The sequence below is a fragment of the Caloenas nicobarica genome, chromosome 4 (genome assembly GCF_036013445.1).
Source record: "Caloenas nicobarica isolate bCalNic1 chromosome 4, bCalNic1.hap1, whole genome shotgun sequence".
NCBI lineage: Eukaryota > Metazoa > Chordata > Aves > Columbiformes > Columbidae > Caloenas > Caloenas nicobarica.
Genome location: NC_088248.1, coordinates 77,156,434 through 77,300,612, shown reverse-complemented (window position 1 = coordinate 77,300,612; position 144,179 = coordinate 77,156,434). Strand labels below are relative to the sequence as shown.

The window sequence follows — 144,179 nt, the reverse complement described above, 5'->3', positions numbered from 1 at the left end:
ATCAGGCAATTGTTCTGTAGGAAAGCCTGTGCCAAAGCTGTCAGCGTCTGAGTTGTTTTTATCCTAACTCATAATATCTTCACATCATGATCCAGGAACCAGTAGCCAGGCAGGAACCATTACTTCAGATAGCATGAAGGTAGCTGCTGTTAATTTTACATACAGATGTTTTATAACAGGTATGCGTTGACCTGTATCTTGAAAAACAAAAAAGAGAATCAGATTAACAGCTCTATTTTAAACACAAGTTCTGTTTGGAACAGACCCCGGGGGGTAGTATACAATTATGCAGAGAAATGCTGCTTACAACCAGCAGAAAATGACTACAGATGCGTGAAGACTAAGATTAATACAGCTCCTAAACAATTTACCACTAAAGCATTTAGTCCTGTCTTCTGAAATGATCCTTTAGAAACAGTCTGTGATCTAAAATTGCAACCCAGGGCTAGCAGGTCAAGGGAGTTGTGTTTTCCTTGTCCAGGGCTCCTGTGTGATGGGACGGTGCCTTCCTCCCATTGCATGGAGCACCCAGAACTTGGGGAGCCCTGGATGCCATTGCTGAGATGCACCAGTGATGAACGACTTTCTCAATATGGGGCCACCCAGCCCGGGCCATTTCCTTGGGTGTTTTGAATATGTCTTCATATGACTAACGTCAAGGTGAGAAGTTTACATTTACAGATCAGCAGCTTCCTAGGCTGGGTTAAGAGTTTCTGGAAAAAATGCTATGTGTTTTCAATTCACAGTGTTATGACTGTGCCTGGCATTTCATTTTCACCACCCTCCTACCCCCTCCTACTTCTCGCAATTCTCTAAGTCTTAAATTCTGCTGCTACTATGACCCAGATGAAGAAACAGAATGTTTTTATTCCAGAAGAAGAAGAAGGAAAGTCATAGTTCATCTGTCCCTCTCCTTCTTGGCTCTCACCCAGTTCTATTCTTTCCAGGTGCCTTTCTACTCCACAGAGTGGAGGCCTTGAACATGCTGAAGGTTGGAGATCTGTGGTCTCTGCCAATTGTCTTGAATTTGAAGGGAGGTGGAGAAGAGAGGGCAAGGGGACTCCACAGATGCAACTCTCACAGCCAAGAAATGGAAAAGTCCCAGAGTCAGTCTCAAAATCGTGTCTGACTGTTGTGAATACTGTCAGCAATGATGAATATGTAGGCATCTTCTTCCTTGCATGAGCATCATGACAAACACTCAGGGACCCAACTCCATCTGCTTGCATGCATGTCAAAGGAGCCCCACAACACTTTCTGTTCTGATGGCAGGGTAAAGATGTCAGCTGTGCTCACTCCTCAGCAGTTCCAGAGAAAAGCAGGCCTGGCACCTTCCCTGTGGTGGCATAATGGGGAAAAAGTGGACAGAATGTGTCAGATGTGGGCTTGCAATAGATTGCAACCATCCCAGAATCATAGAATCATTTGGGTTGGAAAAGACCCTCTAGATTGAGTCCAACCATTATCCCACCCCTGGCACTACCCCATGTCCCTGAGAACCTCATCTCCGCGTCTGTTCAACCCCTCCAGGGATGGTGACTCCACCACTGCCCTGGGCAGCCTGTTCCAATGCCCCACAGCCCTTTCTGGAAATAAATTTTTCTTAATATCCAATCTAAACCTCCCCTGGCACAACCTGAGGCCATTTCTGCAAAAAGACCAGCAACTTTGAAGGCACATCACTGCAGGGTAGCATTATAACCTGCTATAACCTTCCTGAGGTCTCTTCGGGTGGCAACTGTTGGCTGTCACTGGGCTATGTGACTCTGCAGTTGCAGCTGGGGTTGAGGAGCCTTTGGTCTGAGCTGGTGTGGCTGTTCTTGCACAAATTCATCCTGTCAGCTTCAGCCCCAACTTGTGCCTTCCCAAGCTGTCCTGAAAAAAGAAAGCACTCAGGAGGGCACTGAAAAAAAAATAATAAAAAAAATTTAACTGTCCTATGAGGCTATATACAACCCACAGGCCATAAGCAAACTGCCTTAGAGTATTCAGGAGATATATGCACCAAATGCAACTTGACTGGTCATATGTTACAGATAGACCATGCTTTCACCCCTCAAACACGGCCCTAATTTCTCATTGCTGAGCCCCCTTTTTGGAGCAGCTGTAATTTATGAAACATTAAAGAAACGAAAAAGAATCCTGTCAGGGTTCTCTCTGTGTGTTGTAAATTGTCCATACATCAAAGATATTGCCTACATCCAGCATTTAATACTATCAGTAAAAATATAATGTGAGAGGAAAAAAAGAAGTTGCTCACAAGGAAGAATGAATAATCTGTGTGAAATATTGAGCCTGTAAACCTGGCATTTCTCCTTTTGGTTGGAGTGCTGGTATTTCTGACTATATAATTTACATAAATCAATGATGGAAAAATTGTAATAACAGAAATCAGATTCTGTAGCTGCAGGAAACCTGGGAAATCTGAAGAGGAGTTTGGGGATCATAAACATGCTCCAAAGAAAGCAGCACTGGTGAGACTGATTTTTCTAAACTTTTCTTGTTTTCCTTACTCAGAGAAGTTAGACTCTGTTTCTACATCACAGGGGTGATGTCATGCCAGGAAAAAAAACCCCAAAATCGATGCTTTTAACTTTGTACAGTTGGATGGTTGGTTTGATTTCCCACATAGTTTTGACTTTTAAAATGATGACATCAACCACTTCTGGTTAGTAAAAAAAAAAAAAAAAAGGTGGAAAAATTCAGCATGATATTCTGATACCTATTGAAAAATCTTGCTGGAAAGCATCCAAAAGGGACTGATATCGTCTTACTATGGCCTCAAAACAAGAGAGGAGAGAGCTGAATGTGCAGAGCAAGGAGCCTGGACTGAAGGTCAAGCTTCTCCACCCTAAACATGTCCTAAAACATCCTACTCTAAACCTTCCTGATTGACTGAACCTGCATAGGATTCAGTCTTGGCTTTCCTTGTGGTTAGTCTCGACATCAAGGAAGATGAGACAGGACAGGGAAGGAGGAACTAGATACTTCTGAGTGCTACAGAAAAAGCCTCCCTGTATTTTTTCTTTCTTCTGCCTTCCTTTGTTTTCTTTTCCTTTGCCCTGAAGAAGCTGTTGATTATAATTTCAGTGCAGTTTGAGATGCAAACTTAATGGGGCAGGCCTTTCTATTTTTATACTCTGTGCATTGTCATATGAAATAACATGGATTATATTTTGTTGTTGTTGATGCATTGAATATATTTGATATTTAAATCCAGCAGTGTTTATAGCAGGCTGAGCTTCTGTGCTGGAATCAGAGGGGCTTGAAGTTTGCTTGTTTATTTTGTTTTGTGGAGAGATTGAGATTCTGTCTTGTGGGTTTGTGGGTTCTATTTTACTTTTTTAAGCAGGCAAAGTTAAAGAATAAATTGGAACAAGAGGCAAATTCTATCCTCTTACTCACAGAAAGCACTATCTTGATCCTTACTTGATCCTACTGAAAAGAATCACTACTGAGTGTTTCGTGTTGAAGATCTAAAGGTCCAGAGCTGATTTTTTGTAGTCATGTTTGTTATTGCTCCTTCTGGTGTGATATTTCTAGTCTTAGATTTCTCCTTACCCCACCATGTTCTCCTAATAATTCAGTTCCCAATGTGTGCTGTTCTCCATTCTGTTAGACAGCTTTCACTGGGTAACCACGAGTGTCACTGACGCCAAGGACCAGATGTGTTGGTCTCTGAATTTCCATTGTAAAGACCCTGTCCAGCCTGGCCTGGGATGTCTCCAGGGATGGTTCATCCGCCACCTCTCTGGCCAACCTGGGACAGGCTCTCACCACCCTCAGGGGTGACAATTTCTTCCTCATGTCCAGCCTGAATCTCTCTCCTTTAGTTTAAAACTATCACCCCTTGTCCTGTCACAACAGACCCTGCTCCAAAGTCTGTCCCCATCTTTCTTATTGACCCTTTTAAGCACTGAAAGGTGCAATAAGGTCTCCCCGGAGCTTCTCTTCTCCAGCTGAACCCCCCAGCTCTCTCAGCCTGTCCTCCCAGCAGAGCTGTTCCAGCCTCGCATCATTGCTGGGGCTCCTCTGGCCCCTCTCCAGCAGCTCCATGTGTGTCCTGTGCTGAGGACCCAGCGCTGGCCCAGCGCTGCAGGGGGGTCTCACCAGAGCGGAGCAGAGGGGCAGAATCCCCTCCCTGCACCTGCTGCCCACGCTGCTGGGGATGCAGCCCAAGATACGATTTGGCTTCTGGGCTGCAAGTGCACATTGTGGCTCATGTCCCATCTTTCACCCCCAGCACCCCCAAGTCCTTCTCCTGGGGGCTGCTCTTCATCCCTCCATCCCCAGCCTGTGTTGATACCTGTGTTGCCCTGACCCAGGTGCAGGACCTTGCACTTGGCCTTGTTGGACCTCATGAAGTTCATATGGACCCACTTCCAAAGCTTGTCCAGGTCCCTCTGGATGGATCCCATCCCTCAGGTGTGTCACCTGCACCTCTCAGCTTGGTGTCATCAGCAAACTTGCTAAGGGTGCACTTGATCCCAAGATCAGGTACAGTATTATAGCAACAACATGCATGGATACAGAGATCTGATGGCATCTGATGAGAGTATGGCAGAGGCAGGGAGAAGCTGGAAAATAAAATCTTCTTGCCTATTAATGAAAAGCAGAGAAGAGCCAAGAAGATCTCAAGCATCCAAGAAGTCCTTGAAGACTGCTTCAAGAAATCTCCCAATTTGAGACTCTGCAATGAAGAGGGTTGAGTGCATCTAGACCAGCCTTGTCAGCTGTGTCTTATCTGTTTGTCAAACCTTGCTGTGAGGGGGATGCTGTGGCCTCTCCCACAAGCCAGGTGCAATGTTTCACTATTAGGTTAGAAGGTTTTCCCCACCATCTCAAACTATTATTGTTTTTAAAATTCAAATTAAGCTGCCTTCCTTCTTGTCCTTCTCTCAGTGGACATGGCAACAGTTGATCTTTGTCCCCTTTATAACAACCTTTTACGTGTTGGAAGAGGGTTGCTATGCCAACCTTTTCTTCTGTTGCCAAGCAAAGGATGGAGTGATAGCTCCACTTCCATTTCAGCATCAGGCACAAGATCTCAAGGGGAGTCATCTCCTCTGAACAGAAATATAGCAGGAAACTCAGAGAGCCCAGTCTGTACAAAGAATCTGACCAAACCCTCTCCCAGGTGAGTCTACTTGAAATTAACCGAGGTCAGATGCACCTGGTTCCTGTAGCCGAGCTCTCTGCTCTTGTATTTCCTGGCACAGGCATGAATGGGACCAAATTGTTGTGGCTTTTTCCATATAGGAGGTTTAAGCAGGATAGAAAGGCTGGTACTGAGGAGCCAGAAGAACACCGTCCTTGAAACCATGTACCAAACTTGTGGGAGGCTTATGCATACTTGAGAGGAACCATGCTTGGATCAGATGAATCAGGGGAAGACATCAATGGCAACAGGGACTGGTCCAGAGTATCAATCCTTGCACCCATGTATGACTAAGCCTCTGTTTGTTGCTGATCACAGAAGCAATGAATTTTCCTTTTAAATAGAGTAAAGCACAAGATGGATTATGCTCAGAGGTGAGGAAGAACCTGTTTATCTCATATAGCTCCCCCGAGAGCAGTTCATCTAGCGGAAAAACACGACATTTGCAAGCTTGTCTAGGTTGGTAAGACTGGTGTTGATACATGTCAGTTGTGCAAGCTTAAAGCTACTTGCAGTGGTGATGCACAAAATTGCCCAGAGGGTTCAGCTGATGTCAACAACAGGAACATGTGGGTGGTGGATGTGCTTGTGTCAATGTTGTACAGCGCGGATGGGAAATCCTGTGTGCCACCCGCCACAACTGCAACCTGTCTCACTCTGTATCCCTTTTTCTCAACCTGCTACCTCTCTGGCCAACCTCAGCCACCTTCTGCAGTGGATCAGACCCCTCTCTCACCATCATCTCTGAGAAATGATCGTCATCAAAGCCACAAGCTGACCAAAGGGAAGGAGAGCCTGAGATGAAGAACTAACACCTGTGTGTTCACAGGGCTGATGTGTAAGAAAACTGCATCTTGTGATGAGTGGCTGAGGGACCTGGGGGGGTTCAGCTGGAGAACAGGAGCTGAGGGGAGACCTTCTGATCTCTGACCTGCCTGAAAGGAGCTTGGAGCCAGGGGGGGTCGGGCTCTGCTCCCCAGGAACAAGCGCCAGGACCAGAGGAAACGGCCTCAAGTTGCGCCAGGGGAGGTTGAGGTTGGATGTGGGGACCAATTTCTTCCCCAAAGGGCTGTGGGGCATTGGAACAGGCTGCCCAGGGCAGTGCTGGAGTCACCATGCCTGGAGGGGTTGGACAGACGGAGATGAGGTTCTCAGGGACATGGGTTAGTGCCAGTGCCAGGACTAACGGTTGGACTCGATGATCTTGAGGGTCTTTTCCAAGCAAAATGATTCTACGATTTGAAATGGAGCTGTGGAGGGCGACAGGGACACGGTGCCACTCTAAAACCATTTCTTTGCCTTCCCCTTACTACCAACATCAGTAGCAGCAAAAGGCAATCAGGGTTCATGTCTGGGTACAGATGAGCCGAGACTGTTACATGATGTTTGGTCATTAGCTTTCAGTGAGACCATGTGTCAAGGGACAGGGTTCTGCAGTTCGAAGAGGGAATGATTTACAGGCCTGAGAAATAACGAAGCTTGTAAGGAACAAAGCTTGGAAATAAAACTGCATGCTCCACCTGAATTGCTACCTAGCCGTGTGTGTACTCAGAGCTCATATTTAGTGCTTCTGGTGGCACATTGACAGACGGCTTAGTGAAAACAAATGTTAATGTTAATTAAGCTGGAAAACTTCCCAGATTTTGAGAATGAGAGTGTTTGCTTGGATAATAATTCAGATAGCCTGTGCCCTGCTTAGCACTTTCATTGGGAAATGCAATCACTCAGAAGCAGTGGATCAAACAACCCAAGGTGCTCATCTAGATGTCAGATCTTTTTCCTAGGATAGAGGGATGCTGCTCCTTATAGCATCTTTTCCCAACACCTTGAGCACCCCAAGTTTCAGTGGCACAAGTCATCAGACACCTCTCACCTTCCTTGTGAGAATATACTGTTCCAAAATCTCACAGCAAGGAACCACTTCCTGACATTCCTCCTAAATCCTCCTTTACTTAATTTCACTCCAGTGCTTCCAGATGATGATAATTAACCTCTCTTAATGCAGAGGATAGCAAATAGCAAGAGTTTGGAGGGATGAGTAAGGACAGGTTGGGCAGGGTTTCCTATGCATATAGTTAGATCTCCCTGCTTAATCTAAATAATTTTAGTTTTGTTGGCTTCCGCTGGTCTACACTGACTTGCACCAGCTAATGATCTGGCCCATTGATTTTAAATTCCCTGCTACATCCTTTTAATTCAAATCATGGTCACCAGTGCCAGCCTGAGACTTACAAATACCAGTGAAGGGCTGTGGGCTAAATAGACGCTCCAACTATTATCATGGGGATGGGAATGCTTATGTGTATATATATATATTTATTTATTGCTGAAAGGGCTGGGGGGAAAAGAAGTAATAATTAGGAAATGGGGAGATGCACACAAATAGCCTAGAAAACCCTGGTGCACTTCTATCTTTATAGAAGGCCACGTGATGGCTCAACACATTCCTATTTTCTGCTTCAGTGAGATGACTTTCATATTGCGGATGCAACAAGCGCTGAGTCCCAGCTGGCGGCTCAGCTAACCATTGGTATTGCAATTAAACCTCCTTGGCGTTCGTTTGGGGTGACGCTCCCCAGAGGCCTCCTTAGCATTTTCTCAAGGGACAGAAGATCAGCACTCGGAGATGCTGCTGGAGCCTGGTACCAGGCGGACAGCCAAGAGTGGATCAAGAAGCAACAAAGGATGCGCTTGCCCCGGCTGCCCTGTCGTGCAAGGCAGGATGCTCTACAGACCCCTCCCTGGAATGCAGGGAGGCACACAACATATTTTCTTTTAACTGCCACTTGCTTAGAGATATCCTCCAAACTCTGTTATCTGGGCAGGAAGAGTTTTCCGCTTCCGCGTTTTGCCCTTATGACCTTCATAGATCCATTCTGGTCTGGGTTGTGGCAGGGCTTTGAAGCTACAGCTAGGCTGTGGTAGATGTTGTGCTCACGCTAAGAGTGTATGTTCTGGGAAATGTGCCATTTCAGTGCACTTCCAGCAAAGCCATTTAATTTAGTAAAAATACTCACAGGCTCCATTCTAAATCATAGGGCTGATGAAGGCCATGTTGGATGAAGTGCACCAGCTTTTGTTGTGCTTCATCTGAGGTTGTTTTTTATGGTGGTCTCTCTGAACAACTGAGAAAGTAAATGGAAAGAAAGAAAATGGTATTAAAATAAAGACTAGAGCATGAAAGAATTATTTTTTTACACTGAGGGTGGTAAAACACTGGCCCAAGTTGCCCCTGAGGGTGGTGGTGGATGCCCCATCCCTGGAGACATCCCAGGCCAGGCTGGTCGGGGCTCTGAGCAACCTGAGCTGGTGCAGATGTCCCTGCTCATGGCACGGGGGGCACCGGGGGAGCTGGGAACATCCCTTCAACCCAAACTATTCTTGATTCTATAATTCTATGAGAGTGATTTGAGATGTGGTAGGTCACCTCTCAGTGAGCTGTCACTGAGTCCACAGGTGGCAGCTGAGATGCCCACTGCCCTGCTCAAACTATTCATTGTGACACCAAGAGGTCAGAGGGGGTGGTTGGGAGACGTGGTGACCTGATAATTAAAAAAGCCTGTGAAACAGCAAAACATTGGAACATTGTGCTGGTGATGTAGCAACTTCAAGGCCAGAAGACATAACTGATCATTTAAATTGACCTCTAACTTGTTATTCAATTTAGTTGGTTAGCAGCATCTTGAGAGCTTCAAGTCAAAAGTGTCTTGGTCTTTGAGGAACAAATTCAGTCTCGATTTGAAAGCCTTCAGTGGCAGAGAGATGCAGTGCTTTCCATGGCACTTTGTTCAAATGCTCCATCACTCCGTTAAAAATTATTTCTATTTGAATATGTCAAGATTCCACTTCCAGTCATAAATATACCTTTCTCCACAAGATTAAAGATTGCTTTGCTAACCACAATTTTCTCCCTATGAAAGTACTTACACACCTTAATCAAATCAGTCACCTCTCCATCTTCTTTTTTTTGATAAACTAAGCAGATTGGATTGAGGAAAGTCTCAGTGCAAGGCACTTTCTCCAGCTCTCAGGTAATTTTTCTTGTACTTTTTTTTTTTTTTGGACACTCTTCAGACCTTTCCCCAAACTCCTTTTTAAAATTGACAGCAGACAACCAGCTGGTCTACACATTTCTGTCTCGCTGATATCTTACATAGAAGCAGAAAACATTTATCCTTTCCTAATTATCTCCTTTCTTTTCTCCAGAGTCTCTGTTCATCTCTTTGCTACAGCACCATGGTGGGAGTTTCTGGTGAGCTCTTCACTTTCCAAGACCTTTAACCCAACGTGGTCTACATTCCTTAAATCTCCATGGGTATCCTCACAATTCTGTTTAAAATCCTTCCTATCCCTGTCATGACAGATAATATATTTATTTTGAGTAAAAGCTCATGTTAAGCAGTGCGGGGCTTACTACACGTTTGTGCAGATTTCTCCTCAGCCAATATTTAAAGCACATTATAATGACTTAACAATTTTTAAAATAATGTATTCCTAGTAGTTTCTTAATATCTTACTTGATAGTTATTGCTAATCATATTAATGAGATATAAATAATTCTTTCCTATTATTAAAAAAAATGATAGAGGAAGATGAGAACATCTTCAGGGATGGAGAACATGTTATTAACTTTCTTATCCCCAACTAGCAATGAGCTAATTATCATTGCTGAGATCCCTCGTGTTTTTAACATGCCCTACAGTTCTTTAAGCCTGTGACTTCCCCTGATGTCTTTAGCTTTCCTAACCAACTATCTGAATTTCACAGCTTTTCGTTTTTGCTAATTACTATCTTCCTAGTACATTTTTCCACTATCGTCTTTTTATTTTTAATTGTTTCACCACTGGACCAAAATGGGATTTTAGGCCACACTGTCCTTTTTCTTGATCTTCAAACATTGGTTTTATATGAAAGTGTGACTTGTATCAATGCTCCATTGTGCTGGAAATTGTATAAAGACAAAATGACAAATCAGTCCTTGCGACAGTGCTAGTGCTAATTATAAAGCAAGAGACAACAGTGGATACAGGCAGATGGGACTGCACAAGAAAACGCTCAGGCAAATTTTCCAGATTGTACCTAGCTGCAAAATCTCTCATCCAGCCTAATTTGACCATCTTCATGTCTCTGTGATCATTTAGTTATGGAGGGACAGCAAGCTCCAGTGCCTGTGATGCCACCATTTCCCTCCCCCCATCACACTTCACTTACAAAGAGATCACAGTCAAAGGAAGACAGTTCATTTAACTCCTAAAGATGACTTTTTGGGGGTCTGAATAGGAATTAACACATTCTAAGAGGTTTCCGCTTTTACTTCAGCAATAAAAAACCTTTGAAGGAGGGGAAAAAACCAAGAGAAAAATGACTTGGGACAATTTTGCTGTCACAGAAAGGGCAGAAAAATGGAGTAATTTGATGTTTCCAGCCGGTGGCACTATGGCCAATATAAATGGTCCAGAACCAGTCGAGGAAATGGTATTGAAAATAGCATCTGATTAAAAGCTTATGGCTAAAAGTTGCATCATGGTCTTTGAATAAGAAGTTGGAAGAATAAGGTTACAACCTGGGACCAGAGGTCTGTCCAGTCAATTATCTTGCCTTCAAGAAAAGGCAAGAGGCAAAAGTGCTAGAAAGGAACCAAAACCATGTGAGATATGTACCTGGAACTGTAATTTGCACAATTTTTGCTATATAGCTGCTATTTCAGGGCCTCTCTCCATGCCTTTAGGAACGTCTGTGCATAAACCAGTTTTGGGGCCCCCAGTAGCTTTTCATAGACTTCTGGGTCCAAGCTGAGGTCACTGCTGGCACCTGGAACACCCTGAAAGAATGCTTTTTATTTTGATATAACGTCCCACTTCTGTGCACAGTTAAGCTTCTTGAACTCAGAAAAACATTTATTTAGAACAGGCGTGTCAGGAAAGAAGTTTAAGTCACAATCCTCATCTTTTTTTTTGCACCTTTTCCCCTCAAATGGGAGTTTTGAACTTTGTGTGGGTAGTAAAAAAAAAAAGATATTTGTGTTTGCTACTTGCTTTGCTTTTTTGGGAAGCCCTGCTGAGGAGAAGTTCTCCACTCATAGAGCTCAGCAGCTTCCCTCTGGTCATACTTTCTGTTTGGTTGGCGTTGCTAGAATTTAATTCTCATTTTCAGGCTTCAAGTGAACCTCAGATTTCTCTATTAGTCTGATCAGAGGGCTTGAGGTTTCGTGTGGCTTCATAAGGAAGCTAAAGAAAAATGAGAGATACTCCTGATATCAGCACAGGACTGTCCCAGAGCTGCTTTCGGACCAAGGCAGATGACATTTTGTTCAGGTTCACAGAATTTCTACCCCCCTCAGTCATTGCAGACAATTCCAGGGATTTCTGCAAGATAGAAAAAATATATTGATTGATCAATTAATTGATCAATGAGTGACTGACAGCTGTGTGTTACCTGGGCTGCATGACAGAGACAAAAACCTTGAGTCACTAAACAGCAATTGTAGTGAAATTAGGGTTCATCTGTGAACATTTTCCTTTTACCACTTCTGTCTCAGAACATATATGGAAAAAGAGGCATCGTGCAAATAAACATGAACATTGTATATCCAGAGAGACTGTCGAACAGCCAGATTAAGAACAAGGAAAATGGGCGCAGAGTATTCAGTCGTAAAACCACTGGAAAAGATGCTCAACAATGAAGTGGAATTAAATGAAATTCTAGCCACTCAGAATACATTATCCCTGCAGCATGTCCATGAAATCACTCTCTGAATTGCAGAGTAATTTGCTCTTAGCCTATGAAGCCTTTCTGGGTTTTTCCCCCCCTTTTTTGTCCCCCCCTCCCCTTTTTTTTTTTTTTTTTTTATAGCAATCATTTGGAAACTCGTTTCTCGCTCATTTTACTCCCAAAGGAAATATTCTACAAGGGAACAATAGTGACGTGTCATCATGACGTTATGGGTCACTCATTCAGCAGCAGTAATGTGCCCGCTTCCCAATTGCCTCGCCTGTGTGCACTAAGCTGCTGCTGGAAGGGCTTTCACGTGCTTTAACTCTTTGCTGGATTATCGGCTCATCGTTCCAGCAAGCACAAATCTGCCTTTGTAAATGAGCAGGCTCAGTGATCTTGAGGGTCTCTTCCAACCAAAATGATTCTATAAGCTGCAGAGACTGACCTGGCAAGGGTCCACATAAAGTGCTTTTCTTAACATAAACAGCAGCTTTGATGGGGATAGAAGGAGAATAACACTGTGTAGCTTGACCCCAAGCAGTGATGGACAAATTCATTGCCCAAAAGCGCTCCTCTGCTGTAGATCACAGGTACGATGAGCTACATCACCAGCTGGAAAGTGTATATTGTTGCTTATATTCACTGAGAGCCTTTAGTGGGAGAGCTGGAAATTATTGCATCATGAGATGCGAATGGTGATGTAGCTCATGGAGGTGTGACGGTGAAGTTGTGCTCCCTGTTCTACAGTTTGGGAACTGACTATGGGATTCAGATCCATGTGTGCAACTGATGCTGGGGCAACATCCATCTGTTTTGGACCTGTTTTCCTAAAGACATTTAGCTTAGGCTAATGCTGTCTTCGCTTATCTGTGTGTCTGTCTTCATATCTACCCTTTTTCTTTGGCAGTAACTTTTGAATGACTTGGATTATTTCCACCAAAGGGAGTGTCTTCAATAAATTAAACCATGAATACATTAAACTCCCTGGGACTTAATAAAAACAGACAGCTGGGCAGCTGAAAGACTTTATTTCCAAAGCTCATAGCATGATCTAAAAAACCTTATTAGACACCAGAGAATCTGCTCAAACTTCATAAGTTCCTCCATTCCCAGAATAACTTATTAGCATAATTAAAAGCCCTGAGACACCAACTCATCCTGGGCTCACATTTCCTGCTGCCATTTCTACCACTGGAGAAGAGGTTTGAAGAACTATTAGATTTGAATAGCAGAGACGTGACATTCACTTTGCTGCGATGTGGATGATGACACAGAGGAGCCTCGAGCCCTACGACTTTTTTATTTTAAAAAAAGGAGACAATCTGTTCATTTCACAGATGCTCAACAGCTCTTCAGAAATAATACAGGTGTGTGCAGGAATAAATCTGCTTTGTTTACTATGTAATAAAGTCAGACAGAAAAAAAAATACATTGGAAAGTTTTTCTTTCTTTTGGAAATAGTTTTCAGTTACATCAAAGGAAATTCAAGGCATTCAGCAATGATAACAACAAAACCAGAGTTTGGTCAAAAAAGAGAAACAAAACAGTAAAGCCTCTTACTTGGGAAAAAAAAAAAAGAGTTGAAAGTTATTTTTTAAAATGTATTTGTATTCTTGAGTTCCTTTTGCTAATTGAGTCTTCAGTACTGCAAAGACTCACAAATGCATTTAACTTGCAGCATCATGCATACCTTCATGGACTTCAATCTGTTTTCTCATGCTGAGATGTCAGTATCTGGATCTGGACACAAAATACTAAGTGAAAAGAAAATTGTCTGGATGGTATTCATCTTCCATATCACAAGGTTTTTATCTTCCTTGGTGTCCTTGCATCTCATTTCAATGACATTTATGCTACTGTATCTCTCGACATGTATAGGTTCTCAATCCCAACTACATTGCTGGTATCTGCTTATATAAAACATACAGAGACATAAAAAAATGATCCAGTAAAAGTCAATAAAATTGTGTGCATCAGCAAAGCATAACAAGATAATCCAGCAATTTGGTTTTTTTACTTATTCTGACTTAACTGCCATGGCCGGGTTCAGATGGCCACTCAAGTCAACGATGTGATACCTGCATGAGTCTAGTGTAACTCAGTGGTGAAATAAGAAGATGGGGTTCAGCATGTGAAAGTTGAAGTATGAGTACCACAGAAGCTATGGAGAGGATTAATTCCTTCGTGCCTTTTCCAATACAACAGCTAAGGATCATTGAAGGAAGACAATGCCAGATGGGTTCAGAAAAAAATGAACTCTAAAGGATTTTTTTTCTTCGCACAATGAGAAGAGGAGCAGAAGAACTCCTGGCTGAAAGGTGTTGTGGATAATAAATATTAACACGTGTTCGAGAGGAGAGTGGACAAGAAATAGCCATCTGCTGAAGACTCATAGAAACTAAACCTAGTCCTGAAAGTCCTTTAGCCTTGAATGATCGAGAGCTGGAAGATGCAGGTGCTTGTACTTAGGCTTTACACTTGGTATCTGCTTTTAGCCACACTTACAGATGGTACTGGGCATATGGTTTGACCCAGTGGGGTCTTTCTTATATTATCATTTCTCTGATCTCACATCAGCCCTCAGAAAGTTTGGAGTGGAAGCTGAACTAGTTAAAAAGGCCCTTTCTCTAGTCTGTGCAAGGTGATCAGCAGTGCGAAGGAGGAATTAATTGCAGCCTAAAATAGATGCCAGTTTGTGTTGGCTCGAAACATGATGCTGATCCAGTGAGCGTAACATCCTTCAACTAATTCATGGACAGGAAAGACTTTCTACCTGCAGATGGGTAAAAATGTGCATTAGAAATTATCCACTAGGACATGTCTACACAATTAGGGACATGGCTTAGTGCAAGAGTTAGGTTATGGTTGGATTTGATGATCTTGAGGGTCTCTTCCAACTGAAATGATTCTATGATTCTATGAATTAGTAAAACAGGGCAAAGGAACAATCTTTGATCCAAATGATGCAGTGACTGATCTCTGCCATGTCTCTAGAGCAGAGTGCACTTCTAAAGCACTGGAGCATATAAAGAATTGGTGGTGCCCACCTGACCCAATGCTTTTCCTGGATCTCTGTTGATGCACTCACGGACTACAACCTAGAATATGTGCAGGCCACTCTGCAACCCACTGGAAAGTAGTTTTGTAGCACTAAATGTCTCATGAGGGCAGGGGTGAAGGTGCAAAGCATGTTGAGACAGTATTGGAGGATTGCACAGGGTAGAGGGAGCCAGTGCATTTTTGTCCATTTGTTTTCCAAGCGCATGACCATGTAATTAATATTAGTGTAGAGCAAAAAGCTCAACTCGGTTCAGAGTCTTCTTGAGCTCAGCACTGACATGAGGAAGAAATTTTTTACACTGAGGGTGGTGAGAGCCTGTCCCAGGTTGGCCAGAGAGGTGGTGGATGAACCATCCCTGGAGACATCCCAGGCCAGGCTGGACGGGGCTCTGAGCAACCTGAGCTGGTGCAGATGTCCCTGCTCATTGCAGGGGTTGGACTAGAATAGCTTTGAAGTTCCCTTCCAACCCAAAATATTCTATGACTCTATGATTCTATGACTGACACATAAAAGAAGTCAGTGTCTTCTTTTAGGATCTGTCATGCATTCATTCCATAGGGGCTAGCAAAGCATTGGCTTCCCGTCTCTAGATAGAAGTAGTTGCATGAAGATACAAGGCAAGGAAAGACCAGTCCAATGGAAAGTTCATTTGCATGTGTATTTTTATTTTAATTTGAAATTGTCTTCCTGCACATTTTCTACTTCATGAGCTTGGCTCGACAGTTTAGTCTAAAAGCATTCCTCCTACTTCTAGACCAGGATGTGGTCCAAAACAGGCTAAAATTTCTCATTGCCAATTGGTTGTCTTTCACAAGTGGAGTATGAGAAGAAGGGACTTGCATAGTGGTTTTACATGGAAACAAGAGCTGGATTACAGCCTCCTGCTTTCTGATCCTCCTTGAGATGAACTCTTCATTACCCCTGCCACCAGAAATAGCCTACGGCCTTTCCTCAGGCTGTCTTTACCATTGATATCATGGTCTAGCACTGTGTTTGGGGCCTTAGACAGGTTCGCACACCATCAGAAACTTAAAGTCATTCTGTGTCATGGTCCTCCGGGCTTTCCAGTGAACGCTGAGCTTTCTTACTTTTAGAGAAAATCAATGACAATTTGGTGGTTATCCCATTTCCATGGAGTTCTGAGTGGAAAGAAAGTTAAGATTTCTCGTTCAAAGTTCATTTGCACTTCAGGATTCATTTGGCAGCAAAACCCTAGAACTGGCAGAAATGGTGATGATAAAATGTTTCACGAAGAGGAAAGGTCTTTTCAAGCAAAACATTGTTTTCTGGGAAAATATTTCTGATTATTTCATTTCCAGAAGCAAATAAACAAACCACCCAACTAGAACCCCCTTTTTCTTCAGGCTTACATGATTTCTTCCATTTTATGACATGATTATCCATTTAAAAAAAGAGGAAACAGCAGTGTGGGAGGCTGAGAAGTAGAGAAAGGTCTTAGTAAAACGTAAAGAAAGAAATATTATTCATCTCTGCACATAGTTGTGAAGACGGGTGTGGAAAAACCTATTAGTGGGTTGTGTGTCTGTGTGGAAAGGCACATTTATTTCATTCATACCTTCTACCTGACCTAATTATGGCTTGAATGGCTAATGCTGCTGACATCCAACCTGTTCTGTTCCTAGGAATGCAAAAAAGCGATCTTGAGATTTATGACCACACAAACACATGTCCTGTCTTCTCCTTGACCACCTAACCACAACGCTGCTGGCAATGGAGAGCCTTACCTCCTCAGGTTGTGCTGCAGGCAGCTGGGTCCCTCCTGCCCTTGCTCTGCAAACTCCCTTTTCTCTCACAGTCAAGATTTAAGGAAGAAATAATAGCGGTAGGTCATTATGACGTTTTAGTGGGTGTTTTATAGGGCATCATGACTCACTGATTCAGGGAAGAACTTTGCAGCTCACTACGAAATTGCCTGTTTCAATCAATCCTGCTGGTGGCTTCTCTAGGAATTTTATGAAGTGTAACTTATGCATGTGTGCGCGTGCATATATATATACACGTATATATATATGCATATATATAGGGGGTACTGTATTTATTCTTGTTTCTGGAAGAACCAGTTAAAAGCAAAAATGTAAATACTGTAATGAAAAACACGAATCCTCAAAATGCTGAAAGCAGCACAAGACTCTATCAGGTCAGGAGAAGAGAATAGCTGTCATGAATAACCCTGGCAGGAACGTCTCTAAGCTCAGTTCCTCTGAGAGTTAGCAGGGTCGTTGTTTTTGTTTTCCTTCTTTGTGAGCTGGATGCAGTCATCACCTCTTACGGCTCTAAAATTCTTGGGCCAGCAGATTCCTAAACTTTGTGAGTCTTCAGGTCGTGGATGAATGGGTCATAAATCAACCTTATGCTGCTGGTGCACGGGAGCAAATTTTCTCTGCAGAATCTTAAGGGGTCTGAGGTCTCTGAGGACCCAAATATCTTGGCTACTGCTGGTGTAGGGACCCGAAATACCCCAGGGCAGATACACGTGGACAGTCCATGTGCCTCAATACAGACAAAACAACACCACTGCAATTCCATCTCCATCTCTTCCTGAAGGGAAAATAGAGACCCTAGAGACGGTATTACTAAACTCATCTCCAGGCTGGACTTGGAGCAGATCCTGAGTACTAATTAAAAACATTTGGAGGGAACTGAAGCACTGAAGAAGGAGAGAGAAAAGGGCAAGGAAAATTATTTACTTTCATAGTGATTTTTGTAAAGGTTTAATTTTGGGTGGGGGCAGGGACCCTGAACACTTCAAACAAGCTTGTTGGAAGTGTGAAAGAAGCATCTGCTCCCCTCTGGAGAGTTGTGTTGGGCTTTCACAAGTTGTGTTGGGATTGCACAAGGAACCCAGCACATGTGCTCCTCATTTTGGTGATGGCAGAGACAGCAGGTTGAGGCAGGTGATCCTTCCCCCTGCTCAGCGCTGGTGGGGCCACATCTGGAGCACTGAGTCCAGTGCTGGGCTCCCCAGTACAAGAGACACATGGACAGACTGGAGAGAGTCCAGCCAAGGGCCATGAAGATGATTCAGGGCCTGGAGCTTCTCTGCTGTGAGGAGAGGCTGAGAGAGCTGGGACTGGTCAGCCTGGAGAAGGCTCAGGGGGTCTTATTAATGTCTATAAATACCTGAAGGGAGGTTGTAAAGAAGATGGAGCCAGGCTCATTTCAGTGGTGCCCAGTGACAGGACCAGAGTGCATTTAAGCCAGATGCATCTGTTCCTGAAATTTGTAGAAGTTCAAGGTCTATGAGTCAGAAAAATGGTCTGAAATTTGTTGCTGGGTTCAAAAGTTACAAAGGAGGACTAAGACAGACAAGCAGATATTTCTGTTACATAAAGGGCTCATTTCCTTAGGAAGCCAGCCTAAAAAAATAATCGCATCCTTCACAGAAAATTTATGTAGACATATCCATCAGATATGAGTCTGAACTATGCACACATCCAGGATTCTTGCAGGAGAGCAATCCTCCCACCCATATTGTCTCACCTCAAGATCCTGGCATGAAGCTTTTATTCCATCCGAGATGTGTGTTGTCCCAGAGCCAAGATGAGACCTCACATGGCTTCAGTCCACAGCTCTTCTTCTTCCCCTGGGGTTTCAAACATACCTGCCAAAAATAACAAGCCCCATCAGTGACTTTTCTAGGTTATATCAATAAATCTGGTAGCACAAGGCTCAGGACTCTTGGCAACCTCAAGAGCAGTAGCAAAGTGTATTTGACATTGGACTCCCATGTCCTCTGTCTTGACTGGATCCACACAAGACCTCAAATACAGCTGGTGCATGTTCCTCAGGAAATAAGGGGCCCTGCACCCAAGCAAACTCTTGACTCCCCCAAGGAATCTTGTACAGACCATTCTGCCTGATTCTTGGCTGGCTGGAAAGTGGTGGGACAGAGAAACCTCACAGGACATGCTGCTACTCAAGGATTCACTCTTTTAACACAGCATAACTGTGATGTCAATCAGAAACAGCATCTTTACTTACCTCATGAGCTTTATTGCCTAAAAAGGAGACATCCTTCTCCCGCCTGCTGTGTGGGTAGAGAGGCTGCACAGCACTGCAGTCTTTGGTGTCTCTGTTACATTGCAAATGAAGAAAGACAAGATGCTAGCTAAAAAACAGGGCTCATGGGTGCTGCTTGCTTTATTTTGAGGTCAGAAGGGCATTTAAAATCACCTGAGACTTGCTGAGGAGGTCTACTATAGAGATCCATTGGCATTAGAGATGATCTACCTCCTCCAGACTCTAGCTGAACCCATGGGGTTGCTGGATCTCTTGTAGATCTCACGACCCAACTACCAGCCCTTTGTGGTTGACATGGCTGTCACAAATGGCACTAGACAGCAAGTTCAGGTGCCTGAATTGAGCTCTAGTCTTCCTGTGTCGCACTTTAAACACCGCACAATGTATCCATGGACATTATGGCTCACCTGAAGATCAGTACAATCTTGTCAGCACGGTCAGTGGACAATGTAGATCCTCCAGTTGACATCTATGTTAAATCAAAACAGTCACAGAATCATAGAATCATTTTGCTTGGAAGAGATCCTCAAGATCATTGAGTCCAATCATTAACCCACCCCCGGCACTGCCCCATGTCCCTGAGAACCTCATCTCCGTCTGTCCAACCCCTCCAGGGATGGTGACTCCACCCCTGCCCTGGGCAGCCTGTTCCAATGCCCGACAACTCTTTGCATGAAGAAATTTTTCCTAATATCCAATCTAAACCTCCCCTGATGCAACTTGAGGCTGTTTCCCCTCATCCTGTCACTTGTTACTTGGGAGAAGAGACCAACAGCCTCCATGCTACAACCTCCTGCCAGGTAGTTGTAAAGAGTGATCATGATCTTCACTCTTTTCATTGACTAGCTATTTATTGGCTGTTGTAACATTAGCTAAATTGGGGGAAGTCCTCCATGCTGTAGTCACTTCATCAAAAAGAATGGCCAGTATGGTGAGGTTGGCAGCTAAAAGCATTCTGACCTCTTTGGGACTCTGTAAGGGTGGGTCATAGGGTAGACACAACTGGGAAAATAGCACAAAGAACAGATTGCTGGCTGGGTTTAAAACACAACATACATTATACAGTCTTCTCTGCTACTTCCTGTTTAGTAGCATCCCTTGGTGGCATAGATGTTGGTGGTTTTATAGATCCAGAGGTCTGCGGGGCAAGAGGGACCATTTAGATCAGGTAATCTCAGGAGATGAGGTTTGCAAGGGAGCCTTCAGCCCGACTTGGTCTATGCTGAGCCAGATCAGGCATCTTCCCATTCTCTAGGTCATGCTGCAGGGACACTGTGGGGTTGGGGATAGAGGTCTTGTAACAAGTGGGGAGGGCAAGAGCAAGCTGACCTTGCTGAAATAAAGTGCAGAAGTAATCTTTTTATAGGTGAGATCCAGATATTGGAACCCTGGTACTGGTTTTCTCATCTGTCACATATAGCTCACACTGCATTTCCCCTTATATTTTCTGTTTTGAAGTAGCAGAAGAAGCAGGGATTTCATTACTTCCCTCCCACAAAGACCAACTACTCAGCCCAGGTAGAAATGGCATCTTAATTTCCCTTTTACTGAGCAGGTTGATACCTGTTATGTCAAAAGGATGGCCTTTCTCTAAGAGCAGGCTGCAAAATTCAAATTAAATGATAAGCACAATGAGTGGACAATCATAATTCTTTCTCTCATGATATTTGGAAATGAGAAATTATAACACCCTATTTTAGTGAAACAGGGGGTTGGGACTTACTTAAAAATGGAAAGAAAAAAAAAGTTCCCCTTTCCAGGAAGAGCACTTAACAATATGCAAGCAAAGTGGATAAAAGCAGCTCAGTAACAACCCCAATTGCACAGAGATTGTCTCCTGCATTCCTGCACATCTTTGCCTTTTTGACATTTAACTTTAATTTATAGCAATTTAGCTTGCTCTCAGAGGCTGCACTGTACGTTTGGGAAAGCAAAGTGATCTGTTAAATGTTTGTCTGAAATTCAAATCAGGTACAAAGTACCTTTGTCTTTTCCTTAAAAAGGAAAAAAGAGAGTGCCCCCCACCCCTCATCTGAATATACTTATTTTGGCACAGACAAATTATTCTCTTCTTATAAATTCATTAATAGATTAAAGGACAACTACAAATTAGTTTAGCCCACTGGTCAAGAGTTACCAAATTAGATGCTCATAGTTAGATTCCTAAATACCCAGCTAGGTGGTCATTTAAGGTCCCAAATCACAGAAAAAACCACTTTGGCATATGGTGCAACTCATGTCCTGACCCCATGGCATGTGCCAGTCCCTGTGTTCATTCAGAACTGGTGCCTCACCACAACTCACATGGCAAATTGAGTCCAGAGATGAGTGATTCTGAGCTCAACCAAATTCCTGAGATTTTAGGGAGCAATAGTGATGGAACACAATGTTTGCTCCACAGCATATTATCTTTAGCAATGGAAATGTAACATCTGAAAGCCAATTAAGTGCATGAATCCTGCCTGAGACCAAAACAGGGATAATTTTCTACTATGTTGAGGAGCCAAATCAGATCACAGAAAAGTCCATGAGCACCACAGTCAGGGCAGAAGGACCATGTGGGCATGAAAAAGTGCTGGGAGAAGAAATATGACAATACTTGGGCAGCAGCGAACTATTTCGCCTCTATGATTGCTCGTGGAGTCACAGCTTTCTACAGGCACCTAGTATTCAAAATTATTGGCTACTGAGATTTTTCTGTGCTGCCTGTGAACATTAATTCACTGTCTGAAAATACCATTTCCTCGTGTTCATTTTAACAAAACTAAAGCAGTGATAGACATCTGGGAGTCTGGGAAAGAATTAATGCTGACTTTTTTTTTTTTTCCTTGCCTCTTCCTGCTCAATAATTCTCTGCAAGTGACCTGTGATTTTCCCAGGGTTGACAATTATTCAGAATTATTCACTGATGACCTTGTGAATATTCTTGGCCTTTCTGTTACTTGTAAGGAGTCTGTGAGCAGGGTAACGTCTGAAAGCAGGGACAGGTCTAAGGTTCGGGAATTGGTCAGACCTCCAGGAGAGTTACATGGGATGGTGCATCTCCAGCTGACCTTAGTCACATCACTTAACGCCTCTGGGCTGCCAGCTCCACAACTGAGCTGAACTTTCCCTTCTATGGCAAGGACTGTTTTGATGATAATGGTGAAATTATTCACGTCTTCAAGGTGCTTCTGTGCTAACGTCAGTGTGGGGCCAAGGTGGAAATATCCTGAGCCATTAATTCAGAGAGGGGACATAACAGAAGTTGTGTTTCCAGTTGGATGAGAAATTTAAACTCAGGTTTCTGGGGCAATTTCAAAATTTGAGTGCAAGTTCCTAGAAAGTGTGCACTAACTAAATATGAGCTATTGCTCTCAGTGTGGGAGCAAGAGACTGAAATCCAATAGCCATTTACATACAGGGCCTCTTTTAGCCTCATAAATCAATCCAAAACTCTGTCCCCATGACCATTTTTAGATGCCGGCTGGGGGCAGCCAATTTCTGTAGCTGTTGCCTCAACAATCTCAGTGCCAGGACTATTTGCAGAAAATGCACACTCGAAAAAAAAGTCACTGACACATTTGAAGAGGTTTGTTTAAAATTTCCAGCAAACGCTGGTGGAAATGCCCTTCTCAGCTCTTACTGCAGCACTTGTCAGAAGCAGTACAAAAATCCATCCTCAGGAGATCAGCCCCCCTGTGACTTCTTTCTTTTGTGGTAATCCGACAAGGGGACGAAAATCTTTCTTGCAGTCCCCTGCTTTTACATCGCTGACCTCCTGCTCTGCGTTTTCCAATGGACGCCTCCCACAAACTTTCTATAAAAAGCCTCCACCGCTGATGGATGGAGGGGAGAACTTGGTGACAACTTCAGCGCTGACATTTAAGGGAGGTAAAAAGCCCACGGTGGATTTGAACGTGGATATCTGTGCTCGCTTGCTTGCATTGGATCGCTGGACACACCGGGAGTAGCCAGCCGTGCATTGAGACCATCGTGATGTGCAAGTCCCAGCTTCCCAGAGGCCTAAGGTAACTGGAAGAAGACGATCTTGGCCAGGACGTTCATCATTAACACATGGCTTCACATCATCTGTGTTACCACTATGTTTGCTTATTGCCATGGTATCTGCTTTGTTGCCTCAAAGGAGATAATGTGGATATTAAGGACATCGGAGAGTCTCCTGTTCTGCATAATATTCCTCTTCCCTGGTAATTTCTGCTGGGAGAGGTATTCTTCCATAGCACAGACAGAACAGCGTTGCGCCCATAAAGTCGGAGCTGAACTGCAGCATATCTTTTAGAAACAACGTCCTATCTCACTTTAAAACCTGGTGTGATAAGGTATTTACCACTGGTTTTGCAAAGCTCTTGCAGTCACTACTTCTCTATGTAGTTAAAAAAAAATAAATCACCTTTCATTTCCAATGTGAAGTTTTCTAAATTCTATGTCCAAACATGCTATATCAGCATGTGGGGAAAAAAAATCTAATGTGAGCTACAGGTCCCTTAACACCAGAGGTAAATGTAATCTTGCCCACTCAGGCAGTTATTCCACATTCATCATCACTGTCTGAGCACGTGTGAACTACGCAGGAATCTGGAGCTGTTATCATGATTTTGATAGACCCAGCTTGTTTCCAAATGGCCTTGATTTTCCTCTACCCCATCCCTTTTGCCACATGGGATATACTGGCAAGCTTCCTTTTTTTTCTTTAATGGATTTTTTTTTTTCCATAAAAATGCCTGGGTTTTTGATATCTTCTGGTTTGAAATCACTTCAGAGCATAACCCCTTACTGTTCAGCCAGGATTCCTCTCCTCTTTACTCCATAAATATTGATGTTATAAATGGTCGGAAAAATGATGGAGAGAGCTGCTGAGGAGAAGCATGACAGTACCCAGTGCCCCCAAGTCCTTCTCCACAAGGCTGCTCTCCATCCCTTCATCCACAGCCTGGATTAATAGCGGTGGTTGCCCCAACCCAGGTGCAGGATCTTGCACTTGGCCTTCTTGAACCTCGTGATGTTTGCATGGACTGACTTCTTGAGCTTGTCCTTCTCAAGAAGCCCTCTGGATGGATCCCATCCCTCAGGTGTGTCACCTGCACCTCTCAGCTTGGTGTCATCTGCCAACTTGCTGAAAGTGCACTCAATCCCACTGTCCATGTCATTGATGAAGGTATTAAACAGTACTTGTCCCAGCATGGACCCCTTAGGGACACCTTTGTCCATATAGTGAGAAGGAGAGAGAAACGAGATGTGTGGCTCTTCCAGCTGACTCCTTACTCCCTATCGTGACTCCTTGCAGACTCCTCTTTGCCTTGGACAGCTGTGGACACATGGATTTCCCCAGTCAAGCCTTACAACAAAGAGGCAGAAATATTTTAACTCTACAAGGTCCAAGAATCTGGCCACCCACACACACCAAAGAGGTAAGAAATAGTAAAATCCATTTAATTTTAAAGCCTTCCCTAGATTGTTAGATTGTCCCAGTGTGGATATGAGTTACTGGTGCCTGAGGAAAAATACATGACACCTCATCTAACAAATTAAATGTTTCCATGCAATTAAAATGAAGCACTCAGCCTTAGTGTAATAAACTTGAGGCTATTAGTATTCCTAGCGCTGTTGCCTTCATTGTGCTTTACAGTGCCATAAATATAGGCTCAGCATGATGGCTCAGCAGGCACTGGGCATGGAGAAAAATATCTTGTAATATTTGTTATTAGAACATTAAAAACTCCTTTACTTGAGCACACACATTTTTAAAACGTCTCTGACTTGGAGCCTCTGCTTTTAATCTCTTCGGGTTCTCCATGGTGCTCCATCATGGCTTCTTGCTGGAGTGACAGGGAGAGCTGCTGTGAAGTGCTGCATCCCCTCAGCTGCTCTGGGGCAGGGAAAAGAGCCTAAAGAAACCCAGCACTGGCTTGAGGAGAAGACTAGAGCCATGATCCAAAGGCGGTAGAAACCCTTGTGAATTTTTCCAGATACTTGGATGATGGATATTGAGATGATCATTCAGAGGATGTGCTCCTGTCTGGAGAGTGATGGCACCTGAGTATAGTCTCGTACCTCCAGATCAAAAATCCTGCAAGGGAAGGATCAATCTTCACCAGTCTTAGCTGTGGGATTCACCTTGCAGGTGGTGACAATGAAGTTCAAGGTCCCACACATGAGGTGTCCCTATTATAACCTGGAGAACACCTAGGCATCTAGAGAGAAATTAGCAGACTTTGAGTTCAGTTGCCCATGCAAATGTGTCTGGTTCTGTTTGAGAAGCCCTGGGATGCCTGTGCAGGTCTGGCAGACAGGACGCAGGACTCATGGGAGACCTAAGGCCCTTTTGATGAACAGGTGGCATTACCTGGAGGACCCAATCCAGCTCATAGGGTAAGACATCACAAAATAAAACAGCAGAAAGTGTAGTTGTCTCCATGTGCTCTAGGTGTGCAAACTCTCCATGCAAACATAGTTGGTGAAGTCAGTGGAGATTGTGGTGTGGTCCATCTAGCTGAATGGAGGTATCTTCTTTAGCATGGGATGAGTCATATCCTAGAGACCACCAGCTACACCAGCAAGCTCTCCCCAGGCTGATGTGCTCAGACAGAAATGTCTTCCCTGATGACCTCCATGTATAAATGGATAAAGCTCATCTAAAGGCACCGGAGCCTGTTTTGGAGGAGTCACCTAAACCTTCATAACATCCCTCTCTGTAGCCTTGTGGTGTGACCAAGAAGTCCAGAAAGCAGAGCTGGAGCATTCTTGCTCTGAAGCAATGCAGAGCTTAGCTCATGGGATTTGCTTGAGTTAAATCATGAAAATGTAACTCTACGCTGAGAAAAGTAAAGCTAAAAACATGACTAGGAACCGAGAGCTGTGCTGAAGGAAAAAAAAAAAAAAAGGAAAAAAAGAGCTGACTTGAAAGTTGGAGAAGAAACAACAGTGTTTCAGGTACTCTGTCAGGAGTTATCCTAAAGAACTAGATTCCCATTACCCTTTTTTCCCCTGCAGCCTGGAAGATCTTCCTGTGAGGACCTACTCTTTTGCTGAAATATCTTTGCCATATTTCCACCCATGTTGTCCTATTTACACCCTCTTTGGTCTCCCAGAGCAGTATTCTGCCTCTGCAAGTCTCCATAGATGGTTAATACATTTCACACCCCAGTTTCCCTCCATTGCAGCCTGGCTAAGCAACGTGTATTTGAATTAATTCAGAGAGCAGGGTTGCAAGGTTTTTAATAAAATCCAAACAGAAACTCTTTATCCACTAATAGTTTAAGCTAAAAATAGGCAACAAATTTCTCTGCTGAGATTTACACTTTATATACGTGGGCATATGCTTGTGTTTGAGCTTTTTTCCCTTTCTTTCCCCACTCTGAAGGTACAGATTTCACTCAGTACTTTTTCTATTTGTTACAGTTACAATTACCAGAATCACTCTTCTTTGTCAGTGACTGCATTCTTTTTTTTGACATTTGCTTTGGCGTTCTTATTTTCGTGTCAGAATTTCTTTTCCTCCCTTCATTTTCACCAGCCTGTAAGGGGGTGTCACTCATGCAATCACACTAAATTCATAAGCTCAGCTGGGCTGTTCCCATACACCCCTGGATCCATGATACCGTATCTCTTCCCACAGCTGTTGAAAAAGCATGAAGCATCTTTCGAAATCACCTGAGCTGACCAAAGCAAAAGCAGTGAGAAGTGGAACTCTTTCCTTAGCGTTAGATCCATCCTAGCACTGTCCCTTCTTCTTTAGAAATGGACACATCATTGACCCCACGTTATTTCATAACTTCTGCAATTTACAGTTTAAAAATTTGTTAGTGAATTTTTTCAGAGTTCTCTGAAGCACAAAATTGGGTGGTTGATTTGTGCTGTGTCTGTTCACAGTTTCTGAGAATCTCTTTATTGCCTTTTTATCAATAGCCATCCTGCTTTTCCAGGCAGCTTCACAATTTGTCTTTGCTATTACAGACGGATTTAAAACAAAGAATTTTATCTCTTTGCTATTTCTGGCTCACTATGCCTATCACCTCTGCCATCATTCCCCCTCCGACTGAGATTTAACCTCCAGAGGATTAAATGTATTTTCGAAACGTCTTGTTTATGCCACATAAACAGGGTAGCTCAGGAGCTGCCCCTTTAGCATCCTCATGCAGACATCCTCAGAGAATCTTGAGCTTATTTCTTAAACAAAATATTAGGAAGTTTGAAATCCAGCATATGAAGACATCACCCATATGAAGCTTGGACATTGGAGGTGCATGAAGGTTACCTACTGGGAGAGTTTTAAATGCAACAGCACGAAAGTTCTTATTAGGTCCCCAAATGCCCTTAAACTTTACAGGCCATCACAACATGACCATCTGGATCCTGGGCACATGATCTAAAGAACAAGGCACTTACCATTTACAGTACATAAATCTGGGGAGATTTCAGTGTAGGTGATCATAAAAGTGTAGAAGCACTAGAGGTCGGAACACTTGTTCGATGGTAATAAAAATAATAACAGTGCACAAAGCAAGTCCTTTTCACACAAATTTCTAATATCATTCACTGTTAGACGTGAAAGGACACCCACATAGAAGACATCAGGGGAAGAAAAAACAGGGCTGTCGTAAATACTGGAGGAGAGAAATTTAGTCGTATGAGACGGTGGGACCAATAAAAAAATGTGTTGTGTAATCTAAAAGATTCTCACTTATTTTTGACACACCAAAGCTTTTTTTGTTGCTGTATGGGAAATGGAAGTGCAAGGCCTCAATCTATAGACCTCTGTCTCCTCTGACCATGAGTACTTCACTCCGTGTCTCATTGGAGGAATTTGGTATTTGCCGTTTGAATAAAAGCTCCGTCCTGAGAAAACATCCTGCTGGAACCCACATGGAAATGCATTCATCACATAGCTTTCTGTATTTTCAAGCAAAAGAAGAAAGAAACCTACTAAGCCTTACAGTGCCTGTCCTTCCTCCCCCACAATGTGCACTCACCCTAGTACCTTCCAATTAGTGCTAATTGACACTTTCAGCAGTGGGAGCTGAGGATGTCCAATTCCGACTGTGTTTCTGGAGAAGGTCATTCCTGGTCCCAGGCTGAGAGGGGGGTGTGGAGGGATGTGCTTGCACGGGCACGGGGGAGTGTGCCGGAGAGAGGGACCGGGAGAGTACCAGGTCTTTTAGCAGAGATGCAGCTCCATCCTTCTCATTACCTGTCACCAGGCCTTTTAATTACCCTTTCTCTCCCTCTCTGACAATCAGAATTGCAGCTCCTCCAGGGCTCATTTGCTGGAGGTGGGCAATGGCATTATTAAAGTCTGCCGTGTACCAAATGTCAGGGACCGGAGCTGTTGCATCCCAGCATTTCTGTGCCCAGCATCAAATCCTTACCACCCACTGCTCCGGGTGCGGATCCTCCTAGGGAAAACTTTCCATCTGGGCCAGTGCGTGACATGTATCACTCAGCACTGTCTGGGAGAAGATGGGAAAAGAAAACAAGAGGCCAAGGACCTCATCAGAAATGTGCAGACCCAGCAAATTACCCATGTCGGCACATCGTCCAGCTGCCAGCGTTCACTGGCGCTTCCTGAGCATCATGCGGCAGCAAGAACTTGCAGGAACTATAATTCTGCATTAGTGTGTGATCGCCTCAGCACACTCTTTTCCCTTCACGGCTTTTTACGCCTGGGTCAATAAGATTACAGTAGTAAAGGCAGAGAGGGGAAAACTGTGTATCTGAGTCTGTATAACATGGGCGGACCTCCCATTCTGTGCAGGATCAGGCCTCAAATCCCTCCAGAGTCCCTCTCTCCTGATGAGCAAAACCCGGGCTTCTGAGTCTACCGGCTTTTTAATTTTTTTTTTTTTTTTTTTTTTTTTTTGGCTCAAGGTTAAACTAAAATATTCAGAAGTTTCTTAGCTCTCCCTGGCACAGAGTTTAGGTGTTTTTCAAGAGCTTTATTTCATAGTTATCTGAGTATTTTTGGATAAAAGCGTTATGAGGCAAAACGAGATGTGAAATGGGAAGATCAGGCGGAAATTGAAGGAGAGAAGAGAGAAAACACCACCAGGGTGAGAAAGGAAAAGAAGGAAGACAGGAAGGAGCAGAGGGAGATGAAGAGAAGAGGCGTGAAGCAGAGATCAAACATGGGATCGCGTGGCATTTGAAGACTGTAAGGATCATCCTGGAGGGGTGAGGTGGTCAGGAGGCAACAATGGATACTCCATTGAAAGGAATAATGAGGATTTGGGGTTTTTTCTTGGTTTTCAAGCCCTGTGCTGTGCTCCTGGGCAGGAGACCCACTGTACCAAGGGGGCCATGTGGTGCTGATGTGCACCATGGCTCGCGTTGGTTTGCATGGTCCATGCTTCAGATGGGCATTTACTGGGTCATCCTAACTGTGAAACGCTTCTGTTCAGGCCAAAGTTGTCAAGGATGGGCACAGTAAAGTTGTCTGAAAGGCACTGAACAGCAACGTGGGGAAGATGACTCCTCTACCAGGCTGGCCATATCACACCATGCAGTATGATGGAGAGGCCCTTACCTGGAGGAGGATGGAACATTCCTTGAGGAGCAACCAAATTGGAGGGCACACTCCTGGGCTTTAGAAGGAGCTTCTGCACTTGCATGGTCAGAGTCAGTACCAGAGTCAGTGGGTACCATTTGATGGCATCTCCAGTGTAGGTGCACGGCAAGGATGAGGGGTACGAGTCCTCCTGGGATGAATCAACAAAGAGAGAAACGGCTGGTGAGGATTTAGTCCCTAAACATGGAATAAAAACTGGTCAGAAAATCAAGCTGTGAAGTGACTAATCTGAATAAGAGCTATGTTAAAATAGCCTGTGAGCATGCTTTTAACTCTCTAGTATATGTAACTTACCCAAATACTGGTCTACATACCCCAAAACTGCTTATTTTTGCAGCCCTGAAGCAATACTGATGTGTCTGGAGGAAAACTGTGACAGTGCCTACTCTAATCATGATATGAGGGAGTCTGGGGAAGCTTTTAATAAAACTCAGTCATGGGCACAAATTGCACCTTTCATATTGGCTTTGGCGACAGAATCATTTTTGTCTGGGGACAGGTGCTTTCGGAGCTGTCTTTAGTTAAACAAATCTGTCTGTTTTCCTGAGATGGCAGACTGCAATTATGGCACAGCATGTTGGTCAGGACCGGGTGTCCAAATTTCCATCCTCCAGCCCAGCCGGGAAGGGAGGCGTCTCCCTCAACAGAAGCAGCTGTTGGAAAGTGCAAACCCGCGGCAGGAATAAGAGGCAACACACAGCAGTGAGACTAACGAGTCTGCTGCTCGACTCTTGTCTTATTTAAATTCATTTTGGACTTTAGGGAACTTTTCCTGCATTTTTTTTAATGTTCCTGTGTGGTTGAAGGACATTTGTGCTGAAGGTAATTGGGTGGATTTAAAGCCCAATGCTCGCCTGTTTGAAATGCTCAGGAAGGAATTTCTCCCCAAACAAAGCAAATTGTCTTTGGGTCAGATCCTCAGCTGCTGCAAAGTGACAGACATCCTGTGACCTCTGCTAAGGATTGGACATAGTGTGCTTTAAAATGCCATGTTTGTCTCCCCGTTGTTATTAATTTGTTAAAGGCTGAAATCTTCAAAGGGAGCCAAAGGAACATAGGAGCCCAGAGCTTATTGAAATGCAGCCAGGCTTATACGAATTTCTCCAGGGTATTTAATTCCCACAGCACTCTTGGAACAATCCTGGCCTTCGGGCTGGTGATGTGATCAGCACTGTAACGCACAAACAAACAAGACGATTCGATCTGTGCCTTCTGCACCACGTTACTTACCAAGGTGATGGCTGAGTCCAAGGAGATCAACAGGTTAAAACAAAGACACCCAAACAGGCCTTATTTGGAGATTTAGAAATGCCTTATCTTCACTCCAGCCTGGTGGGACTCATGACTAGGGTGGGTTTTCCATGGGACCTATCATGGCCCAGCAGAGGTTTCATTCTTGCCTCAGTGTAGGGTTGTCCCAGACTTCTCCTCTAAGGCAAAAGACGGAGTAAATCAGGCCCAGGCCAGACTGCCTGTGGGCTGCTTTGACTGAGAGGGACATATCTCAAAAAGACTGTCCATGTAGAAGTCACTGATGGTTTTCTGGTTTGGGATGTCTGGAGGCTAGGCTGGCCATCCATGAGAGATCCCTCCTTGCTTACGTATCTGTGAGCCTAACCTAGACATCTAGAGGCCTCCAAAGCATGGGAGCAAGGGTTCCTACTAGCATCATTAAACAAACATTTAAGAAGTGTAATTGCAGGCTGGAGGGAGGGCTCAGGAGATTCCCACCCCAAGTAGGAAGGTGTTTTTAGGTTTGGTGAGTGAGACACGTTGTGTAGTTCTGATGAGTACGCCCATGCCCTATCACAGAAGGTGAAAGATTTTCCTCTTTGTTAGGGCAGCCTCTCCCAGATAAACCATTCATAGCAAGACATTGGTAGAGCCATCTTTAAGCCCCATTGGACCCAGACCAACTAATAAAGGCTTTTCAGATGGATGGAGACACCCATCTCCTCAGGGCAAGGCATTTCTGAAGACAGAGACCAGCTGCCTTGTTGCACAGTGCCCCACACTCTTGCCCCACAGAGCCCGCCCAAGGATCCCTGTTCCTAGGTATGTTGACCTTCCCCTCCAGGCACAGTTCAGGGCCTTGTGCAGACCAGGGATGGTTTCCATCAGGCAGCGGAGACAAGGCTGGCCTAATCTGAGGGGAGGGAGCAATCTTAGCCATATGGATGGAAGCTGGGCTGAGGGAGACATGCCCTGAGGGACATCTGAGGTTTGCAAGGCCAAGATGCTGTATATCTCTGAGCTGGTATCTCTGTCCTCTTCAAATAACAAATGTGAAGAAGTCCTTGTTCACCTGAATCTGATTGTGTGCTTCAGGATCCCTCTAGTTGGGAGTACAGTTGTAGGATCAGCTGCTAGCAGATTGTGGTCGGTTTGCCTGAGGTACGACCAAGGTCATCAGCCATCAAATTCACAGTCCTGGGGTGGGAATGTAACCCCGGGATTTCCTGGCACAGAACTGAAGGCATGAGCTGCTGGGACTCAAGCAGGGCTCCCTCAGAACGTGGTGGCATCCCTGTGATGAGAGATGGCTGGACTGAGGCCTTTCCAACAGTGAACAAAGAGCTGGGGATGAGGTCCAAAGTGACGTGCATGGGGTCACACAGAGTCTGAGCAGCAGAGGCCAGCCCTGAACCCCGCTGCTTTCCAAACCAGGCTGGTGTTCAATGTGCATCCTGCTGTCTTCCTCGTTAAGTTATTGCCCTGTTTTAAAAAATCAAAGAGGATTGCTTTGCTGAAGTGTCCGTTTGCGTGTGCAGCTTTCAGCTTGCAGCTGCTGCTCTAACTGCTGTACAGAAATTTCTCCTGAGACAGGAAAGAATGTCAGCTTAGGTTAAAAAAAAAAAAAATAAAAAAGGAAACGATCCTGCAAACTTAAGCAAAGAAATTAGCATGATTCTGGATCTTAGCAACAAGAATCACTCCTGAAACATTCCAGTAATAATTGTTTTAGTCTAGTTTCAAGGAACAAGCTGTGTCCTGATGTTGGATTCATGATGCCCTGGGATTAAAGAACCAAAGTGGATTTGCAATATGTCATTTCTTTCTTATACAAGAGGTGTAAGGTGGGAATTTATGTTCAGATTGGGCTGTGACCTCATCAGCTCTTCCCAGCAAAGTGAGGGGGTGACTAGATAAGCTTTGGGGAGGAAGCCAGAAGGGAAAGTTAATTAACAAAGATTTAAAAAATGGGAAGTTTCACCTTGTGAGAAATTTTCCTTGGTTTTGAAAATTGTTCTTCTCTTGAACTGAGCCAACATTTGGATCAAACAAGAGAATAAATTGTCTCCAAGGTGATAAGACTCAGCTTAGGAAAAGGAAGGGAATGACAGATACCCTGTGAGCTGCTGTCCAGGCAAAAAGTGGACATCATAAAGCAAACCTGGTGCTAACAGCTCTGAGAACTAATACTTCCGTGAGGAACTAGCAGACCCAGAGACGAGTACCAGTACAAAAATGAGAAGGCCTGTTTGGATTGTTCTCCATTGAAATTCTGTTAAAATCTATTTTCTTGTCAATTTTTCTTAGTTCTGAATCATTGTGATTCCCAATGAGATGTAAAAGCTGCTTTTGGCCATTTGGGGTCACTGAACATATAAGATCTGTGCAGTTCTAAAGCATTACAGTTTGAAAATGCACACAGTCAATTTTTTATTTTTTTGCATTGTAATTTCACTAAAGTGGTCCAATATCATGAACAACCCACACAGAATAAATATTAAAATGTTCCCAATAGCACACAAGAGACATAGAAAAACTGACCAGGTTTGCAGTGCTCCAAGCCCATTTCCACTTCGATAACTCAGAGGAGAGAAGCCTTTGCTCCTTTAACTTTGCACTTGTTTTTTTGTGAAAATTTCCTTCACAAGGGAGAAAAGCTGCAAAATTCTCTCTCCAAAAAAATCTGCAATTATATTCACCCGCAAAGTAAATCTACAGATTTGGGGTCCCCATTCCCACTTCTTTGCATGCTTCCAGCTACACTGATTTTGCTAGTGAAAATGGAAAGCAACACAAATCATCTTCTCCCATGAAACTAGTGTTCTGCAAAATTAATCCTCAGCTCCCTCAGTCCAGAAGCCAATAGACCTGCAAAGGCTCCATGTTTTGGCTCAACGTATCTCCAACAGAGCAAGTAAAGCAGGCAAAGGCTCCTCCAGCTTCTAGTTATAGTTGTGGCTTGGGTCAGTGTAGAAAAAGGAGCCACATGGGAAAGCAGTGAGACCTTGGAGACTGTTTTAACCTATTTTTGGTCCTGGTAATACTGCTTCAGACAGTCATGCTACCTTTCAGAGATCCAGTCCACTGAGAAGGTCGGGCTGTTGGATCAGCCACGTCCATGAGGCTGCGAGATGCAATGGAGATGGTTTTGTTTATGCCACATTTTTGTAGTCATAGCCCAAAGGGTCACAGGTTCGTTTGGATTAGAAGGCACCTCAGGACTTTTCCAGTCCAGCTTCCTGCCCAAACCAGGGTCAGCTACAAGATCAGACCAAGTTAGTCAGGGCTTTGTCCAGTCTGGTCTTGAAAACCTCCAAGGATGGAGACTGTTGGTGTCTCAGCCCTTTCCAGAGCTGGAAGGTGATTTCTTTGCTGCTAGTTTCATATGTATATGGGGTGTGAAGGTGTTATTTCAAGGAATCTGTCCTAGGTGATAGTCGACTGTCATCTGTCACCTATGAAAAAAATGCAGAAATCCTCAAATGATCTGGGGCTGTGATTACAGGTCCATAGAATAACATAATGCTGCATTTCTGCCCTCATGTGTCTGGCTGTAAAAGTCTTTGCTGTTACAAAAATACGTTGGCTTCACCTAAGTCCACAGTGAAAAAAAAAGTCCTCCAAACCCTTGGCTCACAAGCATGGAAGAACTGTCCTACAGCTTAGTCTGTTATCCTGCTTCTAAGAGCAGCCAGAGCAGAAGCTGTGAGAAGAGTGTCAACAGGAGCACATATGTGACACCACCACATAACACTCCTCCAACCTGCAGTAATCCATGGCTCTGTGTAATTAATAGACCTCACTGGATATATGGAAATAGCTGGATTTCCCACCACAAGTTAGTCCAATTGACTTTCCAACTGCTGTGAGTTTTCAGTGCACACTCCATACTGCAGCAAGGACCGCCACCACTAACGACGTGTGTGAAGAAGCATCTCCTTCCCTTCGATCCTGCCTCCTGCTGCTTTCTTTTGATGTCCTGGCACCCCTGGGTGGAGAAAAGCAATGTCGTGCTGGGTGGGAACCCAAGGCTGTAGTAGCACCTGGAGGCAAAGAGGTGATGCTATTCCCTGCTCCAAAGCAAATGTGGACAGTGGAGGGTCTACCACTAATGACCTGCATTGTTGACCAACTGCCAACTGCATTTGCACTCCAGAGCCAGAGAAAGGTATATTTGGGTTGCCATTTTTATAATCTACAGGATTACCCCAGGGATGAGAGTAAGGGCTTGGGTTGCAAGAAAGCCTTTCACCCATCTGCCTTGTTTCTTCGGCTATAAACTCAGCTTCAAAGAAACCAAGGGACACAGTTTGGCTTCTATAACAACTTTATCCTCAGGTGTATAACCCCTGTTTTATAGAAATCATGTAGTTGGGTGAAACTCACTACCGGGAAAAAACATTTCCGCTAGAAAATGAAACAATTCTCTGCATCCACTCTAGGTGCAAAGCAACATCAGAGCTGTGGTTTAAAGCTCAGAGTAAGAAGCTCCTTCTGCCACCTGATGGTGAATGGAAGGAAGGAGTCACAGCACTACACCTGCTCAGTGTTACTGAGGATCAGACCTTCCAGACAGGGTATGGTTTTTGCCCTTCAACTATTGGCGAGGACTGAAAAATATGGCCACGGGAAGAGCTTCAGTTTCAGATGTTGATCCTGAACGTCCTCCAATGACTCTTCCAGTGGTCAGTAGGACAGAAGCCAAACTGAGAGTACTTCACTGGGTGCAAGCTGAAACACCCAGGAGGAAAAGATGTGAGGCTGTTTGGAGATGTGGGAGGGAGGTGTGGGAGTGACCTTTGAAGGTCCTCTACGTGTCTGGAAGTTCCTCAAGGAGAAACTCTTTCACTGAGAGGACTATGACAAGCTACTTTTTGTGGGGATGCTCCCATCTAACCAGCCCATAAACTAACATGACCTATAACAAAGGGAAACAGCATTTCAGGGAAATAAATGTTTTGGGATTGACTCAGGAATAGCATTACTGGTGCAACTTTCCTTCTGGCCCTTGAAGACTCTGTTCCTTTCCTCAACAACTCCTCCACAACATGACCAAGCTCATTGTCATTGCTGTGCCACCGCTGCTCTTTCACCTGTCCCAACCATGGGACTAATGGTTTCTCTCCTCTGCTCTTCAGACTTCCTACTTGCATCCAGTGTCTCCAGTCCCTGCAAAAGCCAGTCCTCGCAAGCATGGTGGTGCACACTTTCCCTGGCGTGTTTTGACCCTGGTTTTTGAAAATCCAAATTCCTGCAGCCCTGCAAGGTCCAGCGGGCCTGACAAGCCAGTCAGGTCTCTATCACTGTACTTAGAGGGTGACTAGTGGCCGTGCAAGTCCCAAGTCTGCAGAGTGAAAGGTAAATCATGCCTCATGTCAGTGATGTTGACTTGATGGAGGTCTGAGAGGGAAACAAGCCCCAGCCTGAGCCAGAATAGTAGTCTTTCAAATTGATAACAAGGGCTTGATTTTACAGAGGGTGACATTCCTTACATTTTTTCTTGTGATTAATGCTTTCCTTGTTTGTCCTTGCCACACCACAAACTCCTTGGCTTCACAGTAACCCTTTGTGTGCTGCAGGACACATCCAACAAATGACAATACGGTCTCAAAGCTAGACCCATCATGGTGAAGGAATAGGGGACAGTCTGGGCTCCCATGACCAAGACTGTGGGCTGTATTGGGCTGAGTAACAGTCCTTAAACCCTAGCAAACAAGGTGCTGATAGGATCTGGTAAAACTGCTCTGATAGTTGAAAGATGCCTTACATACAATACTACTCACTTTGAGGCTCTTTGCATGAGCGTTGTGGTGTAAATCATGTTTTTTGAAATGGCTGAGCTGATAACAGTGATGCATATCAGAGCTTTGGACCTTCTCCAGGCTGTGGACACAGCTTCTTCAGGGCTGTGCTTGGAGACAGGGTTCTGCAGGGTTTTCCTGGGGAAGCCTTGGTTGCACCACTTCTGGGACTGCATCTGGGCAAGGGACACCAAGGTGCAGCCCAACTTGATGGCAGAGAAGATCTGGACAGAGCTCAGAAATCCTGGGAAGATATTCAGCATGGAAACAGAGAAAAATAGCCAAGGACCGTCCTCCTTTGCAATCTGCTGTGGTCTGGGGTCATCATGCAAAGTTCATGCCCTCATGGAGGCCTTGGGAAGAGCACAACTGCATTATCACTGCCTGAGTGCCCCACGCAAACTCAGGTCGATTTCCAAAGCTGAGTCATGAAGTGGGTTGGTATGAAAAGGGCATCATCCCTTACTCATGCATGAGATATGAGTGTGTGGGAGGAACAGGAGAGCTTTTGGGTTCCCAAGGCCTTTTGCAGGTCTGAAACAAAAGTGATAAACTTCAAATCAAGATCAAGATGGAGAGGATTATTCCACGTTTTACTTGCTAATCAGTGAAACAACTGGAGCTGGTATCACTGGAGCAGTGATGGTAGCAAGGTGAGAGCTGATATGGTTGCTAGTTCTCTTGTGAAGTAGTGGAACAGGCTGCCCAGGGAAATGGTGGAGTCGCCATCCCTGGAGGGGTTTAAAAGGTGTATAGACAAGGTTCTTAGGGACACGTTTTAGTGCTAGAGTTAGGTTATGGATGGACTCGATGTTCTTGAGGGTCTCTTCCAATCAGAATGATTCTATGATTCTATGGTTCAAAAGACCATACACCTTTCAAATCACTTTTGGTCCCCCTCTCTGGATGCTGAACAGGACACAGCATTTCTTACAGGTTCTCTTTCATATGTTCTCAGCTCATTTCTTCCCCTCACCATTCAATCATTTTGGGCTTCAAGGGCACATCCCCTCCTCCCCAGTGAGCTTACAGCAGTGGCTTCAGTGCTTCTGTTCCCTGCAAAGCTACATGAAAAGGAGGACAAGAAACCAATGCTAATTGTAACAGTAATTAAAAGCCAAGCGTGAATACTCAGTCAAGGGTCAGCTTGAGTGAAGTCCCAGGCACAGGAGCAAACTGACTGTTTCAGGAGGGGGAACGTGCCTCATGGATGAGCTCTCAGCACGGCCGAGCAAATTGCCTCTGGAGCAGCGCTGAGATGAGAGGGCTGCCCAGCTTCCAAGACCTGAGCCAGGCTCTTCACCTGGAGCCAACAACAGCTTGTCCACATCTTGAACCCCGAGGCTGCATGGCACCATGACAGGAGCTCAGGGACCACGAGGCAGCCAAACCTTCCTTCTTGAGATGTTTCTGTCCTTGGGAAGGCTTGTTGGGAACTGTGATAAGATGGGTGGATGATCCAGAATCAGGTTGGTCTGGGAGGATGTACCTTCCTTCTGTTGGGACAGGTGTGATGGGTACAGCTACATGGCTTTGTAGGATCTGGGCCTGATCCTTCTGCTCCAGGGTGCAAATCAGGAGTAGCTTCACAGATGCCATGGAGGTATCACACAGGCTTTTTTGAAGCTTCTGAGGAGTGAGGGTTCCTTGATTATTTCTATTTTATTAGACACCTTGAATATTTGGCTCAGCTCCCCCTTTCTTTCCTTCACTCCCTTTCACTTTACTACCAAACCTTTTCAAAACATCTGAATCCACCTGTATGAAACTGGTGTGAGATCAGAACATGGTGCAGTGATGTTTAGCTGCATTTTTAGCTATCCTCCATCCTGATGTTATATACCAGATGCATCTTCTCTTTGAATCCTCCCAGAGATCCTGTCCCACTGACTTCCTCTGGAGCAGCATTTACTCAGCCCTCCCTAAACAGCAGATCCAAGCTGTACAGTCACCAGTTCATCAAATGCCATTCTGAGTAGCTTGACTGTTTGGCAATAAAACATTTGAATGGATGGTTTGAAAAATACTCCTGCAGGAAACCTTCCTCTCCTCCATCCCACTGTGGTGGCATTGTCTGTACCCCATTGTACGACAACAAAAATGTCTCTCCTTTCTCTTATTTAGATGAACAAGGATTTACCAAAAAACGTTCATTTTCTAAGAGGCAACAGGAGAAGTGTTTCAATAAGATGGAATTACAATAACTTGTAAGAAAACTCTACATTGCTCAGGGCTACAGATGAGATCAATCTCAACCAAAGCAGACATTGAGAGGAATATTTTCTTCAATTGATAGTACTGGGTCATGGGGAAGAGCTGTGGTCCCAATTTCTTGAGGTAATTGTAGCTCTTGGAGCTCTCTTGGAAGAGGTACAGGATTTGTCTGCATTTCTTGGCTAGTTTTGAATAAGGTGATCACATTTTGCCTCCTGGGAAGGACAGCCTTTCCTATTACTTCAGAGCACCTGTCCCCAAGTCAACATCTGTGCATTTATGTTATATGATTAAAAAAATGCACATTGCCAAGTTTTCATATAACTTCCACAGAAGAGAACAAGATGTAGTTTCTCTCTATTAAAGAAAGTGCGAGAGTATGTGGTTTAATAATGAAGTCTCTGGGTCCAGGTTTGGTAGATAAATATGTGCAAATGACGTGGGAAAGTGGCAACTCAGAAATGCAACCAGTGAATGTCAAAGAGTTCACTGTCCTGTAAGGGAAAAAAGATGATTTTGTGAACTGAGATGAGATGGATCCAACCAGCAAAGTAGCCACCACTAGAAAGTCAGGTTTTCCCTTTGTGTAAACAAATTATTTCCTGCTGGTCAAGCAAGAAAGAGCAGTATCTCAGATACCACCTTGATGGTTAATACAATGTTATCCAAGTCATTTTGGGGTATTGAATGTTGGAGATAGACAATGCCACAGGCTATTTTAAATCTGCATAACTGGTACTTAGCAAGTAATAGTGGAAACAGCTACAGCCATAATTAAGAGAGTGAAATTTCAGTGTTTATTATGTCGGTGTAATGAGGGCTGATCCTCTCTCAGTTTAAAGTGGAGTAACACTGCCATCAGCCACCACCAGAAGGTCTCCAACCTGCGCAAAGTGACGTAGCCCCTTGGATGGTGACAGCGTCTCTGTGGTGGTGAGACACTGACTTGCCACCAGCTGAGGTTCTGCATAGTACTACTCAGGCACAGAAAAACCATGTAGGAGCAAAAAACCCCATATTTTTTCTGTTCTCATACTCCTGAACCTCTTCCAGGAAAAGACCAGGCAGTAGGCGATAACAGCTCTGTGGGCTGACCTGGAGAGGGCAGGCCTGTGATTGAGATATAGGCCTCTGGGGACAGCAACAGTTGAAGTCTTTCCAATTAGCACATTGGACTGGAGTCAAGAGCTGTCAGGGCTTTAATTTACTAACCTGTGTCCCTCTCCCTATATATCCACGTGACAGCTCATTCATTTAGGGTTGATGGAGTGCATGGCTGGCCTCTAACTGTTCTCCTATCTGTCTCCCTCCCCAATTTGCTTCCTCAAGAACATTTTCAAAAGAGGAATTTCCATAGCTTGTGGACCCCCAGGTCAATTTATGTTGAATAGTTATTCCTGCTGAAAAACAAAAACTGAAGCCTCTCTGAGTCGTTTTTATGCCCTGAGGTGAAGATGTTGGTTGGTGTCCATCACCATAAAAAGGAGACAATGTTTTCCTGAACTGTGTGTTGAGCAAGCTTTTATTGATCTTGTTGAACACCAGCAGAACATAGGAGCTCTGTTTATCCTATTTGTCCAAGGTCAAAATAAGAGTTAACAAAATTGCATCCTGGTCAATGTTTTCCCTGACACTTTGGCCTAGAGGACAGACTTCCTTGGAAGACAGGTGTATTGCATGTTCACCATCCATGTGCTTTGTTTAGGGTAGGCTCTTACCTGTCTCCCATTAGCCAGCATCTCCCACCACCATCAATACTGTTGGGATGAACATGGACACTTTTCCTTGTTATTTTTTGAGCGTATATTAAATGTCACCAACTCCTGAGCCTGACATGAGCAGTAAATATGGACTAAAGTTCAAGAACACACTCGAGTCTGATTTGTCTCAGTAACTTCCTGAGATCCTTTGGCAACTTCAGATTAACAACCAAAGCCAGTGAACCATTGGCAGATTATTCCATAGAAACTCTTCCGTTTGTCCTGACATTTCCTTCCATGTACAATCTACCCTACATCATCATTAAACACCTCACGGTTTCCTACCCAGTGCTGCCACCACACGTTTCTCCTTAGAGCGCAGAAAATCTCCTGATGACATTAGACAAGAATATAGCTGACAGGGTCTTATATCCAGAAAAGATCTTTGTCATTGTTTGTTCTTAAAGCATGTGAATCCAGACTAGCAGGCCTCATCTGACCCAGCATCCATCCCAGAAACTCTGGTTCTGCTTGAATCTCCCCAAATATTAAGCACCCTCAATCTACTGGTGGTAAAGTACCGGCCCAGGTTGCCCAGGGAGGTGGTGGATTCCCCATCCCTGGAGACACCCCAGGCCAGGCTGGACGGGGCTCTGAGCAACCTGAGCTGGTGAAGATGTCCCTGCTCATGGCAGGAGTGGGACTGGATGAGCTTTGGAGGTCCCTTCCAACCCAAACTGTTCTATGATTCCTTCCTCTATGATTCTGTGATTCTACATGTCCACTCTTGAGCCACTTGTCTATAGTGAGGTTCCTCTGGCCAAGTAGACAGTTCTGCAATGTAGACATTTCCACTGGAGCTTGTGCCCTGGGCTCCCTTTGTAGCTGATGGGGTGAAAGAGGATAAAAGCCATCTGGTCTATTTTGGAAATTCACTTAGGAGGCAACGAGTCATTCCTAGAAGTACTCATTTTGCTCCCTTGATTAGAAATGGAGGGTGGGCAGCTAATTCGAATAGAGATATTTACACTGGTTTAAAGTATCAGGGATTTAAAGTTTAAAGACTTCAAATGATGTGAATCCAAATGACCACAATTACAGCACAAATAGGAAGGGAAGACACTCCAGCACATTATGATACTTGTGAAATAAAGAACAAGAATAAAAATACAGAGGCAAGACCACATGTTCTGCTGTTAAACAAGCATCATAGTTCAGATTCCCAGCTGGTGGGAACCTGATACCTCTTTTTGCTTCTGTACTCCTTGACCAATGAATCTGAGTAGCAAAAAGAAGCTGGGAGGAGGTAGAACAAGAGCAATGCAAGGATTAGTTTGGAGATCAGTGTAAGAACCCCCGGTTTCTCAGTGTTGGTGAAATTTCAAGGGCACAAAGACACCTGTGCTTCAACGGAGACTGATGGGAAGCAAATCGCTCATGGTCCTTTGTGTCTCTGAATCTTTCCTATTCAGCTGTATTACAATAAAAACTACTGTAAACTGAAAGCTGGGAGGGGGAGCAGAGATCAGAAAGTAGTGAGCAAGATCAGTCTTGTTAGTTGTTAGACTGACAAGAATAATGGAAAGGAGGAGGAGAGGGCATGAGAGAATGTAAAAGCATTAGGCAGAAATTCTGTGAAGCTTATGCAACCTAAAATAAAATGTGATTTGCACACAGTGCTGTTTAACCTCACGCCCCTGTGACTAATGAATTTTCAATGCTGGGGATAGTGAAAAAAACCCAAAACACAACAACAGCAACAATAAAAAAGCTGCAGTAACACACAATTATCTGGCATGCAGAGAAAGGATGGTGTTTTCCCCAGTCTACTTTGCAAAGCTTTTTCAGCAGTGTATCTTAGGGGGCATCAGTGGGAGATGGACCCGCTCAGCACAAGACTTCAATTCTCAGGCTTTGTCTGACTGATAAAGATTTTAATTGGAGTGTTTATGTTTCCAGTCTTCCAGCAACACAGATCTGCTCTGGTAATGTGTTTTAAGGGACCAGAGGTAACATTTAGAAGATAGATGTGGTGTCAGCTGCCCACTGAGTTACACGGACATTATGGCCCACTGAGGATTCATTATCCATTGTATTTTGAGGGGTTTTAATGAGTTTTCCAGGCATCCACCTCTAGTTTTATGGAACTTTGCCTCTTCCCTCTGCTTTTAGACACCAGGCTGGGTTATCCCCTGATGTAAATCGAGCCACTTTGCTTGACTGGTTTAGGTGGGCTATCAGGTAGGATACTGAACAGCAGAGTTACACTGGAGATGGGACAACCTGAGTCCAGCATCTTTCAGAGACAGCATGCCAACAAGGTCTAGGAAGAGAAGCAGCCTTTCATTCTTAGCTATGGAAGACAGACCATACCTACAACGGGAAAGGAGTCACTCCTTGCCTGATCTAATGGTGAATGTGGCCACCAATATCTCTGAAACCATGGATCGGAGGAGGGCAGAGGGAAGAGATTTGTCGTTGCACTTCCAACACCCAATGGTGAGATGAAGTTTAGGTCCCTAGCCAGCACCAGTTCTTCTTTGAGGATAAGATTTCCTGGGCAGTGACCTGTGGTTGTGCTAAACACAGTCCTGGATCACCCAGAAGTGTTAATTCAAGGAAGACTGAAGGCACTCAGCTAGGAACCTGGCCTTAGCAAGGGTCAGGAGTGTCATTCCCTCGCTGGTAAGCACAGGCAGTGTCCCACACTATTTGTCTTCACTGCCTCCAGTGACTTGATTAGCATGAGAAAGTTGGTCCGACACAGTTTTGTTTGTTTTCAGTGAATGTGGGACACGTTCCAAAGTGCCACATTGACAGCCTGGGAAAACGTGGTCCTGTATTTACCCTCAAAAGAGGGACAGGAGAGAAAACAGCTATAGAGGATTGATATTCTCTGCCTGCTGTCTTTAATCAGGAGCTACCAGTTAGGAAGATGCACCTCTAAGTAGAATATTATCCTCCACCTCTTAAAGCAAATTTGCAGCTGCTTCACAGCAGCTTGTTGGGATATTTCTCCACGCTGAAATAGTTTCAGATGAGTGAGAAACTCCTTTGGGTCTTTACAGCTGGATTTCAACAGCAACCTGATAAAAGACAGCTCTGGAACCCTCCAGTTTGTCCCCCTGCAAGTCCACATTTGTCTAAAAAAGGAAGAAAACCAAAAGGAGTATTTTCCCTTCAGAGGTCATACGAGGTGATTTTTTTTTCCAAGATTTCTGGTCTGTTCTGGTTGTTTCCTTACAGATTACCAGAGCCGTCAGACTCATTTTAGCTTGGAAACATGGAGACATGAAATATTCAGAATTGGCACTGGCTTTGTTTTCAGTCTTCCAAAGGCAGCCCAAAAGGCAAAATCAGACCCTGAAGATTTATATGCTCTTTGAATAAGCAGTGAGCAGAGCTTTTAATTGATCACAGTTCATTTAAAGTGAGAGCTGAGCAAAGCCGGGGCTGTTGCAGGGTCAGGACTAACAAAGATACGCTTCCACGTGCCCTTGGAAATATCAGTGTTATTGACAAGATCCTCTGCTCCTGCAAAATTCTTTCTCATAGCAGTATAACTCAATCTAAAATCCCCTAGAGAGGACTGTGCTGGGGCATGGCACACACGTGCGTGCTCATGGGGTGGATGCCGTGTATCACAAAACAATGTCATTTTCGTCTACTTGTGGCTGTACCTAATGAATGCGCTGCCCTCTCCCTTTGATGCAATTATAGAGAGACGTGTGTAAAGAGCAGAAAAACCAGTAGAGTAATGTCTGGTTTGCAACACGAGGAAGATTTACTTTAACCCGGATGATTATCCAATTTAAAGTGCAGTCTGTGAAAGTGCTGGCTGAAGAGGGATGCTAAAAAGAGGATTTTCACAAAGAAAAAAAGTGTTTCTCCTTTACAACCTACCCCTGAGGTAGCCCTTGGGAAAATTCACTGTCCTCTTCTTCCTCACGGTTGGTCTAGTAGCCAGAGTGGCCAGCAATGGTGTGCCTGGTCCTGATGGGTCAAATGTCCCTCTGATGATGGGTTGAGCTCTGCAGTCCTTCTGAGGTCACCGCCTTGAGGTTTTGCTCAGGAAATGTTTTTATGTCATTTCTCCACTCTTTCCCCCTGCTTGCCCACACAGAAAAGGAGTGATCTTTTCTCCCTCTCATTTTGGGCTGTAATAACCAAATCATGACTGTCCTCAGCACTGCTGGATGATCAGCAAACCCCAAAGGACGAAAGCAGAAAGTAAAAGTTGTTCACTGGCTTGGACCGCATGTTGTATAGAGTCCAGTGACTCATTTCTCACAAAGAATTAATTCAATTAGAAGTGGAGTGTTGGGGGCAGTGTGTTATTTGTGAATATGGATTGAGTGTAGCTGATGGTTTCAGCTGAAAATAAAAGCATGGGGATGATGGAAGGGAAATGTCAAAATGTTTCTTCTCAACCTGTCTTATATTTCACATCAGAAACACCAGAGTAATTTCAAAGCAAAACCTTTCAGCTTCTATTTGTCATTTCAAAGTGGAATTTCTCTCAGAGTGGACCTGTTTATTTTTAATAACTTAAAAATGAAGCAAAAAACGTAATTAGGTGGTCAAGGGAAATATTTTGGGTTGACTCTAAATGATTGTTTTTTCAGCCTTTTTTCATTTCTCTGAAAATGAGAGGGGAAATAGTTGGGCTTGCCTTACATTGGTTGCTTTTTATTGATTTTACAGTAAAACCAGGGACCTGAAAATGAATATTTCCCAAGCTCTGAACCTTGCTCCGAACCATGCTGCATCTCTTGGTAGCGTAGGTGGCGTACCTTCTCCTGATTATAAATAGTCTGTGCTTATAGACAGTAATTGAAAATATAAAAATTTGAGAAAAACACAGAGAAGAAGAAAAGCTTTCTGAACTTGTCATCAGCTTCCTGCGTGTTGGCAGCCCTCGACTCTGCTGGGGTTTCAGCTGGAAGTACATCAGTCCTTCCAAGATGGTAAGGGCTGGAGACAGTGCTGGGGCAAGGTGCTGGATATGGAAAGGCGAAGACAACAAGCAGGGACCTTTGAGGTCACCTTAATGAGTGTGACACCATGCCACTGCCAGCTTGTTCTCTTCCCGCAGCAGAAGCAGCATCAGGGGAGGACAGAGTTCAGCTCCGGTCAGCTCCCTGAGTAGAGAACCTCTGCCCATAGCGCTTCTCCTGTTTTTCTCTCCTGGGAATCATAGAATCATTTTGGTTGGAAAAGACCCACAAGATCATCGAGTCCAACTGTTCCCCCACCCCTGGCACTGCCCCATGTCCTGAGAACCTCATGTCCGTCTGTCCAACCCCTCCAGGGATGGTGACTCCAGCACTGCCCTGGGCAGCCTGTTCCAATGCCCCACAGCCCTGTGGGGAAGAAATTGTTCCCCTGATCCAACCTCAACCTCTCCTGGCGCAACTTGAGGCCGTTTCCTCTGGTCCTGGCGCTTGTTCCTGGGGAGCAGAGCCCGACCCCCCCTGGCTCCAAGCTCCTTTCAGGCAGGTCAGAGATCAGAAGGTCTCCCCTCAGCTCCTGTTCTCCAGCTGAACCCCCAGCTCCCTCAGCCGCTCCCATCACACTTGTGCTCCAGCCCCTTCCCCAGTAGAGGGTGAGTTCTCAGAGATAACAAATTTTGGGGAAAGCAGCAAGGTGGGGGAGAGACACTGATAAGCTCAGAATGGATGGGCAAAATGTGGGCTTCTGTATTAGACACCAGAGAATCCATAGCAGCCAGGAGACCTTAAATCTGTTCCAAAGATATGAAAAAAACCAGTCAGCCATGAGAAAGAGATTGGGCAATGCCCGTGGACAAAGGTTCTTGTCTTCATAGTTGTAAAGAAAGAGAAAAAAGTGGCTTTTGTTCTCTAACACAATGATTTATTAATATTTGTGAGGGATGTCGTTGACTGAGGAAAGGTGTTCACACTTTACGACCTTGAGCCTCTGTGCTTTCCTGCTCACACAGTTCAACAACACAGCTCAGCCTAGTTTTCGGACACTTAGGAAATGATTTAGGATCCACTCCAAAGTACAAGGCTGTATTGGCTTTTCTGGCTCTGGACTTTGCCTCATCCCTGCTCAGTATATTCTAGCACAGGACATACTTCAGCGCTTAGCTCCACAGGACCTCCCTTAGTCTGTTGTCAGGACCTAAGGAGCTTGAGGATGTCCAAGATGTCCTCCTGACACCAGATCTGATTTTTTGTGATAGTTTCCTAGAGATGGACCAGATCCAAAGCAGCATCTGGCATGCTGCCATGGAGAGGCGATGCTGCAAATGTTTTTCCCCATCACACAAATGGGGAGCTGGTGGCTCTCAGCAGTGGTAGTGGGAAGGTGGAAAGATAAGATTTCCAGCCACCCCAATGGAAATCTCCCCTCTAAATCTCCCTTGAAGACTCAGGCATATGTTGGGGCTGTTAGCACTGAAATTCAATCTGGGATTTCCTTTCCTGACACATTTGTATTCTCCTGAGAGATGACTCTGCCCTGTGTCTTGTCAACTCAGCGTTGAATCTATGCTCAAAACCTCTCCCTCTCTACATATACCATTTTTATATGTATAAAAAGAAAGACAGAAAGGGGGGAAAAAACAAAACACACACACATAGAGAAAAAAAACCCAACAAACCAACAAAACTAAAACCAAAACAAACCAACCAAACAAAACCCCAAACCAAAACCAAACAACAAAATGCCCCCAAACAACCAAAAAACCCAAGAAATACCATTAAGAAAACAGTTGCTTCTGCAGCCCCAGGGGGAAAGCACAGGAAAAGAGGATCTTTGGAGGCAAAAGACCAGCTAAGCAGGCAGAAATTCTTTGCACTGAAGTTGTGAGCTGCCCAGTTTCCCACCCCTTGCTCTCAGCCTGATTTCTGGGCAGCTGCACCACAAAAAAAAAATCTTGCAAACTAATCAAGCCATACTTTATGCTGCTTCTAGAGAACACTTTGTGGAAATTGCTCTTCCGTCATGTCTGTCAGGAAAAAAGAGAAAAAGAAAGACATCTTTTTTATGTGTGCATTTTATTTTACAGCATTACGGAGAGGACCAAAGTGGACTAGGGGAAAGGGGGTTGGTGGTTTTAGTGGAGCTCGTGGGTATACATTCATTTACACCAGCTAAGAAACAAAGCCTGGGGTTCTAAATTTAAAATGTCGCAAGAGAAGATGTGAGAGAATACAGGTCTTTAAAATAATGTTTTCCCTCAGTATTGGAGTGGTTATTGGAATTAATAATTAGGGAGTACAGCGTAAGAACTAGGATGCGATGAAAAAACATGCTTAAAAAAAACCAAACACAAAAAACTTGCTGGTTAATGAAACAGGAGATTCCCATCTAATAAACTGGAAAGCACTCTCTAAAGTAGTAACACAACAAGTCATCCTTCAGGAAGGGTCTTCCTCTCTGGCAGAAGTATTTGGCCCAACAGTTGGATGGGAAATGAGTAAAGGAACAATTATCTGCACACTGGCTTTGCAGAAAGTATGAAGTGCCAAAGGGAATAATCATGGTGTGCAATGCTGTCAGATACCTAAGGCTGAATGGAAGTAGATGCAACATCCATCAAGCACTTGATTCAGGATGAAGAAGTCTGGACAGTAAGGATTTAAGAAAATCAGAGTTTGGCAGGTTTTCTCCTAGAAGGTGATTCAATACAGTAAAAAGTGGCATTGCATCCAGAGGGTAGCTGTTAAAATGTTTACAATTACACCATTTTTAAGAATGATTTGAGGGGAATGAAACAATTTTATTTTATTTATTTTTGTATGTATGTGGAAAGTGTCTGCTTCCTTTGAAAATGCTCACATTTCTCATAGAAGACTGAACTCAGGGAAGTTTTTTGCCAAAACCTCACAAAACACTGAGTTCAGTGAAAGGCTTTTGTTTGTTTGTTTGCAGTTGGTTTTTTTTGTTTGGTTTGTTTTGGTTTGTTTGGTTGTTTGGTTGTTTGGTTTTTAATTCTTGAAAGAACAGAAGCTTTTCTGTTTTGGATTTATCTCTGTGTTCAGGAAAGAACAAAACTTTTGCCAGCCACAATCACCTTAAAGTCTGGTAAGGTCAAAGTCTTGGAATATCTTAGAAAACTTGGAAGGGGTCTCGTAAGTTTCAGTTCAAACACATCATCTGAGCTAGTGAATGGATGGATGATAGTAACACCAAGGCCCTGAAGAGTAATGAAAAAGAGCTTTGAAATCAGTGCCAATTTATGGCTTTGAATTCTCCAAATTGTGGAGACATCCAAATTCCTCCTAATCCAAGACAAGATCTGAGCACTTTGAAATGTAACTCAGTTCGAAGCCTGGATCTGAATTCTGCTGGAAATACCTCCCTCCTATCCAGCAATACCTTCAAAAAGCATCAGAGGCACAAAAAGACCCAATCAGGAGAAATACAACTTGTGCAGCAGAGTAGGTGTTGGTGGTTTTTTGTTTGTTTTGTTGTTTTTTTTGTTTGGGGTTGTTATTATTAATATTTTAATTAATTTTTACTTTTATTTTTCATCCTGATTAGCAAAAGGAAGGACAATATGCCTGACAAGAGTAGCATACACAAGAAGGTTGTTTGTTCTGTGATGGTCTTGTTGGTTTGCATCTCCATGCCACAGTTCCTAGGACATCAAACTCTTCAATGACTGGAGGTCAGACTGAGGCTAGACAAGGACTCGACCCTAGACAGCTCTCAGGTGCAGAATATGACCCTTCCAAAATCCAAATGAGAATGGAGGTTGGTTCCCTGCTGTTTTGTACACTACAAAGACTTTGTCAGAGCGTAGATTAATCGCTCCCAAGCACTGAGTTGAGATGCGGTTGCAATGCTCCTCACCGTGATGCTGGAGAAATGTGGCCATGGGCAATGTGCAAACAGGAAGACAACCAAGCTTCAGTGCTCCATTGCATGGAGCCCTCTGTGACAAGTTCATGTGCCAGCATGACATGTTTCAGGCCTCATAAGTTACAATTGTCCCCTGTGAAGGACCCATATGGGGCTCCAAGGTTTTAGGGATCCTGGATTCCAGCTTGAGAACCTGCTCATCCTTCTGCTCATCTCCAGGAGTGGAGGTGGAAGGGTCAATTTGTTCTTGTGCAATATATGTAAGCGATCAGCAGCAGGGAAAAAACCAAGAGCTCCTTGGGCAGGGGCATTAGTGAAGAAGCCCAGGAAAAATACCATCTTGTTGGAGTCATCACTTTTTTGATAGATGAGTAAGCCTCCCAAATGTTTTTCCCCCACCCCAGACAAGCATATAGTCACCTTTTCAGCTTTGAATAAGAGTATCCAAGCACGTGATCACTACAGCTCATTCATTCCAGCTCTTTCCTAACCCAAGGAAAATGGTCAGCTCGGATCTCGTGGCATGTTCCTCCATGGTCAGGCTCAAGAGATGAAGGGTGTCACTGAATGACGGCCAGTGCCTCATCACAGTCTACAGCTACCTCACAAGAGGAGGAGGAGGGACAGACACTGATCTCTTTGGCGACCAATGATAGGAACCAATGATAGGACCTCCTTCTCTGGAGGCATTCAAGACCTGCCTGGACACATTCCTGTGCAATCTACTCTAGGTGTACCTGCTTTAGCCGGTGGGTTGGACTAGGTGATCTCCAGAGGTCCCTTCCAATCCCAACCATTCTGTGATTCTATGATTCTGTGAATGGCAGGAAGATGTGCTGGGGAGGTTCAGGTTGGACGTTTGGAAAAGGTTCTTCACCCAGAGGGTGCTGGACACTGGAACAGGCTCCCCAGGGAGGTGTTACGGCCCCAACCTGACGGTGTTCAAGAAGAGACTGGACAATGTCCCCAGACACACGGTGTGACCTGTGGGGTGTCCTGTGCAGGGACAGGAGTTGGACTCCATGATCCTGGTGGGTCCCTTCCAGCTCAGGACATTCTATGAGTCCCTTTGCACAAAAAAAACCCCCACTTGCCTGGAGATTTTCTTGCTCAGTGAGGATGCTCCTGAACACTGGGAAGGGATGGGATCGTAACTGGATCAAGCTTATACTGAGCTCCAGAACAGCCCCAGACATTTATATCTAAATGCAGCACCTTAGCACAACCCGCCTGCTGCTTTCCAGGCAGCAAATACTCACCTCCCCTGCCAGGAGAAAGGCCAGCTCTTTGCTGGCCACTGGATGCATTTCTAGCAATTCCCTGGCCCCAGGATTAGATGAAAGGAGTGCGGTTGCAGGAGAGCTCTGGAGATTTGCACGTCCTTTGCCAGCATCCTGACAGACTGGCGCGTTCGCAGACACAACACTCCATTATTCATGCCCGAAGGACGGAAAATAGGGCACATCATGATATCAAAATGCAGCACCTAAAACCGCTCGCGTTGTATGCTGCAGTGGAAAGCATATATCTAGCTATATTAGGATGGAGAATTTTATTTTCCCAGGGAAATCTCTCCTTCCCCGCTGGCGCGTGGGGCACAGTTTGCTGACTGCGGCTGCTAACTCTGCAGGCAGAACATCTGCCTGTGTGCTTGAGGCAGCAAACTCCACCACAGTTCAAGCCAATCTTGGTTTACATTATGGCAACTGAGACAGCAATCTGCTTTTTGCTGTTTTTTGGGAGAGGGGTATCTACGTATATGTAGTGCACTGTGTGCACCGTCTCTATATATGCAGTGCAGTGGAGCCGTGGCTTTGCAGATTCCTGTTCCAGTTGAAGCCACTGTTTTCACAGAATCATAGAACAGTTTGGGTTGGAAGGGACCTTCCAAGCTCATCCAGTCCCACCCAGATGTGTCTTGAGAGCCCTTCAGGCACTCAGCGGTGACACATCTTTCCCTGCCACTGGGAATGGTGTCCATGGAAGGTGCAGGGCATGGCCAGACCATTGGTGTGTCCTCAGAACCTGGTCATCTCATGCACTCTCTGGCCCTTCCCTGACTGGGATTTAGCTGCCTGCAGCAGGTGGCTTGAAGGAAGGAATGATCCCCAAGAGCTGGAGGCTGAATAAACCTCCCTGGGGCCCTGGCCCACTGCTTGACCATCATAGAATAGAATCATAGAATAGTTTGGGTTGGAAGGACCTTCCCGGCTCCCCCAGTGCCCCCCCTGCCATGAGCAGGGACATCTGCACCAGCTCAGGTTGCTCAGAGCCCCGTCCAGCCTGGCCTGGGATGTCTCCAGGGATGGTTCAGCCACCACCTGTCTGGCCAACCTGGGACAGTGTTTTACCACCTTAGTGTAAAACATTTCTTACCCATGTCTGTGCTGAATCTCCTCTCTTTTAGTTTAAAACCTTTACCCCTCATCCTATTTTTTTTCCTGGTCCTATGTGAACAGGACACACAACATAATCGATCGCTTTTGCAGTAACCTGGTGTTTTGAGGCTGAAAACAAGTGTCACACCTCAGGAACAACTTTTGCAGTGGGACTTGACAGGGTCAAACAGCCCTGAACGTCAAAGATATGTGGTGCTTCTGTCTTGTTATGTGGACTCTTAGCCCTCTGGAAGTGGAATCTATTTGTTATAGAGATTATCTGACATTATAGACCCAGAAAATGAGGTTCATCTCATCAGCCTTTAGATGTTTGCAGTGCAGTTACCCATTCATAGCTATGGCTCTTCAGAGTTAGTGGAGCTAAGAAGATATGGTTCATGTGAGCAGATGTAGAAATGTACCTTGGGACAAAAAGAATTGCACCCTAAAAACACCTGTTTCTCCCCTCTGACTCTAAGGAAAATCTCAGTGACTGTCTCCAGCAATCAGCCTGCCACATACTTAGACTTTCAGCCTTGTTTTCCTTGTTTACCAGGGAAGACACACTACTAGGCATTCCCCTGAGACAAGTCAAGGCAAAACTGAGGTATGTGAGGAAGGAAAAGTCCTGGCAATGAGGGACCTTGCTGCCAGTTGGCTCAGCATCTGCAGAGACTGCCAACATCTGCCTCTTTCACAAACATCTGTATGTGCTAACAGCAGTGGCTTTTGAAGGGAAGATCTCCAATGAATCCTGGGAAGCAAAAGGGTCCAAAACCAACAGGACAGTTGTACAGCACATTTCATGTTATGGCTTCTTACTCTCAAATAATTCTTAAAGTCCCTGGCACTTCTCCTAAGCACTACTGATTTTTTATAATTGGGGCTGTGGTAGCACAAGTGAATGTTCAAAGTATGTTAATGGCTGTGTGCGAAAAGAAATGGATGAACCTGTATATCTGAATGCGTAGGTCAGTGCTTTAAGCATTAGAAAATATTTTCTTCCTAGATGTGATATCACTCCCCCTCCAATTTGGGAGGGAGAATATTGGCTGCAGGTGACTTCTGGCAGCAGTTTTAAGGGGAAAGAGAAAAGGAGGAAGATTAAAGGACAGAACCGAAAGCTCCTCCCTTGTGGCATCTTTTACACAGCCATTTCCCTTTACAAGGTCCCAAACATCCATTAAAGAAGCTTTTAGGACCAGCCCTTTTTTGTCTTACAAATGAAACCAGATGCCAAAACCCCAGAAGTGGCAGCAGCAGTAAAACAAACTAAACCAGCAGATTCACCTCCTGAACCTGCCAGCAGCATGAGGCCGACTTATCAGAGTCATCATGGGACCGTCCATCATCTCACAAAATTACTGCTGCTCTAATTAAACACAGACTGTAAAGATTTAGATTTTTGTATCAAATATTGTAAAGCCAAGGCACTCACTGCCAAAGTGATTAAGATCTTTGTTGCTATTCATAATTAGGAGTTTCACTCAATAGGCATCTGTGATGAGTGATGGAGGGTTGTTTCTGCTCAGGAGCAAAGGGAACTGATTCTGCATGGGTCGGAGTGTTGAAGAGGTTTCATTTTAGAAGAATTTCTTCTAGTTCAACAATGGCTTGTGGGAGGGGATGCCCACTTCTCATCTAGCTGTGATATGAAACAGACCCTAAATATGTCCTTTCACATGAAAAAAGGGTTCAGGGGTGTATTTAGACAAGGTTCTTAGGGACATGGTTTAGTGCCAGCATTGGGTTAATGGTTGGACTCAATGATCTTAAGTGTTTCTTCCAACCAAAATGGTTCTATGATTCTGTGATCTACGTGTTAACTTTTCCTCTGAACATCTTCATCTTCTCAATCCCCATTCCCGCTGTAGCAGCTCTGTGAACCAGAAATCTGAGCGAAGTCTGCGGCAATTTCGTTGCAAAGCCGTGCACGTCAGGGTTTGGGGTGAGGAATTGTCTCCTTTCCAATGCCTCCCCTCTCCTGACAAAGCAGCTGTTTAGGTTCTGGTTTATGGAGGTTTTGGGTCATGTAGGAAATCACAGAATTAGGAAAGAGAAATGTGGGTTATTTTTTTCTTTTTATTGAGCAGGTTTTCACCAGGAAAAAAAATGACTGTAGGAAAAGCGTTCACATTTCATCACCAAAACTGAAAACATCCTTCACTCTTCACCGGCAACCTCTGTCAGATTTCCACAAATCTTTTGAGGTGTGTGTGGGGGGTCTGGTACTTCCAACGATGTCAAGAAAAGATAGTCCTTTCCCCTTTTATTCCACCTTCTAATCACATCCTCCCCTCCTGACCCACATCTCCCCAGAGCTGCCTGCACCCTGCTGCTTTCTCCATCCCAGCCCCTGTTTTCCTGCCTTGCTGGTAATTTTGCAGTTTGCCCCTTTATTTATTTATTTATTTATTTATTGCCTTTTGGGAGTTTTGGTAACTCATTTCCAGTGAATTTTTCATTTTGGCAAATGTGCATAGCCAGGTCCTTGGGGAAAACTCTGCAGAGCATTTCCATTTCACTGCTAGGGACTACAAGTGTCGATGCCCTTGAAGCCATTTGCCTTCCTCTGATTTAATATAGAGTCTTTATGCGAAGTTAAGGACAAATACCTTCCCTTACAGAACCACTCCCTGTGACAGCCTCACTAATTAGTTGTTATTAACAGTGATAACAGAGCTATCAGATTTAATAAGCAGCAGATTACGGCAATTACAGTGAATTCACTGGGTATGGGAAGCTGGAGGTTTGGCTCTGGGGACAAACGGGCAGATTTTTGTCAGGCAGGGCAGAGCTTCTGCGTGGAAAAGTGCTCCTTAAGGCACGAAATCACTGCTGGGAAGATGTACCAACCAGTGGGACTGGGGGCGAGGGAGGGTAGATGTCATAAATGTATAGAAAAAGGGCCAACTTGAGGCTGAATCTTTCTATAAAAAGTAGTGAAAAGGGTTCTGAGGTCCAGCAGCCACCTGGTTGGAGGAACCTCAAAGGCCCTCACGACTCAGCTCGTTAATGATTTTTGGCAAATCCAGCTGCCCGGACCTGTGCAATTAACCTGAAATGTGGAAACACTTCTGAGGACCACCCCATCCTCCGTCCCCGCTGCACTCACAGCCCCTCCAGCCACAAAGGCGTTTCCCTTGGTGTGTGCATTCCCTTTCATCCTGCTGAGTTTTTCTTCATTAAATCAGCCTTTGGGAGCAAAACCAAACACAACATCCTGACACGGCAGCCCATCATTCCTCCAGAACGCATTTACCAGATGCAGTCCTGGCCACTCTGTTTTCTCCATTAGCACCGAAGCTAATGAAGATATCCTCCTGCGATTTCTGTAACACCCCCATCATCTACCACCCCCTCTGCTTCATTCACCCCTCAAGCAAACAGCTTGGCTGGAAAGATGATCCATCAGACGGAGATCCTGGAGCCACCATTGAAGTGACAGCCCCTGAGGGACTTCTCCTCTGCTCCTGGAGCTGGACCTTCTTGCCCCATGCAGCACCCTGGGGAAAACACCCACACAAGAGACAGAGGAAAGGCAAGGGGCTGAGGGGATGTAGATGTGAATCTCCCCATGCTTCCACTTTGCACTTGCTTTATTAAAAATTCCAGGACTGTCTAGAGACTATCACTGAGATCAAAGCCTTAGTAGGCACATCAATGGAAAAGTAAGTAGAGCCTGACCCAAAGAACTGCTGATCTGAGTGGGGAAAAGGGTGAGCTGAAGAGAAAAAATGTCTTGCCCTGGGTCCCAAAGGCTGGAATAGAGTGAGGAGTACATCTCCCATCCCTTCTTCTGAATAATTTCCTGTGGTTTCTCCTAATACATTAATTCATTTTTTCCTGCAAACATAGGAGGTGTCAGAAAGAGCTTTACAAGATATAGAATCACAGAACCATAGAATAGTTTGGGTGGGAAGGGCCCTCCCCAGCTCCCCCAGTGCCCCCCCTGCCATGAGCAGGGACATCTGCACCAGCTCAGGTTGCTCAGAGCCCCGTCCAGCCTGGCCTGGGATGTCTCCAGGGATGGTTCAGCCACCACCTCTCTGGCCAACCTGGGCCAGGCTCTCACCACCCTCAGGGACAACAATTCCTTCCTCGTGTCCAGCCTGAATCTCCCTCCTTTAGTTTAAAACCATCACCCCTTGTCCTGTTGTAACAGGCCCTGCTATGGTATGGAGAAACCGTATCAATTGCTCTATATCTGCTGCACACCTCTGATGAGATGTTGATGGATGGTTTGCAGGACCTGGGCTTGAATTGGTTGCTGTGTTGTGATGTGTGGACTATTGAGGCTGGAGCTGCAAGAGTCAACGTGTCAGACGGTGCTACAAAGAGCTGATGTTGCTAGGGCAGTCACCATGAAGGGTCATGGAGCTACGCTGAGCAGGTGACATCCCCAGACCTGAAGTGGGCTGGAAAACAGGGCTTAGGGAAGCACAGACCTCCCAAAGACTATTTTGCACAGCATCCTGTATCGCAACAGAATTCTGCTAAGGTTTTGTGTCTTCCCCATGCATTTAAAGAGTCCATTTTCTGCACCTCTCTCTCCCACCAGAAAGTCACCTTCTCAACACAACCCAGCTGAGATCCTGGAGGTAAACAGCTCAACTAACACTCGCCCACTTGCCATGGGTTGTCGAACTCTGAGGAAAAAAAAAAAGTATTTTTGGTATATCCAGAATGGCCCAGAGCTGATATCCATGAGGGATTTTGGTTCGAAGTGGTTAGAATAAAAGAGATGCAAATACTGATAAATTATCCTCTTCATTTTTTTTTTATTTATTTCTCACAAAATAGGAAAAAAAATGGCACAGGTTCAATTTCTATAATGTTCTGTTTTCATCTGCAAGAAGAAAATTTTCAAGCTTAGGTGCCAAAAGCAGGAAAATCAAATCTGTATTTAGACAGTTAAATAAGAGGCTCAGTTTTCAAAGGCACCCTGTATTCCTAGTTGCTACCAGAAGAGACTATAACCTTACTTTACTTTTAAAAAAGTATTTTCCAAATCCAAAAATAAAATTTTTTATTTGCTAAGCATTTCCACAGAAAATGTCCATCAGGGGATGAGGGACAGAAGTCCACTGAAAAACAACACACAGGTTTTTTCCTTTTAGAGTTCAACTCCTGGCAACAGGCAACTTCGATTCAGCAGCAACAGGGCCACAGTGATCAAAGGTCCAGTGCTCAGCTGCTCTTCCATTCCTTTGCAGTGAAGGGTTCAAGCCAAGCTACTGTCAGTGGAAATCAGGAAATTATGGGACTCTCAATGCTTATGTCCCTCAAGCTTATTTCTCCACTTTGATTTACGGTATGAGATTCTGGCTCTGGGCAACCATCTTTACTCCTGGTCTTAACCCACCCTCTGACAATAGTCCAACCCTACACATACTGGCCCAGCTCCATTCATCTATCCAGAACAGGAGGTACTATACACAAAACTGGACACCATGGGGTGTCAGCAAGAGAATTAGGTTATGTCTCATATTGGGCCAGCCAGGACATTGTGTCCCAAGGAGAAGCTTTCATGGCAGATGCTCCCAAATCCCTGCAAAAGGATAAGAAAATCTTAGCCTAAACTTGCTTCCAAATGCATTCTTCTCTGCAAACAAACTGTCTTCTGCTGGCATCTCTTCCTGAACTTAGTAAAACCCTACGTGCCCCATGTGTTGAAAGTATAAATACATTATTATATAGACTTTGTTATAATGGTGATCTCTTTAGTTCTCAGCCAAGACAAGTAGCTCTCTAAGCAGATGGGAATGTCACCAGAGTGTGAGCTCCAGGATTTGACCTTGCCTGGACCAAATCATGAGAAATTTTGAGTTAGGTCTAGTGTTAAGGACTTCTCATCATTTTTCCCCAAATGTCAAGACCCAGGATTGACACTGATGGAAGATCATATGCTCTTAGATAACTTAATGCATGGTGGAATGGCTATCAGTGTCAGAAAGCAAAAGAAAATACAACTCAAGATTCTGAGGGAAAATGGAGATTTGGCATAAACCACTGAAAAACAGTCTGGTGCTGGAATGAAGAATAACACTGTCTGGAGAAGAGCTGTCATCTAGAAATGGGTGAATTGTGTCCTCTTGTCCTTCTGAGAAAGCTCTTAGACATGCTAGCAAAGCTGTGTGGGAAATATTTCCAGCATCAAACCTCCATGACAGTGGATAAACAGAGACTTTAGTCTCCAAGGGCTGTCCATCAGCTTTGAGACCATTCCACCAACCCTATGACACACTAAAAGAAAAACAAGTTTGGGAAGCAAATGCACAAACTTTCCAAGAAGGCCCCCAACCACAAGGAAGAAGATTCTTTGCCCCAGGATGTATTTTATTCTGCATTTATGATCATAATGACTCCGATAGAATGGCCTCAATGTGCACAATATTGTGCAAACACTCAACAAGACAAATTCCTTTCTCAAAAAACCTGAGCAGCTGGGTCAAGGGCACCAAACCCACTTTGCAGGATGAAAGTTATTCAGGCAGCTGCTGCTTGTGGAAATGCAAACAAATTGGCGCTGGTATATAACTGTTTTCATAGCATCATGATTATTCTCTAGTATCTGGTATCTCTAATAACCTCATGGGATGAACCATGACTATTTAACATTAAAGGGACTAAGGTGGCATTCAGGACATCTGAATGAGGTTGTTTGGCTTTGGAGATCTTCTTGCATCACACAAGTCAAAGCGTACCTCAGTTATAAAACATGGTCACCTTAATTATGCAGCAGGACACAGGCTGTTCTCCTTGTTCTTAGAAAAAGTTTAGAAACGAACACAATATGACCATATTATTAAGAAAAGGAGGAAGGAAGGAAAGCATTTCAGCAATGAAAATGCCAATCTGCAGTTTATTTAAAAAATACTAAAACAATGAGCTGAAAACATGAAATCTGGAAATCTCCTTTGATAAATGTCAGTACTTTTAAATTAGGACAAAGGAATTAGAAAAATGGAGGCTTATGTTTAATTCACTTGAAAGCAAATTAAAGGGTTCGGCTTATGGATGAAAGAGAAAATTAGGTTATTTTTTTTCCCTGAGAGTTACCAAGGCTACTGCAGCCCAGGGAAAGCCACAGTTCAGCACACAGCTTGGTGAGCTGCTGTCAACAGGACTGTTGCACATCTTAAGTGGATTTAGGTGAAGTGGTTCCATCTCAGGAGTCAGAAGCTGGACCAGATACTGTGTCACACCCTGGCAGGGACAGTGCCTGGTTGGGTCTGTCTAATTCAGGGATTTTTCCCAAAATAGTCCTTCATTCCCCACACTTTGTGAAGGAGGTGATGGTACAATGAATACAAAGCCCCCAGCAGCAGGATATTTGGTTTTTTGAGATATTTATGAGCTAATTAAAGTCACCTTCTGCACCTTGGCATGATACCTCCAGCTTTTTCACCTGCACTAAATGTCTGGTTTTAGTCCAGGCATCCAGAACTCTTGCCTCTCAGTCTATGCATGCATGTCCATTAACAGTTTATATCACCATGGATCAAGCTGGGAATGATTTCCAACAGAGAAATGGCTAAACAAGTGCCCTGTTTAAGGAAATTCTTACTTTCACTTTTATGACTTTACATTTTGTACTGTTTCATCCTGTTTCTGCTCATTCTCAAGGTCTACTCTGTGATATTCAGCTCCTCCTACATTTCATGGAGGTTTATCAGCTTTGTTCCACCAACAGACTTCATTAGCACTTCATTTCCACCTTGGGGGTCAAAATTGTTATTGCAAACCTTAAACAAATCAATTGCAAGACAGACCCAGGAGAAACTCCACTAATAGATGGGCCCCCTGGTCCAGCACCGTTCAATAGAATTTCCCCATTAGCCACTTCCTTACTTTTGACATGGTTCCCTCATCAAACTTCATCTTTTCCTGATGGAGTAACAAGGTTACCCCATGGCACTGCATCAATTTCTCATTTAAAATCCAAAGGAAGGAGATTTTTCACATGCCCATTTTTTTCCTGCAAAAAATTGTTTTATCCAAGAAAATACCAGGTGTGCGTGCTATGATATCTTAACCATTCCCTGCATTTTTGGTGCCCCTTTCCCTCCATATTATAAAGCCCAGTAAAGTTTGGAGCAGCAACAAGCATCTCTGATATCTCTTGCATTATGTCTCTTTTTCAGATGTAAGCCATGTTTCAGCAGGTCCCCAGCACAGAGGGACTTAATAGCTTTTTTTCTCATCCTTACCACCGGATCCAGTTGTGCATGCTGGTCCTTGGAGATCTGGTGATGGAGAGTAGCCAGTCCTGATAAGGTGCTTTTAGAACATACCTTCCCTTTACTTCTCATTTCTTGGCACATTTTCTTTCTCAGTGGACTTTGCTTTTGCCACCCTATTCAGTGGTTCATCTTAACTGAAAGCAAAAGTGATTCTTTTTTTTTCTTCCTTCCAAGGGATCTTACCTACATTACGACAAAACATATAGCTGGATATCAGCCATAACCCCTTCCCTCACTTTGCTGTATAATATCTGCCCATCCTCTGTGTTTTCTTTTCAATGTATTCCATCAACGGACGTATGAAGAGTACAGTGGATATTTGGGTCATTACATCACTCAGATTCCCTTTTCCCCTTGTTTACCTCAAAATAATTGCAAACCATTGCAGATTAATCCTGCCGTATCCCACCCGAGTATTAGCTGCACTCCAGCAAGGTGAGTGGTGAGTGTGATTTGCTGTGTTTATTGATGGTGTAACTCTACAAGGTAACGTGGTCCCCCAACTGACCTGAGCGGGAGCTCAGGCTTCCCAGGATCTCACCAAAGGAGCAGAGTTTGAAAAACATACGAGCATTCCCAACATCCTTGCATTTTCCTGGAAATTAAAGCTGCTAGGTTTAAACATCCTACAGGTGCTGAGATGCTCTGGAATCCTTGGAAGAATGAAGATCTTCCTAAAAAGATCTGACAGCAACCAGAGTTATTGTGGTTTTTTTGTTTTGTATTTGTTTTTCATTTACTCCTAAATGGTATCCTACTTTTCCACCAGCCCGGTTTAATAGGTTTGTGTGACATTATATCAGAAGTTCAGCAATGAGAGAGTCCCATAACAACACATCTGCAAGCAATAAAGAGAAGTGAGGGAAATGCTTCCTAAACTGACAAATCCCAGCCAAATTTCCAATTCATGGCTCTTACACTCTCACAAACAGCTGATAAGACACAGCCAAGCTCTTTCTCCTGCCCTCTCCTTCTTAAAACCAGCAGAGACCACCCCTGATTGCAGAGGTCATGCAGATGGTGGAAGCTGGTGCCCAAGCACAGCAGCTGAGGATGAACATCACAGCAGCTGTTCTAGATTGGGAAAGGGTCAATCTGTTTCTGACAGTGGCTGGTAATGAATAGCTAAGGAAAAGGATAAGAAGGGGGACATCATGGGGCAAAACCTTCCCAAAATACTCCCCTAACCTCTGACCTTGCGGCCCTGGGAGTTCCTGAGCCACAGGTGAGGTCTCTGTACTTAACTTACCCTTGCTGGACCACTCTTCTGTGCAATTGTCCAGATTATTTTTTTGGAACTGTGTTAGCTTTTAACGGTCATAAAATCCTGTGTCAAGGCAACAACACACTAAAGAGCCACTTTCTCCAATCTGTTTTGGAAAAGCGTCCTTCTCATTTAATTTCTTGGCCCTCACTCTGATATGGGATGAGGCAGAAGACAGGTGATCTCCATCCACTTTTCCCAGATAGATCTCTGTCCTCTCTGCCCACATCTGTGTCTTCTTCGGGCTGAAGAGACAACATAGGCTAAAGTCACCCATCTACAGAAGCTCGTCCACATCTTGGATCATATGGTGTAGATGAAGGGAGTGAGAACATTTCTCCTGACTCTGCAGATGGAAACAGTTTTTGAAGGAGGTTGTTCGGAAAAGGTCTAGCAGCATCAAAATGCTAGTGGTAAGCTGCTGGTTTGGAAACTCCGATTATTGCTAAAGCGAAGGAGGACGGGCTTTCTGAATTTCTACAGGCATTTGCTTTATACACAGCTGACATGAGGCTGGATGGGTTTCCAGAAGTTTTGAGCCATTATGACAAAATCCCATCAATCATTTAATCAGCAGCAGGCTTTTTTGAAGCCACATCAAGGAAACTTGAAGAGCTGACCTGAAAGTATGTTGCCTTTTTTTTTTTTTTGGCCTGTCTTAGTTCGAATTTTGAGATTTTCCAAATGGTTCCAAGCAGTGAGGTCTGGAAATGTTTGAGGCAGAGAGTCTTTCCCAGTTTTGGAGATCGAGATAGTTCTGGAACGGTCTGTTTCCAACTTTCCTGAGTTGCATTAATCCCTTATTCTCCACCAGTCATAAAAAGAGATGACTATAGTTCTCTTAGCTTGTTTCTCTGGGTATTTTTTTTATTGGGGACCATCTATTGTCATGGGAGTGTGCATGGTAGGGTCCTCCACAGTGATCTCACTTGTGGACGACAGGCAAAAGTTCTGTTCCAGTTTCCATTGTAACTGGTTTCACTCTCACAAGCGCATTTCTTTTAATCAGTATATTTTATCTGCCTTCCCTGCCCAGTGATTTCCCCGTGGACCTACCCAAACAATTCTTTCTTTCATTGGCTTTGCTAAATCTGTTGTGTGGAGCTCTGGGGAGCAGCTTTTCGGGATAGGTCTAACACAAGTAACAATGGGATTTTTTTTATACCTGGCTGATCAATACCTTGATTCATTTGTAAGGAAAGGTAGCAGGTACTTTTAGGAGGGGTGTGTGCATGTGCATAGAAGGAATGTTTTTTACTGGACTCTGTTCATCTCAGCATCCACCCAGCGATTAGGAGAAGCTCAGATCTCATAAATAAAGCAGCAAAGAACAATGATCCCTCTTTCTTCACAGTATTTGCAGTATGTCTCTTCTGGGTGTCTTTTCCCAGTGCATGGGTGTCCCCTCATCCCTGGCATGCAAGTAATTACAGAAAAGGCAGGAAATGCCTCCCTTTCGGGACAAATAGTGGGGGTTGTCTATGCCTGGATTTTCCCTGTCCCTGAAACCCCCTGCTATGTTTTTTTTTCTTCGAACTTAGGAAGAAATGCTGCTTTCATAGCACTGATTCCTTGAGAACTTCCCTTTGTCTGGAGGGGGAGGTTGTAGCCTGTTTTTCGCCCAAGAGGGGACAGCAAGGCTGCCTGCACGCTGTCTCCTGCAGCTCCAGCTGTGCAGATAGAGAAGGTTGATGCAGCTTCCCTGATTCAACCAAAAGGACGATTTTCTTGCAGCTCAAACCTCAACGAAGGGACAAGACACTGTGCCAGGGAAAGCAAGTCATAGAATTGTAGAACCATTTTGGTTGGAAAAGACCCTCAAGATCATCGAGTCCAACTGTTCCCCCACCCCTGGCACTGCCCCACATCCCTGAGAACCTCATGTCCGTCTGTCCAACCCCTCCAGGGATGGTGACTCCAGCACTGCCCTGGGCAGCCTGTTCCAATGCCCCACAGCCCTTTGGCAAAGAAATTGTTCCCCAGATCCAACCTCAACCTCCCCTGGCGCCACTTGAGGCCGTTTCCTCTGGTCCTGGCGCTTGTTCCTGGGGAGCAGAGCCCGACCCCCCTGGCTCCAAGCTCCTTTCAGGCAGGTCAGAGATCAGAAGGTCTCCCCTCAGCTCCTGTTCTCCAGCTGAACCCCCAGCTCCCTCAGCCGCTCCCATCACACTTGTGCTCCAGCCCCTCACCAGATCCGTTCCCTTCTCTCAACTCGCTCCAGCACCTCAAGGCCTTTCTTGTTGTAAGTCCCCATGTCCTTACTCTCGCATCCTTGTATGAAGTGGGACACCAAACCCATCCCTTCTTTAATACATGGGGTGATGGGTCTCAAGTCACCTCCTTCAGTCCAAGGGCATCAGAATATCTCATTACTAAAGGGAGAGCAGAAGTTTTCCAAGCAAAAAAAAATTTAATTTGTTAAAAAACCCACAAAAGCTCACATGTGTTCCAGTGATACTTTTTTTCCTGGGCAAATAGCTACTTCAAAAATAGAACACTAAAAAAGAATCTGCAAAATAATTAAAAATAATAATAAGCAGAAAAATCCAATCATTTCCCCAGTTTCCCAGCTAGATGTTTCAATTGCATCTCACTGCAATTTCATTATGAAATTTGCTTAAACATAATCATACTCTTCTTAAAGAAGTTAAAAAACCCCAACTCAAGAGTAATGCTTTTTTACGCCAAATGAGCTTGTATTAACACTTTCTTTTTCCCCACTGAGTAGCCCAGGAAATGCTCATTTCAGATGTGAAATATAGTTATTAAAGACTTTAATTTATTTACCACTTTCCAATTCTGACAGAGGACTAGAAAACTTGCTAAATGAACAGCTCCAGACTGAAATATGGTCAAAACTTTCAAAAGGAGAGGAAGGCCAGGGATCACGCTTTCCTTTTGATTTGCCAAGAGGAGGGAAAAAAGAAAAAGGGGGGGGGTATTTTCCCAACTTTGTTATGCTTTATATATAAGACCTAGAAATGGCTGTATGAATTATTTCCCTTCTCTGTTTTATTCACGAAAAATAAAAATGTGCAGTTCCTCTGGTTTTCTAGAAGAACTTGCTGGAGGATTAATGAGGTGATGCCACGATGAAGTGCAAGTTAAGAACCCTGAACAGCTCCAGCAAAAAAAACCCAAAACAAACAACTTCCCATAGTGTTTAAATACCTGTTTAGCTAAAATACCTGACCCAGCAGTGGAGAAAATCTCTTGCTGCAAATGTTCAAAAGCAATGCCTGAGCTTTCGGTGTGGGAAAAGTGCCCCCATGCTTCCCTGAATCGTCAGAGGAACCTCTGTGTTAACAAGAGAGACAGAGGAGAGATGGAAGGACGAGGAGAGGAGAGGAGAGGAGAGGAGAAGACAAAGGGAAGAAAAAGAGAAGAAAGAAAAAGAAGGGCTAGAAATGGGAAAGGAAAGGAAGGAAAGGAAAAGAAAGGAAAAGAAAGGAAAAGAAAGGAACCTTGGAAAGGACAAGCCTGCATTATGAGGAGGGACAGAAGTGGCTGTGTTTATGGGGTCCTGACTTGGGAATGAGGCTTCTTAGTCCACTGGTCATTTACTTGCTGGGTCAGCCTGAAGACATCCCTTCATATTTTGTGTCTTAGCTACTCCATGCATGAAATGGAGCTAGTGGAAAACGATGCTCAACCATCATAAAGATTAAGAAGCCAGGCTCTGCTGTTTGGCTTCCTAAAAGAGGGTCAGCTGCTGGAACATGGGGGTTAAAGATGGGGGAGGCTGGGAGGTGTGAGAAGCACAAGGGGACAATGCTGAGGCACCTCTTGCAGGGGCTGGATGGATTCAGTGTGCCATGTGGAAGGAGGTGTGGGGACTTGGCTGGAGGGTTATAGAATTATAGAATAGTTCGGGTTGGAAGGGACATTCAAAGCTCCCCCAGTGCCCCCCCTGCCATGAGCAGGGACATCTGCACCAGCTCAGGTTGCTCAGAGCCCCGTCCAGCCTGGCCTGGGATGTCTCCAGGGATGGTTCATCCACCACCTCTCTGGGCGACGGGCCAGTGTCTCACCACCTTCAATGTCAAAAATGGCTTTCTCATGTCCAGCCTGAAGATTTAGAATGTGATCATGTTGCAGGGGATTAATGGGAGGCATCATGGCTGGGAAGGGTGGTAGGATGTGGCCCAAGACTTCAGGGCTGTGTCTATGTTATCGAATGGTCAAGACCAGGATACAGGTCCCAGGTGGATGGGGCTGGTACTGTCATCCTGAGCGAGCGCCCTGTCTGAGGCCGCCAAGAGATGAGGGTGTGTGGGATGCTGGGTCCCTCCAGGAGGACAACTCGGGGAGAAAGAAGACATCCTGCGGCTGGAAGGGATGAACGGGGCCATGCCCTGGGGTGCCCAAGACGAGTTGCTCCGGGCTGGGGGAGATCTCCCACCCTCGGGGCCGGGGAGGCGGGGAGGAGCGGGGCCGGGCCGCCAAGCCCCTCCCCGCGGGGCCGCGGCCGCGGAGAGGCGGGGGCGGCAGCGGAGCCAGCCCGGGGAAGGCAGCGAGGGCTGCCCGGCCGCTCGGGCTCGGCGGAACCTGCGCCCCGGCGGACAGAAGTTTGCTGCTGGAAAAAAAAAAAAAAAAAAAAAAAAAGAGAAGAAAAAAAATTAATAATAAGATTAAAAAATAAAATAATATTTTTTTTAAAAAAGCAGCAAAGAAGCGGCCCCCTCCGCAGCTGCTTCCAGGAGGGATGAGGCGAAGAGCGGCCGGCGGGAGCCCGGCTGCGGGCACGACCCGGGGCCGGAGCGGGGCTGAGCCGGCTGCGGTGTGAGCGTTCGGCCCGGGGAGGGCCGGGCCGGGCCGGCGGGGACGCCTCCCACCCTGCCCAGCCTCCGCGCATCCTCCGGCACCGCCGTGCCGAGCCGTGCCGGGCCGGTGGGTCCGAGCCGTGCCGAGTCGGTGTGATCCGAACCGTTGTCGAGCGGTAGGATGAGGGGCATCCTCTACTTCTGCACCCTGATCCTCCTGGGTGAGTAGCGCGGAGGGACGGGGGACGGTGAGGGGGGACACAACTTTATGCTGGGGTTTGCTTGCGAGGACATTTCGGCCACCCCCGGGCACGGGAGGTCTCCCCCTCCCCAGCACCCCAGGAGCACGGGCAAGCCCTGGGGTGGCATCACCCCTGGGGTGGCATCACCCAGCTTTCCGTTGTCTCCTTTTCTCTGGACCCAAGCGCTGGGATCTTTTCCTACTGTCACTCCAGATAGCCCTGTTTGCCGCGGAAAGGTCTAAATTAACCCAGGGAATTAAGGCACTTCTTGCTGCTGAAGAGGAGCTTGGAGGGATGTACTGGGGAGGGGGGGAGGCAGATTTTGCACGGCGTCGGGAGACTCAGGGTGATGGTGAAGCTGGAAAATGTCGGGGTTTTGGGGGCTGGTGGGACTGGGCTGGCAGCCCCAGCTCTCCCTCTGTTCTGTGTAGCACCGTGCACCGTGTCCTGAGCGGTGTGTGTGTGTCTGTCTGTGCACTCAGGGCTTCCAGCTGCAGATTTCCTCTCACCCAACCAAAACTCGGCTGTCCTCAGGGCTTTTTTCTTTTCCACGGGGAGTTGGGGGCTAAGCAGCCCAGGTGTCTCCCCCCATCCCTCTGCGAGCGCTCAAGGCAGCCCTCGCCCAGTGCCGCGGGTGGGAGATGCCATCCCCCGTGGGATGCCGCCCTATCCGCGGGGATGTGGTTTGCAGCATCCCGCTCGCATCCCGCTTCTCCCGAGCTCCAGAGCAGACGGTTCTCCTGCCCGCAATTCCCGGGGGTCCCCACGTCCCCGGGAAGGACCGCGAATGAAGGGGCTGCAGCCCGGCTGGGAGCCGCCTCTCTGCCTGCCCTTGCCTGCATGCAACCCCGACAGCTCCCTTTAGGGTATTTTTGTGCCACTTCTTGTGTTTCTTTGAGAGAGCAAACCAGTCTGTGTTTAAATAGCAAAGGCGGTGGGGAGGCAGGGGGGAGGATGCACCGGTCCTCTTCGGGTAGGCACTGGCGGAGGAAAAGGTCTTGGGGTGTATGGAAGTGGCTGGGACACCCCGGTCCACCCGGTATGGCCGGGCACTGCCTCCTCTGCATCCCGAGCATCCCTGCTGTGCACCCACCCGCTGGGGAAGACCCCCAGCAGGTTCTTCCCTCGGCGGGGAAGGCTTTGTAGGAGCTCCAGGTAACTCCTTTTGCCGGCTCTCCTTGTCACTAGATGTCAGCAGCAGCAACTCTTGCAAGTCCCAAAGGTGGGGGAAGTGGGGGGGTAATTCGACCCCCCCAAGAGGGACCATCTCCCGCCAGGAAGTGCTTTGCTTTTGTTTGGAGGAGCACCGGGACCTGGACATGTCCCAGGCTGGGATGGCTCCTGCTTTGAGAGGCTGGAGTTGTGCCCGGGGCTGGGGAAGGTCTCAGCCTCTCTCAGAGCCAGAGATTTTTCCTGCAAGGCTCACAGGGCTTTTGGGTGGGAGTCCAGGTCTCTGCAGGATCCATTTTCCAAATGGTTCAGATTGACTGACTCGCTGATTGACTGTCTGATTGACTGACTGGTGGACTGATTGATTTTTCTCTAGAGAAAGTGGACTTAGAGAAAAGAGCAAATGGCCAGCTCTCCCCTATCAGCAATGCAATTGGGAATAGCAGGCAGGTGCTAAGGGTACTCTCATTGCCTCTGGTCCAACCAGAGCAAAGCCATCAGCTAGTATTCACCTTTTGGCTTTCTGATCTTGGGGTCTCCAGCAGGACCATTTCATCTCCAAACTGGCATTTGACCCCACGCAGGCTCAGCACCATCCTGGCAGATGTCATCCAGTGCCCTCAGCCAGCTATGTAGATATTTTCTCGATGTTTGTGTCATGGATTGGATGAGGGCTGCTCATTTAGATGTGTCTAGGGAGATCCCCTGCAGGGATCAAGGATGCTGGGATGGAGACAGCAGCATCTGCAGCTGCAAGCACATTGGAATAGGCTGCCCAGGGCAGCGGTGGAGTCACCATCCCTGGAGGGGTTGAACGGACACAGAGATGAGGTTCTCAGGACATGGTTTAGTGCCAGGAGTGGGGGAGTGGTTGGACTCAATGATCTTGAGGGTCTTTTCCAACCAAAATAATTCTATGATTCCCAGCTTCATCCATGCTGGTTGCACAGCACATGGGCTGCAGTGTGAGCGCTTTGCTTTTTGTGTGTGTGTCCCCCGTGACATTTTTGGGGATGATCCTGGGGGGGAGAGGCAGGTTTGGAGAAATTAGAGCTCTCCGAGGTGGGACAGGGCAGCATCACCATCATCCAGCCTGGACAGAGAGCTCCTGCTGCTACTTCATACCCAGCTCCCTGGTGGCACAGGCACACAGGCTGAGCCAGAACAGACAACTGATACAGTCAAATAGGTTTTTTCTTTCCCCTCAACCACTTTTCAGCCAGATCAACACCCTGATCTGTCTCACCATCAGCCACATAAATACCAGTGTCAGAGGAAAGGATAGAAAAGAAGCACACAGCTGGGGACAGGGACATGGCCTTGGGGAAGTTCATTGCTGCCTCAGTGTCCCCTGGTATTTGCTTGCACCTGTGGTATTGGCTAGAAATCCCATCCACAGGACCGTGGTGATGCATTCAGGAAGACTTTATGGAAAATCGATGCTCTAGAAAGCACTGATATAATTAAATATAAAGAATATAATTAATTTTACAAGAACACTAGGTTACACCTGTAAGGAGCCCCCAAAGCATTGCCTATCCCTATGCAGCTTTCAGAGGACACATCCGTCCCTCCGCTAACAAAATAATAATTAAAAGGTGAAAATTTAAATCTAGGCTGAAGTTGAAAGCAGTAAGTTTTCTGTGAATTCCCCATGGGACCAAGAGTCATTTCTGGACCATTGCAATGGAGGGCAGGACCCTGCAATGACATCTGGGCCGTCTTCTGCCAACAACTGCCACATTTACCTGGCAAGTTTTACTGCGCTTAGTCGTTAGCATATTTTCTGGCATATGTTTCCCACAGGCTCTTCACAGGTGCAATCAAACACAAGAGATCGTCTGGCAGATTTTTCACCTGGTTTGGGAACTCAGATCCCAGGGGGAGAGCAAAAAAAATCTCTTGAAAAATGCATCTGTGTGTATGAGAGGGGAAAACGCTCCTTAAATTAGTGCCTTTGTCAGTTCTGACAGGAACAATCCGTTATTTGCATCAATAAGAATGTGATATTTATGTCTCTCCATACTGGTGCGGAGAAGAAATAAAACTTCTCCCTCAACAGGCTGTCCCGAAACACTGTAAAATTCCTCTGCAAGGATCTCGTCCCACCCAAAAAACATTTTTTCCAGAGCTCTGGAGACTTAAATAGTAATTACTGCTGGGTAAAAATTAGTACTAGTTAAGTCTAATAATTAGTATGAATTACTGTGAATAGTGTTTTATTTTGCTTTTGGAGACAGAAATGTCTTCTCTGCTCTCCTGGCAATTTTCACAGATGACTTCTATTGTGCCTGAAATTCCCTCCATCATTTTCACACAAGACTTGTTCATTTTCCTAACTTTCCACTTGGTCATTTTTAAACATGACTCTTAATGTCGCTGAAGTTTTCCACCTTTCAATCAAAATACTCTGTCACAAAGGTACCTATGATTTCTGTTTCCGTCCAGTGGACTTCATATTCTGTTTGCTTCCTTAAAAAAAAAAAATCACCTCTTTCTTCTTAACCTAAAAGTGGAAGAGAACAAATTCAAATGAAGTTCTCCTGCTAAAACATTTTTCTTTTTTAAAAGGACACATTTAATTGAAAAAATAAAAAGGAACAAAGCTATGAAAAGCTTGTTCCTGTCAATCTTCAGTTTGGTACAGCTCCCTTGTTTCAAATGCATCTGTCAAAATCCCCTTTGGTTACACCTCCTGGCAGTGAACTTCAAGCCTGGATGAACCGATTGTGGGAACTGTGTGATAGTGAGTGGGGGAGTAGGGCTGAGAAGATATTTCCACCATCTCATGGGGACTTCCTTCATCAATTTTGGCCATCACAGCTTTAAAGGTTCAAATATGGGGATGTTGCGGCTGGACTCCTGGTGAAAGCAGAGTGGAAATTCATGGTTGAGAGGATGAGTTTGAAGACATGGATGGCAAGTGGAGCCACGGATGGGCATTACGTCCCGGAGATGGAAAAGGAGGAAAACCCAGTTTGGTGTGACTTGGTGGGGAGTGCATCCAGGAGTGGGTTGTGGTGGTCAAGCTGATGGAGGACAAGAACCAAGGACTGTTTTATGGAGAGCAGAAACGGTTTCCAGAAAGTGAAGTCACCATTTTTCCTGGGGTAATGAGAACCTGAGGCTGCCACAGGGAAGAAAAATGAGTGTAGAGGAAGGATAGGCATCTTCTAAAGTCACATCACATTTAAAACACCTGTGACTTCTCCAGGATTTAGATCTAATAATAAGTGATGCCACACCTGGCTGTTGCTGAGCTGTAGTGAGCTTGGTAGGTGTTAAGAAAGGTTGCTATCTTCATGAATATTTCCAAGTATCTCCCTGCATCTTACAGAATTTGAGCTGGTAAGAACCATCACCCCTTGTCCTATTGCAACAGGCCCTGCTGAAAAGTCTGTCCCCATCTTTCTTATCGACCCGTTTTAATCCAGAAAGGCTGCAATAAGGTCCCCCTGGAGCTTCTCTTCTCCAGGCTGAATAAATTCAGCTCTCCTGTCCTCATGGGGAAAAAGTGTTTCCCTGTATCCCATCAGACTAGATGTATATTCCCCAGTTCAAAACTGCGTTGGCCATATCCTGCCACTCTTGAGTCTCCTCTCTTTTCACCTCCCTTCATGCAAATCCCTTTTCCTCCTCCACAGGCAGCTCCTCAGTGCACGTGTTCCTCTTTCTGCCCAAAGCCATCTGGGAAGCAGTTTGCATGAAAGATGCAGTAAGAAGGGTTGTGCTGTGGTTTTGATTTATTGAATCCAACTGGAAAATCCTGTCTGTGATACCTTTTCTTGCTGAGTGTTTTGACAGTTATTCACAGCACTCCCCAAGCTACTGCTGACATATGGGTTGGGGGGGTCGTTTTGACACACAAGTGCAGGCAGCTGGTTTGAAGTTTATGGGTCCAGTTTATTGAGGAGAAAGGAATGGAGCAGGTTTTCTGGTGCTTCTTCCAAAAGCAGGATCAAATTGCTCATCTTTCATACATCACCAGGCTAAGCCATCTATTCTTTGCCACCAAGGGGATGACACTCCACTTTGGGATGGGATTTTAAATGGATCCAGATGAGAGGAGGGTAACAAAAATGATCCGAGGCTGGAACAGCTCTGCTGGGAGAACAGGCTGAGAGAGTTGGGGGGTTCAGCTGGAGAAGAGAAGCTCCGGGGAGACCTTAGTGTGGCCTTTCTGGACTTAAAAGGGTCAATAAGAAAGATGGGGACAGACTTTTCAGGGCCTGTTGCGATAGAACATGGGGTGATGGTTTTAAGCTAAAGGAGGGAGATTCAGGCTGGACATGAGGAAGGAATTGTTGGCCCTGAGGGTGGTGAGAGCCTGGCCCAGGTTGGCCAGAGAGGTGGCGGATGAACCATCCCTGGAGACATCCCAGGCCAGGCTGGACGGGGCTCTGAGCAACCTGAGCTGGTGCAGATGTCCCTGCTCATGGCAGGGGGGGCACTGGGGGAGCTGGGGAGGACCCTCCAACCCAAACTGTTCCGTGATTCTAAAAGGCTGCAAGTTAAGACCAGAGAAACTGGTGGGTTTTGCTCTCCTCCTCTCTGCCTGTTACTTGTACAATGAAGAAAAAGGCCAAACACATAATTCGCGTCAAGAGTCAACTTTAATGTTTCTGTCTGAGCTGCAGACTTTAACTGTAAGCGGTCCATTCTGTAGAGTCCCTGTCTGAATGATTTGAGGTCTCCAGAGACTCAGAGCTGGACTGGACTCAGAAAATTCTCAGGACAGGTCTATGGAGAGCTCCAGGGTGCCTTCAGAGAGGGCAAATTGTACACAATCTCTGCAAAATATCAGGTTTTGCTTCAAGCTTTGCATCAAATGAGGCTCGCTGATGTCTCTGCAACAGCCACCTGGGAAATCCCATCATCCTTGATTAATCAGAGCCAAGGAAACACAGGGCAGCTAGAGCCTCCTGGGAAAGGAGCCTTCATTTGCATGACAGCTGTGAATTTTTTGGAGCAAACCTGGTGTCCGGGCCACCACTCGTACAGGATTCATGTTACCCTGTCCGTGAGAGTTTTACATGAACAGTCAAATCAATCGTAAATGATTTTGAATTTCTTAATTCATCTCTTACTGTGGCAGCCTCTATTGAATATATTGAATACTTTGCTCTATTTTCTTTTTTTTTTTTTTTTTTCATTTTGCTACCCATACTGGACCCTTTACAAGTATCACCTCCACCATGGTTATAACTTGAATTTTCTTTCTGTCCATTGCTCATGTGTATCACCCCTAACTGGTGTCCAGGACCTGTAAACCAACTCTGCAAGTGCTGGCTGCAGATACAATCGTTTAACTTGCAGGTTACGTGGCCCCTTCTTCAGACTTGCCCCAGGGAGGAAAGCTGGGAGGAAACTTCTCAGAGCTACCTGTCTCTGTGGCGTTAGATAAACAAGTCTTAATAACAGGCTGAGATTTTAACTTCCATGCATGTGAAGAAAAATGCGTCTCCCCGTGACAGCCTTTCACGGCAATATCTCTCAGATATTTTACAGCTGACTCGGTTACCTGCAATGTGGAAATAGGTAGCAGATGTCTCCTGTAGCACCGCGCATTTTTTCCTTTGTTGGTGTCTGTGTTTTCCTTTGATGTTCGGCATGTACAGCAGAAGGCACCTAAAAAGACGTTGCAAGGCATGAGGCGACATAAATCTATGTACACGGAATCTTCTGTAATAAAGGCTGCAGGTGAGGACGACGTGTTTGCCATCTACTAATGGAGAGGAGAGCAAACCAGCATGCTGAATTATTAGACAGGGCTTGGAATGAATCAAAGCTGGTTGACCTGTTTGTGTAAAGCCCCAGACAAGGCTGAGTTTGCCTAAGTGTTTCCTCTGCACGGCAAGGAATTACACTCCTCCTTGCAAGGGTTAGTTGATTTATGCCCCGGATCTGACACATGAGTTATAGCAATTTCATGGTAGGTCTTTTTTTTTTTTTCTTTTTTTTCTTCCTCTTGGTAAGATAACATTACCCAGTGAAGCTGCATGAGAGACAAACTGCACACCTTGGTCTGGCTGTCACAGCCACATCATCTTTCGGACAGAGGGCACAGTCAGGGTCATCTCAGCTGAGATGAGCTTTCCAGTGTGGGAAAAAATGCTCAGGAGGGTCATGGTGCTCACAACCTATAAATACCTTCAGGGTAATGTAAAGAATTCATTCTCCACCTCGCAAGGAGCTGGAATGAGGCAGAGAGAAGAGGAGCTCGAGCTGTGCATTAGGAAGAAAAGATTTGCTGTGAACCAGGAAAACATCTGATTAGTTAAATCACAGAATCACAGAATCATTTCAATTGGAAGAGACCCTCAGGGTCATCAAGTCCAACCATAACCTTACTCCAGCACTAAACTATGTTCCTAAGAAGCTCGTCTAAAGGAAGGGAGAAGAGCAGGTTTCCCTTTAGGATGATGATGGGATTGCTTGGAGGCTTGTTGGGCTTTGTAGGCATTAGCAAACCTTATAACCATAAGGTGTGTTGCCCCAAGCAAGCTTGCCCCAAGCCCTGAAAGGTGGTTTCATTTGACTGTCTGGAATTTCCCTATTTGATTGGAAAGCTTGTCCCCTTTTTGTGACGATTTAGGATGCTAATTGCAGGGAAAAAATGAATGAAATGTCCTGAGACCCAGATAAGGAACCTCCTCCGGGATCCAGCCTTGTGGAGCTCTCCTGCTGTTCTGGGAAAAAGATCAGGAATCATGTTAGACTTGCAAAATGAGACTTCTCCATCAGGGCCAGAAGATGTGGGAAGGGAACAGTGGAGAAGGTCCCGAGCTGGTTCTGGTCTGGAGGTGGGAAGTGGAGGAGAAAGGGTTCCTGAGAGGCTGGACTGAAGATGCAGATAGAATCATAGGATCATTTTGGTTGGAAAAGATCCTCAAGATCATCGAGTCCAGCTGTTAGTCCTGGCACTGCCCCATGTCCTGAGAACCTCATGTCCGTCTGTCCAACCCCTCCAGGGATGGTGACTCCAGCACTGCCCTGGGCAGCCTGTTCCAATGCCCCACAGCCCTTTGGGGAAGAAATTGGTCCCCAGATCCAACCTCAGCCTCCCCTGGCGCAACTTGAGGCCGTTTCCTCTGGTCCTGGCGCTTGTTCCTGGGGAGCAGAGCCCGACCCCCCCTGGCTCCAAGCTCCTTTCAGGCAGGTCAGAGATCAGAAGGTCTCCCCTCAGCTCCTGTTCTCCAGGCTGAATGAACCTAAATAGGAGATGCAGGAGCTGGGAGAAGGAAAGTGTGGCACCATGAAGGTCTGAGAGCCATTCTGGAGCTGGGGAAACCCTAAAGGTTGGATTTCCCCTGTCTGCAAAAGGTGGTGTGAGTCTCTGCAGGCAAAGTGCATGTGAAGTGACAGCTTGGGGACCCATCCATCAGTGAGGAGCGTGGAGGCATACGTGCTGGGTAAAGCAGCTTCGGAGTTACCACCCTCCTGGGACTAATGCAAGGAAATTTATCTCCCTCTCCTGATATTGCTTCATTCTTCCTCCCTACAGACCCAGCTTGGCCAATCCTGAATATGTGCTGGAAAGCCTCTTAGTAATTAAGTACCTGACTCAAGGGGGTCCAGATCTCTAGTTGAGTTTGCTATATGCTATCACATTACCAATAAGTATTAATTTAAATTGAAAGGTCTAGAAGAATAACCCAACAAACAAAAACCCAAACCCAAACAAACGAAAACCCCACAACAACAAGCTAACAAACAAATGAACAAAAAAACCCAAATAACAACAAGGAATGCAGTGAACTCCCTCAAAAGTGCCTAATCAGCAGGTTGAATGCTGTCCCATGGGATGAGGAATCATGGCATCTGTTTCTGTGTGTCTCTCAGGTTTTGGAAAATAAAATAAGGATATTTTTAAGGTAGGGGAATTATTGTGAGGCAGAACCAGGTGACAGCACAGCATTTGACCTGGGATGTTCGTGCTTGTGTGAAGCAGCTAACTACAAGCTGGGATCAAAATTTCTTATTAGCGTACAAGGAACAATGTCTTTTAGCAGCACCTGCTGTGCACACAGTCTACAGAGCTCTTATTTTGGAACTCAGGCAGGAACCGAATTCAAGTGCAGTAGCTGACTAATCTGCTCTGAAAATCTTCCCATATGCCCTACGCAGGGATCAGTGATCCTGCTTTGCGCTGGGATTAGAGATGTGTGGGGCTAAAGAGACAGGGCTGAATTCAGCAATGTGCCATAGGGACAGGAGCAGCCCTGGGGTGCAAAAAATAAAAAGCCTCCAATAGAAGAGCAGACTGGAAAACAGAAACTCATTTCCACAGAAAAATACTGGGCTTTTAGTAGAATTTGGTTTCTGAACAACAGTGACAAATCAGGAATAGTAAAAGTTGCAATAAAATATAGCGAGTGGAAAATAAAATGCTTATTGAGGATAATTCAAGAGGAATAAAAACAAGGACTAAAACAAAGCCTCAGATGTCCCTGTTCTGTTTTACTTGGTTTTATCAAGAAAACAGAAATTGTTCCTCCCAGAGGGACACTGGACAAGAAGAGAAATGTACCCTGTTTCTCACTTGCCCCTGCCCGGGCACCAGGCAGGGATGGTCCCAGCAGGCTGCAGGAGATGGGTTTCCCACTTGGTTTTCACCTGGTCTTATGAACTTTTCCTTGAAATCAGTGGAAAAAGGTTGACAGGTGCAGATGGACATTTACCCTCTCCAGATCAGTGTTGTCTCCAAGGAGGATGAAGCAAATCAAGGTGACAATTTTAGACCTTTCCTTGATTGTGCTTTGCATTCAGTGAGATGAACCCCACCTAAGCCACCAAGGTTTCTCATTCTCCAAGAGAGCAGCTGAGGATGGAGGGAGCAGTTGAGGAGCCATCATTTCAATGTGCTCAACCCCAAAAAAAACACCAAACAAAAAGCAAAAAAAAAAGAAAGAAAGATTAACTTAGTACTTTGTTTTTCTGCTTGCAAACCCCAGATTTTCCTAGGGAATACATTTTCCCATGGTTAAAAGAGAAGGACCGAAATCTAATGGGAAATCTCCAACTGTTTCACAGACCTGATGGCTCTGGTCACAGTGATGATCAGAAGTACCTGGAGTTGTTGACTCTGTTAGGGGTCACATAGGCCACTCAACATTCCCAGGAGCCTTTTGAGCCATGGGAATTTGGTTGTCAAACCTATCAAAATCCCTGAAGTGGTTTTGGCCATGGCCAGCTGGCCATCTCCTGGGGATTGGTCAGGAGCTAGCACAAGCCAAGGACCAATCTTGGTGGATTTGCACGTGGTTGCTCTGTTTTGAAGGGGAAGACAGTTTAACAGCATGAATGAGGGAGTTCTGGGCCATTTAAACCAGCACCATGAGTGTCCTTAATTAACTAACCTAGGCACAGCACAAGACACCACCCTTTCCCTCCCAGACACCTTGCATTTCTCAGACAACCTGCAAATGTTGGACAAATGTGTTTCAGCTTCATCTCTTTCAACCCCCTACATTCATCTTCCTTTCGGCTGTTTCCAGATCAGAAGGCAGAACACTAACAATGACATGAGATAATATAAAATAAATGATAACGCTGCCTGATTTGATCCAGAACAGATAAATCCCCCTGTTCCTAATGCATATAGGTCCATTCAAACCCACATGAACGTAGACCCGGCAAGGGACCGGAGATGTGCATACACAAAGTGAGTCCATCAGAAGTTTCTTGCAGAGCCTGTATGAGCTCTGAAGTGTCCTCTCCAACAGGCAAAGCCTTTCTTGGCTTGCCATTGCAGATAGCATGACCTCGTGAAAGATAAGACACATGAGAGGAGTCTGAGGAAGCTTGATTTATCCAAAGTTGTAAAGGGAAGAAAGACACAGGAGAGAACATGATCATGCTCTATAAATACCTTCAAGGTAGCAGTGCAAAGGAAGGAAGAGGATTAGTCACACTTCTGTAAGACAGGGAGGGGAAAAGAGAGAACAACAGCATGAAGCAGAGAAAGGAAAAGTTTTGAGTGTTAGGAGAAAAATGTTTAGGCTATTTTTCTTTCTCATTTTTACTGGAAAAAGAAATTGAAGGGCCTCGCTTTGGGGTAAGATTGAGGTTCAATGCGATTTCTTCAGGAGGTTTTGGGCATGAGGATTAAATGCTGCATTTATGTGTAGGATCTGTAGATCCTAGGTGCATCCATGTGCTAAAAAAGGGGCCTGTATATCCAGGACAACAACGTCACTAGGCGCGGGGTCATCCTTCTGCCTTGAACACTTGGAAGTGAGGGTTGGCCAAAGTTCTTTCAGCCCCCCTTTTCCCTGCACCCTATATATCCCACACTCATGTTGAAGGTACCATGGAAAGATGATGCTGCTCAACCAAGGGTCTTAATGGTCATTTGGCAGTAGAGCTGAGAGGTGGCTCAGTGATGGATGATGAGTCTGGGTCAGTCAAGAGTCTTGGCTCTTGTTAATGGGTGATGAGGTGGCTCCTCCTCCTCTCCACTAAACCAGCCTTGCTCTTGGTGCCTTAGACCTGGCCTCACCCTCTCCACCTCCAAAACTCACCCCGCTCCCAGGACACAAGGCCTCCTGCCCCCAGACCTGGCCCCATCCTCCCTGGAAATGGAGATGGGGAAGGCAGGAGCTTCAATGTAACCTCCCTGAGGGCTGGCTCCAAGTCAGGCTTGGACAATCGTTCTTATTGTCACCTTCCATTAAGCTGGGACTCAAAAATGAGCGTTTTCCAAAAAATGTGTGTAGCTGCTGCCAAGATTTTTCCCTGTCTCTTCAAGCAAGTGCCAAGAACTCTTTCTTCTCATAACAAATCAACTAGCCAAATATAGGTGTCCCAGGAGAAAACCCTTCAGGCTATTAAGAATTAATGAGCTGGTCGAACTCAAGGTAAACAAGCTAATCATGCTGTACTTCAGCCTGTGGTTTCCTGAGAAAAAGAATCTTGTGTATGTGTGTCAGTCTGTCCATCCCAAATAATTTTTAAGTCTCATGGCCAGGTGAGATAGTTGTGATAGAAGTCTCAGAAGATGTTCAGATCTCAGAGGTTGATGTGAAATTAGTGGTGGAAAAGGGAATGAGCTCCTAGTGTTGCCCACTGGTGGAAAAGTTAGTGAAGTTCATAGCAGAAAAGGGGCAAGTAAAAGGCTATATAGGCTCCTTTCGTTCTGCTACTTGTTTTTTCCCAGCTAAGCAGTAAAGTGTTTGATACAGATCTCTGTAGAGCCAAAGAAATGGCTTCCTGGGACCATAAAGGCAGTAAGCACAAGTCCAGGGAGAAAAGGCAAAGTGGGAACTTTAGATGAGTTCAAGACTAGTCCTTGGAGGTGAAAGCAGCTGAGCAATGTCAAATGGGAAGTATGGTCTTGTGTATACAAACCATCACAAAGTAGAATAGTTGTGGACAATAATGTGACGTCTTCTCTTGGGCAATGCCCAAGACCTTGGTCGTGTGCCATCTGCACCTTTCAGGGAGGGTTACATTTTCCAAGAGATGGATATTAGCGTGGAAATTTGCAGGAACACCTGCAGGTTGGGTCTTATTGATGTGGTGTCACCTTGAAGATGCCAAGGATGCAAGACAACAGCTCAGGGGGCAGTGGGTAACTGTTGGTGATGAAGGGAACTGGGGAAAGAGTAGACTGGTCTCCATACTGTACATGGGGCCAGGATAAATCATCTCAAGATGAAGTCCACCTTGTTGGACAAGCAAAGACAACAGGGAATCATAGAATCATAGAACAGTTTGAGTTGGAAGGGACATTCAAAGCTCCCCCAGTGCCCCCCCTGCCATGAGCAGGGACATCTGCACCAGCTCAGGTTGCTCAGAGCCCCGTCCAGCCTGGCCTGGGATGTCTCCAGGGATGGCTCATCCACCACCTCTCTGGCCAACCTGGGACAGGCTCTCAGGGGCAAAAACTTCTTCCTCATGTCCAGTCTGAATCTCCTTCCTTTAGTTTAAAACCATCACCCCTTGTCCTGTTGCAACAAACCCTGCTAAAAAGCCTGTCCCCTGTTCCCAACCAGGAATACTTGGTTGTATTAAGACTTTTCAGCAGCTTCACCACCCCGTTCAGCGTGTGCTGCGGCTCTGCTGGTGCCTCCCACATGCTGCTCGGCTCAGATGTGACACACAGCTTTGTCCTCTGACGTGCTGGATGGCAAAGGTTAATGGCATGGCAGGCAATGGTCGATAGCTGTCGACTACAATAGATATTGTGGCAGTTTGCAGTGAGAAAGGGACAGGGATTAAGTGTATTGGCTGATGCTTTCTGTGCTTCTGTGCATATGATTTGTGTGTACGCGTCTGCACTGCTCGTTCCCGTCATCTCAGGTCCTGCTGTCCCACAAATTCAGGGGCTGGTCCAGAGGGCACAGAGCTCCAGATCTGCCCCGTACTATTTTATACAGAAATTGTAATGTAAAAGATCTGAAGGGAGGAAAAAAAAACACACAAAAAAAACAAGGTGAAAGAGAAGGAGGGGAAAAAAAAAATGTTCCTTCATGGTGCTTTTGTTTCCTAACAATGTTGACATTATGTGGAGTAACCGAGTATAAAATCTGCCTATCGTTTGGGAGCTGGTGTGCAGAAAAGATGCTATTATCTGAGCCTTTTATGCCTCTTTACCCTGTCTGGATCAGAGGAGATAAATGCGTAGATAGGAGCTGAGGCTCCTATCTTTATTTAAGCTGTCAGGTACTGCTATGTTATTTTATGCTGATTGTTATAGAAAGCCTCCACAAAGATATATATGTTTCTATATTACCCCATGTTTCCTATTTTAATCTACAATTTAATAATAAAAGAGATGTATTTCTCTATATTATTTTTATTTGTAGCGTCAGTGTTTCTCTTTCACCCTTATTTTTCAAATAAACCTTCACAGACATAAAGCACTTAAAATATGCACATAATTAATCTTCTACGTTCTCTTTTGGGCTCCCTTTTGACTCTTATTGCAGTCATACTTTAATTTACACACTAATGCGAAAACATCTTTAGTACAAAACAGGTTCCCCATGGGGACGGCAGATGCACAGTGAGCACATAGACATCAATGCATGGCCGTAGTTACATTCAAGCACATTCTCACAACACTCCCACATCCACATGGCTCACGTGTCTGAAGTTAAGCGTGTGTAAACATGAAAGGAGGCAAAAGCCACATCTGTCAATGTGAAATAGTCAACAGGGACAGGGACAGGTTGGCCAGAGAGGTGGTGGACGCCCCATCCCCGGAGACATCCCAGGCCAGGCTGGACGGGGCTCTGAGCAACCTGAGCTGGTGCCGATGTCCCTGCTCATGGCAGGGGGGGCACTGGATGAGCTTTGAAGGTCCCTTCCAACCCAAATTATTCTATGATTCTCTCATTCCAGACATCCTTAAGCCCTGTCCTGCTGTTGTCCAATCTGGTTATCTATCAGCTCACTGGCATAATTTTGACTCCTCCTGACCAATGTTCTGGCACACTTAGGAGGTGTCGTAGACCCAGGACACGTGTAAACGTGTCTTGCACTGGTGGGGGATGGTTTAAGCATGTGGCCACAGACAAGTCAGAATGTGCCATTTGACCTCAGGGCCAAAGATTTTGTTCAAGCTTGTTGTGTGTGGTAGCACAGGTGAAAAACAAGATGGCATCAGAAGCAAGGGGCTGCCCTCAGTTTCCAAATAAATGCTTCCCACCAGAAATCAGCCATTTCCTAGCTATTCTTCAGCACAATGTGGGTGCTCTGAGGCCAAGTTACAACTGGGTCAGCAGCCAACAATGTGAATAGGAAATATATGGGATGCAGAGCTTTGCTTGCGTAAGTCCATGTTTGATCTCTTGCTTCTTCACAAGCATTGACAAGGACAGGGGCTTTATCTTCCTTTCTCCTGGCTGAACTGCTATTTGTTTTACCTGTACTATGTTCGTTGTGAGCCAGTGCAGTTCAGAAGTACGCAATTCAGGAACCTGAAGAACATAAACCCAATGCTTGTGAAAGGGTTTCCTGGAACGAGCAAGTGATTGACATATCAATAGGGAGGGCATTGATGGTCAAGACTGATACGTGGTGGCCCGGAAGGACAATGGAGAAGCCATTCTGGATAACTAACCAAAAGTATTCCATTTGTAAACACAAAGCATTCAGAGGTAAAACAATCACTTTGATATTACATGAGATTATTAACAGATGCTTGGGTTGACTTACCCATCAGGACTTGGACAATATATTCCAAAATATTGAGATGCTTTCATCATATTAGGGCACCGAGCTTCCCATAGGTTTCTGGGAGAGTCAGGTACCTTAGAAGGAGTTAGGTCATGAATGCCTATGGGCCTGGAGCCTTGTATCTAGTGTATGTCTAGACCTTGGGTGAGTTTGTTTGAGCTGAGCCCATAAACAAGATTTTTCTCCAGCTTGGTCTCTAAGGTTTGTGACCTTACCTGCTCGAGACATCAGTGTAGACAGCAGTCAAATGGCTCCAGACAACACGGTAGGAACCACCTATGGTTGAAGCAAGCAAAGAGCATGTCAGCTGCTTTTCTCTTGAGTTCAACAAAGGTGCTTGAAAACATTTCACCTCACTTCTTCCTCTTCAAAAATACATCTTTCAATCATCTGAAGCCACTTAGAATCATTTGTCTTTTGGCAGAATATATACACCTTCTACCATAATAGCTTTTATTTTGAGGTTTAAGAAATGTAATAGCCTTTACTGACCTCAAAATTTTCAATGAGCAGATAGCATAACAGCGCTTGGGAAGAGCAGTTTGATTGACTTGACTGTAGTTGGGCCGGGCTGTGTGACCAGGCTACATCACCCAAGGTGAGTGATGACCTCCTGGTGTGCCGAAGTCCTGCTGAGTAGCCTGGCCCTCAGGAGAAAAGGAGAACTCAAGCTGTTTGAAAAATTCCCAAACAGCAACTTGGCAGCATTTCAGGTTTAAAATAGTACAACAATTAGTGGAAGTAGTTTCAGTTTCTATTATTTCCCATATGGCAGAAAAAAAGAATCGGTGGAAAACTGGGACAGTTTCTTTCCAAGTTTGTTGAAATCGTATCTGAAGGGAAAATGAGGGAATCCCAGCATTGGCCCAACATCTCTTATTCCTGCACATCTGAACGCTCTGCCATCCAGTACCCACCTCTGTCCAACATCTTCTCAAGTCCTGGCTATAGAAGCTATAGCAGGAATTACAAGGGTTCTTAGCAGCATTTTTACTCTCTCTGATCTAAGCCCAGCCCCTAATATCCAAGCCACAGGAGTTATATTTTTTAGAAAGAAACAAGAAAACTGAACAGGTGTATGAGGGGTTCCTTCTGCTCCTATATAAAAACACCCAAGAGAAAAAATTACATGAAAAAGCAACCAGGACTCACTGGGTCAAATACAGACATGTCTCTATTCTAGTGATTTTTTTTTTTTTTTTGTTTGGGTCAATATAACTGTGTTTAAACCTCAGATTGTGCTACTGCTGTCGGGTCAACAGGGCTGCAGGATGTTTCTTGGCCTCCATGACTGCTCGTGGTGGCAGTGGGAGGATGTACAGGAGCCCATGGAGAGACTGAGGGCACAAAGACTACTTGCTGATTGCTCCACACTGTGTGCAAAGCAAAGAGGAAAGTTTCTCTGTGTTGTGGAAAAGCAAAGTTGGAAAGGACTGTTTGTGCTCTCCCTGCCAGTTCATAACTGGCATTTAGATTGGAAAGATTTACAAACCATCTCTTCCAGCACGCTTCTCAAGAGGTAGCAAAACTCTACAATGTGAATGGTAAACACATGGTCTCTGAACCCTTTGACACAAGGTGACTATTCCTGCACATGCTGCTTGTCCCCTCGTCGTGGTTTGATTGCAGGGTGACAATAAAACTGTGGCAGATGTATTGTTAACCCTCTCTCCCCACTCTTCCCCCTTTAGCCCCTCCCTCTCCCCCCTTCCCACTAAGGACAGGTGATTGGGAGGGAAAGAAGGACAGAGAGAAGAGAGTTGGAAAAATTAAAAATGTTTTACCTATGCTACTAACAAGAAATAGAGAAAATAATACAAAATATACAAAACCAATCTTGAAAGTCCCAGCAGCTGCTCCGGCAGATGTGGGGCTGGCACCCGAAGTCCTGGACTGGACTCTGCAGCCAACCGGAGCTGGATTCAGTCTGTCACTGGACCTCAGTTCGCAGGGACAACTCGCAAGGTCCTCTCCCAATGTCGGCCATAAGGAAAAGGGACGAGATCCTCGTGATCTCCCACTTTTATGTGAAGTATGACGTGAATGGGATGGAATACTTTAGTTGGTCAGTTTTTCAGTTCACCTCCTGCTTGTACATCTCGCGGGATGCATCATTATCAATGACCTTGCATTCCATTGCTATGTCTACAAAAACATGTACCTAACTTCCAGGAAAACTGCAGTTAGTAAGACTTTAGTTGACAGGGAAAAATTCACTAAAAGAGAAACTTGTTTTTAACAAAACCAGGAGAGCCCTTCAGTCTGTTCAGTCAAGAATAGACTGAAACATTTTCTTCCCTGGGTACCTTGCACCCAACTTGCTGGCTGCCACCCAGCTGGAGTACAGGTCCACGACATCTACACGGTGGTTTGGAAGAGCTTGTTTGAGATCAGGAGGTCGACTTTTGTGGTCCTGGTCCATCCAGTCCACCAATGCCTCTGCCTCCCAGAGAACTCAAGGACTGATCCACCTTGGAGTTGTTACTGGGACTGACAGCACGGACACTGGGTGGAGAGGGACCCAGTTAGTACCACCAGTGACCTGAACTTCTGCCGAATAAGGTTCAGAGAAGGGCAACAAAGCTGGTGAAGGATCTGGAGCACAAGTGTGCTGACGAATGGCTGAGGGAGCTGGGGGTTCAGCTGGAGAACAGGAGCTGAGGGGAGACCTTCTGATCTCTGACCTGCCTGAAAGGAGCTTGGAGCCAGGGGGGGTCGGGCTCTGCTCCCCAGGAACAAGCGCCAGGACCAGAGGAAACGGCCTCAAGTTGCGCCAGGGGAGGTTGAGGTTGGATCTGGGGAACAATTTCTTCCCCAAAGGGCTGTGGGGCATTGGAACAGGCTGCCCAGGGCAGTGCTGGAGTCACCATCCCTGGAGGGGTTGGACAGACGGACATGAGGTTCTCAGGACATGGGGCAGTGCCAGGGCTGGGTTAATGGTTGGACTCCATAATCTTGAGGGTCTCTTCAGCCAAAATGATTCTATAATTCTATATCTTTATTTATGTTTTCTTCCCACACAGGCAGGGAAAACACACGCAATTTGGTTTTTTGTGGGAAATGAATCATAAGCTTATGCAAAGGAGTGACCCAGCTCAGTCCCACTGCAAAGCTTTGTCCTCCTCCACCCCCGGCCACCTTCCCTGGCAGTTCATGACAGCCAATTTCTACCTGTGGTTGGGTCGCAAGCCCTGAAAAGCTGCCCCTCTCCCCAAAGCCTGCTATGGTGAACCTCAGAGACCTGGTCTAATCAGCAGGTTTGCAGAGAAAATGAGATTTTTTTTTTCCTCCTGGCTGACTTCCATCAGCAGCAGCTCCAGCTCTCCAAGGCACATCTCAATTAATTAATACAGTCAAACCTTATTAGAGACAATCGTTGGCCAGCAATTACCCAGTCCTGGCTTCTCTTTGCTTTTCTCCTTGTTTCTCACTGTTGCTTTCCTCCCCGCTGCCTTTCTCACTAGCGAAGTGTGTTGTGGCAGAGCCTGATGTCGAGTGGGAGCTTCTTGAGTGTGCAGTGGAAGTTCATCCCTCCTCCTAGCCCAAAGCCTTGATGAAGTCAAGGTTCCCAAGCAGATCTCAGCACATCTCGGTGAGAAACGGTGCAGCTAGCTGAGGCTGGGTGGCAGCAGGTTACAACAGTCGGGGTCCCAGGGGGTGTTCCGTCGTCTCAAAGTTGACGTTGGTGGAATAGCAGTGAGATATTTCTGTGAGAAAAGTGAGAAAGTGACCCAGAAAGCCCCTGTGGTGGGGACCACTGAGTCCTGGAAGTGCTGAAAACCCTCGAGGCAGATTGAGATTTGTCTTGAGAGGCTCTGAGACTGGGAAGGAGGGACGGAAGGACGGAAGGACGGAACGACGGAAGGAAGGACGGAAGGAAGGAAGGGAGGAAGGGCAAAACCCAAACCCAGCACACTCAAAACCAAGACACACCCCAAATAATAGAAATGGTGTTTGGTTTTGTTTCACCAGCCATGGCTGCTGCAGAATTCCTCACCTGATTTTTATGTTTTGGAAGATACCAAGGTGTGGGCAGGACAGTGCATAGTCCTTAGGGGTGGTACATGATGCCAAGGGAGGAAGGACTGGGGTGATGCTGTGAAGATGGAGGTGGCAATATCCCTCACATGCCCTGCCTGTCATGAGATGCTGCTTAATTGAGAGCATGTGCTGAGGCTTGGTTTGCTCCCTGGCTTAGCAGGAACAGACCAGGACACTCCAAGACCAGGAAAGTCCCCTTCCCTCAGCTCCCACCCTAGAGCTGCCCTATGCATGAGCCATGGCCATGAGTTGGTGGTGAAGCAACATCTGGACACACAGCTCACAGGAGCCCCAGCTGTCCCTGAGCTTGGGAAATGAGTCTGAAGGTGGCAGAGACATGGGCTGGAGGATGGTCTGGGCTTTGTCCTCAGAAGGGAGCAACCATGTCCAAAACCAGGCTGATCTGTCTCAAAACAGGGATGGCACAGCAGGAGCAGAAGCTGCTTTGTGTCTGCGGGTAAATGTGATGCGTTCTCTGGGGCTGTCAGAGCAGCACTTTTCAACAGCCTCAAATTATTATTATTATTTTCTTTTAACATGAATGCAAATACATCAGCCTTTCTAGGTGGCTTCATTAACTACCCAGTACATCACTCAGAGCCTAACAATTCTTGTCAAGCACCGACATCCCCATCCCATGTTCATTGCAGTCTGAATTCCTCTGACTCCATCTCCTGATGGAAAACAGGTTCAGGGCAGGATTAAAAAAAAAATCCAAAAGATAACATCAATTGTTGTTCTTCTTTACAGTCACTAAATAGCAGGGTAGATACCTGTCAGAGTCACTGCAGCTTACACCCAGAGTAACTCAGTGCTTTATCATGGTGATACAGGAAAAACTTTAGTCCCACCCTGGGTTTTAGTGGGCTTGAGTTGCAAAGGCAAGTGGGGTAATACCTCATCCCCAATGTGTGTGGGAGGAAGAAAGCCCTGTCTTCCCCATTTTGCTGCTTCTTGATTGAACAGGAGGGAAACAAGAGAAGTCCTATAGAACTCAAGTTGATCAAATTTAAAAACAATAAATCAAATAACAACAGAAAATCCTTTTGTTACAAAAAAGGGTCTTGATTTGTCTGTTTAGTTTCATAAATGCATTAAGCTGCTTCTTTGAGCCTCAGTACATGCCAGTCTATTTACCAGGAATTTTACCCACCTTTTCCCCAAAAAATATTATCAAATAGGGGATATGCATCACTCTGTCATGTATCTCATGGTCAGAGACCGACCCTGGGTGCCTGAGACAGAGCAAAGCCTCACCTGCTGCTCTGTTTTTTGGGCTGCCCCAGGGCGTCGATGTGTTCCTCCTTCTCAAACCTTGAGATTCAGCCTTTCTCCTTGATAGCCTCATCTCCTAGAATCAGGTGCATGTAAGAGAATTTCATTTCTTTTCTGTGAGCAGTCATCTGTCATGCTCATGGGAAGATCATAGAAAAAAATGTAGTAGACTCTCTCCCTGTCCCTGTTGGGATGCAAACAGCCCTTCCTTTGTGCTGATCCCCTTTCAGGGTATGCCCATAGTGACTTTTCTTCTCTTGTTGAATCTCTGCTGTCCTATAAGAAAATTCTTCTCCTCTCAAGCCTATCCCATCGAGAACACCTCCTTCAAAGCCCTCAAAACATGGGACAACTCAATATATTTCTTAAATAAGCGAAGCATGGAGAGATGATTTCTACATCTCCTTTGAGGCTGGGTCGATGAGTTGAGAGATTTTTCAAAATACTGTAAGAAAACACAGCTAAAGGGAAATTTTGAGGTTGGATGATCACCTCTGGTCCTGCTGCATTTCAAGACCAGTCAAAAAACCCCAACATCCTAAGGACTTGAGCAGAAGGCAAGCACACAGACCGGCTCAAAGATGTTGAGAGAGGATAAAAGCCATTGCTTTAGAAGTGGATGGAGAAGACCGTGCTGAGTGATACAGAGAGAGAGAGCCAGTTTTAAGTGTGTTTTAGCAGCAGTATGTGTAAAATGCCTGAGCCTTGATCTTCAGCTATACCAAAAAGAAGTTGCATGCTCCCAAGTCTTTGAGATTTTTTATTTTAATTAAGGATGAGTACTCCAAAAATCACAGACAGAACGGGCAAAAGAAATGAGGGAAGTCTGAGGTGCTAATTAAAACACCACAGTGGCTGTTTTGTTGCTCACACAGCCACAAACCCAAGCTTTATATTTGATAGTACAGTGACATTTTATGGCTGAAGTAACTTTGGCTGCACTGGCTTATTATCAGCCTTTGCAGAACTGTACCTGCCTCCCTGAGGTTGTGAACCCATCTGGTCCCTGGAGGGACAGAAGGTCATTTCTGGTGACCCCTTTCCAAATCAAAGATCCTGTTGCACAGAGGAGGTATCAGGGTGTCTGAAAGCAAAGGTGCCTTTGGAGAGCGCTAGAGCACATGTTTACAGATGAAATTTTCTTAGTGCACTGGCTGGGAGCAGAGAAATGTGAATGGGGTAATAGATTGCTAGCTTTTAAAAGCAAGGCTGGGAGCTGTAAAACTGGCTGTGTGTGGAAAAGCAAACAGAAGGAAGAGTCAAGAAGGAAGGGCAGTCTCTTTGGGTTAAACTCTTTCAACTTGAATCATTGCAACGTTCAATATTTACAATTTTCAATACTTAACAGAGGCTTTAAGAAAGATGGAGACAGACTTTTCAGCAGAGCCTATAGCAGTGGGACAAGGGGTGATGGTTTTAAACTAAAGGAGGGGAGATTCAGGTTAGACTTGGAGAAGAAATTGTTGGCCCTGAGGGCGGTGAGAGCCTGGCCCAGGTTGGCCAGAGAGGTGGTGGCTGAACCATCCCTGGAGACATCCCAGGCCAGGCTGGACGGGGCTCTGAGCAACCTGAGCTGGTGCAGATGTCCCTGCTCGTGGCAGGGGGGGCACTGGATCAGCTTTGAAGGTCCCTTCCCACCTAAACTATTCTGTGATTCTAATCAAAATGCTTCTGCAACCGTGTTCCTCCACCAGCATAAATTGTGGGGGGTGAAGAGGAACACAACAGCACAAATCAGGGATGTTACAGAAAGTCTTTAACTTTTCCCAGCCCCACTTGCTGCTAAACCCACAACATCTCCTTTGGAACACCAGTCTATATAATACCTCTCTTTTTCATCAACCTGGGGAAAAAAAAAAAAAGGAAAAAAAAAATTCTTTTAGAAGGATTTTTCATTTAAATTTATTAGTACCCAAGTGTGCTTCTAGTGTAGCTATGTCAAGACAGATGAATTATTCCAAATTAATTGAAATGACCATGTAAGTTATCAGCATGCAATTTGACAAGGTTGTAAGTTTTCCTTTAAAACACACAGCTCCTTCCCATCAAAACCCCAAAGAGCAGAGAAAACCTTGCACACCGCTGACTCACCTGATCCAAACACCCGTGCATGTTTGTAGGAACTGGATCTCTTAATGCAGGATCTGCGATGCAGGTGGCCTCTGGCTTTGTGGGGTTTCTTTGCTTGTATTTAGACCTTAATGTGCAAATATTTTATTCTTTGGGTTTGAAATAGTTCGCAATGTTCTTTCTATGACCCTAAAAATGCTGCCTTGCACAATTCCTTGCAAGCTACTGCTAAAAGGAGGTTTTTATGTGCTCTGTAGGCAAAGACAGGAACTTCGCTTAGCAGAGGCAAATCCATGCAAAACCCAAGTGCCGTGTGTGCAAACTGAGTTATAATAATGGTTATAGCTGTTCCAGGGCTGTAGCAGGAGCAGCTATTCACTCTAGGAGGTTTGGGTTGGGCAGAGGAACAAATGAGTTGAAAGCAGAGATTTTAAGCTCAGTAACTAAACCAAACTGAAAACCCAGTTCAAGGGAGTGCACAGCAGTTAATGGGCAGAAATAGGCACAGGGTTCTTGGGAGACATCTCAGAGACCCCTCATCTTCCACCCATTTCTTAGCATCTGGGAAAGCATCACCCCCTCAGTTTAAAAAAAAAATAAACTCTTCACACTCCTTTAATAGCAAGTAAATGCTGGAGAGAAGCCACTGTTTTCAAGGTTATTCCCAGGGGGCCTGTCAGAGTGTATTTAATGCAGATTTTCTCAGCCATCCCAAGACTAGAAACTTAATTATATTTGAAAGGAAAAGGAACATCCCTGTGCTCCAGCAAAAGGGAAACCCTTTGTAACACAGCTGGTCCCTCTGCACCAGGGACCATGGTGGTGGTGGAGCAGTCACTGGGATTTCTAACCTTGGTGAAGACAAAGATGAGGGGGTGGGATGAGCAAAAGACTCTCGTGGTTTCTCATGTAAGGGCTCTGGGTCTAATGTCTTTTGTGACAGTGCACAAATCATTGAATAATTTTGGTTGGAAAAGCCCCTCAAGCTCATCGAGTCCAACTGTTCCTCCACCCCTGGCACTGCCCCATGTCCTGAGAACCTCATGTCCGTCTGTCCAACCCCTCCAGGGATGGTGACTCCAGCACTGCCCTGAGCAATGTGACTTTTCGCAGTTTTCCTTGGGGCTGTTTGAGTCTGGGGTTTTGCTCCCCAGGTTGTTTTCTTGTCTGTTTGTCCTCCAGTCCCCACATCCCAATGGGAAGCAGAGACAGCTCTGGGTCAGTCTCTCCTCAAATCCAAAAGCAAGCAGCTCAAAAAACATTATGTGCTTTAACATATTTGCAGTGTTTTCTCTTATATTTGCACTCTCATTTTCAGTCCTTTTCCCCTCAAAGGTCTGATCTTAGGGCAGAGAGAGTGATACTGAAAATTTTGCTGACGGTTGCAGTTATCCTCTGACCCAAGGCGGTTCTTATGTGGCCACTCCAAATATCTCTTGATTTTTTCCCCTCTAAGTTCCTTTTTTCCAAAATTTTGCAGACAAGATCTAGTAATCAAAGCCAAATAGTTAAACCACCCAACTCCCTTTTTCCTCTCTTTTCCTCCTGTTTACACATGACAAGTCTGTTGGCATCACAAAAACGTTATTTCCTTTTTCAGCCTTTCCATATTTTTTATTTATTTAAAATTTTTAAAGAGGCTTTTACAGTCTCCATTACACAGCATTTGTTTTGCACATTGTATCAAATACCTATCGGTATTGCATTTCTATTACTTAACAAGTCAGGGGATCTTTTATCCTCCTGTACAACCTTTTGATAGGAACAGCCCTGGGGTCAGATGATTTTGAGTTTAATATGAACAGTATGTTGTGTATCTGAAAGTGGCAGTGGTGTTGATGAGGCTGAGCACAATTTCTGGTCACAGTCCTGCTTCATACTGGTGTTTTCCCATGTCATGCAATGATACCCATCCTGGTTGAGGGATGTTTGTCCTACAGTCCTTGTGCTCAAGGTGAAGTACAGGGTCAAAAGCAGATACCTCTGCAATATCTATGGAAAGGGGGCGGAGGTTCTTGCAACATTGCTTTTCAAGAATAACTCCATACCCGAAAAACATTATTTATTTAACCCCTGCCCAAGGAGAAGATTTTCAAGCTGGTAATCCATCCACTTGGGTGCCGAGTAACATAGAATAATAGAATCATAGAATGATTTTGGCTGGAAGACACCCTCAAGATCATCGAGTTCAAACATTAACCCACCCCTGGCACTGCCCCATGTCCCTGAGAACCTCATGTCCGTCTGTCCAACCCCTCCAGGGATGGTGACTCCAGCACTGCCCTGGGCAGCCTGTTCCAATGCCCCACAGCCCTTTGGGGAAGAAATTGTTCCCCAGATCCAACCTCAGCCTCCCCAGCACAACTTGAGGCCATTTTCTAGGAAACGGGACATACAGAGGAGGGACATGCTAGATGAAACCCTGCTGCCATAGCAAGACCCCCAGGAACCCCAGGTGGAAATCCCTGATGCAAATTTCGGTATAAAGTATCTGTCAAAAGTTATAGGTATGGAATCCCCCTCCTATGCCTAAAATTGATGTTTATTCTCCTTGTTAGTCCATGGAGGATCACTTTCTGCATTTTTAAGGCCTCCTAGGTCTTCTGAAGTGGTTCAAGATGGTGTGATGCAGATATCAGGTAGGCAACCTCTGGAACTGCTCATGGCAGGATATTTTGGATGTTTACTTGGGTCTGTGGGGAAACTGGACAGGTTCCCTGAGAAGAAATCTTCTGAGAGTCTCTGCCTTGTATAGGATCCACTTTTTGCTCAGGATATCCACAGGATAGCTGAAGGCTGGAAGGCTATCAGAGGAGAGTATCATGTTCTGGTCCCATTTTCACAGTCTTACCCAGGCGTCTCCTGTTGGTCACTGCTGCTCACAGGCTGCTGGGTGAGATGCAACTTTGAACAGTGGCTGCTATGTAAATCTGGGCCAGAGGAGGTTAAATACCACTTTGTGAGGTCATCGTGTGGTTTAATGACCACAGAGCAAAGGTCTGTCCAGCTCAATCCTTCCCTGTGCTCCCAGCTTAAAATTTTCACGAGCTTAAAAACTTCCTAACTCAGAGGCTGTTCCAGTCCCTCCTGTTTAATGGCCCTAGGGGATACTCCAGCTTTTAGAAAGGTGGGGACAGACTTTTCAGCAGGACTTGTTGCGACAGGACAAGGGGTGATGGTTTTAAACTGAAGGAGGGAGATTCAGGCTGGACATGAGGAAGGAATTGTTGGCCCTGAGGGTGGTGAGAGCCTGGCCCAGGTTGGCCAGAGAGGTGGTGGCTGAACCATCCCTGGAGACATCCCAGGCCAGGCTGGACGGGGCTCTGAGCAACCTGAGCTGGTGCAGATGTCCCTGCTCATGGCAGGGGGGCACTGGGGGAGCTGGGGAGGGCCCTTCCCACCTAAACTATTCTATGATTCTGTGATTCATCCCACCAGGAGAGGTGTCCGATCCAGGACTCCTGCTTTGCTCTTTGCTTTCTGTGCACTTCCAGTCCAAGGATGGACAGAGTTAAGGCTGCGTTTCGGTTACAGAGGAGCTGAAACAGCAAACCCCAAACCACTGAACAGAAAACATCAGCCTCCCCGGACTCAGACTTCCTCTGTGGCTGCTGCTTTGCCTTTATAAGAAATTAATTGCAAGCAGCGATGCACCCACGCTCCCCAGAGCAGATGCTGGGGGAAGAGGGGCTCGGTGATGCTGGCAGGATAGGCTCAGCTTGAGCACAAACCAGGTCTTGTGCCGCAACCCTGCAGCGCCTTCCCAGCACAGCAAGGAGGGAAAATGGACGGACAACAGATGGAGAGATGAACCCAGCAGGAGGAGAAAATGTTTTGAGAGGAGGGAGGAGGAAGGGAGAAGAAAAATGCAAAGAAGGGGGAATGCTTCAGTCTATTAGCAGAAGACATGGTTTGCCAGGATTAATCCTTGGGGGTATTCATGCCCAGGGTGCTTTCTGATGCTAATCAGGCAGGTGAGGGAAGAAGGAAGATATATATAAGCCTCTCTCCTAGGGTAAGAAGAGATGTGTTATCCTAGTGAAGTGAGGAGTGAGAAAAAACTCTGCTACCTGAATTCACAGCGTGGAGCCCTGAGTCAATAACCCAGGGCAGGAGGGATGGAGGGGAAGGTTTTAAAGAGCTCATTTATATGCCTGGAGTCAAAATACTTCTTAGTCGCTCTGACCAAAGTTAAGGATGAACTTTTCACCCATTCCTCCAGGGCAAAGATAATGACTCCCCTCTGAACCCACCAGCCCTGTGTTGTCCCCCTCCCACCCCAGTCTGGCTGCTCAGTCCCTGCCAAGGTACAGACTGGTCCTTGCTGGGCTGTTTCAGCTCCGTGTAAGAATGCAGGTGAAATGATGGAGGAGTCTGGCTCTGTGGACATGTTCAGGATGGTGAGATGCCCCAGAACCTCGTGGCAGCACTGGGAAGGACTTTTCCCAACGCGTGTGTGCAGGGATGGATACGATAGTGCTTGAATGGTTGAGGCTAGGGTGAATGTAAAGAGGCTTTTATATACTTCTGTAGAATTATTTTGCTAGGACTGGTTTAATTTTGGTCCCAGATGGGGGGAGATTATTATTTTGTTCCCAAAAAAGCTCTGTCAACTTACCTCTGAAGCCTTTGAAATCCAACAGGGAAAAAGTGCATCATGACGAGTTGCTCCTGGTTTCTCCTACGGTGTTCAAAATTATCCCAGGTCTTGCAGGAGATCAAGAGCATCAGCTCCTACCCAAAAATAATTTATTTTCTCGGGACCCAGACATTATCTGTGTTTGCTGACTCAAACAGGGGAAATCGCAACTTTGCGAAAACCCAGCTTTGCAAAGCTGCCTCATGTAGTGGTTTGTGTTTGACAAGAATTTTTCTTTAATCATTGAATATGCAGGGAACTAACCCATCTCAAGATGAGACCATGGACCTCAAACAGGTTCCGAGGGTGGGACTCAGTTAGGAGATAACAGAATAGGGAAGGGTGAGAGGGAAAGCAGGAAAAGGAGTTGGTCTGGAAAGCCTAACTGAGCACAAACAACATAATAAAGCTTCGCTTTGTGAGTCTGGTGTTTGTGCTTGGTCAAAGAGCAGCAGTGCAGGACATACGCACACTTGGCGAGAGTGGAAGGAAGGAGTTCTTGCTCTACTGGGATTTATTTAATTCATAGAAATGTGATTCCCAGGCCAACCAGTTGATTTGCAATGTCCAGGGGAAAAAAAAAATGGCAAAAAAGTACTAAACCCAAATACACCCACCAAAGAGAATTACAGTGATAAGTAAATAAACATAAGCATATCCACACCCAAACCCTCAGATTTCCAGCTGAATTCTGAGTTTTTCATCCCCATATTTATGAAAGATCTCTGCTGATTCATGTCTGCTGAAGTTCTTGCTCAACAGTTTTAAATGGCCAGCGTTCCTTTAAAAGATATTCGGAACCTCCAAAGGCTTTTGTTCCTCCTGTCCACCTTCCCCCCAGGATAAAAGATTCCCCTGCATAATAATTGGACAAAATGGGAATTGTACGCATTTTTCCCTAAGGTATGCACAGCTGAGCATCTGTGGTCTCAGCTGGGAAGTTCGATTTTATTCAGCCATTCAGCCCGGGTGCTCAATAAAAAATGCAAGAGCAACAACAGCAACAACAATCAAAAATCAAAGGGCAAAGGAAGGCAATATTGCTGCCAGCTAAACAGCTTCTTTTAATCTGGACTCTGTCCTCGTCCTTCTGAGGGGGAATGGTGTTGTTATTAAAGTCAGATGAGAGGGAGAGATGGGATCCTAGGTGTGCAGAGCTGTAGTGGTTTGAGGAGATAAGATTTAATTTTCAGAGGCAGAAACAGGAGCTTTGTTGTTGCAGGAAAGTGTGTGCGTGTGTTGGGAGAAGGCTATGGCAAGCAGGAGAGGTGTTTGTACTTCTCTCGGTATCAGCATGGGGTGGTACGGGGCTGGATCTGTGTGGTCAGCCAGAGGGAGACCCAGCCGGGAAGAAAGATAAATACTTGTGTGGTTTTTTGGATGGTGATTCGGTCTGAAATCTTCCTTTCCTTATTGGGAAGAGATGGGAGGTCCTAATGACATAGCCCCTTCATCAAGGCCAGGCTGGACGGGGCTCTGAGCAACCTGAGCTGGTGCAGATGTCCCTGCTCGTGGCAGGGGGGGCACTGGGGGAGCTGGGAAGGGCCCTTCAACCCAAACTCACTGATGCTTCCCTTTCCCCAGCTTTATTCTGGTTGGTATTGCTCTGGGATTGCTGCATGTTGGGCACCAGAAAAGCCCCACGATCACCTACTGTTGAGTGAGATCCGTTTAATGAGTTTCCAGCCAAATCCCTGTGGCAAGAATTAGATATGAGAGGTTTGCAGCTGTAAACTGTGGCTCAGAATACGCATGTCCTAATCTCGGCTTTTAAATTACCCTTTTTGTTAGGATCAGGGCTTTCTGCCTTGGTCTTGAAGACCTTCATGGCAGGGACCATCTCTCCCTATGCTTGAGAGAGAGGCGATGACATGGAGGGGAACTTCACAGCCTCCTGGGCTGCAAAAACAGCAATACCACCACAATCAGACAGGGAGCAAAATAACCGAGAAGTGAAGGAACTTGCTCAGGACGGTGCTACCAGCCTCGTTCAGAAGTGGGCAAAACCCTGAGGATTCCCAGTTGTGTTTGATGCTTATCAACACGCCAGCAGGCTTTTCAATGGGAAACTCAACCTTCATCCTCACTATCTCGATGGGCTTTTTTTAGTGTTAACTAGTTGCCAAACGCTTGGTCAGAAAAATGTCTCTGAGCTTTACGGGAGTGAGAAAAAAAAATGAAAACCAACAACACTTCAACAGAAAGATAGGGATGTGAGTTCCCAGAGCAGGCATCGGTGTGAGACAGTGATAACCCTCTGGATACCTGAGTATGTAACATTCAGACATCCTCCTGCATTCATAAAATTGGGGTCAATAACACCATTATTGACACTAACTATGGCAACCCCATTTCCCAGAGTGTCAGCTGCAATAAAACAGCTCCCCAAATGTCAGGCTGAGCATAAAGGATATTAGAAACCTAATGGAGCACATTCATATTCTAATTGTGACTAAAATATCAGCAAATGACTGAATACTTCGACAGGGTTGTTTAATAATTAGGCCAGGATGCAACAGATAGGATTCGGCTTGCTGCTGAAAATGAGGCAGGGCTTATGATGAGAGGAATAAAGAGAGTCTTTTGCAAAGGCAATTTGAGACAAAATATTGCTGGAAAAGTACTTTAAAAAACATCGTGGATATGGTCTCAGCGTGCATAGTCCACGGGAGGGCAAGCTCACTGCACTGATTGCCCAGGGAGGAGACCGTCAGAACTAGATGTTGGTGAATAAGATAAGTTTAAAGAGCAACTTTGTTGTGTTTGCTTTCATTTGGGTTTTTACATCAAAGACCTCATTTATCCTCTCCTTCAAGCAAAAGGCTACAAGAGGCAGAGCCACCCTGCTACCTGAACAGGAAGGAAAACCCAGCGGCTTTGAGCTAGAAACATGAAAGACCATCTTTGTGACCGTACTTTGACTTTGACAGTCTTTGGAGATCCTTCCCATCCCTTGATTGCTGCACTTCTCTGAGTGATGCTATCTATCCCTTTGTGTAACTGCACTGAACTGGCAGGGAGACGTTTGGCATTGCAGAGATATGGGAAGATTTCCTTGTCCTACATGGGGACGTGGCACTTTGACCACCTCCTCTCACCACTGTGTAGGAGAGACTGCTACTTTTGGTGACTCCATCCCAGACAACGTCCATCAATGCCACCATGATGGGAAGGGTGTGTTGTGAAGATGGATATGGGGAGTACAACAAGGTAATCAGATCCTGCTGTGATGGCGGTTGATGAATGTCTGGGACAGGAGATGTTTGGGAAAATACAAGTTTCCCACCACCGTGGTGCTGGCTGGATTTTGGGACAGAAGAACAGATGAAATGATCTGTTTTTACCTCCATTGGTTGTGCTTGCAACTTTCAGCAAGATCAGCTGTGATCGCTGGTATCCTGGCTCTGTTCCAGCAGTAATAATTATATCCCGCCTCCCCAAATTCCTCCCATACTCTCAATTAGAAACAATTTTCTTCTTCACTTCATGACCCAAACAGTTGCCTTGATTAGTTGTGCAATGTTGATTAAACAAGCCAGTTCCTATAGGTGGTTGGAAAGGAGTCCATGGGGATTCGAGCATTGATGGAATGCACAATATTAATAGAAATCAATAGAATTAATGGGTTAATTCTGTGCTAATACAGAGTGCTGGAGGAGAAGTCAGGCTAATGAAAATGCATGTATTCCCTAAACTATTCCATTTGCATCAAATGATTCATCCACCACTGCTTCTTTCAAACAACATTAGTGAGATTAAAAGCACATTTACTAAGTGTACATGACCAAGGGGGGAAGGGAGCACAAAGTTGCATTCAGCGAGCTCTGCCTTACCAAATTCTCTATGTAGGGTGCTCTCAATGTACCTATTTTTTTGCAGGTTAGCTGGGGAGCAGAGGGGAGTCGGAAATTTGTGAGAACCGGGGATTTGTTGTGAAAAGAGGGATTTTCCTTTGAAAGCAAGCAGCTCTTTGCTAGTGATTTTGGAATGATTTGTCTAGATATGGACCCTTCCCTAGATCTTTCCTGGGCTAAAATGATGATGGAAAGTGAGAAGCTGTAGCTACTCTGATGCCGTGCTAAACCTTGCCTTGCATCAGCTTTGTTTTTCTTATACTGCATAGTTCCACAAAAACAAAAACAAAGTTACAGCTCCTGATTTTTCCTTCTTCTGGTGTTGATTTGTGATTGGAAATGGGTCTCAGTGGCAGTAGTAAAATGGGGGGATAATTGCAAATATCTGGGGCTGCAAGAAGAAACACACATTTTCAATATGTTTGGACATCCCTGTCTATCATTGGGCCCCAGCTCTTGTCAAAGGCCAAGAGGAGTATTGGTGAAGCCGGGCTCATTTAATCTGGAGAAGAGGTGCGGGGGATACAGCCTCGAGCAGCAGAGGAGATAATCCATCTCTTGCATCCTTTTATAAAGGGCAAGAAGTCATGGGCTTAACATGGGGCAAGATTGGGAGTTAGGAAACGCTTTCTTGAGCACTGACAACGGAAACCACTGGAGCCATAGACATCATGGATGTGTGTAAAGTGCAGGCTGGATACACATCTGTCAGGGATGAGTGCAATTGCAAGTCAAAACCCTCATTTTTGACTCAGGTCTCAGAGAAACCCAGGTACAAGGTTTCAAAACTGCCTAGACTCCAGTAAAGTTTTCAACATTTTCTTGTCTTTGCAAAACCAAAATTTTCTCCTACCTGGATCTCGGTGACCACAAACTCAAGTTTGCCTGCCTAAGAAAAGGACTGAAAGAAATATCCTTCCAACATACCAGGGACTGGATAAACAAACAGCATCTGGGTAGAGCCTGTGACCAGACACTGCAACCACCAAACACACCAAGGGCTATATTGCATGTGTTGTATTTCATATGGACATTCCATGCATTGCTTTGCATATGCTGCATAATGCATTTTTGCACCATTGCATGTGCATGACCAAAGAACATTTCAGCTGTGGCCCTGTGTGGTCGGTCTGATAAAAGAGCCTTTTGTAGGCTGCATCCAAAGGCCACCCGGGCAGCTTACGACTCACTTCAAAAACGAAGCAAGATCTTGCTGTGGGATAGTCCAGACAGCAGCCACAGGGCAGCCTCAGGCTTAAAACAAAACCCACCGAGCAGGCGGTTATTCTAACCCAGCAGAGCAGGTTGCAAAACCTTTGGAGTTTGTTTCCCCCTCTGTGGGAAATATTGACAAAACCAGAGGCAAGAAAGACAGTCCCAGCAGCCCGCTGAATTTTTGGCAAAAGAGAAAATGCTTTTGGCCAAAAAGGAGGTGATTTGGATCCTGAGCTGCGTCTGTAATGCATGCTGGGAGATGAACTCCAGCTGCGAAGCTCGGAGCAGAAGCGAGCCAGATTGCAGGACGCACCATGGTCACAGTTCAGAGGCCACATTTGTCTTAGTTTGGGGACATTCGGGTTTTCGATTTAAATGCAAAAATATCTATCATCTTCTGTTCGCCCATGTGTCTCCATTTGCGCTGTGCCTAGCCAGAGGTTTGGGTGGGCAAAAATAAATGCTTGATCCCACAGCAGCTTGGGAGACAGTGCTTGGAGAGATTATTTTTGAGCATCTCCCCCAAAGTGGAAGAGGAACCAGTTTAAGTCACCTGGACAAAAAGCTGTGTTGCAAACAAGCAGCATCAGACATCCAGCTTCCCACATGTCTATAGCAAGGCTGATGTGGAGCCTGAGGTTGGTTTTATGTCTCCCACTGCTGCTTCTGCATCCCTCGAGCCCAGGGACTCCCTCTGCCAAAATCCCTGTGCTGGCCTTGGGTTTGAATTCAGGCAATGAGGTTGGGCTGGTGAAAGGAGACACCTTTTAGGTGACAAGCAGCCCTCATTGGCTGCTTCTCTTGGCATCCCACTGTCTCCAGTTTTCCTTAAATCACCACCTGAAAGAGTCCTGTTATCTCCAGAGTACCTCCACTTTCCATTAAAAAATGTCTCTTTTTTGACTCTAGACTATCCCAATCTGTGCTTAAGAATGAACTCAGTGGTCAAAGCTGCTGCCAATATGCAGATTAAATTGTTATTAATGTAACAGATTTTCCTAAAAAATGAATTGCCATTTGGGACAACTTTTCTTCCTCAAAATAGCCCTTGCCGAAAGCAGAATGTAGGGAAGAGGTTGTTTCATTTGAGGGAGGGAAAGGTTGGTTGGATAATTCGAGAAAAATCCCTCCTTTATGGTCTAAATGGGATGCCTAGCCAGTACCACTTTGTAGCATGACGCCATAGCTAAATTTGAGATTAAATACCCCAAACTCACTGCTCAGTTTATGGCATGAGCAACAAGCTCTCTCCTGCTGACAGGGGGTCTCTTATCCTCTCTATGGGTAGCCATGAGACAGTGCCTCTACCCAGCCATGCACAGACAATGTCAATACAGTATTTTCCTTAATTTACTAAAAGTGACATTGATTTCCTGCTTGATCTGTTGTTCTTCTGGACCTGAGCACCGTGGTGTTTTTCACATAATGAGCTCATTATTCAGAAGCACTTATGTGGCGTGGGAACCTCATTTCCAGAACTGTTTTACAATTTCAGGAGTGTGTCTTCCAGACTAAAAGTTCAAGAAAAATCTCTCATTCCTGTGCCCATTGGTGTGTCGTGGCCCTGGCCCAACCCTACATTAAGGGTTCAATACACACCAGGCTCTACTTTGACCTACGCTTTGGTGTCCATAGGAAGGAAACCTGGATGCACAGCCTGGAAGGACCCAGGGGACATGCAGGCCAGGGCTGCTCATTTCTGTGACTCTTCTTCTTCTCTCTTGAAGTATGAGTTAGTTAGCAGCGTGGAGGTGTATGAGCCTGTCTTCACTGGGGTTACCTTGAGTAATGGCTGCTGGGATTAGCCAAGGGTATGAGCAACCACGGTATGAAGTCACTCCTGATGTGTGTGCACATCTGGGTATCATTAGGGCTCTAGCAAGAGGCAAGGGACATAAGATGTCCCTACGTTATCACTTAGAGAGGAGCAGGACAGATCAAGCTCAAGCTGCTACTTCCTCCACTCCCAAGCCAAAATGCTTGATGGGTCTCATGAGGAGCAGCTGAGGGAGCTGGGGGTTCAGCTGGAGAACAGGAGCTGAGGGGAGACCTTCTGATCTCTGACCTGCCTGAAAGGAGCTTGGAGCCAGAGGGGGTCGGGCTCTGCTCCCCAGGAACAAGTGCCAGGACCAGAGGAAACGGCCTCAAGTTGCGCCAGGGGAGGTTGAGGTTGGATGTGGGGACCAATTTCTTCCCCAAAGGGCTGTGGGGCATTGGAACAGGCTGCCCAGGGCAGTGCTGGAGTCACCATCCCTGGAGGGGTTGGACAGACGGACATGAGGTTCTCAGGGACATGGGGCAGTGCCAGGGCTGGGTAATGGTTGCACTCGATCTTGAGGGTCTCTTCCAAACAAAATTATTCTATTTTATGATTCTATGACCCCACATGCAAACCAATGGCCTTACTATGGTGACACCAGGTAAGAGTCTGGCTTGCAGGATGCAAGTCCCATGTCAGTCTCACGTGTGCCTTGTTCCACAAGGCGAGGGATGTGACAGACACATTCATCACATGATTTCCTGCTGCTGAATGTGGCCTGGAGGACTTCGCTCTGCTGCCAGAGCAGCCAAAAACCTGCCGTGCTCAGCAGAAGGTCAGTCCATGGTGCTCCATTTGATACAGCCCTACATAAGCAAGTGGCAGATGAAAACCAAGTGTCCTGATTTTCATTTTCATATCTTTTACTCCTGATTCACACCAAGAAGAGGAACCTAATGAAACTTCAGAGCAGAGGCTCTTCAACAGCCTTGCTGACCATTTGTAGGGTCAGAGCCTCCCCAGTATAGATATTTGTGCCTCCAGAAGAAGAAGCAGAGACGACCAGTCACACCAGCAAATCATCCAGTCCAATGAAACTTACCTATAATCTCATACTTTCATACACCACTGACTTCACTGCAGAATCAACATGACCAAAACTAAGACCAAGGTCTGTTCCCCATGCAGTAGAGGCACCTATGGTATTAGCAAAAATCCCAAGTCAACAGGCTGAGCTCTGTGCAATTATTGTGGCTTTAAAGTTGTGTAACTGTGATTGCAACCCTGTCTTTACATTAATTCATATTTCACAGGCCCTTTTTTTGGATCTTTCACATTGTGACTCCGCTGGGGAAATTCCAGCTGCATGTTCTAGATTCATGATGTGTTTTATTTTGTCATCTATTTAGTCTCTTGTCACTGTGGCTACTCAGTCAAAGGAGAGAAAAATTATTGTGGCTTTCCCCTGGGCTGGTGTAAATCAACATAACTTCAGTAGAGTTGTCTGAGTCAGCTGTGTCTTCACTCAGTTGTGCCAGCTTCCGATTTCATGAAATTGGGGATTTCTCTGTAGAGAATGACATTGCAACGAGCTGGGAATGTGCAGCACAAGTGTCGTACAAAATTCCCGGCTCACAAAAGCAACCTGAAGAGGGACTGTCTGAAGTGGGGAGTAGATAGACAACTAAGTTTGCAACCTGCATCACTAGGAAGAAGATCACCTAGTTAAATATCTGGCCCCAACCTAGACTTGCAGGAGATATAGGAGACCTGAGGGAACACAATGCTTGCTGAACCTAGGTGAGCTTGACAGGCCAGAGAGATGTTCAACCTGCCTCAAACCTGTTCCCATTATTTCTGTCCCTGAAAAGTGCTTCACAAAATCTGCAAGAAAACTGGAACGGGGTAAAGTACGAAATAAGGACTTCAAGGAGGATGGCTGTGGTCACTGGTAACAGGGAGGCACCTTGAAAGTAAGTGGATCCAGCTCCAGAAAACAGTTAAAACTAGGCTAAAATGATCAAAATCATCTGAAGGATTTAGGAGATTCATCCTTATTTAATCAGACACTTCTGAATTGGCTCCTTCTTCAACACTGGAGGCTCTTTTTGCCTCAATGAGCCATCATCTCCTCCTGGGCACAGTCAAGCCATGTGAAGAAATCACTTTGGCCAGGCAAACCAGCCATGCATAGACACGTCTCTACTGTGCCTGGACGTAGCTCTGGAGTGCTCCAGGGTCCCTCTGAAACCACTAGAAATAAACATGCCACGGGTATCACTTAACCTGGCAGTAAACCTGAGGTCTCAAAGCTCCATGTGCAGAAGCCAGCATCTCCAAACCCACCTCCTAGCTGGGGAAACCAAGGCATGGAAAGGTTGAAGGACTTCCACTGTGATTGCTAGGAATGAGGCCAGGAGCCCTTATCTGAGGCTCTTGTGTTTTGTGCAGACCACGCCATTCCACCAGGCACACACGCCACCTCTCCAAAACAGGCTATGTGTCGTCTCAGAATCATGGAATACAAGAATGGTTTGTGTTGAAGGGCCCTTCCCAGCTCCCCCAGTGCCCCCCCTGCCATGAGCAGGGACATCTGCACCAGCTCAGGTTGCTCAGAGCCCCGTCCAGCCTGGCCTGGGATGTCTCCAGGGATGGTTCAGCCACCACCTCTCTGGGAACCTGGGCAAGTATTTTACCACCATTTGTGCCTCGTGAGGCATAAAGCATACAGCATGGTGTTCACTGCAGATCCCACATGTGTTCTTTGGATGTAGATGATTTGGGGAGGGAGGAGGTTCAGCAATGCCTGGAGATGAGATGCCTGTGCCCCTCTCTAGGGTAATCTGCAAAGCTACGAAACGCTTATTTTGGAGATACTGAGGACAGTGGGAGGTCAGCACAGGTACATTACACCTGATAATATCTTGTGGGGGAGGAAAGGGAGAATGGTCTGATCTTATTAGAGAAGGTTAAGGTAGAAAAGCCAAGCAGTCAAAAGACAGATGATGACAGATCCAAGGCTGTCTGTGCAGTTTAATTTCTTTCCCGTGGTGCATATCCATTCTGATATGGTCTTTAATTGCATGATTAAAAATATTGATAATGTTCTTGGACAAGATAATGATCTGTAGTGTGGAGGTATTGAGTAACTGAAGACACAAATCCTCCTCATTGGTACATAAGCGAGGTAGATGCAAGGAACTTTTTCTTTAGCTGAATGAAGGGTCCAGGCTTCTAGAATGGGAGGAAAACCACAATCCCTTGTCACAGAATTATGATATTTTGGCAGAGAGAGAAGGAGTTAGGGGCCATGGTGGACAAGCAGTCCTGATGATTTGCTGAGATGACGTTCTATGCAGGACTCCAACGCTTCATGGACACAGAAATGAAAACACACTGGAGCAGACGAGCACAGCTCAAGTGGATGCCAAAAAAGTGAGGACAGCCCCCCCACTGCCCATGCATGGGGGGGAAGATTCTGAACCATTGGATCAGTGGAGTAAAGAGCTGCAGAAATAATTTGTAATTCTGCAAAGACCTTCCAGGGACAGAGATTTAAAAGAAAGAAGTTGTTACAAAAGGGACATGAGTGGTGCAGTGATTCTGTTATCAAAGTGTTTTCAATAGGAGGGGAAAAAAAATCTCACAGGGAAAGAAGTAACAAGAGGGGGAAGAATTTACAGCCAAAGAAAGGAGCCAAAAGAAACACATTTTGGCAAGAAGGATGATCAACCATTGGAAAAAAATACTCAGGATGATAACAGATTTCTTTGTTTCTTGAGGTTTTCTGAGCAATGGTGGGCTCTCCTCTGGAAAACACACTTGAGGCAAAGAGAAATTATGGGAGTCATTACCACTGTAAGTAGATGCAATCCTCTGGCCTGTGTAAGGGAGGCGGCCAGCTCTGACCTCCTGGCCTCTGAACTTGTGAATCATATAGTCATTTTGCTTTCTGAAGGGTTCCTGCCTCTCTCACGCAGGCAACGCCGAGGCATTTAATCAGCTACTTGCTGACCACAGCAGAACGGTTATGCTCGCACATCCCGGCCGCAATGCAGGTCCCCATAGAGGAGCAGCCAAGCCCTTCAGACCTTTCCCCTCTTCCACCCATGGGTGTTTTTTCCTCTAAATAACCTCACAGTGACCCACCTCTAGATGTGGTATAGTAGCTTTGTTCCGATCTGCAATCACATCCATCCTCTGTTCATCCGACACAGACCCTTCATTTCTACCATCCCAACGCCTACCCAATTTGCTGCCTCTCCTTGGCCTTGTTTGCTCCATAACAGCTGCTAATGACTCACTATGAGACCACACAAGCAAGAGAGATCGCACTCATGTCCTAAAAGTGCCCATCTTCTGCATTTCCAGCAGGATTCTCCTCTGAGATTGTACCAGCTCTTCATGGGTGGGTCTGGTCTGGAGACGGGCTCATGCCTGTTCCCTCCTGGCTCTCATTCGGTGGTTTTAAAAGAGTATAGCAATCCTCCTTTCCCAAGGGCACTGCATTTTCTTCCTTGTTTGGTGATTCTCAACCTTCTTCTGCATCGGGACCTTTCTGCTATTGAGGGGAGCACCATGGGGAAACACTGTAGGAGCTTAATTCTTCCCTGGGTACTTGAAACCTCGAGTTCATCCACAGCTGAGAAAACACTTTGAAGATGAAAAGCAGCCACTGCAGCCCTTTGCCTTGTTATTTATCCCCGCAAACAGCCAGGAACGCCAGCCCCTGACTGCAACAGCACTTGAGAACTGAAGTGTGACTCTATAAGGCGAAAGGCAGCAGAGGAACTGGACTTGGCTGGTAGTGTTGTCCCTGGCCAGGTCTCAAAGAGCTCTGAATTACTTTTCACCATGTGATGGAGGAAGGAGGTCCTCCTAGACAGATGCTGGCACAATTTTGTGTTGTTTTCAGCAGCGCAGCATGAGGCTGAGAGCAGCCTCAATGTGCTGTGGGAGGGAAAAATAAGGGTTATTGAAAAAACAAATGCCATTCAAGGAGAGCTATGATTAGCTGGACTTTATACAGACAGTTAAGGGGAAAGCTGAACTTTATTGCTTCTGGCTTTTTCAGCTGCCCCCGGTCTATTCAGACTTCATGACACTTAATATCAGAATAAACATTAAACTTTTTTAAACTGGCCAATTGAAGTCAACAGAGAGCAGAGAAGAGAGACCAAATGTACTGCTACCTATATTGATTAGATGATAGAAAATGTGATTTCCCTTTAAAGGTCCTGTCGATTTAAATGTCTGAAATTCACTGATGTGCAATAGAGTTTTTAATAGTCCACATGTTCCTGGTAAACCTCCATAATCAATTTTCCTTATGCTCTTCTCTTGTATTATCCATCATAATCATCTTCCCCCAGCTCTCATCAGCAAGCAATTCTGAATTTTAGGCTTGTCTGCAACCTGGTGACCTTCCTCCCACTCCCCCCCAATATGAAACCTATGAATAATCATTGAAACTGTGTTATAAATAATTGCATGTGTACTGCAGCCAGTAATTAAATTTTAGGATTATGCTCCTGTTCCTGGGTGGACTCTTGCTTTACAAGGGCAAGAAAAGCTTTTGAGCTTCTGGATCAAGTTGTCTTGGATTATAAGATCATTCCTTACAGCAAAATTCTTTGGTTATTTGAGCTGAGACTCAAAATGGATTTCCAGGACAGAAACAGGGAGGGCATAAGGAGAAAGTTCAGCATCAAGGTTCAAACCTTGCTTAATAACTTATTATTATTTGATTTTCTTCCATCCTCTGGGATTTGTAGGATGGAAAGAACATGTAATTGCCATAGATGCGGGTCTAACTTAGGTGAAGATGTCATTACTTTAGGAGGCTGTTTACTTCCTCGATGTTTCAGAAGTGTAGCTTTCCAGAGGACCCGGTGTTTATAGAAGATGACACTTGCTGGCACTTTGCTGCTGTGTTACACTATGAAAACCCACCCCACCTTAAGCAAGCTCTGATTCTATCTGGCTGGCCCCAGATGCTTTATTTAATTCCTGACACAAGCCACAGGTCTTCTCTTTAATCAACTTGCTGCTTTTGCCGACAACAAAGTTAATGATCCCTGCTTTGGCCGCATTTGACACCTGGCACTTACATTTTCATTGCCATCTCTCTTTGCTTCAGTGCACCTCCAGTGAGCATCCCGTTCCTATGTGACCAAGACTAAGCTCCAAGGGTCGTATCCCTCTGATTTCATATAAATGTCTACCTAAAGCTGAGCTGATTGCTCTTCCTAACGCTCTTCTTGGTTTCCAGTTGCTTCTCCAGAAATGTGAAGGCTTCCCATGGGACTGTGTCACATCTGCAGTCCCGTTCATGTCTCATGTACCCTACAGCATCTGGAATGGCTCTAAGTGCCCACACGTGGGCAACCAGCTCCTCTAGTATTATAGAAACTCAGACACTTAGCTCAGATAGGAATGACTAAATGGACACGAGACAATTCCCATCTTTCTTCCTCTGTACCGCCTTCCTACGACAAATAATTAAATATTTGCCTTTTATTCTGTGTTTTCTACTTTACTTTTTTTAACACACTGCCTCCATGGTTCATTATCTGCCCATTTCTTCCTGCCTGCTGCCCAGTGCCTCAACTCAGCATCTGTAGGGGAAGCCAATCTGTCATCTTGGTTTTGGAACAACCCCAAGATATGGCCAGTTTTTATTCTCTATGATTCCATGATTTTCTCTTTCTCTCATATCGTTTCCACTGTGTTTTTCCGTTCCGTGGCCTCCGCATTGGTTTTATGCCTTTTATTACTAACAGTTAGCTGGGTGAAATATCTATTTCACTCTCCTTTTTATGAGATGTAGTTGAAAAGACTTGCCAAAGTGGCTTAGATCTTCCAGTGCTGCTCCTTACAGCTCTGCACAGCACTCCAAATATTACACGAGGTACAAATGCTTGCACTGTTTCCAAATGTAGGTTTTTAACCCAAGTTTGATCATTAAAATAGCACCTCTTGGTCTAACTTGCAGTCAGCCCTTGATGTTCTGGGCAACGTAGATGTACATATTAAAAAACACTCCTGTGTGTAAAGTTGTATTAATACATAGACTGGAGTTATTATGTGACTGTGTTGGTAGAGACTATACCATCATGTTGGTTTGGGATGAGAAGGGTGGATTTCATCTCCTTTTAGATTACTCACAGCATGTCCTTCCTTGTGAATCCTTGAATGTACAGCCTCAGTGTCCTTTTACTGTGGAGTTTTGTTTCTTTCAGTATAAGTTATGGTTTTGTCTTTTTGCTCTTCCAACACAGCCTGCCTTTTCCCTTCCATGACCTCCCACCCCATGTTTGTTGTCCACCTCCTCGTATCAGCCTAGTTAGCTATGAGGGTGATCACAGTCAATGAGGCTCCCTAGTCTCTCTTGTAGCTGATGAAGACATGGAAGTATTTCTAGAGAGTAACTGCAAGCACTTGATTTAGGTTCCTCTAACCTGAAGTTAGTGCCTAATTCTTAATCAGTTCTATGTTGACTGACTCTCTGCAGTGATGCTACAATATATATTATCTACCTACGTACATACTTACATTTAAATACATACCTATATATACATAAAGACATATATATAACTGCATACCTAAATTCCATCTGTCTTGAATTAGTGCTCATTTCTCACCACCTTTTCTCTTCTCTTCTCCAGCTAGAATTTCATCCTGTTTTTCCAGCTTGGCTTCCTCCTCTAATCTCAGTTTCTGTCTTATCCATCTTCACTTATGCTTTGGGCTTGCAAACTCCAGCCTTCATATTTAATATCTAATGTCAGAAGCAAAAAAAAAAGGTTGGCATGAGAAGAACGGATGACAGATAGATGCAATGACCTGGGCTGGTACAGACATGTACACAATTTTGTCTTTGAATTCAAGGTTGCCTGGAAAAGTGCCACTGGAGAACATATATTGGAACCCTGTGGTTTTGTAAAGTCAGGAGAAGGACCTCTGTTCCTTGATTTTAATCATCATCCATCTCCATAAAACTTCAGGGGGGTTTAGCTTTTGTTTGAATGAATTTTGTGACTTCCAGAGAAAACAGAGGCAGGGGAGTATAATTGAGAGCTTGTGCCAAATTCATCTTAAAGCAAGGAATGCAAATCGAATAGCAAGTGTTGAATTATATATGATTAAAACTGCTTCAGACCTTACAAAGAAAAATAAAAAAGAGCCTTTTTATTCACTAGTTAATCATGTGAAAAAAAATAGTGGATGGAACAAAAATGAACTTAATCACAGAAAAAGGGGTCACAGTTCCTGCTTGACATATGACTGGGTTCTCTATCATAACAGTGCAGTGCAGGATGCACTGTCATTTAAATGTTTTAAAGAGAGACATTAAGAAGAGAGTTCATTGATAAATGACCCTTTAAAAATGGGCGAGAGTCTCTCCTTACCAATGAATGCTCAAGGTCTGCAGAGTTGTCTTGGCCCATCTTGGATGTTTTTGTGTTTTGCAGGCAGGGCTGGAAGGTTTTCCTGTGCTTTGTTGTATATAATGATGTACAGGATAGATAAGAGTGTGTTGAAATCCCTGAAGGCATGATCTGAATGCTGTCCATTTTTGCTAAGAATTGCTAGCCTGGCAGTAGCTCAAACTCAACACCCATGGACTTTCCTTATCCAGAAAATGCCAGAGATCAAACAAAGAAAATATAATTTTCTCCTTGCTTCTCTACAGTGAGAATGGTAACCTGAAAATAAGTTCTGGCCCCCGCTGAACCAACAATGTTGATGTGTTCTTAGGGACGTTTGATGCAGTGAACATCACGGATCCCTCAGAGAGCTTGCTGAACTCCATGTTCCCTCTGTCTTTGAAGGCATTGAGCTTATTTTGTTGTTGGCAGCAGTGGACAAAGGGGCACTATGTGCTCTGCCTTAACATCAACCCTGCAGAGATGATGTTGGGGTGAAGGAGGGTATGCAGTGAACAAACGGGTTTGGCTTATCCTTGACCAGCGGTTCCCTCAGCTCTCTGGCAAGGATGGCAAAGAAGGACACAAACCTCCAGTGTGTGCTGAAAGGTCCTTTAAAAATAACAGCCACGTTTCTGCTGCTTTGGTGGTAGCTAATGGATAGCTATGGAGCTTCAGTAGCTGTCTCTTCATGACACAGATGGGCACCTGATACGTATGGAGTGTTGGCTGGATATATTTGCTGAACAAATAGAGGTACTCATGGATCTCAACATTTAATATAAATGGCAAAACACCCTAATATCTCTCGTAGGATCTCAATGTTCTCTGCGGCTTGGTCAGTTTACCCAACACAGGGCTCTCCCTCACACCCAGCAGACCTGCGTGCTGAGCCTGTAGGTTCCTACTTTCTCTGTGTTTTATTTCCAGGGTAATCCAAATGGCTAAATTTTCCTATTGCCCTGCTCAGCACATGCCCAACCCTGCACTCAGTCTCCAACACTTTGTCTTTCATGGGTTAGTGTAGTGGTTACAGCTCTCCTGCGATGGAAGGGCTTCCAAACCCATTTCCTCCTTTTTTTTTTTTCATAGCAGTCTTATCAGGTTTACTTCTTCTCAGCTTTGGTTTTACACACCTTCATCTAGAATACTTCAAGGACATCACTGCTGATTAACACCAGCTTAACCACGAGAAGAGGGAGATGCCTTGTTCTAGGAGAGTGAGATTTCACATGGACTTTATTCACTTTTCGTTTGGGTCTGACTTCAGCGTGGTTTCTTTGATTTTGAGGTGGACGTTCTCACTTTACAAGTCCACACCAGCCACAAGATGTTCAATAATTGCAACTGGACAGTGTCGTAGGGACAGAGAGTAGGAAGGATGCTCCTTCCCGGAGCCTGATGCTCCGGTATAGAAGGGAGGATGCAAGAGCCATCTCTGACAGATGCTTCTGTAAATTATTCTACTGTTGGGGATTAAACAGACCCTCCATAATTTGTTCCACTTTTTAACTTCTCATATAACATTTTTCTTAATATCTAACTAAATCTCCCTTGCTGCACATTTACTCAATATTACTTCTCATCTTACATTCCATGACGGTGAAGGGCTACCTATCACTGTGTGCTCCTGGACCGTCTTGTTTACGTATTCAGCTACTCTGATTTTGTTTCTTCACAGCCTTCTTCTGAAACTAAACAAATCCAGTTCTTGGAGACTTTCCTCGCCCTGTAAAACTACTTATAATTTTAATGGAATTCCTTTGGGATCTTGTCATCTTCCTTAGCATGTAAAACAGTGCTTGCCCAGTACCAGCCCTTGAGGAACACCACTCGTCATGGGTCTCCACTTGGACATCGAGCTGTTGACCACAACTCTTTGAGTGCAGCCATCCAGCCAATTCCTTATCCTTATCCACTGAGCGGTCCACCCATCGAATCCTCGTCTCTCCAATTCAGAGACAAAGATGTCACGCAGGACAGTGTCAAATGCTTTGCACAAGTCCAGATGTGGAGCATTTCCCAGGTGTACTTCTCCCTCCTGTCCTCTCACACTTGTGTCGCCCAGTGCCACTTTTGCTTCTGTTCAGTGTCATCCTCCTGATTTCAGACACTGCCTTTAGCATATCAAGATAATTTTGAATTCCAGTCTTGTCCTGCACATTGCTTGTGACCCCCTCCTTGTCTTCTCTCAGCCACGAATTACATAAATCTATTCTTTATTCCGTCATCCGAATAATTATAAGAATATTGAGCAGTACCAGGCTCAAGACAGACCTTTGGAGACCTTCTTATTCTGAAAATGTGCCATTGCTACTCTTCTTGGAGCACAGTATTCATGAGCACCCACATTACATGATTGCTCAGAGGCCATTTTTACGGGCGCATCATGTGGACCTGTGCCAAAAAGCTTGCAAAGTAAAATCATTGTCACCTCCTTACTTTCCTGGCCAGCCTTAACCACATGATTCCTCTATAATTAATCTAATTTCTTCTGCTGCTTCTTTAAAAAGGGCATTTCTTTGTCCACTCCTTTGGGATCTCGTTCTCGATGATGGTTGGGAAGATAAAGGTGTTACTTCTCTGCCATTTCTTGTAGTTGATTTACACAGACTCACTGACAGGTACCAGCAACCCCTGGGAGAACTTATTTCTGTATAAGCAGTTGTGCAGCATGGGGGGATTTTAAAACAGTATTTGAAAGGAAAATCTCTTATTGTACAGAGAGTGTGGTGGGATGTGACAGGAAGCAGCCTGGATGTTATTCTGAAGGTGTTACCCAAAAGGGTCCTGAAAGTGCTTTATCTCCTTGGAACTGCTGCCCATCTCATCACTCACCACCTTCATGCCAGATAAATTTCTGTTCCCGATTTATGAGTGTGTACCTGTCTACCAATGGATCACCAACACAAACATCCCCCTCCGCACCCTTCAGCCTCGCTCCATCAAGTGTTTTGCAGTTAACAGCTCTTCCATTGAATCAACTGCAGTAAGAGACCAGGACAGATGGAAAGCTTTTTTACTTTTTTTTTTTTTTTCTTTTTTTGTCCTCAGCATAAATGCTTTTTCAGGTTTACATCTTTAAAAAAATCTGAAACACCAGATGGTATCAGGAGCAGGAAAGTGATACACTGCAAACAAGTGTAGACCAGGAAAGAGAAGTGCTGGTATGAAGGAGGGTTAAGTTAAGATAAAACTTTAATAAACTGAAAAACAAAATTCATCAGCAGAGCGGGTGGATCACAGTCAAGAGATAGATGAAGTTCTGACTTATAAGTAAGGTCATTAGAAGAGGGAATCTGGTTTAAAAGAAGAAAAAAAGGAAAAAAAAACCCCAGTATTCAGATGTCTTTAATGGCATTGCTGAACAAGACACAGAAATCTGAGCTGTCAGATCCTAAGCGCTCAGTGCTTCAGCCTCCAGAAATGCTCTTCTGTTCATGAGACAGAAACTAAGGCAAGCGTTTGGACTATCTACTAGCACTGAAAATAATTTTTAAAAATAGAAGCCACTGCAAACTGCCTGCCCCTGGGAACAGCAGGAAAGAAGGACAAGTCCCTCAGACTGAGATGAGATCCCAAAGAACTCAACAGGGATATTCAGAGAAAATATTTTCCTTTGCCTGCCAAGGAAGATGTTTCCAAGACAATGGCTGGAGATGTGTTTTCTTTTATGCCGTTAGCTGCCCCTCTTGGGTCCTTGCAAATTGCCCTGACCGAGAAGACTTCAAGACTCTGCATTTTCAGTGCCCCTGATGGGAGATGTTATTTGTACAAATTTCCCTCTGGGTTTTAACTTGCTGCTGAGACTTTTGACAGGAAGCGCAAGAATTATTTGAAGGAAATCAGGGCATTGCAATGCACATTGATGATATCCTGAATGACCATAAGGGGAAGAGAAAAAGGGGAAGACAAGAAAAAGCTGCAGAAATGTGTCAGGAAATGAGACGTGGCAAGAGTAATCTAATTTAAAATCAGAAACGTGAGATATTGGGGAGAAAGTATAAGTGAATTGACATACGCACAGACTCTGGCCAAAGCCAGGCAATTACAGAAATGCTGCTTCAACAGATAAGAAAGATTTACAGAGTTTGGTTCCTGGAATAAAACAAGATGACAATTCTTCTTACTGGGGTGTTATGCAGAAAGACTCAAAATGAAACAGGACTGAAAACCTGGACAGGGAGATTTGAAAGTCAAAGGGAAAAGAAAGCAAACACCTGAGTTTTGGCAAGCTGTGCCACCCGAAGATGAACCTCCTGGCCATTCAGTCCCTCTCTAAATGACTCGGGACAGTGTGACAAAACTCTTGTGCACTTTGCAGACCAATGGCGTTGGTTTTCAGAAATACTCTGGAAACAACACCTTAATGCACAGAGGGGTGTGTTTGCTTCAGGAGATGCTAAAGGAATATATTCGGGTAGCGAAGAGGGATCCCAACAAAAAATGGACTCCAAGTTCATTGTTCCCAAATCAAAAAGCTCACTGACCTGTCCGAAAGCAGCAGGGTGTTTAGTGTTAATTTTCCAGCTGCATTCATGCAGTTTGAGTCTTCTGCAAACCAGGAAAACAAGAGGCGAGAGCAGGCGCAGTCCTGAGAGTGAGGAGCCTGTTCTTGAAGACTGTGTGGAGAACAGCATAACACATGCAAATCTGTTGGAAGAGATTTCTCTCATCTCAAACACAGTAGGGAATAAACTTCTGGAGGCCATGGCAAAAGACAAGGCATTGCAGAAAGCTGTTAACACTGTCACTGAAAGAAGGTTTGGGAATTACAAATCAATTCAGATCAGAGCTTTCTGTAATTGATAGTGTTGTATACTGATGCAAAAATTAGTAGTGCCAAAAATACTCCAGCCCTGAGGTATTCTATAGAACCTGTGAGATTTTAAAAATGTATTGCGGTGGCCACAAATGAACACAGAGATGAAGAGGAGGGATAAATGGATGTGTGAAATGTGTCAATAATTTCTACCTTAGAGAGAAAAAACAATGATGATGGGTCAGTTATAGTGGACGTGTTGGATTACCCAGGGTACTCTGAGACTGCATTATTAGAGACTCTTCTATCATGGCATCTTGTAGGAAACAGTAAACCTTTTATTGGCAGATAAGGGCTTCCAGAAATGGTCATGTTTTACAGCGGTCCTTACTTAATTGACAGGACTTGGCAAGATTTTGAAAAGTGGTGAATGCCAGCGTTCTTCAGTTAAATGATTTGAAGCTAAGTGGAGTTAAGGGAGTTAAAAAAAATACATATATATATTTATATATGTGTATAAAACCATTACAGGCTGTGAAAAAGATCCATATCTCACTCTACCGGACTTAAGAAATCTGCCTGTAAGGCACTGATCACCGCTAGTTGCAATTTTGCTCAGAAAGCTGAGAATCAGACTGCCTTGCTTATTCAAATCTGGGCTGGCAAGCTGAGCTGATCTCGAGGCACAGATAGATATAAAGATGTATAAAAATACATGTGCAAAATCAGATGATAGCTGAGGAGCTCTGTAGCTGATGACCCCTGAACGCTGTTTTAGGGGCAGTTGAGCATAAGCTGCAATGAGAGAATAATTTCTCTTTGCAAAAGGGGGAGATGTAAAGGGCTTTTGCTCAAGTTAATCTAGGAAATAGAGAACAACGTTAACAGCAGGTTCTCAAAATCTCCTACTGAAATACAGGCTTGTAAAACTTTTTTTTTTTTTTTTTAATATTAATCTTGCTATAGGTCTGGACTGCTGAGGAACCCAAACACCACAGTACTAAGCTCTTTGGGGATCTCACACCTCAGTGACTATAGTTGGGGAGTACATGCTTCTCATTGCTCTGCCTTGAGAAGAGTAAATGTAGCCATTAGAAGCAAAAGAGAAATGCCTGTACTAACAGTTGGAGCACATAGCACTTTCTTTCCTCTGACAACTGGAAAATCAGCCCCATGGCAATTGCTGATAATGAACTTGAGCATGTAAACCAAGTAGGGGAGACTGTTGTGAATGTCTAGCATGTAGCTGATATCATGAATACTGCTTTGATTAAATTATTCTTTAGTTCTCCCAGTTCCCCCATATATAGACCTCCATTTGTCTTTGCATATCTCTGCATGGGATTGTCCCTCCTTTGCCCCATGTTTCCTGCATCTTACCTTAGATTTATATCTGGGACAGGGACTTTTAATTTCCTTTATGTGTACCAAACCCAGCTGATGACCAAAGTCATCAGTTTATTGATGATGGTGCAAAGCAAGTCATCAACATTGCAATTGTAGTTGGTTGGCCAGAGAGGTGGTGGGTGAACCATCCCTGGAGACATCCCAGGCCAGGCTGGACGGGGCTCTGAGCAACCTGAGCTGGTGCAGATGTCCCTGCTCATGGCAGGGGGGCACTGGGGGAGCCGGGAACGTCCCTTCAACCCAAACTATTGTATGATTCTATGGCTTTTAGAAGTCTCCAGCTTCCCACCTAAAATTGCCCCTTTTCACAAGAGTTCAGAGTTGCAACATGCTTGAAAACATTCCTCTCCCCTCCGATGGAGGATGGATTTCTATCTGTGGGGCTGCTGTAGCCAGATCTTGCTTAGAGAAAGACCTCGTCAGGATTGCTGCTTTCACCGTTGCAGTGGAGAGCTCTGACGTGTCACACACTTTTCTCAAGGACACCAAAGAGGAAGAGAAAATGTCACAGTGCTGGACAGGGCAAATGGAAGTCACCTATGTGTGGAGCATTACAGACAATTTCTGTCCTTTTTAGGTCACTCTCAGTTCATCCGAATGCAGCGCTAATTGAAGTTATAATGACTCCTCTTTCAATGGCAGCTTTCATCCGAAGTACTTTGATATGCCAGTGAGAGTTATGTTAAAACACCATCAATAAATACACATTCAAAGCAATACACTTAGTGCTTCAGCTATAAAGTCTGTACATGGTCTCATCAGCTCTATTTTTGACTGAATAAATGCTAGGCATGAACAGTACTCACTGCATTTTCCACAGCCCTCCCTCCACACACACTCTTGCACACGCATGTGCACGCACAGGTTCTCTCTTCCTTGCTTTCTGGAGAGATTAGACTGAGGTTTTCCAAGGGATGAAGGCAACCTGTGTGCTTCCCACTTTGCAGCCATGGCCAGTTATGCTGCCTCATTGTGCCATGCCTCTCTAAGAAAATCCATAATGGATTATTTTCTTACAGACAGGATGCCCACGATGTCTTCCTGGGATCAGCCTCACAGGAAGAATAAAGATCATTCTGAATAGCAAGAGTCCTTGATATTCTTATCCCTTCCTTGGGATGTGCTTTCTACAGCATACGAAGGTGAAATACCAGACTTGGATTAACGGGAAGGCATGCAACCAAAGCTCTTGCTCACCATCATATTTTAGGTGGATAAGGGTATGTCTGAGTCCTGTCCAGGACATAGGAGATCCCTGGACAAGGGACATGAGAGGTCAGAAAGGGGACAGAACACAAGCTCGTATGATCAAGCTGACCCAGCCAGAGTTAGACCTAAAAAGGAGTGATCTTGGGTCTAAATTTTCTTTGCTATGCCTCAGCAGAGAATCTTTATGTCACTACCATCTGTCCAGGACATTTTAAAGCCAAACTTACATGGAACTTCTGGTCTTATACATATCTCCTTTAAGTACTTAGAGATCTCCTCCAGCCCTTGAGACCTCACAATCTTCAATACAGTTGTCCTTAGAGATCCCTGCTAGATGGGCTCATCCCACAGGATGGGATGCTTATTTTTAGGCACCTGTGTTAAGGTCTTAGTGACCACAAGCCCCACTAACTACCATCTTCTGTTGGTGGCATAGCTCGTTTGCTTTGGGATGGGGAAACACCTCTGTTACACCAGAAATCAGGGACTGAAGCCGCCCAATATATCAATATCATGGTGTCCCCAAATTTTGGCAAGCAATGAATGTGACACGGATCACGTTCACTGCCAAAACTTGTGTCTTGTTGTATGATACAGGTTTCAGAGAACACACTTCAGAATAGCGTTTGAGGTTTCATGGATGCTCAAGAGTCTTAAGCCTTCTTTCTGGTCAGATGGATTAATCTTATTTGGAATAGGTACACAACTACTTGCAACCAGGTCATGAACTGAGCGTGATGGTCTGATTTGCATTTTCATTTCGTAAGAATATTGTTTATAGCTGATTCGGTGTTTACTCTGTCTGAGTCAGTCCAGCAGGATGGGGCATTCCAGAGGCATCTTTAGAAAACAAAAGCTGAAGCCTTGTCAAAAAGGATGTGTTAGTGTAGGAAAGTAATGATATCTAGAGAGACTTCACCCCAAGTCATCATGAGGGATTTCATGAGGAATTATTTTCTTCTTAAGGCTAATGGAGTTATGGTGTAACTTCACCAGACCATAGACAATCAGAGGGCTCCAGATTTTCATACCACTTTAAAGTTTGCGGACACAGCCCAACAATTAATGCCTTATCCCCACTTTTCTTGTTTGTTTTTTTTTTTTTTTTTCAGTCAGGTTCTAGTCATTGGCTTGGTAGGGGACAAATAAATTGCTTCATCTTTTCAGGCTTCATCAAAGTCAGAGTTACACTTGCCTCCTTGGCAAATAGCTAAGAGAGCTACAGATGTGAAGAGCAGTCAAAGACAAGTTGGGGATTATCGAGTTCATCTTGCCAGATGTCTAAAATCCAACTCACCGAGCTCTCTTTGGCTTTCACTTAACACTTGTGACCACGTTTCACTCTCACTTTGCAGTGTTAAGTCCCCACAGGGCAGAGAACAGCCCGCTAAAAACGTCTGCACATCGTCAGACTTGTGCAAATCCATCATGCCAAAGGATAGCTTGCTCAATAAACCTCCTGCCACGGGAGGGATCTTGACCAACAGGACAACTTAAGTTTTCAGGCTCCTCTGAAGGTATCTAGGTGTCACATATTAGTCTATGTTAAGCAGCTAGAGAGATCAGGAGAACGTGGTTTCTTCTGGTTTTGAATCTATGCCGGGGTAAATTATCTTCTACATGGATCAGCTGTTAGAAGAGAAGTAGCCACTAAGTGAATGTTATTGTATTTATTTGTATTTCTGCAGTGCCTGTAAAGTCCTGCTTGAAGGCACAGGGCAAACACAGACAAAAGATTGCTTATAACCTGAAAGTAAGGGGGGAAAGGTCAGAGTTGTAGGTACAAAGCATATTTTTAATGTCAGCTGGAGACATGCAGCATGTTGAACTTTCCAGTATTGCGTTGACACCCTTAGACATTACATTCCTGAGGTGTTCTCAGCAAATTCCACCATCTCGGTGCTGACTGGAAAGAATCACCAGTGAAAGAAGATCAGTTTGCACTGTGGGATTTCATGATGTGTGTGTATTATGTTTGTAAAACTATCTTAAGTCTGCAGAGGGCTGATAGCAACGAATGGCGTCATTCTCCTCGCATGAGCTGCTCTGATCTAATCCAGCAAAAGAGTGAAACAGCCCTCCAAGTGCTCATGTTGTTGGAGCACAGAGCATGCACTAAGCTCAGGGCAAGACAGACAGAAGGGAAGGTAACTTTCCCTTGCCTGGAGAACAGCGTCACAAAAGGAATTGCTGGGCACTGCAAAATCTCTCGGCCATTTACACAGGTTGGCTGGCAGACTGATTCTGGGTGGTTAAACACTGTCCCAGGTTGGCCAGAGAGGTGGTGGCTGAACCATCCCTGCAAATATCCCAGGCCAGGCTGGACGGGGCTCTGAGCAACCTGAGCTGGTGCAGATGTCCCTGCTCATGGCAGGGGGGGCACTGGGGGAGCTGGGAAGGGCCCTCCAACCCAAACTATTCTGCGATTCTATGAGGACACCCATCCAGCTTTACAGGCAAACCAAGGCTTGTAGACAGACACCTCTCACACACCACGACACGTTGCATGTGACGTGTCTGGTCAGCAGAAGACCTCTGAAGTGCAGCAGGCACATGAGGTGGCAGAGCAGAAGGGATCCCACAGCATGGAACATGCAAAAGCACAGGAGGTCCATCCACCCTGAGCATGAGGGGAATGAGAGGCAGGAGCCTTCTGCATCATACTTGTACTTATTGTGCAAGATTTGGCAGGTCTAATTTAGGAAGAATTATGTAAAAGATGTCCAACTGACCTGAAGGGGTAATAAACCACTCCTGTTGCTCTGTTGGAGATGTCGGATAGTTATTCTCTTAGCAGCAAATATTGTAAAAGTAAACACCAAATGTTCTGGAGTCAACAGCTTGTCATGCAAATAATAACAATGTTCATTGCTCCATAGGACTGCGTGTGAATCAGGGGTGTAAAAGGATTGACACCTCATACATACAAAAAACAGAGGGGAGGGGGAGGTATCTCAAAGCTCCAGGCTGAACAGCACCAGGAGAAATGGTGTCGTTCCTACCAAAGCATCTGAAACCCAAGTGTTGGTTGGATCAGAATGGCAGAATGGTAGAACCCCATGTTGGTGCTCTCCAGGTGTTTTGTTCCCCATTTCCCAACTGGCACATGGGGTCAGTGTCACCCTTTCCTACCCCAGACACAGCCTCACTTTCTTGGTGAGGGAAATTATCTCCTTGGAGGAGAGTCAGACCTCCTTGCCCTTTGAGATACCTGTATAAGAAGAACTGAGGGTCTGTTAAGGGAGTGGGAAGAACTAGATTTTCCTCTTACTCCTGTACATTAGGAGTAACTTTATATAAGTGTCACTGAGGTAGGCAAGAGCAGAGACAGATGTGGAGCATAGCCACAAACAGGATGTGAAAATAAACTCATTACTCCATCTGCCCACCGTAAACAGCATGAAATTAGCGGCAAGTGAGGAATAAAAACCCAGACAAATGGCCTTTTAAAGAGAGCAGAGGGAGCTGGAAGGTGTGCTATTAGAAAATCAGAGACACGGGAAGCCCAAGCTATGCACAACCCAGGGCATATCAAACCCCCCAGGTCAGGCAGAGGCAGAGGTGGAGAGTCCACGAGGTGCAAGTTTTGAAGGCAAAACCAGAAATGTCACTCCATCTTTGGGAAAGAAGACCTGATATTGCTTTTGTCCCTGTCTGTTAGGAAGCAGCATCTATTTTATAAGTCACGGAGATTTTTTTTTTTTTTTCCTAAGAGGTACTCTCTTAATGTTGCAGAAAATTACTCTCTCAGGGTAGTGCGAGGAGGAAAACGTGGTGTTATGTTGTCTCAGTTGCAAAGACATCGCTAACAATAAAAGCCCCTGAATGATTTGGGTTTTAAGTGACATGATTATGGAACAGGTCATTCGTGACACTCCACTTCAGGTTGCTTCAAGCAGCTCTGTCATAAAGTCTGAACGGGGGTGTTTTATGCTTTGGGTTTGGGCTGTAAATATTCACCCTTGGCCTTTGTTCTATGAAGCAAGTCTCAGCTTGAGGATATATTTACTTAAAATTTCGCAGGAAAATTTCTCAAATGCTCAATTTGCTTGATTTATTTAAAGTGGGATCCCAAAATGTTTTACAGCTTTTATGGGCTGGCTGTGTTTATAACCATCCTGGGGAGTATCTTCTGCAATTCATGTAGCGGAGAGGGGGAAGGAGGGTCATAATTTCTATTTTAACCTACTTTTCTAGCATCTGACATGACACTGACAAAGTCATCTCTTCCAGAATAAAAACTGCCATTCTTTATCCTTGTCCAGAGGAGATCCTTTGGAGAAAGCCAGGGCAAAATAAGTCAAATATATGTATTTTTTTTTTACCCCTATGGATTCAGCTCAGATATGTGCACAGAAAATTCAGTGGTTTCTGGAAGCAGAGACTATAAGCAGCTCTGGCTCATTTTATAGATCTTAGTGAAATTGCAGACCAAATGATATTTCAAGGAAACTGTTTCCTTGTGTTCGGAGTTCTTCAAGATATGGCAGCCCAAGGCAGAGTTTCCTATATGTTGGAAATAACTTCTCTCTCCACATTTGACAGATCCAAACAAGCCTTGAGTGCTAAATAAACCAGGGCTATGAATAAATCAGGGGTAGGAGAACTCAAATTTGAGGTGTTGCGAGGTTTGAGATACCTGAAAGCTTCAAGTTGGCCATGAGGCACTTTGAAATAGTCTGGAGTTTGATGGAAGGTTTTGTATTTGAGATGCCATTGGGTTGTTTCAGGAGGAAACCTCCTGGTGGGTTCACCCAAAGTTTGTAATAAACGTAATTGAAATTTCTGAACACCAGCTGCTACCTTCTACAACAGAAGCAGGTCCTTCTTAGCAAACACCTCGAGACTTCTGAGGGAAGAGAAATGGATATATTGGGCTCAAGTGGTGAACAGGGGGGGCATCAGAGATAGGTGCAGAAATTCAGGGCAAGAGAGGTAGCAGGTGGAAGGAGGAAAAAAGGACTTTATGGAGAGATCAATAGACACTTGGAGGGAGGAGAGATCTCATGAAGCCCTCAGAGATGGAAACCAGGGCCACACACTTTTCCCAGGAGAGAGGATTTTCTAATGTTGTCTGAGTTGAGTCTCAGCAGGAGGAGACCCTGGAGGGGCTCAAAAACCAGAAGGTGCTCCCACCTTATCTACCCCATGAAGGGGAAAGTATCCTTACCCTTCTGCTTCCTATCCAAAGGGAGGACAAGTTCTGTTAGGAACAAAGAGTTCCTTCAGGAAACATTTGAGAATTCCTCCTTCAAGGTCATGGCAGCAGTTTCTGTTTTTATAGGATCTGAAATTATGTTATAGGCACGGGGACTGATTCTCCCCTTCCATAAACCAGGTTTCCCTCTTCATCACTCCCCCAAGCCATGCTGCAGTCATGCCTGACCTAGGCCAGCATGCTCCAAAGAACCCCACCAAATGCAAGGTGGTGCAATTCACCTTCTCCTCCACGTCTGCCTCCTCTCCACCACCCGGGTGCCACCGTGCACCCCTGCAGCCCATGTCACAGGCTACGGAGAGGCAGCCTGTCCCCTGCAGTCCATAATGCTCCATGGTGGAGCAGATCTCCACCTGCAGGCTATAGAAGTTAACGGTGAAGCAGATCTCCACCTGCATCCCATGGAGGTTAAAGGAGGAGCAGATACCCAGCTGCAGCCCATGGAGGCCAATGGTGGAGCAGGTATCTGCCTGCAGCCCATAGAGGACCCCAGGTGGATGTTTAAAGGAGGCTGTGACCCTGGGGGTAAGTCCATGCTGGAGCAAGCTCCTGCAAAGACCTGTGGAAAGAGAAGCCCGGGCTGAAGCAGGTTTTCTGGCAGGACTTGTGACCCATGGGAGACCCATACTGGAGCAGCCTGTTCCTGAAGGGCTGCACGCCATGGAAGGGATCCGTGCTGGAGTAGTTTGTGGGAAAACTACAGCCTGTGGGAAGGACTCATGTTGGAGAAGTTCATGGAGAACTTCCTCCCATGCTGGAACATGGAAGAGTGTGAGGAGTCCTCCCCTGAGGAGGAAGGAGCAGCAGAGACAATGTGTGATAAACTGACCAAAACCCCTGTTCCCTGTCCCTCTGTGTTGCTCAGGGGAGGAGGTAGAGAAATTGGGAGTAAAGTTGAGCCTGGGAGGAAGGTGTTTGAAGATTTAGTTTTTATTTCTCATTATCCTACTCTGATTTGATTGGTAATAAATTAAATTAATTTCTCCCAGTTGAGTCGGTTTTGCCCATGACAGTAATTGCTGAGTGATCTCCCTGTCCTTATCTTGACCCACAAGCCTTTCATCGTATTTTCTCTCCTGTGTTCAGCTGAGGAGGGGACTGATCGAGCAGCTTTTGTGGGCACCTGATCTCCAGCCAGGGTCAACCCACCACGTCCTGTTTGCAGACTGATCCTGCTCAGGGCCACTTTCTGAAATCAGGAGGACCCTGGTTTCAAGGAGAAAGAGGCAACCTCTCCTTCTGGCTCCTCAGCTGGAGGTGCAGGAGGCCATACGCATCTCGCTGCTACTGGTGGCCCAGTGACATGAGAGAGGGTTGGGTTGAGGTGTTGAACCTCAGGTTGTGCCACGGATCCTTAACATCCCTTTAATTTCGTTTCACCCACTCTTGTCCGTTTTCAACACTGCTGAGAAGTGCTGCAGCACACTCGAACAGCCAGCGTGTGTCAGCCCCACCGTGGGGGTAATTCGTGAGCAGGAGTGGTGAGATCTGGCATTTAAACACCCCAGCTGACCTGTTAGGGAGGGATCTGCCTACTTGATGACTTCAGAAATGGGGTCATTGCTTGTAGAGTGGGTGATGATGAGAGGGATTTCCATCTTTGCCTATGAAGATGGATGTTCCAGCCTGGTTTAGCTCATGGGATGCATGATTAATTTTGCTACTAGGGTTGCTCCACCACCCTCAGGCGCCTTCTCCATTTTTCTTGCAGAAGGTATGGCAGAAGCTGTCAGCTCAAGCAGGGACTGCCTTCAAGCAGGCGAGTCCTGCACCAACGACCCCATCTGCAGTGCCAAATTCAGAACCCTCCGGCAATGCATCGCAGGCAATGGAGCCAACAAGCTGGGCCCCAACGCCAAGAACCAGTGCCGGAGCACTGTGACAGCCCTGCTCTCCAGCCAGCTGTATGGCTGCAAGTGCAAGCGAGGCATGAAAAAGGAGAAGCACTGCTTGAGCGTCTACTGGAGCATCCACCACACGTTGATGGAAGGTCAGTTGAGCAGGGTTCTTGCTTCTGATGGTCTTCCTACAAGAGAATTACTGCTGGGGCTTTGTGCAGAGTCCCCCAGGACCAAAGTGGCTGCATAAAAGGTCACTCCTGTAGTATTCTGTTCCATCTCAAGACCTACTGACCCCCACGGTAATGGCATTTTGGGGAAAGCAATCCTAAGAACCTCAAAAACCTCCTCCTTTTTTTTTAACCTGGTCTCCTTTCCTTTATGATGTTCCCAGTATAACTTGAGATCTTTTGCTGGGGAAATGCATGGTATGTTTAGCGTCTAAGTATGCTAGCCAAGACCGTGAAAGCTGTGGATTTTACAGAAACACTCTACAAAGCACGGACATTGAAGAAAAAGCAGAATTAACTTAAAAAAATCACTTTCTCAGAGGCTCTCAAATGCACCAGTGTCTTTGGGTTAGTGAAGATTTGGGGCTGATGACAGCAAGTTGGAATTTAAAGTGTTCCCAGAGCCGGTATTTAGTAAGTTTGGGTTTTGACGGTTTTTAAGAGTCATCATAAAAGCGCGCCTCAGTGGCCATAACTCTTCCTCGTCAGGCTGGTGAGTATTTTATGCACCATGAAAATTAAAATGGGGAATAAACTAGAACCTTCCAGCCATGGGCTGCAAAATAGATTAATAAAACACTGCTAGCTGAAAGCTGAAAGGAAAGGTGCAGGGTGATAACACAGGCCGAAAGGCCAAGCAAAACAAAGAGGATGGAGACTATAATGCATAGGCTTGCCAGAAAGGGAACTGCTTCATCAACTTCATGGAAAGCTTTCGGGCACCACAGCTTGCAGGGTGCAGAGCATGGTGACATGAGCTGGCTGGGGAAATAAGAGACCTCAGTGCTCTCCAGGATCCAACCTTTCCCATAGTTACCTGCCAGGTAAGCCTGTTTTTTGCATTGGAAAGCCTGGGGAAACGGTGGCAATCCAGCCTCTCCATTCATCTTCACAGGCTGAGTTTCAAGCCCTCCCTGCCGACCTTCATGGCCCATCGGTGATGTGGTTGTGCAGGACAAGGGTGTCAGGAGGACTCCCAGCTCTGGAACCGCTGCTGGAAGAACGGGAAGACGGCAGGGAGTGCTGGGGACAGATGTGGGTCTCCAGATGCTGAGCAGGACATGGGTGCTGGATGGCTAGGTTGGGTGGGCTTCCTGCTTGGGACCTTCATCCTGGAGATGACTGTGAGAGGGCTGTTATCAGAGACTGCCAAGACTTTGCCCTACTCTCATCTGCTGTCATGTTACGTTTTTTCCAAGCACCGAGCTCACTTGCAATGCAGATTCGCACTCCCAAACCTTTGATTTCCTTGCCTTAATTTCCCTGGGGAAATATATTTCATAATAGTCACATGTTTTAGAGTCCTTACACATGTTTAATTGACTGAGAAAGGAGGCCAATCCACATGGTCCGTGTAGGGCTTTGTCTCTGTCATACATACCCAGGAGGCTGTAAAAAGCTTCCTAGAAGCCCTCTTATAAAATCAATTGTGGAAGCGTGTGCTCAGGGAATTTACAAAGCATCCTATTTACTCAGCTTCTCTTGAGTGCGCCTGTGTTTAGCCACCTTCCCATTTGGAGACACAATAACATGATGACAACCCGATAACAATTCTCTGATAAGGTGCTATATCATCAGGACATAAAACTGCTACGCTGAACATACAAATGGTCCCCTCTCCAGTCAGTAATGATGTAAGATATTTCAATGAAGGTGTAAAGCTGCCTTGTAATGCACCTGTGGTAATTGCACAGGGCTGTGTACCCTGGGAGGTATTTCTTCCTGACCGCAGCTGGTGATCAGCATATGCCCTGAGCATGAGGTTTGATAGTCCTTTTATCCCAGCCAGTACATCTGCTGCTGCTGTTCATATCCATCTAAATGTCTAGTAAAAAAAAAGAGAAGAAGAAGAAAAAAGTGACACTGAGCTGTTTGCTTCAATAATATTCTGTGGTATCCATCAGGATGATGGGGCATTACAGATCATTGAGTGGATGAAAGGAATGCACCGATTGAATAAAATTAACTTCCCAGCAAGTTAAAAATGAAGAGGAGAAGTTTCTGTGGGAGCTGTGGGTCATTAGCTCTATGCTGAGTAAGAAAGGGCTGTGTGCAAGGAGGAGAGGTGTTAGTAAATATGAAGGTGTGTGTCTTGCCACACAAACAGCCCTGGCTGTGTCCTAGAAACAGGTGAGGACCGTCGACCCAGGGAGGGACATATAGGAAACAGCAAGGATTGTGATGGAAACCCCATGTATGTAGGAAGCTGGTGCTCTTAACTCTGCTCATGAGAGAGAACTTATGCTACAGTCTGGTCTCCTCAGTGGCAATTCCTGCCAAGGGACCCAAGACTTGAGCTGTAGAGAACTGCAACTCAGCAGTTCCCTAAGAGGCTGTCCTACTCCAAACCTGTGATGTATTTTTTAAAAGCCAGTTACATCCTATTCCCTTATCTAAGGATTTGGCCATTTATCAGTTCTGGTGACTCTGAGTATCCATTTACTTATGGTCTTTAGAGCACACATCCCCTTGGACCCACCAAGCAAACCTGCACTGCATCTGTTGAGCCTTGGACATCCCTCAGGAACCTCAGTTGCCGCCTTACCAACTTCTCTTTTCAACCCAGGCATGAATGTACTGGAGAGCTCCCCCTACGAGCCGTTCATCAGAGGCTTTGATTACGTCCGTCTGGCATCCATCACCGCAGGTAGGTAGGCGGGCAGGGAGGAGGACGCTCCTACACTGACTGGTTCCAACAGGGGGGAACTGGCTGTAGGATCAAGCACTATGGACAAGGCGGTCCTTTGTGGGCTGTTCACAAAGCATTGCTGAGGTCTTGCAGTAGTTTTTCCAGCGAGCTGCTTACGATTTCTGTGCTAAACTGTTGGTAGAAGAACACAGGAAAAAAAAATCACTTCTGATTTTCATTCTTTGCCTTTTCCTGTCTGTTCTGTGAAGGGCTGGGGCTGAGGGATATGGTAGGAAGGCCTCTTCCAATGAGCCATCACAGGTGGGCTGATTCTCCATAGCAGGTGGATGACCTCTGCCATGCAGATACCTTGCTGAGCACAGGCTGTTTGGGTATCACTAGGTATGAGAATGTACATCCACATCAGTCACAGGGTCAAACTCTGCAGGCGAAATGTCAATAACCCAACCTCCTGCTTGATGCCAGCCACAGCCTTTAACCCCATGCCCTGAGAGTGACCTCAGGACTCAGACCCGTGTTCTGATCTGCATCGTGTAATCCGCTTAATAACATGAGCAAAGCTGCCCGACACCTTTTAACCTCTGTGAGGACATGAACCCCTGCTCAGCAGTTAAAAGGTCAGTGCCGTGGCTATTAAGCCATCCATCACCAACATCACAGCTGCCACCACAACCAGTGTTCAGCTCGGCTTATGCACCTCAGCCATGGGGAAGCTTTACCAACAGTGACTTTTCTACCAAACTACCCGTCTGGGAGCAGGTAATAATAGAATCACAGAATAGTTTGGGTTGAAGGGACCTTCCCAGCTCCCCCAGTGCCCCCCCTGCCACGAGCAGGGACATCTGCACCAGCTCAGGTTGCTCAGAGCCCCGTCCAGCCTGGCCTGGGATGTCTCCAGGGATGGTTCAGCCACCACCTCTCTGGCCAACCTGGGACAGGCTCTCACCACCCTCAGGGTAAAAAAACTTCTTCCTTGTGTCTCTGTCAGACATGACAACACAGCAATGCTGTTGCTGCTCTTCCCAAACCTGCACCTGACTTTGGGGTGGCATCCAGAGCTGGATGCACTCAAGCGAGTCAGGAGCAGCACATCCTTGCAGCCGGTGGATGTCTGCAGTCCCTGGGATAGCAAGGCACTTGTTAGGTGAAAACATCCAGGAGCAAATTAACCCATCAGCCCTCAACAATCTGAGCAGTGAGAGGAAGAGGGAAGGCGCTCCCTGACCTCACGTATTCTTATTGACTCCACTTGACTGATTTGAGCATGGAAAGTGAAGCATGCACAAAGCCGGGTCATGGCCTTCTTGAGTTTTTCCTCTTTCACTGGAAGTCCTACAGGGCTCTTCAGAGCACGGCAAAATCCAGGGATGGGGATTTTTATGCATGGTTAACAAATTGTCAGGTTTTTAAAGCAGACTGAAACTGGTCGGGCAGCAAAGCGAATGCGAGCGGAGCAGCAGGGATATGTACCAAAGGACTCAGCATCCATCTAGGATGTGACATTTCTTGGTTTAACCGTTTTTTTTACTATTTATGCTCATCAACACCTTCTATAACACATCTTACAACCTGCCACCTCACACCTGTCCAGTGCCCAGGATTATACAATCAGCATTGCCAAAGGACCCTCTTTCAAATCTGCCAAAAAAATAATTCCCAATAACTTGTTGAAACATAAGACATTCCCATGACCTGTGTCAGATCGACAGATGTTTTTAAGCCAGTTAAAAAATAAATAAAAAATAGTCACTATTAAAGATGTACAAGTGGAATTATATCCCTCCACTCTAACTGTAGTGGTGATTTAAAAAAGCACATCCTTCATTGTTGTGTGGGAAGAGGAGAAAAAGGAGCCTGTTGCTGTGGCTCATTAACTGAATGGGTAATGAAACCCTTCCAAGTAACTGTTTCCTACACTTTTCCTGGCAGCTTCCCAGTGCAAACTGTTGCTCTAACAGTATTAATCTCTGGGCATTTTAAAAGGGTATTACCTACGTGGTAGGAACACACCAAGCATCAGTTTCACCCATCATAAAATAACTGCAAAAACTTGGAATTCTACTTCCAGTTCACTGCAAGCAGGTGGGACAACAAGAAGGGAAAAATAAATGCTCGGAGAAGGCGAATCTGATAATGTCAGTGAAAATGAAGAAGGGCAGCCAGTTTTTAAGTGCTCAGAGAGACTGTCAATGTTTTTACATTTGTCAGCAGTGACTGGCTGGTTTTAACTCCCGGCCAAAGATAGGGCTTGCCTCTGCCCTGGAAATTTATCATTCTGGGGATTTTTTTCTCTGTGAAAAATCCTTCTCTGCTCCAGAAAAAGTCCTTCTACTGTGCTTCAGGTCATGGGCTTTATTCAGAGAAGTGAAACACTGCTTCGTATTAATTTTCTCTCTCACGCTTGGAGGACCCTGATCTTATCTCTCTGATCAGGCAGAGCCTAATTTTTCAACCAGCTGCTACCAGGCACTCTGTAGCATTTCCCCCCTCTATGAAAAGAGCCCCAACTATCTTTGAAGGAGCCATAGAATCAGTGCTATATAAGTATTTTTCACTCTTACCTATTCCCCTGTTTGCAGAGGAGGTTGTTGGCATATAAACTCATGGGACGCCTATTTGCCTACAAAAGACAATGTGATTCTCATTTGTCAGCACAGTTTTTGCTTTATTTATCCTGGACTTTTGTTCCACTCTTCTTTAAGACGGTGGAAATGCAGAGTGATTTTACCAAAGGGGTGACCTTGCAAAGGCTGTGGAGAGAGACCCATATGTGCTCATGTGTCGGCAGCATCAAGGTCCCAGGGCATAAGGTTGGATTGTAGCTCCAGTCCCCATCCCATCAAGAAGATGGCCATACTGGGAAGGACTGGTCTGGATGGGGGAAGCCAGAGCACTGCTGGGGGGCTCTAAGAACCGGACAGTTCTCCCTTAGTTGGGCAGATCCTGGGATGAACATAGTACAGGTGCTGCCAAAGCCCGACTTGACCTTCTGGAGGCCTAGGGAAACTCATTGCACAGGGTAGAGAGTCTGGGGTGAAAGAGTTAGTGAAGACCAACCATGTATCAAGAAACCTGGCACAGGCACTGACAGTGTTTGATCTTGAACAAATTTTTTTAAAAATAAGGTTCATTAGAAGAGATCCTATCATACTGGTTGATCCAGTCATGGCCATGAGTAGATGCGCTTTCTAATGACTTCTGTCTTCCCAGGCCTCAAGTTGATTTATTCATGTTGCTAAAGGGTTATAAGATACCCAGGGTAGAATAAAACTTCATTTCAGTAAATGTAGGAGCTTGGTGGAGCAGGCTCTGGGCTGTGGGGTTGGTTGTGTGCCCATGGCACCTCTTGGGAAAGGTGAATAGGGAAAAGGGATTTGACCCTGTTGGGATGCAGAGAGCAAGTGTGAACTTCACTCTGGCCACTGCCTTCCTAGAGGGGGTATTGGTGTCACTGAGGTGGCCATGGTGGTACACGAGGTGGTGGATGCCCCATCCCTGGAAACATTCAAGGCCAGGCTGGACGGGGCTCTGAGCAGCCTGATCTGGGTGAAGATGTCCCTGCTCATGGCAGGGGTTGGACCGGATGAGCTTTGAAGGTCCCTTCCAACCCAAACCATTCTATCATTCTATGGATGGCAGCAGGACAGGAATGAAGGTCTCAGCATAGGGTGGTGCTGCTGGTGGGGAGGTCAGCGCAAAACCCCATCACTGTCTTTCAGGATCCGAGAACGAAGTGACTCAGGTGAACAGATGCCTGGACGCTGCCAAAGCCTGCAACGTGGATGAGATGTGCCAGCGGCTGCGGACGGAGTACGTCTCCTTCTGCATCCGCCGCCTGGCCCGGGCCGACACCTGCAACCGCTCCAAGTGCCACAAGGCTCTGCGCAAGTTCTTCGACCGCGTGCCACCAGAGTACACCCATGAGCTGCTCTTCTGCCCCTGCGACGACACGGCCTGCGCCGAGCGCCGGCGGCAGACCATCGTCCCTGCCTGCTCCTACGAGTCCAAGGAGAAGCCCAACTGCCTGGCGCCTCTGGACTCCTGCCGGGAAAACTACGTCTGCAGGTAAGGTTCGCACAGCGGGGTGGCCAACATGGAGAGCTGTCCCTCGAACAAGCCTGGGGATCATGCACCAGTGACAGCCCCGTGCCCAGAGCCAACACGCTCGTCTGAAGGGTCCTGCCTGGGGACACATATCCCACCACAACCCACTGATGGGCCATTGCCTGATTGCCCCCTTCCTGTGACCCGTGTCCTTGTCTCATGCTTCATGTGGAAGGTGTTAATAGACAGGAGAAGATTTGAGATGTTTGTGCTGAGTTCTTTACATCTTTTCTATGGGTTTTTGGCAGATGTACTATGGAAATAGTTCCAGAAAGGTGCAGGCTATGCAGTGGTGTGGTGTGTGGTGCTTGCAGCCATTTCCACCAATCTGTCTCCTCACTGTCTCTCTTCCCTAGCCAAGAGCATCCTACAGGAGCACCCAAGGTATCCTAACAGTGACAGGCACATGTAGATACTTTAACTATGGCTTTATTTTTTTTAATAAGAAAAATTAACCATATGTATAAAAAAATACACCCTTCTGCTGCAAGGCTGGATGTTCTAGTGATTGCAATAGCAGTCTGAGAGCCACAGTTGTCACTGCAGATCTGTCATGCACTATGTGGCCAAGGTGGTTTGTTCCTCTGTTTCCATTCAAGATCTGTGCATGCACACATCCACAGACCCATCCCAAAGGGCATACTCACAGACATACCCCTTGAGTGTTTTTTCACACAGTCGTACTATTTTCACCCCTCTATTTCTCAAAAGAGTCTCCAGAAGGTTAATCCACATACAGCTCTCAGGAGTGGAGCCCATCTGTCAGTAAGACATGAAAGACCCTAACATCAGCCGTACTGCACCAAAGGTGGTGGTCCCAGCCCAGCGTCCTGTGTGCAGCTGTGGCCATGAGCAGACACCTGGAGAAACGCAGAAGAACAAGTGCAGGACACATAGAATCATAGAATCACAGAACCACAGACCAGTTTGGGTTGAAGGGCCCTCCCCAGCTCCCCCAGTGCCCCCCCGCCATGAGCAGGGACATCTGCACCAGCTCAGGTTGCTCAGAGCCCCGTCCAGCCTGGCCTGGGATGTCTCCAGGGATGGTTCAGCCACCACCTCTCTGGCCAACCTGGGCCAGGCTCTCACCACCCTCAGGGCCAACAATTCCTTCCTCATGTCCAGCCTGAATCTCCCTCCTTTAGTTTAAAACCATCACCCCTCGTCTTCTCACAACAGGCCCTGCTGAAATGTCTGTCCCCATCTTTCTTATCGACTCCTTTTAAGTACAGAAATGCTGCAACAAGGTCTCCCCAGAACCCTCCCTTCTCCAGACTGAAAATCTCCCAGTATTCTCCCAGTCTCTAATTATTGTAGGCTTTGGGACCTCCTGAGCTGACCTTCCAGCAGCTGTCCCCTACCAGAACATTGTCTTTAAATTACAATTTAAAAATCACGTCTTTTCACAAAGGGAGGTGAGAGCAGCCTCATCCTCTTGGAAGGATGGACTGGTACTAATACCCTCACCCCACTGCACCCCAGAAACATGGAAGAAGGAGAACAACTGAACTATACGTCTGAAGATAGCCGGGGAATCCAAAATAGAGGGGTACTGCTCCCTCCCTAAGAAGACAAGCAGGCCCAGCAGGGAAGAAGAGGTTCAGAGGGTCCCCTGGTGTTGCTTCCCAGGAGGCTGGAAAACGTTTCCTGCAAGCGGCACAGCTGTTAATTGTCTGGTTCCTTGGTCTCTGAATATATAATATAAAACATCCTCTAGAGACACAGTGGGAGCAAGGGGTTGACGTCTGACCCGGTCAAAGCTAGCAGTGCAGAAACCACAAGGAGAACCAGTAACAAATCATGGCACTTTAAAGAAATAGAGTGAAATACTCCAGGGCTAATCCTGCCCGTGCTGCTTAGTCCTCCTACAGCTTCTCCACAGCTGTAACCCCTTGAATTTCCCAGCTTGGAGAGCTGGGCTCTACTAACATGAATAATATGGAACCTGCAGCCACTACCTCCCTTTCCTAAATAATGCAGCAAAAATTTGGGCAAGACAAGTTTTCCTGACCATGGCACAGGAGAAAGCAGTTTATATGGGACAAATCATGGGAAAAAAGAAGAGAAAAAAGGAGAGGACTGGGGAGGAGGAGACAAGTGGGCAGGAAAGTGCAAGTCGGAGTGCTGACACTGACCAGGAGCACTGACAAAATGTCTGCAAGAGAGAGGCTGGTTGGAAGGAGCAAAATGCTCAGGTTTTTTGGGATTACCTAGGCAGAGCAAACATTTGAGACTCCCAGTTCACAGTTCAGACACTGCAGTTCTAGTGCTTGCTTGAGTTTCCTAAGCAGCTCAAATGCCATGTGAGATGTCTTCTTACCTGGCCATGGGACTCCTGTTTGGGTGGATCTGAATCTCTGGTAGGTCCTTTGTCCTATCTGAATGCCCCATATAGATGTCTTAGATATCCTGCAATGTCCAAACGCCACTAGATGCCTACAAGCCAACAAGGACTCTTGCCTAAAGAATTAGGTGGCAAATATCTGTTTGCTAGCATGATTTGCAAAGTTTATCCAACCAAGCTAGCAAGGGAGCCACATGCAAAGAATCACAGAATCACAGAATCACAGAATCACAGAATGTCAGGGATTGGAAGGGACCTCGAAAGATCACCCAGTCCAATCCCCTGCCAGGGCAGGAACACCCAGATGAGGTTACACAGGAAGGCGTCCAGGCGGGTTTTGAATGTCTCCAGAGAAGGAGACTCCACAACCTCCCTGGGCAGCCTGTTCCAGTGTTCCGTCACCCTCACTGGGAAGAAGTTTCTTCTCAAATTTAAGTGGAACCTCTTGTGTTCCAGCTTGAACCCATTACCCCTTGTCTTACTGTTGGTTGTCACCGAGAAGAGCCTGGCTCCATCCTCGTGACACCCACCCTTTATATATTTATATTGATGAGGTCACCCCTCAGTCTCCTCCAAGCTCCAGAGCCCCAGCTCCTCAGCCTTTCCTCACACGGGAGATGCTCCACTCCCTTCAGCATCTTCGTTGCCCTGCGCTGGGCTCTCTCCAGCAGTTCCCTGTCCTGCTGGAAATGAGAGGCCCAGAACTGGACACAATATTCCAGATGAGGTCTCACCAGGGCAGAGCAGAGGGGAAGGAGAACCTCTCTGACCTACTGACCACCCCCCTTCTTCAGCAACCTGACAATCTGTTTGAATGATGCCCCAACTTCCCTGCATGGCCCAGACAGTCCCAACAAGCCCAGCGTGTGACTCAAAGGTGCTTTGTGCTGAGTGGTTTGGTGCTTTGACCCAGACAACGTGAAAACCCAAGCATGGTGGTCCGCAGTCAGACCTGTGGGTCATACACCTATTGCTCCAGAAGCTCCAAGAAGTCCAAACTTCTCCTGAGAATGAGTGCTTGAAGCAGAGGATGTGACAGCAGCTCTGATAATGGGTAGAACATTTCATATCTGAGCCTTTGGGCATTTCCCTTAATCTTAGGATGACCTCAGCTACATTTAGAACACAGCCTTTGAAGAGAGAGAAACTGGACCAGAGTGATTCTTTCAGCAAATCAGTCCCAAAACGAAGGCTTAGGTCCTTGGGGAGGTTATTACCCAAGAGTCAGATAGTGGCAATACAGAATGAATTCCCTCGCTGCCTGCAGCAGCTTTTTCCTTGAAAACCAGCTTCACACACCAGAAGACAAATATTTCTTCCAAGATTGCACCATCGTTGCAGTCCCAGAGGAAGCCTGTAAAACATTAGCTAGAGCACCTATTCATGTCTCATCTCAAACCCACTTCTGGGTTTTTTGCAGGGGACAGGAAAGTGTAAAATTATATTAATTCAAACTGGATTAGCAACACCTACTGCAGCAAAGGATTTTGCAAATGCCTTGCCTTCTGTAAACACAACCAGTGTGCTATTATGTGTGCTAGTGTGTCCCATTTTGTGCTCTCATTCCATCAGGTCACGCTATGCGGAGTTCCAGTTTAATTGCCAGCCGTCCCTGCAGTCTGCGAGTGGCTGCCGGAGGGAAAGTTACGCTGCCTGTCTGCTGGCGTACACAGGCATCATCGGTGAGACGCTGCGTCATAGAATCACAGAACAGTTTGGGTTGGAAGGGACCTTCACATCTCCCCCAGTGCCCCCCCTGCCACGAGCAGGGACATCTGCACCAGCTCAGGTTGCTCAGAGCCCCGTCCAGCCTGGCCTGGGATGTCTCCAGGGATGGTTCAGCCACCACCTCTCTGGCCAACCTGGGACAGGCTCTCACCGCCCTCAGGGGCGACAATTCCTTCCTCATGTCCAGCCTGAATCTCCCTCCTTTAGCTTAAAACCGTCACCCCTTGTCCTATCACAACAAGCCCTGCTGAAAAGTCCGTCCTCATCTTTCTTATCGGCCCCTTTTCAGTCCGGAAAGGCCACAATAAGGTCTCCCCGGAGCTTCTCTTCTCCAGGCTGAACACCCCAAGTCTCTCAGTCTCTCAGGTGGAAATAGATGGGCTATCCCAGGGCATCTGCTCTGTCAGGGCTTCCCTGATGCCATCACCAGTGATGCCACTGGAAATCATTGTCTGTTGCTATCTTGCTGAATTCAGAGGCTGTGGGATCAGTTGTTCAGGGACCCAGCTGGCACCTGTTAGTACAAGCACAACCAGAGTCCAAAGACAAGCCTCAATGGCCATAGGACTTGGTCCATCCTGATGGATGGGATAGATTGGCAATTTTTTTGGTCAAGATTTCCTTCTGGTTTAATCTTTCTTTTGTTGTCTCTGACCATTCTGGAGACCGAGCTTTGCTTTTTCAATGACAGTGTGGAAAACTTTACACACATTCACATACAGGTTTTGAATGTTATTAGGGAACTTAAGTTCCCAGGAGCCTCCCATTCCTTGAACATTTTAATTGGCTGAAGGCTTTACTGGTGGTGGGCTGAGCAAAAGGGCTGCAGCTGCCCCTCTTCTCCTCCCTGGAAGCAAACCAGACCTGTGACACCAGTGGTTGAAGGGTTTTCTCGTCCTGCCATCACGGGGGGGCTCAGCTGAGACTGTAAGAGCAAACCCAAAAGAGGAGCAAAGGGAGAAATCATTGTCCCTTCTTGAAGTACCAACCTTGTGGTTAACCCTTCTCCATCTTTCCCGGCAGGCAGTCCCATCACTCCCAACTACATTGACAACTCAACTTCCAACATCGCTCCCTGGTGCACGTGCAATGCCAGTGGGAACCGGCAGGAAGAGTGTGAGAGCTTTCTGCATCTCTTCACCGACAATATCTGTCTCCGTAAGTATTGGCCGGCATGTTCTGCTCTGGCAGAATTGCCCTCAAGCTGGTGAGGCTTCTTGTGAGTGAGGGTATGAAGATGCCCTGGTCTGCAAGAGTCTGTAGGTGTCCAGCTCCCTGTGCTTTCAACATAGTAGCTCTGAATCCTTTCAGTCATGCATTTGGGTGATGCAGCCAAAGGAGGCTGGAGAAGGGATAGATATGCTTTCTTTTTGAAATATTAGCCTGACAACTCTTTTTTTCCATCTCTTTACCACACAAAGAAAATGCCATTCTGGCCTTTGGCAATGGGACCTACCTGAATGCAGCCGTCGCCCCATCTATCCCCCCCACCACACAGATGTACAAGCAGGAGCGAAACGCCAACAGAGCTATGGCGACCCTCAGAGAGAACATCTTCGAGCACCTCCAGCCCACCAAGGTAGGAGAGGGTTGACTTGGCCCTAAGAGATGCTTGGCGGTGTCTATACCTCCTCCATGCCCGCCAGGCCTCCTCAACTCCCCTCCCTCTTCCATCTGTGTCATTTCTGCTATATCCAAACATCCAACCTCCCCTCCACCTCCGAGAGTCCCTGATTCACCCTTTTCTTCATGCCCTGACATCTTCCCCAACATCAAGCACAGGGCTACATGCTCCTATCCCCCACTCTGCCCTCCTGCCTGTTGGTCACTATCGCTTTTCTTTCATGGATGCTACAGACCGGTACGGTTTTTTTGGGAAGTACTGAGAACATCCATGGGCTTTTCAGGAGTGTAGAAGGGGAGCCAGGACCGCTGATTTGGCTCCTCATCCTCCTGCAGGGCAGCCCCACAGCTTCAGACAAGCATTTCAGCTGCCTGGGGTGCAGGTTCCTTCTGTGTTAAATGAGGATCCTGGAGGTCATAACATCGAGGCTTAACCAGCTAAGGTTTGCTAAGCATTGGAAAATTTCACCTGAAAGGTTCTAGTCATCAGCAAGCTGTTAGTATCAAAGTAATATTTAATTGAAATTATTTAAAAACAAGTAACAGGTTAATTCAATAGTGATGGCAGTAGTAGGCATTAAATATTTTATTTTTAAATAAAAAGCAATGACCTTGATTTGACACCCACCAGATTAATTTTCAGATTGAATTATTTTACTATTAAATAATTAACAGCGACCCTGAGCTGCTGAACGTTCAGGAAACAGAAGCTGTCCGTTAAGTAGACTCCAAGGACTGAGCGTGGGCTTTGCGCTGGGCTAGACGATACCTTCAGAGAGCTTCCACACGCAGAATTTTTTTAGCCTCTTCCCGCTTTCTTTTGCTGCAAAGCACCCAATTTAACTCCCTACACTCTGTTTTCACAGAGCAGCGGGGTGGGAGGTGCAGAAATGTGGCCTCAGCATCCCTCACTGCTTTTCAGGGCATTGGTGGCCACGCAAAGGACAGACGTAATTTCATCAGGCCATAAACTTTGCATTCAGTAGATTTGGAGGGTTTTCTTCTAGCCAGTGCTCCCCAGACCTTAGAGCAGTCCAAGCAGTGGCCTGAGGTCCAGGCCTTGCACTGAGAACTTTATCTTGGAAGTGATGGAGAAGCTATGAACCTTCCTCGTCATTGTCAGTCCAGCCCAGATCGGCAAATGCTGCTGCCACCAACAACTGGAGAGCTGGAGAAAGCAACTGTAGTAAGGGATGGCTCTACCACATTGCCAGCTTCCATGTGACAGCAGCACATCCCTCTGCTGAAGTGTGAGTGCTGCTGGAGCGTGGACACTGCAAAGGGAAACTGGGGCATTGGGTCTTGACTTTGGACTCAACTCCAAACCCAGATTTTGTTCAATGTTTAATGAGTTTCATGCCCCTCGACTTGAGGAGGGAAGCTACAATGGTTCAATTAGTCCATCTGCTTCCCATCTCCACAGCAGCACAGAGCCTTGGCTTTAAATTATCTGTTATCAACTAATGCAAATAGAAGTCTCTAGTAAAGTAAATTTTCAGCCACAGATGTCAACGCTCTATAAAAGGACAAGGGTGCAGTTTGTCTGCAAGGTGTAGGAACCCAGGGTGGAAGTCAGTCATGCAAACACGTGCACTATAGTTTTGGAGTAACCCATCTGGCTCTCAGCTGCTGCTTGGTTGAATCATCATCCCTGGAAGTGTTTAAAAGATGTGTTGATGAGGTTCTTAGGGACATGGTTTAGTGACGGTGTTGGGTTAATGGTTGGACTCGATGATCTTTAGAGGGTCTCCTCCAACTAAACCGATTCTATTAATATGATTCTATGTCTGCCAGCCCCATGGAGGTGTCTTCAATACCCAAAGGACATCAACCTGAAGAGTCCATTGGGTCAAGCCGCTGGCCAGCAATGGCTTCGTGGGCTGCATGGATCTCCTTTGACCGGAGTGGGTGTCCAGGCACCCACCTCAGACAATGACACCTCCAACTAGCATCCAAACCTGCAGGCTGCATGCCCAGTGTTGTGCCCATGAGGTGACCCCGCTACCACCACCTTCACCACCACCTCCAACAGAGCGGAGGTGACCTCCAGACTAGAGTTGAGGTGTTGAGACTGGCCCTGGATCCCTCCGCACATGCACACACATTGGAGGGCTGCATGGTCCCCAAGCCCTCGGTCCTCAGAAGGACCAAGGTGAGGAACAACCACACCACTCACCATGTGCTGTGTCCTCTCTCTTGCAGGTGGCCGGAGAGGAGAGGCTCCTGCGGGGCTCCACTCGTCTGTCATCAGGAACCTCCAGCCCAGCAGCTCCCTCCCTCTGGGCACCCTCTCCACAGCAGATGTGGCTTCTCCCCATGCTTGCTGTGCTGAGCCTCTTCGTGATGTGAAGTGGGGCGGGCACACGCCAAGCAGAGACTCTCTTTGTGTCGGTTTCTTTACAAAACAACCAGACCAGTAACTTTTTTTGAGGCGAGGTGAGGGAGGAGGGAGGGAATGGGCAGGAGAGGTGAGCTTATGGGCATCTTTTTCTCCTCCTCATCCGTCTGCCAATTTATTTGATTTTATACAATCAGCATCATTGACAACCAGCTCATTCTTGGTCCTGGCTGCCTTTCTACCCCACAACTTGGTTGTTGTCTCTCCAGCTGTCTCTGGATGGGATCAGAGCCATGGACAATTCCCTTGGAAAAGCTGAAGGAAGGAGTTGAGCCAAAAAATGAGAGCAGCAAAGGAAATACTTTTGCCTGCCCCAGCCAAGAGAGCAAAGACTTTTGATGGATGAGCTATTAGGAGATTTCCTGAAGCTCTGACTCATGTTGAGAGGCTCTTGAAAGGACACATCAAGCGATGTGGAGTTCAGACTGTCTCCAGGGTTGCTCAGGACCCAAAGGGCAACTCACCTGGTTCAGAGGGATGAAACCAGAGCCCTGGTGAGGAGGTGGTTGCTTTTGTTCATGAGAGAGGATCCTGAAGCACCTCTGGGGTGGACCAAGTGACCACACTACAAACTGGTTCACTGGGATTATCCATCTCCTTGAAAACATGACCAGCTGTCATCTACCCCTTGGGCCCTCCTTTTTAGAGAAACATGTGTCATGTATTGATGGTGGTCAGGAAGAAACACGTGTGTTGTGTTCTGTTTGCAGCTGGCTTTCTTCGTGTCCCAACCCTGGCATCTCTATTCACTGGTCCTGTAAATTGCTTGGGGTAGGTTGATTTTTATTTGGTCACATCCAAACGACCAGAAGCCAATGATGTCCCACTCCAAGATAACCTTTCTCTGTGCAGGATGAACGTGTGAACCCATGGGCAGGACTCAATTTGAGCTAAATTCAACCCATTCCCACGTGCTACCTGTGCATTTGCCAGTCTTGCAGAGACCAATAGGGTCTTCAGTCGAGCGGGTTCATTAGTCATGCAAGGAAGAGATAGGATAGGAAGGTTTGCTAGATACCACCCTGGGGACATAAATATCCAGCCAATTTGTGGAAAGGCCATGTCATGAGTCATGTCATGAGTAGAGAGTGGATGGCTGCAGTTCCCTTCCTTGAAGAGCTGGTGGAGGCAATTGCTTATGCCCAGGGTAGCACACGAAGGTCATTGCCTCCTGCCAAGTGCTAATTACTCAGCTAAGGGGTGTTTTAAGCAAAGGCTGGTGAAGTGACCTACTCTACTGAGCTGCAACCAGCACCCAGCTGGAGGGTGAGGACAGATGCATGACCTGAACATTCAAGGGTCTTCCCTCAAGGAGGAGAGCTGAGGACTCCCAGCACCTTCTTGTGGGGCTGAACCCCTTGTTAGATCACGTCAAGAAAGAAGACGGCAAGGAAGGGTGAGATGGTTTCCCAGGAAAAATGCTTACTCAGGCTGTTCCACCACAAGAGGCACAGGAATACCTCCAGATTCTCTTCAATTATTTAGCCCTGGGTTTTGCAGCAGCCCATTTATTCCTTGGTTTGTGGTCCTCCAAAGAACATCATCAGTTCCGTGGTGTTTGGATGCATAGAAAGGCTTAGCACTTTTTATTCACATTTCCTGCAGAAAACCTTCCATTGCTTAATAGCTTCAGGTTTTGCTGAGAAAGTGCGGCAACTTCCTTGGGTTTTGGTCCAATATGAAACCACTCTTGTTTTCAAATGAACACCTGTGGATGTGTAAGACATGCACAGAAATCCTCCTGGCTGCATCCTATCCAAAGTTCTGCTCCTCGAGATCCTCAGGGCTGTAGCACCTGCTTCTCCTCATCCAGGGCTGTGCAGAAGAACATGCCGAGATCCAAGTCTTGTGCACAGGATGCCAGGTCACACATGTGCATGCGGAATCTTTGCTGCCAAGAGGCTCATGTAGATCAGAAAAAGCAGGCAGGGAGTTAGGGCTCCGGGCAGGAAAGTCCCTGGCCTCCCTTCGAAGTGCCATGGCCACGCGCTGAGTTGCTGTGAACATCTCCCCTTTATGCAGGGCATTGGTGTCCTCTGGGAGGCCACGGAGCCCTCTGTGCACCAGGTGACACAGCTACTAACTGCAACTCTGCAAAACCTGTGCAGGAAAACAGCACAGGACACACACGGACCTGCTGGAGAGGGGCCAGAGGAGCCCCAGCAATGACCCGAGGCTGGAACAGCTCTGCTGGGAGGACAGGCTGAGAGAGTTGGGGGGTTCAGCTGGAGAAGAGAAGCTCCGGGGAGACCTTAGTGCGGCCTTTCCGGACTTAAAAGGGTCGATAAGAAAGATGGGGACAGACTTTTGAGCAGGTCTTGTTGTGATAGGACAAAGGTTGATGGGTTTAAACTAAAGGAGGGAGATTCAGCCTGGACACGAGGAAGGAATTGTTGGCCCTGAGGGTGGTGAGAGCCTGGCCCAGGTTGGCCAGAGAGGTGGTGGCTGAACCATCCCTGGAGACATCCCAGGCCAGGCTGGACGGGGCTCTGAGCAACCTGAGCTGGTGCAGATGTCCCTGCTCGTGGCAGGGGTGGGACTAGAAAAATAGTTGTAGAGAACCCTGCTCAAAAATTAAAGGGGATGGAGGAGATCCGCAGAGGTTATCAAGGCCATTACCATGTCCCACAGCAGGACCAATGGTCTGGTTACACTTTCTGGCAGATTTATCTTAAATGATTTTTAACAATTTCAGTGATAGACATCGTCATGTCCCCTGGATTTAGATCTTACTTTAAAGACTCCTTAGGGTGTTAGTTGTCTCTAAGACTCACAGGTCAAAGAGATCCTCGATTGTGGTGTCCTCTCAAGTCCTCATTTTTTGGGACAGCAAAAAGTGGCCTGAGGCTGTGGAAAGTGACAGCCAACTACCACAGATCCTATCACAGAGGCATTGCACGAGAAGGCCAAAAAACGTGGCGGCAGTCTGCTGGCATCTGTAAAAAAACCCATGCAGTGAGTTAATCTAAATGGGTGTCTGCTGGAGGGGTTTCCTCCCTGTGCCCTTGATTGAGGGACCTCAAAAGTATCTGTGGAGTTGAGGTCGAAGGTTTGAAAGTGCATTCCCTGCCCGCAGCCTTCGTCCTATGCTGTGAGTTGGAAACAGCATCCTTCGAGCACTGTCCCAGGCCAGGTCCTGCACTCCTGGGCTTCCCCGTGGTCTGGGGATGACACAAAATGAAGGGGATAAATCTCAGAGCAATGAGCCTCTTGCCCAGCAAGAAAAAGCCAGGGGCTTGGGATGGGCAGTCATATTACACAGAATTAAAAAAAAAAAAAAGTCTTCAAACCTGCATGACTTTTTCCTGATCATTTCACCCTTTTTGCCAATATTTAATGCCAATTCTCCCTCCAGGCTCATTCACGAATCAAACTTTGCAAGTAATCATGGCTTTTGAGCAGTGCTTTTGAAGGCAAAAAACCCAATTCCATTCCCCCTCACCCACAAACACACACGTGCACAGGCCATTTCTTTTCCCTTGTGAAAAGTCAGTGATTTTTTTTTTTGGATGAAATTCCATCTCTGTTGAATTCTGTGAGATGAACCACGGAACTTCATTTTTAAGTCTCTTGATTAACCACCAAAGTCATAGCGGCTGCTTTGTAAAGGCAAAGGACTGAGCGAGGCCAGACAGAGAAAGGAAGACAATTTTCTTTTAGGAATTACTCCATACCTGGGGACTTTCAAAAGCACAAAGCAGAGCCATGAAAAAAGAAGCAGCCAAACTTTCTGTAGCCAAACTTTCTGTAGCCACTGAACCTTATTTTTTTGGCTGCTCAGCATCGTTCCCAGTGGTCTGGCAGTCCTGAAAGCCCGTAAAATATTGTGTATGTACAAATACCGCATCGTCTCCAAAGCGAGAGCAGGAGCAGGGAAGGAGACACCGTGTTGGGGAGCAGATGCCGGAGCAATAACCCCGCGGGTGGTGGGGGATGCTAAAGGCTGTGTGTGCATGGGGAGGATGGTTGATGTCTGCCTCTACTGCCAGGGTACAACCTGTACTTATCTCTTCTGTACATGTCAATATTCAAACATATCCATGAATAAAGCACACATGCATTTTCCTGATCCCTCCTTGCTCCTGTCTGCGATGCGGGGCTGGCCGTGCCCGTATGTCCAGGCTGGTGCATCTGTCAGGCTCACTGGTCCCACGCCATCAAGGGCAGCTGGAAGAAATGGGGGGGATGTCCTGGGGGGGATTGGGGATCAGATGCCCCATGCTTGGCTGGAAACCCAGCAATGATCTGCTGCCCATCAGCAAGGAGGGGTGACGGGTGACAAACCAACTCTGCTGAGACAGCCTGACCGAGGACCAGAGGAAACGGCCTCAAGTTGCGCCAGGGGAGGTTGAGGTTGGATCTGGGGACCAATTTCTTCCCCAAAGGGCTGTGGGGCATTGGAACAGGCTGCCCAGGGCAGTGCTGGAGTCACCATCCCTGGGGGGGCTGGACAGACGGACATGAGGTTCTCAGGACATGGGGCAGTGCCAGGGCTGGGGAACGGTTGGACTTGATGATTTTGAGTCTTTTGTATGAGTCTATGAGAGCCATCAATGCCGCCGGGAAAGAGACACGGACCCACCCGAGCCCTGAGGCTGCTTCTGCTCTACATGGGAGTGACATAAGCAAAGCTTTGGGAACAATTTTGGGAAGATCTAGCTCAAAGCTGCTGCCAGCGCAGGAGGAGGGAGGCATTGCAAGGCGTAGCAGGAACGGGAATATTTGCACACCCGCAATTAGCGGCACGTGGAGCTCCTGATGCTGAGATGTCGCGGTGCAACCCGGCGTGGGGGGAGTGTGGAAACAACGGGGGGCGGCTGGAGCTGCGTCCTCCCGCAGGGCACAGGAGGAGGGGACGTGGAGGAGGAGGAGGGTGGCGGTTCATGCCAGCAGGGGAGACTTTTGTTCATGCCACAAACATCTGTGAGTTATTTTTGGCACCTAAAAAAAAAAAAAAAAATCACAGGGAAATTTAGAGGCAAATTGAACGTTTTCTTGCCAATTGCGGGTGAAAAAAAAAAATCGAGAAAACAAAAGTATATAAAATTTATATAAAAGTACTGAGTGAAATTCAAGTTGGGTCCTAAACACAAAGTGAGTTCAAGGTTGCATCTTTTCCTCCCGAAAATCCTGTTTGTTTTCATGCATGCACGAAGCAGCTGAAGATGCAGAGGGGGAGCAAAGCCTGAGGGTTGGGGCCACACTCGGGACCCTCATCAAAGCCGTTTCCTTCCCCGTGACGGGGCTGTTTCGGCATCTGGGGTTTTGCCGACATAAAGAAAATTTCCTGGGAAAGTTCCAGCTGGTTGAACCTGAAATGTGCTGCGAAAATGACGCAGGTTTGATGTATTTTCCCTGCTTCTTGGCGGGCGGCTGCTCGACCAAGGTCAGTACCCGAAAAGCTGGTGGGGGACGGTCCGGGGCCAGACGGTGATGGGGGTGCCAGCAGCTGCTGGGTTTTGGGGAGACTTGGTCTTGAAGGAGACTCCTGTGGGCTACGTGCTGGTTTGATCGATACGGGGTGAAGCACGGGGCTGGTAAGAGCATCCCTGCTCTGGGTCATTGCAACTGGCTTCCAGCAAGCCTGGAAATCACCCTGCGTTTAGGGTGAGGAGATTTTGGAGCAGAGGCATCACTAATAGCTAGAGGGGGCTTTGTCTGACCCTCGCTTTTATCGCATCTCCGGGTCTGGGTATGGGTTTTTTGGGGCACAGGCTTTAGCTACAATAAAACCGAGCCGCACTCCCTCCTCCAACCATCAGCCCAAGGACAAACGCCGGAGCAAGAGCAGGTGAAATGACTTTCCCCATTTCCCAGA

General features: G+C 45.8%; 1 protein-coding gene across 1 annotated transcript; it reads left to right on the top strand.

The window, feature by feature from the left end:
* Positions 1-65,932: 65,932 nt before the first annotated feature.
* GFRA4 (GDNF family receptor alpha 4) lies at positions 65,933-138,791 on the top strand. Its single transcript, XM_065633839.1, has 8 exons — positions 65,933-66,193; positions 123,158-123,436; positions 126,081-126,161; positions 129,884-130,229; positions 134,185-134,294; positions 135,364-135,498; positions 135,762-135,919; positions 138,166-138,791. Exons 1-8 carry the CDS (start codon positions 66,154-66,156, stop codon positions 138,310-138,312), a joined length of 1,296 nt encoding a protein of 431 aa, XP_065489911.1. The 5' UTR covers positions 65,933-66,153; the 3' UTR covers positions 138,313-138,791.
* Positions 138,792-144,179: the final 5,388 nt, after the last annotated feature.

Excerpts from the sequence above, each read along its gene's own strand:
- GFRA4 (XM_065633839.1), top strand. The coding sequence starts at position 66,154 with ATGAGGGGCATCCTCTACTTCTGCACCCTGATCCTCCTGG. Across the intron at positions 123,437-126,080 it reads CCACCACACGTTGATGGAAG|GCATGAATGTACTGGAGAGC; the intron begins GTCAGTTGAGCA and ends TTTTCAACCCAG. Across the intron at positions 126,162-129,883 it reads TCTGGCATCCATCACCGCAG|GATCCGAGAACGAAGTGACT; the intron begins GTAGGTAGGCGG and ends ACTGTCTTTCAG.